The 133,176-nt window shown below is 45.0% G+C and overlaps 8 protein-coding genes across 27 annotated transcripts; 6 read left to right on the top strand and 2 right to left on the bottom strand.

Moving 5' to 3' along the window:
• Positions 1-13,139: 13,139 nt before the first annotated feature.
• On the bottom strand, positions 13,140-30,173 carry PYM1 (PYM homolog 1, exon junction complex associated factor). Of its 5 annotated transcripts, none has more exons than XM_064284085.1 (4): positions 30,074-30,092; positions 21,483-21,573; positions 15,796-15,914; positions 13,140-15,408 (listed from the first exon to the last, which is right to left on the bottom strand). In XM_064284085.1, the coding sequence occupies exons 3-4, from the start codon at positions 15,843-15,845 to the stop codon at positions 14,925-14,927; spliced, it is 534 nt and encodes a 177-aa protein (XP_064140155.1). In that variant the 5' UTR covers positions 15,846-15,914; positions 21,483-21,573; positions 30,074-30,092; the 3' UTR covers positions 13,140-14,924. The 5 variants fall into 5 exon arrangements, with proteins under 5 accessions (XP_064140155.1, XP_064140154.1, XP_064140157.1 ...); XM_064284084.1 differs by lacking the exon at positions 30,074-30,092 and adding an exon at positions 29,595-29,645; XM_064284087.1 differs by lacking the exon at positions 21,483-21,573 and having other exon boundaries at positions 30,074-30,173.
• Positions 30,174-33,065: 2,892 nt separating this feature from the next.
• Positions 33,066-52,375, top strand: DGKA (diacylglycerol kinase alpha). Of its 7 annotated transcripts, XM_010597857.3 has the most exons (27): positions 33,828-33,902; positions 35,944-35,987; positions 36,976-37,109; positions 37,727-37,831; positions 38,800-38,944; positions 39,345-39,421; positions 39,745-39,877; positions 40,122-40,196; positions 40,659-40,708; positions 41,031-41,105; positions 41,291-41,410; positions 41,506-41,620; positions 42,335-42,423; positions 42,546-42,665; positions 42,883-42,981; positions 43,153-43,236; positions 43,495-43,568; positions 43,757-43,831; positions 44,229-44,314; positions 44,406-44,495; positions 49,896-50,056; positions 50,303-50,367; positions 50,599-50,689; positions 50,998-51,193; positions 51,308-51,428; positions 51,621-51,681; positions 51,949-52,375. In XM_010597857.3, exons 5-27 carry the CDS (start codon positions 38,881-38,883, stop codon positions 52,030-52,032), a joined length of 2,205 nt encoding a protein of 734 aa, XP_010596159.1. In that variant the 5' UTR covers positions 33,828-33,902; positions 35,944-35,987; positions 36,976-37,109; positions 37,727-37,831; positions 38,800-38,880; the 3' UTR covers positions 52,033-52,375. The 7 variants fall into 7 exon arrangements, with proteins under 7 accessions (XP_064140152.1, XP_010596161.1, XP_010596162.1 ...); XM_010597859.3 differs by lacking the exon at positions 35,944-35,987 and having other exon boundaries at positions 33,820-33,902; XM_010597861.3 differs by lacking the exon at positions 37,727-37,831.
• A 3-nt stretch (positions 52,376-52,378) lies between these two features.
• On the bottom strand, positions 52,379-60,855 carry PMEL (premelanosome protein). 2 transcript variants are annotated; one of them, XM_023557391.2, is made up of 11 exons: positions 60,016-60,855; positions 56,968-57,078; positions 56,666-56,812; positions 56,352-56,486; positions 55,811-55,972; positions 54,921-55,604; positions 54,040-54,156; positions 53,728-53,812; positions 53,417-53,622; positions 53,226-53,337; positions 52,379-52,629 (listed from the first exon to the last, which is right to left on the bottom strand). In XM_023557391.2, the coding sequence occupies exons 1-11, from the start codon at positions 60,089-60,091 to the stop codon at positions 52,488-52,490; spliced, it is 1,977 nt and encodes a 658-aa protein (XP_023413159.1). In that variant the 5' UTR covers positions 60,092-60,855; the 3' UTR covers positions 52,379-52,487. The 2 variants fall into 2 exon arrangements, with proteins under 2 accessions (XP_023413159.1, XP_003405161.1); XM_003405113.4 differs by having other exon boundaries at positions 53,226-53,313.
• Positions 60,856-60,862: 7 nt separating this feature from the next.
• CDK2 (cyclin dependent kinase 2) lies at positions 60,863-67,242 on the top strand. Of its 2 annotated transcripts, XM_010597877.3 has the most exons (8): positions 60,863-61,165; positions 61,871-61,948; positions 62,052-62,172; positions 63,425-63,595; positions 64,254-64,355; positions 65,018-65,161; positions 65,468-65,671; positions 65,957-67,242. In XM_010597877.3, the coding sequence occupies exons 1-8, from the start codon at positions 61,050-61,052 to the stop codon at positions 66,059-66,061; spliced, it is 1,041 nt and encodes a 346-aa protein (XP_010596179.1). In that variant the 5' UTR covers positions 60,863-61,049; the 3' UTR covers positions 66,062-67,242. The 2 variants fall into 2 exon arrangements, with proteins under 2 accessions (XP_010596179.1, XP_003405164.2); XM_003405116.4 differs by lacking the exon at positions 65,018-65,161 and having other exon boundaries at positions 60,866-61,165; positions 65,957-67,241.
• Positions 67,243-68,525: 1,283 nt separating this feature from the next.
• Positions 68,526-85,276, top strand: RAB5B (RAB5B, member RAS oncogene family). Of its 3 annotated transcripts, XM_064284089.1 has the most exons (7): positions 68,950-73,335; positions 79,342-79,361; positions 79,763-80,023; positions 81,156-81,307; positions 81,567-81,689; positions 82,240-82,333; positions 82,680-85,276. In XM_064284089.1, the coding sequence occupies exons 1-7, from the start codon at positions 73,268-73,270 to the stop codon at positions 82,793-82,795; spliced, it is 834 nt and encodes a 277-aa protein (XP_064140159.1). In that variant the 5' UTR covers positions 68,950-73,267; the 3' UTR covers positions 82,796-85,276. The 3 variants fall into 3 exon arrangements, with proteins under 3 accessions (XP_003405165.1, XP_064140159.1, XP_064140158.1); XM_003405117.4 differs by lacking the exons at positions 68,950-73,335; positions 79,342-79,361 and adding an exon at positions 68,526-68,652 and having other exon boundaries at positions 79,760-80,023; XM_064284088.1 differs by lacking the exons at positions 68,950-73,335; positions 79,342-79,361; positions 82,240-82,333 and adding an exon at positions 79,528-79,663 and having other exon boundaries at positions 79,760-80,023.
• A 125-nt stretch (positions 85,277-85,401) lies between these two features.
• Positions 85,402-93,024, top strand: SUOX (sulfite oxidase). Of its 2 annotated transcripts, XM_023557418.2 has the most exons (4): positions 85,402-88,397; positions 89,823-89,888; positions 90,158-90,329; positions 90,510-93,024. In XM_023557418.2, exons 2-4 carry the CDS (start codon positions 89,833-89,835, stop codon positions 91,917-91,919), a joined length of 1,638 nt encoding a protein of 545 aa, XP_023413186.1. In that variant the 5' UTR covers positions 85,402-88,397; positions 89,823-89,832; the 3' UTR covers positions 91,920-93,024. The 2 variants fall into 2 exon arrangements, with proteins under 2 accessions (XP_023413186.1, XP_023413193.1); XM_023557425.2 differs by having other exon boundaries at positions 89,823-90,329.
• A 7,541-nt stretch (positions 93,025-100,565) lies between these two features.
• IKZF4 (IKAROS family zinc finger 4) lies at positions 100,566-118,282 on the top strand. Of its 5 annotated transcripts, none has more exons than XM_064284081.1 (8): positions 101,996-104,528; positions 106,294-106,387; positions 107,624-107,728; positions 108,726-108,986; positions 109,602-109,769; positions 112,465-112,614; positions 113,087-113,218; positions 113,834-118,282. In XM_064284081.1, the coding sequence occupies exons 1-8, from the start codon at positions 104,442-104,444 to the stop codon at positions 114,592-114,594; spliced, it is 1,758 nt and encodes a 585-aa protein (XP_064140151.1). In that variant the 5' UTR covers positions 101,996-104,441; the 3' UTR covers positions 114,595-118,282. The 5 variants fall into 5 exon arrangements, with proteins under 5 accessions (XP_064140148.1, XP_064140151.1, XP_064140149.1 ...); XM_064284079.1 differs by lacking the exon at positions 101,996-104,528 and adding an exon at positions 107,201-107,406 and having other exon boundaries at positions 106,103-106,387; positions 113,834-118,281; XM_064284078.1 differs by lacking the exons at positions 101,996-104,528; positions 106,294-106,387 and adding an exon at positions 100,566-101,986 and having other exon boundaries at positions 113,834-118,281.
• Positions 118,283-119,769: 1,487 nt separating this feature from the next.
• On the top strand, positions 119,770-122,006 carry RPS26 (ribosomal protein S26). Its single transcript, XM_010597930.3, has 4 exons — positions 119,770-119,890; positions 120,114-120,291; positions 121,205-121,335; positions 121,901-122,006. The coding sequence occupies exons 1-4, from the start codon at positions 119,888-119,890 to the stop codon at positions 121,934-121,936; spliced, it is 348 nt and encodes a 115-aa protein (XP_010596232.1). The 5' UTR covers positions 119,770-119,887; the 3' UTR covers positions 121,937-122,006.
• The last annotated feature ends 11,170 nt before the right edge of the window (positions 122,007-133,176 follow it).

Here is a 133,176-nt window from a genome sequence, read left to right as displayed (position 1 = left end):
AGTGACAGAATGGATTAAAAAAAAAAAAAACAGGATCCATCAATATGCTGTATACAAGAGACACACCTTAGAAACAAAGATATAAATTTATTAAAAATCAAAGGAAGGCAAAAAATATATCAAGCAAACGGCAACCAAAAAAGAACAAGAGTGCAATATTAATCTCAGATAAAAAAGTCTTTAAAACAAAATCCACCATAGAAGACAAAGAAGGGCATTATATAGTGATTAAAGGGATGATCCATCATGAAGACGTAACCATAATAAATATCAGTGTTTTTTTTTTTTTATAATGACAGGGCTTCAAAATACATAAAACACACCCTAACAGCACTGAAAAGAGAAATTGATAGTTCCACAATAATAGTAGGTTACTTCAACACACCACTCTCAGTAAAGGACAAGACATCTAGAAAGAAACTCAACAAAGATACAGAAAATCTAAAGGCCACAATCAGCCAACTTGACCTCGTGGACATATAGAACACTCCACTCAAGAGCTGCAAAGTACACATTCTTTTCCAAAGCACATCTTAGATCAGAATAGACCACATCTTAGGCCACAGAGCAACCCTCAACAAAATCCAAAACACTGCCATAATACAAAGTATCTTCTCTAATCCCAATGCCATCAAAGTAGAAATTAACAACAGGAAGAGCAAGGAAAAATAAAAAACTTACATGGAAACTGAATAACACCCTGCTTAAAAACCACTGGGTGATAGAAGAAATCAGAGATGGAATCAAAAAATTCCTAGAATCAAATGAGAATGAAAACGCATCATACCAAAACCTTTGGGACAGGACTAATGGACCACAACTACCACAGCCTCCACCAGACTGAGTCCAGTACAATGAGATGGTGCCCAACTACCATCACTGACTGCTCTGACACAGATCACAATAGAGGGTCCTGGACAGAGCTAGAGAAAAATGTAGAACACAATTCTAACTCAAAAAGAAACACCAGATTTCCTGGCCTGACAGAGACTGGAGAAACCCTGAGAGTATGGCCCCTGGACACCCTTTTAGCTCAGTAATGAGGCCATTCCTGAGGTTCACCCTTCAGCCAAAGATTGAACAGGCCCAAGAAACTAAACAAGACTAAACGGGCGCACAAGCCCTGGGGTGGGGACTGGAAAGTAGGAGGGAGCAGGAAAGCTGGTAATAGGGAACCCAGGGTTGAGAAGGGAGAGTGTTGACATGTTGTGGGGTTGTTAACCAATGTCATACAACAATGTGTGTACTAACTGTTTGAAGAGAAACTAGCTCTATAAACCTTCCTCTAAATTTCAGTCAAAAAAAAAAAAAAAAAAAACCTTTGGGGCATAGCTAAGACAGTGCTCAGATGTCAATTTATAGCAATAGATGCACACATCAAAAAAGAAGAAAGAGACAAAATCAAAATATTAGCTACACAACTCGAACAAAAAGAAAGAGACCAGCAAAAGAAGCCCACAGCCACCAGAAGAAAGGAAATAACAAAAATCAGAGCAGAAGTAAATGAAATAGAGAATAGAAAAACAATAGAATCAACGAAACCAAAAGTTAGTTCTTTGAAAGAATCAACAAAATCAACCACTGGTCAATTGACAAAAGAAAGACAAAAAGAAAAGAAAAACAGGAGAGGGTGCAAACAAGCTGAATAAGAAATGAAATGGGGGATATAACAACAGATCCAACTGAAATAAAAAGGATCATAACAGAATATTATGAAAAACTATACTCCAACAAATTTGAAAACCTAGAGGAAATGAATAAATTTCTAAAAACACACTACCTACCCAAACTAATACAAAATAATGTTGAAAATCTGAACACACCCATAACAAGAGAAGAGACTGATAAGGTAATAAGAAAAAAACTCCCAACAAAAAAAAAACTCTGGCCCAGATGGCTTCACTGGAGAATTCTACCAAATGTTCAGAGAAGAGCTTACACTACTACTCAAACTATTTCAGAAGTTAGAAGAGGAAACGATACTTCCAAATTCATGCTATGAAGCCAGCATAACCCTGATACCAAAACCAGGCAAAGACACCACACAAAAAAAATTACAGACCAGTATTTCCCTCATGAATATAAAAACCAAAACCAAACCCACTGCCGTCAAGTAGATTCCAACTCACAGTGACCCTATAGGACAGAGTAGAACTGCCTCATAGATTCTAACTGCCAACCTCTTAGTTAGCAACCGTAGCACTTAACCACTATGCAACCAGGGTTTTCTCTCATGAATGTAGATGCAAAAATTCTCAACAAAATTCTAGCCAGTAGAATTCAGCATCATATCAAAAAAATAATACACCACGACCAAGTAGGATTCATATCAGGTATGCAAGGATGGTTCAACATTAGAAAATCAATCAGTGTAATCCACCGCATAAATAAAAGAAAAGAATCACATGATCATCTCAATCAACGCAGAAAAGGCATTCGATAAAGTCCAACGCCCATTGGAAAAACTCTCAATAAAATAGGTATAGAAGGGAAATTCCTCAACATAATAAAGAGCATCTATACAAAACCAACAGCCAACATCATTCTTAATGCAGAGAGGCTGAAAACATTCCCCCTGAGAAAAGGAAGAAGACAAGGATGCCGTTTATCACCATTCCTATTTAACATTGTGGTGGAAGTCCTAGCTGGAGCAATAAGGCAAGAAAAAGAAATAAAGGCCATCCAAATTAGTAATTGTTACTGTTGATGTTGTTAGGTGCCGTCGAGTTGGTTCCGACTCATAGAGACCCCATGCACAACAGAACAAAACACTGCCCGGTCCCGCGCCATCCTCACAATCACTGTTATGCTTGAGCCCATTGTTGAAGCCACTGTGTCAATCCACCTCGTTAAGGGTCTTCCTCTTTTCCGCTGACCCTGTACTCTGCCAAGCATGATGTCCTTCTCCAGAGACTGATCCCTCCTGACAACATGTCCAAAGTATATAAGATGCAGTCTCACCATCTTTGCTTCTAAGGGGCATTCTGCTTGTACTTCTAAGACAGATGTGTTGGTTCTTTTGGCAGTCCATGGTATATTCAATATTCTTCACCAACACCACAATTCAAAGGTGTCAATTCTCCTTCGGTCTTCCTTATTCATTGTCCAGCTTTCACATGTATATAATGCGATTGAAAATACCATGGCTTGGGTCAGGCACACCTTAGTCTTCAAGATGACATCTTTGCTCTCCAACACTTTGAAGAGGTCCTTTGCAGCAGATTTACCCAGTGCAATGTATGTTTTGATTTCTTGACTGCTGCTTCCATGGCTGTTGATTGCGGATCTAAGTAAAATGAAATCCTTGACAACTTCAATCTTTTCTCCATTTATCAGGATGTTGTTCATTGGTCCAGATTTGAGGATTTTTGTTTTCTTTATGTTGAGGTGCAATCCATACTGAAGGCTGTGGTCTTTGATCATCATTAGTAAGTGCTTCGAGTCCTCTTCACTTTCAGCAAGCAAGGTTGTGTCATCTGCATAATGCAGGTTGTTAATTAGTCTTCCTCCAATCCTGATGCCCCGATCTTCTTCATATAGTCCAGCTTCTCCGATCATTTGCTCAGCATACAGATTGAAAAGATATGGTGAAAGAATACAACCCTGATGCACACCTTTCCTGACTTTAAACCAATCAGTATCCCCTTGTTCTGTCTGAACAACTGCCTCTTGATCAATGTAAAGGTTCCTCATGAGCACAATTAAGTGTTCTGGAATCCCCATTCTTAGCAATGTTATCCATAATTTGTTATGATCCACACAGTCGAATGCCTTTGCATAGTCAATAAAACACAGGTAAACATCCTTCCGGTATTCTCTGCTTTCAGCCAGGATCTATCTGACATTAGCAATGATATCCCTGGTTCCATGTCCTCTTCTGAAACCGGCCTGAATTTCTGGCAGTTCCCTTTTGATATACTGCTGCAGCTGTTTTTGAATGTCTGTCAGGTTTTCATACTGTGAGAGCTTGCATGTTGCTGTGATGCTAGAAGCTATGCCACCGGTATTCAGAAACCAGCAGGGTCACCAGTGGAGGACAGGTTTCAGCTACGCTTCCAGACTAAGACAGACTAGGAGGAAGGACCTGGCAGCCTACTTTTGAAAAGTGTTAGCCAGTGAAAACCGTATGAATAGCAGCGGGACATTGTCTGATATAGTGCTGGAAGATGAGCCCCCCAGGTTGAAAGGCACACAAAAGATGACTGGGGAAGAGCTGCCTCCTCAAAGTAGAGTTAACCTTAATGACATGGGTGGAGTAAAGCTTTCGGGACCTTAATTTCCTGATGTGGCAAGACTCAAAATGAGAAGAAACAGCTGCAAACATCCACTAATAATCGGAACCTGGAATGTACAAAGTATGAATCTGGGAAAATTAGAAATCATCAAAAATGAAATGGAATGCATAAACATCGATATCCTAGGCATTAGTGAACTGAAATGGACTGGTATCAGCCATTTTGAATCAGATAATCATATAGTCTACTATGCTGGGAATGACAACTTGAAGAGGAATGGTGTTACATTCACTGTCAAAAAGAACATTTCAAGATCTATCCTGAAGAACAACGCTGTCCGTGATAGGATAATATCCATACGCCTACAAGGAAGACCAGCTAATACAACTATTATCCAAATATATGCACCAACCACTAGGGCCAAAGATGAAGAAATAGAAAAATGCTAATAAAGAACTAAAACTGTCCATATTTGCAGATAATATGATACTATACATAGAAAACCCAAAAGACTCCACGAGAAAACTACTGGAACTAATAGAAAGATTCAGCAAAGAAGCAGGATACAAGATAAACATACAAAAATCTGTTAGATTCCTTATATACCAATAAAGAGAACAATGAAAAGGAAATCAGGAAAAAATACCATTTATAATAGCCCCTAAAAAAAAAACTTAGGAATAAATCTAACCAGGGATGTAAAAGACCTATACAAAGAAAATTACAAAACGCTATTGCAAGAAACCAAAAAAGACCTACAGAAATGGAAAAACATACCATGCTCATGGATAGGTATACTCAACATTGTGAAAATGACAATTCTTCCCAAAGCAATTTACAAGTACAATGCAATCCCAATCCAAATAGCAACAATATTCATTAAAGAGATGGAAAAATTTATCATTAACTTCATATGGAAAGGGAAGAAGCTCCAGATAGGTAAAACACTATTGAAGAAGAATAAAGTAGGAGGACTCGCACAAGCTGACCTCAGAACCTACTACGTAGCTACAGTAGTCAAAACAGCCTGGTACTGGTATAACGACAGATACAGTGACCAATGGAACAGAATTGAGAACCCAGATGTAAATCCATATACCTATGATCACCTGATCTTCAACGAGGGCCCAAAGTCCTTCAAATGGGGAAAAGAGAGCCTTTTTAACAAATAGTGCTGGCAAGACTGGATGTCCATCTGCAAAACAATGAAACAGGACCCATACCTCACACCATACACAAAAGCTAATTCAAAATGGATCAAAGACATAAATATAAAGCCAAAAAAATACAAAGTTCATAGAAGAAAAAATAGGATCAATGCTACAGGCCCTAATACATGGCATTAACACTATATAAACCATAACAAACAACAAACTCCAAAAGATAAGCTAGATAACTGGGATCTTCTAAAAGTTAAACACTTATGCCCATCAAAAGATTTCACCAAAAGAGTAAAAAGAGAACCTGCAGACTGGGGGAAAAAAATTTGGTTATTATAAATCCCACAAAGTTCTAATCTCTAAATGTACAGGAAAACCCAACACCTCTAAAACAAAAAAAAACAAATAATCCAATTAAAAAATAGGCAAAGGAAATGAGCAGACACTTCAACAAAGAAGACATTGAAGCGGCTAACAGACACATGAGGGAATGTTCCTGATTACCAGTCATTAGAAAAATGAAAATCAAAACAACAATGAGATACCATCTCACTCCAGCATTACTGGCACGAATCAAGAAAACAGAAAATAACAAATGTTGGAGAGGCTGTGGGGAGATGGGAACTATTATGCGTTACTGGTGAGAATGCAAAATGATACAACCATTTTGGAAAACGATACAGCGCTTCCTTAGAAAGCTAGAAATAGAAATACCATAGGATCCAGCAATCCCACTTCTAGGAATATATCCTATAGAAATAAGAGCCTTCACATGAATAGACATAGGCACACCGACATTCACTGCAGCATTGTTCACAATAGCAAAAAAGATAGAAACAACCTAGATGCCCATCAGCAGATGAACGGATAAACAAACTATGGTACATATACACAATGGAATACTATGCAACGATAAAGGGCAATGATGAATCTGCATAGCATCTCACAACATGGATGAATCTGGAGGGCGCTATCCTGAGTGAAATAAGTCAATCACAAAAGTATAAATATTGTATGAGACCACTACTCTAAAAACTCATGAAAAGGTTTACCCACAAAAAGAAACAAACTTTGATGGTTATGAGGAAGGGGAGGGGTGCGGATAGAAAAACACTAAAGAGACTGTAGATAAGTGGTTACTATGGTGAAGCGTAAGACAGTACACAATACTGGGGAAGCCAACACAACTTGTACAAGGCAAGGTCATGGAAGATCCATAGACACATCCAAACTCCCTGAAGGACCGAATTGCTGGGCTAAGGGTTATGGGGACCATGGTCTCAGGGAATATCTAGCTCAATTGGCATAACATCGTTTATAAAGAAAATATTCTACATCCTACGTCTGGGGTCTTAAAAGTCTGTGAAGGGCCATCTAAGATGCTCCGCTTGTCTCGCCCCTTCAGGAGCTGGGGAAAATGAAGAAAACTAAAGATACAAGGGAAAGATTAGTCCGAAAGACAGATGCGCCACAACTACCACGGCCTCTACCAGACTGAATCCAGTACAACTAGATGGCACCTGGCTATCACCACTGACTGCTCTGACAGGGATCACAATAGAGTCTTGGACAGAACTGTAGAAAAATTTAGAACAAAATTCTAACTCACAAAAAAAGACCAGACTTACTGGCCTAACAGAGACTGGAGAAATCCCAAGAGTATGGCCCCCGTACACCCTTTTAGCTCAGTAATGAAGTCACTCCTCAGGTTACCCTTCAGCCAAAGATTAGATAGGTCCATAAAACAAGACGAGACTAAAGGGGCACACCAGCCCAGGGGCAAGAGCTAGAAGGCAGAAGGGGACAGGAAAGCTGCTAACAGGGAACCCAAGGCAAAGAAGGAAGAGTGTTGACATGTTGTGGGGTTTTTAACCAATGTCATAAACAGTATTTGTACTAACTGTTTAATGTGAAGCCAGTTTGTTCTGTAAACCTTCATCTAAAGTACAATGAAAAAAAAAAAGGTAAACACCTGAAGTCTAAAGATTTGGACTGTAACCATTGAACTAACACTGTAATTGTTAATTCAGATTCTCAGGTTCTAAATGAATGTTGTAAGGTCTTCCTTGTGTGCCTTGCCGTGACTACCTTGTAGTAAACGAAATGAGATCATGCATGTCAAGTTTGAGTATCTCTTTACTGATTTCTGAAATAAAATTCTAGACAGCATTGGGTATAAAAAATTCATTTATACCTCCCAGTTCTTATAGTCCTGGTCTCTGTTCTATAGTTCTGGCTCACCTGCTTGGATAGTAACTGGAGGTGGGATTCCTGCTGTCTACTGTTTCCTTGCTTTTCAAGCCCTGTCTATTAGGAAGAAAGCATATTGATCCTCATTAAGTTCCTTCCTTGGGCCATGGGCCTAGGAGGAATCAACAGGTGCTCCTATGTCTGGAGTGAGTATTTTGAGGACATTTGAGCTGATGACTCCCATCTCCGTAGGCCTGGGCCCTTGGCAGCAGAGGCTTCCTTTGGACATTTTCTCTGCCCTTGTAACTGTTGTCTCAGCCTTCAGACTCTTTCGCTCAATCATTTCAAAGCCAAGATCTAGACATGTCACCCTCCTTTGCAGGCTCCCCAGTGCATACAGGATAAAGTCCAATCCCCTTAGCAAGGCATTCCAGGCCCTTTGCCATTTGACCCCAAGTTCACTTTCCTGATCTAGCCACCCTGGCCTGCTTGCCTTTCCCCAGACACACAGTGTTGCTTCTCTCTTTTATGCTTTACATGTCCCTCTGACCAGTAGGACCCTCCCTCTCCTGCTCTACTTAATGAACTCCTATTGATCAGATGTTATCTCCCTCTGCAAAGCCTTTCTGAACCTTCCAGACAGAATGAATCTTTCCTTTCCCATTGCCTCTATGCTCCCATACCTCTATAGCAGCTGAAGCTGTATATTCTATCTAATTGACTACGAGTCCACCTCTGTAGTTAGAATTTGATCTTCTAGAAAGGAGGCATCAAAACTTATTCAACCTTGTATTCCCCTAGCCTATATATATAAAAAAAAAAAAAAAAAAAAACAAAGTCATTGCCATAAAGTCAATTCCAACTCATAGCGACCCTATAGGACAGAGTAGAACTGCCCCATAGGGTTTCCAAGGAGCACCTGGTGGATTTGAACTGCCGACCTTTTGGTTAGCAGCTGTAGCTCCTAACCATTACACCACCAGCGTTTCCTGGCTGATATAAGGTTCCTGCAAAATGTTTGCTGAATTAATCAAATTCTATGACTTACTGCTTTGCCAAGGAAAAGATCCTTTAACACCCCCTCTTTCCTCTCTTCTCAGCTAATTCTATTACCCTGACTCAGCCACTTATTCTCGTTGGAGTGTAACCTCCATCCCTTCCACTGCAGTTTAGCATCTCTGATCTTCAGGACAGAATGGAAAACATTCCTGATCCTTGAGAGATGGTAATACCAATACATGAAAAAAAAAAAAAAAAAAACCTTACTGTCTTCATCCTAGATTCTCTATCCTCAATTTCAAGGTCTAGGTTATAGTTTGGAAACCCTTGAGACATGGTGTTTAAGAGCTATGGCTGCTAACCAAAAGGTCAGCAGTTCAAATCCCCCAGGTGCTCCCTGGAAACTCTATGGTGCACTTCTACTCTGTCCTATAGTCTCACTATGAGTGGGAATCGACTTGATGGCAATGGGTTTGGCTTGGTTTCTTGGAGGTTATAGTTAGGGAAAGAGATCTATCTATACGCCCCTCCTAGAACGAATGGGAACCTGGGGAGAAAAAATCATTTAGCAGAGTATTTTCAAAACAAGCTAGAGTCCAGGGGTTGGATAACTGCATACACCGGCCCCTCACAGTACCACCTAGTGGGCAATAAGAAACTAACACATGGTTTCTGAGCCTGTGAAGGGAAATGGCCAGTTGTAACGGATTGAATTGTGTCCCCCAAAAAGTGTGTCAATTTGGCTAGTCCATGTGTGGTTGTCCTCCATTTTGTGATTTTCCTATGTGTTATAGGAAACCCTGGTGGCGTAGTGATTAAGCACTGGCTGCTAGCCAAGAGTTTGGCAGTTCGAATCCACCAGATGCTCCTTGGAAACTCTCTCGGGCAGTTCTACTCTTTCCTGTAGGGTCGCTATGAGTCGGAATCGACTCGACAGCAGTGGATATTTGGTTTATGTGTCATAAATCGTAGGGAAATGTTGGTGGCATAGTGGTTAAGAGCTATGGCTGCTAACTAAAAGGTTGGCAGTTCAAATCCACCGGGCGCTCCTTTGAAACCGTATGGGGCAGTTCTACTCTGTCCTATAGGGTCCCTATGAGTCAAAATCGACTGGACGGCAATGGGTTTTGTTTTGTTTTGTTTTTTTTCAATAAATCATAATCTCTGCCTGTGGTTAAAGGGAATTAGGGTGGGGTGTAACGCTCTCGCTCAGGTCACAATCCTGATCTAATGTAAAGGGAGTTTTCCTGGGGTGTGGCCTGCACCACCTTTTATTTCACAAGAGATAGAAGGAAAGGGAAGCAAGCAGAGCACGTCCTTTGGACCTGAGGTTCCTGTGCTGAGATGCTCCCAGACCAAGGGAAGATTGATGAAAAAGACCTTCCTCCAGAGCTGGCAGACAGAGAAAGCCTTCCTCTGAAGCTGTCACTCTGAATTTGGACTTCTAACCTACTAGACTGTGAGAAAATAAATTTCTTTGTTAAAGCCATCCATTTGTGGTATTTCTGTCATACCAGCAGTAGGTAACTAAAATAACTCACTTCCAGATCTCTGGAATCTTTGGTACTTACACATTAGGAAAGAATCATATGCAGGAGAGAAATGCCAAACAAATAGTAACATAGGCTCAGGAGTAGAACAGAAAAACAGGAGCTAATTTCCTACGTCATAAGCTATAAGCACCTGTTGGGGAAATGATTAAACTAATATCCTCCTACTGCACCGTCTTAGTTTCTTAGTGCTGCTGTAACAGAAATACCACAGGTGGGTGGCTCTAACAAACAGAAATTTATTTTCTCAGTTAGGGGGCTAAAAGTTGGAATTCAGAGCACTAGCTCTAGTGAAAGGCTCTATCCACTCTGGGGGGAAATCCTTCTCTCACTTTCTCTAACTGGACAATCTTGGAGTTCCTGGGCTTGTAGACTCATCTGCCTCCACTGTCTTCAAATAGTGTTCTTCTTTCCCCTGTAGTACGTCTTCTGCACCTAATCTGCTCTTTTACACCTCAAAAGTGATTGGCTTAAAACACATTATACACTGAGATGGCCTCATTAACATAACAAAGAAAACCCTATCCCAAATGGGATTATGTCCCCAGGTATAGGGGTTAGGATTTACAACACATATTTTGGGGGGACATAATTCAATTCACAACACCCACCCAGCACACATATAAAGTCCAGAAGGAAAGTGTGTGATCATGTCTCAGGCACTCAGTAACGACTCTATCAGTGGTTTATTCAAACCTATTTTCCTGTAAACCAAGTTAAGGAATATACCTTACATTCTAATCCAGAATTTATACAAATATATACATGTATTTAACTAAACAAAAATTATCATAGGACACATTTATCCTTAGCTCTGCTATTGTCTATCTATCTACTTAAACAATACTGGTCCCTACTTTCTAAATTGATTTCATGACCCCTATTTTATTTTTTTTATTATGCTTTAAGTGAAAGTTTACAAATCAAGTCAGTCTCTCATACAAAAATTTATATACACCTTGCCATATACTCCTAGTTGCTCTGCCTTAATCAGACAGCACACTCCTTCTCTCCACCCTGCGTTCCCCGTGCCCATTCAGCCAGCCTCTGCATGACCCACATTTTTTAAATCATTGGTTTTATGTGAAAATTTTCTTCCCATATCGTGATTAATACTGACTTTATGTGAGAAAATATGCCCTTGCAAACTGAAAACAAACCACACCCTAAATTTACCACTTGTCTTTTATGTTGCCAAGTCCTTGCACATTGTTCTCCCCTGCCTTCCTTTTATTAACTGCCTTCCTCGAAATGGTGGTCACAGCCTTCTTTAAAAGCCAACTTCCCCATTAAGCCTACACCCCATCAAAATAATTTTTCTTAGCTCTCTCTCAAGATTCTGCCTCTACCGTAGCACTTAATTCAGTCTGCCTAATACTTAAGTGGAAGCCCTGATGGTATAGTGGTTAAGAGCTATAGCTGTTAACCAAAGGTCAGCAATTCAAATCCATCAGGTGCTCCTTGGTAAACCCCATGGGGCAGTTTTACCCTGTCCTACAAGGTTGCTATGAGTTGAAATTGACTTGATGGCAATGGGTTGTTTTCTTTTTTAATATTTAAGTGGAGCTCTGGTGGTGCAGTTGTTAAGAGCTCGGCTGCTAACCGAAAGGTCGTCAGTTTAAATCTATCAGCTGCTCCTTGGAAACTCTATAGGGCAGTTCTACTCTGCCCTATAGGGTTGCTATGAGTTGGAATTGACTTGATGGCAATGGGTTTGTTTGTTTGTTTGTTTAATATTTAAGTGGAGCTCTGGTGGCATAGTGGTTAAGAGCTCAGCTGCTAACCAAAAAAAGGTCAGCCGTTCAAATCCATCAGCTGCTCCTTGGAAACCCTATAGGGCAGTTCTACTCTGTCCAATAGGGTCACTATGAGTCAGAACCTACTTGACAGCACCTAACAACAGCAACAATACTTAGGGGGCAGTAGTGGTTCAGCTGTTCAGTGGCAGAATTTTGGCCTCTCGTGTGAGAGACCTGGATTTGATTCCCAGCCAATGGACCTTATGTACGGCGACCACCCATCTGTCAGTGGAGGCTTGCATTTTGCTATGATGCTGAACAGGTTCCAGTGGAAATTCCAGGCTAAGACTAGGAAGAAAGACTTGGTGATCTACTTCAGAAAAATCAGCCAATGAAAACCCTATGGATCACAACGGTACATGGAGTTGCCTTGAGTCAGGCTGATTTGATGGCAGCAAAGAACAGTACTTAATTAGTGATTTACATGACTTGATAGTTGCCTTAAGTGAAGTTTTCACAGTATATTCATAATTGTCTTCTTCCACAGACTAGCACAGGGACTGACAGGCCCATTAAATATAAACTTTAATCAAACCACTAAAAACCCAGGGAACTGCAAATTTGCAAAGCAAATAATCTCTCCTTAGTAATGGTTTTTAAAGTACAAATTCCCATAAAATATCTGAGCTTACAAAGCATCACTTATGTGTAAGCCAATTAAATCTTATTTATAAAATCTTTACCAGGTGTCCCACTCAATAGAACTTAGACTTTGGTTTCACATTGAGGTGTCTAGTCAAGTCCCCATTAATGGCTCAGCTGTGTGAAGTACGTATCATTTCCCTCCTCCTGTCTTTGGTTTCTACACGTAGTTTCTATAAGGACCTCATTCATTCACTTAGTCACAGAATATCTGAGAACTTACTTTATTAGGCACTGGGGATGCAATGATGATAAACAAGGAGCTCACAGTCTAATGAGAAGGGCTGACAAGTAAACCAAAAGCAAACCTACTGCTATCAAGTTGATTCTGACTCATGGAAATCCTATAGGACAGAGCAGAACTGCCCCCATAGGGTTCCCAAGGCTGTAATCTTTAATGCAAGCAGACTGCCACGTCTTTTTCCCACAGAGTAGCTGGTGGGTTCGAACTGACAACCTCTCGGTTAGCAGCCAAACTCTTAACCACTGTACTACCAGTGCTCCCTGACAAATAAACAAGCATGCCAATATAGTGTAATAAGTGCCACTACAAAGGAGAAAAGATTTAAGTTGTCAAGGATTTAATTTTTACTTGCATCTACAATCATAGCCCATGGAAGCAGCAGTCGAGAAATCAAGTGAGGCATTGGACAAATCTACAGCGAAAGACCTCTTTAAAGTGTTATAAAGCAAAGATGTCACTTTGAGAGCTAAGGTGAGCCTGACCCAAGCCATGGCATTTTCTATCACCTCATATGAATGTGAAGCTTGGACAATGAATAAGGAAGACTGAAGAATTGATCCATTTGAATTGTGGCTTTGGCAAAGAATATTGAATATATCATAGACTGCCAGAAGAACGAACAAATGTGTCTCGGAAGGAGTACAGCCACAACGCTCCTTAGAAGCAAGGATGGCAACTTGGACATGTTATCAGGAGAGACCATCCCTGGAGAAGGACATCATCCTTGGTTGAGTGTCAGCAAAAGAGGAAGACCCTGAACAACATGGATTGAAACAGTGGCTACAACAATGGGCTCAAGCATAGCCACAATTTTGAGGATGGTGCAGGACTGGGCAGTGTTTTGCTCTGTTGTACGTAGGGTCTCTATGAGTTGGAACCAACTAGATGGCACTATCAACAACAAAGGTAAGTGCTGAGTATTAAGGAAGTAAATTAATATTGGAAGGCAAGCGATGGCTTTCCAGAGAGAATAACATTTAAGCTGAGGTCCAAAGGCTAAGAAAGAGTTGTTTAGGGAAAAGGAGTCAGGAAAAATGTTCTAGGCAAAGGGACCAGCAAGGGCAAAGGATTGAGGCTCGAAGAGGATATGGCTCATTCACTGAACTAAAAGTAGTTCAGTACAGTTGGGCCATAGAGTTTGACACAGTTGGGGAATAGAAATGAGGCTGGGGAGTTAAGTAGGGGCCAGATTACGGGGGAACCTTACGTGCCAGACTAAGAGTTTAGAACTCCAGAGATAGTTCATTACAGCTACTTCCCCCTCTCTTGGTCTCTAAGCTAGCCGGAAAGAGACTATGTTAAGTCAGGGTGTGGAAATTAGAGGATATGCAAGAATTAAGTGGCTTTTCACTGAAAGCTGTGAAGTAGAAATAGTAACAGAGGTACAATGGCCAAATTAATATACAGCTACAATAATAATGACATAAATTAACATGTCAAATTAAATTTGTTCTAAGTTTCATTTAAGTACTAATTTATGTTCCATGAAGTCTGAGGAAACACGTACAGAAATCAGTGTTGCTAATTTAGTCATGTGCTCATAATTTTAAAAAATTAAATGGAATAATATTCCCAATACTTGTCTTCCTATGCCAAACCTACGAGGACAAAACTCCTACTTAGGAGCTGAAAACAAAGAGGCAAAGCAAGACATGTCTACTTGAGTTTATTCTTGTTCTTTAAAAAAAAAAAAGAGGGGGGAAAAAAATGTGGGGATGGAGGGGGAAATAACCCCTAAACACTGTGAACAGGAACCAAGACTCCAAGACTTGGGTGTAGTCCCCCTACCCCCAATCTCAGCTGAGAGATTCCCACCCACCCGATTTTCTTTTAAACAAAACACCCAAACCAGCAGCAAAGGTACCTGGGGTAGTCACTGAGATTTTAAACACTGGAAATAGGAAGGTGAAAGTCCAAAAAGTAGGCATTGGAAAGAAAAGGGGAGAAATGAGGGAGGCTAGACTCTGGAAGACAGAGTTGGGCAGCAAGAGGTGGAAATGAGCCAGTATGGGGATACCCCTCCTGACTGCTGCTGCCCATATTCCCCAGGACCCCAGAGAGCCCCACGGTTTTTTCTGCAGTCCATTCCCTACTCCCCAAAGGCCTCACAGGCCTAGCTCCAAGTCCTCCAGCTCTTCCTCCAGTGCCCTCCTCCTTGCCAGCTTCTCTAGCTGCTCTTTGCTGGGCTGGCTGATCTCCCCGGCTTGGATCCGCTGCTGAAGCTCTTCCACCTGCCGCAGCTTCTTCTTTAGGTTCTTTATCTTCTTGGCTTTCTCGGTGGTGGCAGCTGAGTCGGACTGATCAGAGATAGCTGTAGGGACTGCGCGGGAGCCCTGCGAAGCATTGGGGAGTTGGGCTGTCTCTCCCAGGGACACCTTTTCCAGAGTCCGGCTCAAGGCCTCTGCCTCTCCCTTCTCTTGCTGCTGCCGCCTCTTCTCCTTCCGCTTCAGGTTGCGTTTGGCTGTCTTGGAGAGACCTGGTTCACCACCTTCAGGCCTGCATGGGGTGGCAGGAACAGCGGCCTCGGGACTCAGCCCTGGGGGCAGTTCTGGTTTACTCTTGAAAAACTTCACATATTTGTTCTCATACCTGAAGAGAACAGACGATGTCAACACAGTTTTAAAGAGTCACTGGCGTTTTGAGCCCTTTTCTTAACCTTCAAACCACTTCACCCTAATCACATTCCCACTTCCGTCCTCTCTCCGTGGTCCCTCCCCAACTTTCCTCTGTTCAGCAGGAGCGGTGGGAGGGTCCCTAGGACTGAAGCTCTGGAGCTCTGAATGCTATCTGGAGGTTCTGATGACAGAGACCACAGAAACAGCCTTAATCACCTCCAATCCTCACTCACCCCTGGATCCTACCCTCTCCTCTCCTCTCAAACAGCTACCTCTCTTTCCATTTCCTGGGGGCTCAGGAGTCTTCCCAGAACTCAAAGGCACACCCATTCTATCCTTCTGTAGGAAATCCATTAAGTACCCCCTCCTCAGGACTAAGCACGCACACTGGGACCTCCTCTTGTGGCACATAGCCTTCTTTCACCCTCCGCTGCTTCCGCCAGGTCCCGTCAGGTCGCTGTGTTGAGGCGATGTACTTCCCTGAAATGACAGAAATTAAGTTGGAGAGTTATTCTTATTTTCAAACATTTCCCGAGATGAGAGAATTCATGAATGCATTCATTTTCCCTCAGTATCCATCCCTCCACCAAATTCAACCATTAAGGTACCTCATAAACCCAGTGCCATCGAGTCGATTCCGACTCATAGCGACCCTAAGGTACCTCACATCTACCCTTAATCCCTCTCCTGCCATTATTTACTAAGTGCCTACTTTTGTTTTTAAAGCTAGGCTGTATGGGGAATATGCAGTATAATACACCCTCCCTGTCAAGGAGCTTCTGTTTTTACAATTTAGTTGGCAAGACAAGTCAGACACAAAGAAAGAGTTAAAAAAAACACAACGCAACAGCATAGTACATCAAAAGGCAGTAAATGAAGAGGAGGCTAAAAAAAGTGGGCAAAAACAAGAACCACCGGAGGAGAAAGGACAAGAGACTTCCTAAAGAAGGGGAAATTTTATTTAGATAGAGCTTGAAACAATAGGCCAACCTTAGGAATCTATACTATAGATATAAAAGCAGCAGTACACAAGGATATATCTAAAGGATACCTATTGCTGCATTAAACTAGCAAAAAGCTGGAAACAACTTGAATGGCCATGAATACAGGAATGATTGAATGGATTTGGTCCACTCATACAATGGAAAACCACGCTCTTATTAAAAAGAATGTTAGATCTAAATCTTCTGACCTCAGATGGCGTTGACATACTAAGTGAAAAATCAAGTTGCAGAATAATTTACAGAGCAGCAGTTCTCAAACTTTTTATTTCAGGACCCTCTTTACACTCTTATAATATTATGTATGTCATTTTCCAATATTAAAAACAATTATATTCATTAATGTCATCAGAAAAGTCCTCCAGTACTGGGAAGCTGTCAAGCACATACCACCAGATACAAGTTTTCCAGAATTCTAATTTTCATTTGAAAGCTTGAATTTTATCATTGCCAATAAAAACTGTCCGTTATTTTCCTGAAATGACAAGCTTACTTTGTTTATTTTTAGGAAATGCTTGTCAGATACCTAAGTCTGAACTACCAGTTTATCAGTGGTTCTTTCAAGTAAAAATGGTATTCCAGGAGAAGAGAAGCTTGTTTAGCTTGCACATCAGACAATCGCACAAGTGCTTTTCCTTGAGACAACCGTGTTACTTTGGTATGCAAGCAGAAATGTTTAATGCCTACTTCCCATTTAGTCACAGAGAACATTAAAAAGACACGTATCAAAATATAGTTTATCCTTTTCAAGTGTATCCAAGGGTTGAGATTTAATAAAATTAATAATTTTTACTGCTTCATTAAGGATATTCTTAAGTGAAACCGTCATTATTTACTTCAAGTGTGTTGCAGTGAAGAATACAATAACAAATACAGTTTGGTGCCACTGCCTAGAATGGTGCTAAAGAGCCAGCAGTTTTACCCACCACTGCTTTTGCACCATCAGTGCAAACAAATGTCAGCCTAATGAAAAATTTTTAAAAAGCAGCCACCGAAAGCTCTATGGAGCACAGTTGTACTGACACACATGGGGTCGCTACAAGCTGGAATTAACTTGAAGGCAGCTGGTGGTGGTGATTACGAAAACAGCTTTGCTTGCTGACCTCTTGAGAGCCGCTGGTGTAGAGTAGGGTTCCGTTTTTGTTGGGGGAAGGGGCAGCACTTAAAGGTCTATACAGTCACTTTGTGTATAAGGACCTTAGAAAGACACATATTAAGGCTTTGATGTTGGTAACCTTAAGGGAGATAACATGGAAGGGGAGATGGTAGGTAGGAACCATTAACTTTTTTTAAAAAATGTATCTTTTTCTATTACTTCAAAACAAGAAAGACTTTTAAAAGTAAAAAGTCAAATCTAGGGCCTCTCACATGAATTAAACATTGGTACAAGAATTGGTTTTCTGTTCACAATATAAATATCATTAATAAATTAAAATAAAAAAGTTATTTAAGAAAATGAATAAAATTTAACAGGTGGAAGGGAAGGAAAAAAGAAAAAACATGGACAAAGGCGCTCAAACACTAGCAAAGAAAGGCATGGATATGGGAGTGGGCGTGGAGTATTTAGGGAACAGAAAGTAGAAGGGTCCAGGGGAATCAGACAGTTCATGCTAGTTCATTTTTTCCCCCAGGCTGGAGAAAAAATATTGGGGTCAGGTTTTAGAAAGCCTTAAAAACATGGTCAAGGAATCTGGACTTTATCTGGTGAATAAAGATAGCCACTGAGGATACTTTTTGTCTAGTTGCAAAAGACAGGGCTTTGGATTTATAAAAGGCCAAGATCCTACCCTTTCCTTCAAAGGGCTTATAATCGAGCTAAAACAGGATATACATCATCAAATATAAGTAATTATAAAAAAAAAAAAATATAAGGTTGCATGTGTTAAGTGACAAGTAGTGACAAAATGTGGTCCCTCAGCTTGAAGGCTGAGTAAAAACGAACGAAAAAACCAAGAGGCTTTGTGGAAGGAGGACTGGGACTAGAGATGCGCTTTGAAAAAAGAGCCAAACTAAATGAAAAGGGAGGCAGACTGGATTCTAAATAGCTCATTCTAAAACAAAAATTCAGACCCGTAAAACCAAACCCATTGCCGTTGAGTAGATTCTGACTCATAGTGACCCTATAGGACCGAGCAGAACTGCCCCACAGGGTTTCCAAGAAGCGCCTAGTGGATTCGAACTGCCAACCTTTTGGTTAGCAGCCATAGCTCTTAACCACCACGCCACGAGGGTTTCCAAAAATTCAGACATGGGGCTATATATGACATGTTCAGGAGACAGTGAATGAAGCAGTCTGGCTGGGCCAGAGGGCTGGCTGGTATAAAGCAATGAGGGAGAATGTTCAGATCCTGAATGCCAGTTAAGGAGTTCAACATCTGGCTCATGGCATGCATTCAATAAATATTTGTTGAAATAATAAGTCCTTTACTCAAAGCAGTGTTTTAGGCCAATTAATCTGGCATGATGAGAAGGCAGTCTGGAAAGGGCAAACATTGGAGACTGAGGAAACTAGTTAGGAAAAAAGACTGCAATAATCCTGGCATGAAGGGCAGGATGGACTAAGACTGCGAAAATGGAAAGGAAGTGGCTGGTGCCAGATACATTACCAAAGAATCGACGTTTGGTGATTTACTCACTGATGGGGGAAGGCTGAGGGTCTTAGAAGCTGAAGATAATACTCTTTGTTTTAGTAATCTCGATCTTGAGAATTTAGCATAAGACAATAGTTCCAACAGGCAAAAGAAAAGAGAGGGAGATAATCATGTGAAAATTATAGCATTATCTAAAAATTATATTCAATTATACAGGAATGGAAACCCTGGTGACGTAATGTTTAAGTGCTACGGCTGCTAACCAAAAGGTCAGCAGCTCGAATCTACCAGGCGCTCCTTGGAAACTCCGTGGGGCAGTTCTACTCTGTCCTATAGGGTCACTATGAGCCAGAATTGACTGAACAGCAATGGGTTTGGTTTGTTTTTTTTATACAGGAATGGCTAAATATATATATATAATACATCCATTTAAAATAATAACCATGCAGAATCAAAAAGTATATCATGTGATAGGATATAATGTAATGTAAAACATAATAAAATTGCATATATACCATGATTTCAACCATTAAATATGTTACATATATTTGTATGTCTAGAAAAGAATGTGCAATAATGAAAATGTATTGGGGTGATAAAACTATAAATTTTCTTTTAATAACTCCCATTAGTGCTGTTGTTATATTATGGATTTTAAAAATGTGATTTTAGGTTTCAAGCCTAAATTGCTGGGAGAATGATAGGTGTACAGAGGAGAGTGAAATTACTTTTTACCAGGTGCTTAAAAAAGACTGTATGAGTGACACAGCATCTGTTGTAAATCTTGGAAGATGAGTAGGATTTAGACCAGGGCTTCGAACCAGAAGCACTGCATTTTCACCCCAGATATACTGAATCAGAATCTACAGTTTAACAAGATCTCCAGGTGATTCTTATACATAACTTCCTGGGAACTTGTTAGAAATGCTAGTTCTCGGCAGGGCTTCCAACCAGAGCCCTGATTTAGACTAGTGGGAGGTGGGGGTGAGGAAAAAGAAAGAAGGGACAAATTAGACTAGTCACGCCCCTACTTAAAATTCTTTCTGGATTCCTGTTGCTCTCAGGATAATACTGACATGGAAGACAGAGAGCACACAGAAGGCCTTCTTGACCTAGCTCTTGCTAGTCTCCAACCTCTTAGCACCCAGCTGCTCATACTCTCTGCTCCAGCCACTGAAATATTCATAAATCTAGCCCAGACCTGTGCCTATATTCTCTATACATTTTTGTTTTTGCTTCCCTTGGCCTTAGTATACTTTGCTCACTTCTTGTATTAGTTAATTCCTACTGGTCTTCCCTGACCTCCCTAACCCATGCCAAGTTAGGAGGTGCCCTTTGTGTACCCACAGCACCTATCTTAGCCTTTACCATGCTCTAATGTCTAACATATCTGTTTGCTGAGGAACAGGGACTGTGTCTTTGATCTTTGTAGCAAAGGGACTGGCCCACAGATAACAGTAAACATTGGTTGATTAAAGAATAAATTTAAGTATAATATTTAGGTAACAGCCAAGAGTCCAGTATGTTTTGGGCAAAAGGCATATGTAATAGGAAAGGAGGCTACAGGTAAATTAGTCAGAATATAAAAGGCCTCCAATCTCCACTGAATTTGGACTAAAGCCTGAGGCTGTGGGAGAGCACTGAAGGCCAATAAGGAGTACAGGTGATTTGCTCAAAGCAATGCTTTAAGAAGACTAACCTGAAAACATGTAACATAAACTAAAGATACAGAAAATGAATGCAATAGCTGCAATGAGAGAAGACTTAACTTAGATGGTCTCTATGGGTGTTGGAAGGAAAATGGAAGAGAAATTTATTATGAAGAATAAATTAATAGGATCTGAAGGCTGCCAAGATTTGAATTAGGGAGAGGAAATCATTGAAACAATGCTGCAGTGGATTTAATCTGGTGCTTTTCACATGTAGTCTCTTATTTGATTTCCACAACATACCTGAGGGTAAGTCGGGCATATGGTAAGAAGATTTATTCACACATTCATTTAAAATGTTTATTGAGCACTTACTGTTGTGCCAGGCACTGTAACAGGAGCTAGAGATATAACAATGAATAAAGCAAGCAAGGTTCTTGCTTTCTCGTAGCATACATTCTAGTGTGGAAGAAGGGTAACAAACAAGCACACAAATAAACTAATTACAGTATCACTCCTGAATGTGTAAAATTTGGAGGCGAGTAAAAGCTACTAACATAAAAGAAAAAAATGCACAGAAGACAAATTTGTGAAAATAATTCTAGACAAGCAGTGTTTTACATGGAATTAGGGAGAAAGGGACAATGCCAGAAACATATACTTAAATTAATTGCATAGATATTATAGTTGAAGGATTCAGACTAGTAAAGATGGAGTGTGAAGAAGAGCAGGGCAGAAGCTTCTTGAATGGCCATCCTGTCTGGAAGCCCTCAGAGATACAAATAGCCCATTATCACAAAGGAGCACCTATTTTATGTTATCTTGGTTCCATCCTCTGGCCTTGATGGTATCCAAGGGTGAAGTCAAAAAGAAGGGAGAGGTTTGGCGATTCCCACCCCTAGAAATAAAAACCAAGGGCAAAATATCAGGACTTTCAGGCAATATCTTTGAGAGTCAGAAACTACAGAGTACAGACTGTTACTGTAAGAATTTTGTAAACTTTGGCATTTCCCCATGCCTGCTGTTTTGTAATCCCCAATCTGTTTCCTTAAATCCATTAGCAATAAAAACCCTTAAAGTGAAAATGGCCTTGTTTTCAGAAGGAACAAGAAGACAACAGAAAGACTATGTCCCACAAAATAGCCAGGCTTGGGAGAACCCCAAGGGGTTAGGCGGAAGTGACTGTTAAAGGCGTTTGGAGTCCCTGGGGCCCATTTCAAAGAAGGAGGAGATCTGGGTCACAGATCTGGACTTAAGGATGGACTCAGCCAACAGTTATAATACCTGGATCCAGTTTCTAACATACAGAAAACATAAAAAGAGAACACAGAGTTGAAGGAATGATCCTGGAAAACAGTCCTGATCATTTTCCTCAAGGAGAAAAAGATGTCAGCAATGACAGGAAATAATTAGTAGGAAAAAAGAATACTAAGACAGTCTGCGTCATGACAGACAAGGAGGTAGGTGATTAACAGTGTTAAGTACTGAGAGAAATCAAGGACAAGGAGAACTGAGAAAAAGGTTAATGAATTTGACAATTTGGAAAACCCTGTTTAGTCTCAGAAAAGTAAGTGGTCAGAAGCCACACTACAAATTAATAAAACGTAATAAACATTTATTAATGCCTCCTATGAGAAAAGTACTATACTAAGTGTTATAGGGATTATCAAGATAAGTAAAATCATTCCTACTTTTAAGAAATTTACAATCTAAGGGTGGTGGGGAACAAATTACGCAGGCAAAGAGTAAGATAAAAATGCAATAAATATAAATACAATAAGTTTCTGACATAGTGATAAAAAATTTCAAGGGAATAAATAATCATACCCAGTTTAGTGGCGGAAGGAGACAGGAAATCAGGAAAACCTCAGGCACTTGGCCTTAAAGACTAGATAGTAGTAATAATACCAAAAAACCCACTGCCACAGAGCTGATTCCAACTCACAGCGACCCCATAGGGTTTCCAAGGCTGTAAATCTTTACAGAAGCAGGCCGCCACATCTTTCTCCCAAGGAGTCACTGCCAACTTTTCAGTTAACAGTCGAACACTTTAACCTCTGTGCCACCAGGGCTCCATAATAATATTACCAGTGGCTAATATTTCTACAGGCAGAGGTAGGAAGGGAAAGGGCATTCCAAAAACAGCCACAACAACAAGCAGTCACAGCAGTGGAAAACTCACAACGTATATCATAAACAGGAAAGAACATCTTGGTGGTTCAGCGGTAGAATTTTCACCTTCCATGAGGAAAGTTCTGGGTCGATTCCCAGACAATGTACATCTTGTGCATCCACTAGCCTCAGTGAAGGCTCGTATGTTGCTATGATGATAAACAGGTTTCAGTGAAACTTCAAGGCTAAGACAGGCTGTAAAAAAGGCCTTGTGATCTAATTCTGAAAAGCAGCCAATGAAAACCCTATGGATCACAACAGTCTGATGTGTAATCAAATCACGGGCATGATAAAGACCAGGCAACATTCTGTGTTCCATTGTGCATGAGGTCACCATAAGTCAGGGGCCCACTGACCACAGCTAACACCAATATTATACCAGGGACTTTACATTCATTATCTTGTTGAATCTAGACAACAGTTAGATAGCATCATTTACAGTTGAGGAAACAGGCTTCAAAAGGTTAAAGATTTGTCCAAGATCACAAGAATAGTAAGTAGCTGCAGTGTAAACGAACACAGGTCTGACTCTAGAGTTTATATATCATCACACCTTATCCACCCGGCCTATATTACATAGTCCAATTTCATTGGAGGGTATAGGCAGAGACATAGTAAGTGATAATACTATATTGAAGAGCAGTTTGTGCTTATATTAGAGAGTTGTTGTTGTTATGTGCCGTCGAGTCGGTTCCAACTCATAGCGATCCTACTGGACACAGTAGAACTGCCCCATAGGGTTTCCAAGGAGCAGCTCGTGGATTCAAACTGCCAACCTTTTGGTTAGCACCTAGGTTCTTAACCATGGCGCCACCAGGGCTCCATATTAGAAAGTAGTATCTTGAATATATGAGCGGGTAGTCCAAATGTAAATTTGATAGTCAATTCCCAAAAGGTTTTTGGGTTGCCACAAAAATTATTATGTAAGTTTGGGAAATCCTGAGTTAAACCCCCTAAAAAAGTTCTTTTTTTTTTTTTTAACTGCAAGACTTCTCTGAGTTAATATGTTCTTATTCCTATGAATATCCAAGATGATAATATGGTTTATAGTGTTTCCCAAATGTATTTGCCCAAAACCTTATTTTTATTTTAGCTAGTCATTTATTTTTTAGTACATCTCACAAGATTACTAAATGTTCCAAGAATCATATTTTGGGAAATACAAGCCATTCAGTATGATCCAAATTATGTTAATATATATGTGCATAGAAAGAAAAGTTAAAAGGAAATGTTAACTGTAGTTATCTCTGGGTTCCAGAATTACCAGTCATGTGTGTGATTTATATTTCATTCTACTTGTGAAAATATTTTCCAAGTGTTTTACAATGAACATGAATTAATGTTATAACTAACCAAAAATAAATAAAATAAATATTTGTACTTTCCAATCCAGTAATTCTACTTCTGGGAAATCTATCCTAAGAAAATAACCCTAAAGGCAGGAAAAGATTCATGCATAAAAATATTCGCAGAGTTCTTGGAACAAAAATTCTGGAAATAATCTAAAAGGTCAATAACAGAGGAAAGGTAAGACATGGTGCATCCCTATCTTACCTTGTATTTTAAAAGATGTTTCCAGAGAATTTTTAATGGCAAAAATATTTAGGTACTAAGATTAAATAAAAAACCAAGATATAAAAATGTACGTCTCATCTGATTTAACCACATTAAAAAATGCACAGAAAAATAAAGGTTAGAAGGATTCATGCCAAATTTAACAGTGAACTCTGGTGGAATGAATTATATTGAATAAAAATTACATAGCTAAATTTATACTTAAGGACCAGTAATCTGGCAGCAGTTATGTCAGATGAACTGGAACAAAGACAGAACTGGAGACAGAAAGACTATTTAGGAGGCCACAACAATACTTGAAAGATAAGGAAAACTAGAATTTTATCAGGCACTAAGAATGGCCCAAGTACTATGCTTGGTACTTTGAAAATATAATCTCTTCTAATCCACACAATAACCTTTACATAATAATCACTGAACCATTTGTTGGATACTTTCTGTGTGCCAGACATGTACATTATCTCATTTAAATTTTAATTCTACAATAATGTTGTAGGAGTTAGCCCAATTTTATCAATGAGAAAACTAAGAGTTAGATAAATAAAAATTCCAAGGTCATACACCTAACAAGTAATGAAGACGGAGTAAGGGTAATGGCAATAGGAATAGAAGAATGTTTTGACAACTGATGTGGGGAAGGGAGCAAGAGAAGAGTAAAAGATGATACAAAAACAACATCCCAATAGCAACAAGCACACCTAGCACCCAGATCTTGGTTTCTAATACTATTCTCCAATAAAAGGAATCAGACTCCCTGAGAAACAGCTGATTCCAGGGCTGGATCAGGAACTATACAAGGTAAGCCTGAAGCATATTGTAGAGCCAGAAAGTAAAAAACTACTAAAAGAAAAAACAACCCTACATTGATGAGGGCATGTTAAAGAGATACAAGAGCTAACTCAAAAAGTTCCCAATAATCAAAGATGGAGCAACAAAACAAAAATAAATGTGTCCATATTGATATAAATAAATGATCAAACAAATAAATAAATGGAGGAGAAAAGACAAATCTCCTATGCAGAAGAATCCCAAACAACTTATGTAGATATTCTGCTCTCAAGAAGGGGTGGATAACTGCCCTCTCCTTAAGTGTGGGCTGCAAATAGTGACTTCCTTTCAAAGCGTATAGTACGGAAAGGGGGAGAAATGAGTAACTTTACAGTGGAGAAACTTTACAAACACTATGTTAGACAGGTGATCAAGGTCAACAGTAACAATGAAAAATCATTCTGATACTATGTACTCTTGATACAACGTGATGAAAATGGAACTTTACCTGTGGTGTTCCCTTCCAAAATTCACAATCCTAGTATAATCATGATGACACAACAACCTTGCCTGCTGAAAGTGAAGAGGACTTGAAGCACTTACTGATAAAGATCAAGGACCACAGTCTTCAGTATGGATTACACCTCAACACAAAAGAAACAATAATTCTCACAACTGGACCAATAAGCAGCATCATGATAAATGGAAAAAATATTGAAGTTGTCAAGGATTTCATTTTACTTGGATCCACAATTAATGATCATGAAAGCAGCAGTAAAGAAATCAAATGACACACTGCATTGGGCAAATCTGCAGCAAAAGACCTCTTCACGGTTTTTAAAAGCAAAGGTGTCACTTTAAGGACTAAGATGCGCCTAACCCAAGTCATGTTGTTTTCAATCACCTCATAAGCATGTGAAAGCTGGACAATGGATATGGAAGACCAAAGAAGACCTGATGCCCTTGAATTATGGTGTTGGCGAAGAATAGTGAATATACTGCCAGAAGAATGAACAAATCTGTCTCGAGAAAAGTACAGCCAGAATGGTCATTAGAAGCAAGGGTGGCCAGACTTTGTCTCACATACTTTGGACATGTCGTCAGAAGGGACCAGTCCCTGAAGGACATCATGTTTGGTAAAGTAGAGGGTCAACGAAAAAGAGGCAGACCCTCAAGAAGACAGATGGACACAGTGGCTGCAACAAGGGGCTCAAGCATAACAATGATTTTAAGGGCCCTGGCCTGGGCAGCATTTCGTTATGTTGCATACAGGGTCACTGTGAGTCCTAACCAACTCAATGGCACCCAACAACAACAACAGTATAATCATGAGGAAAACGTAACCCCAACTGCAATAGACGGGCATCTTACAAAATATCAGACTAGTTGTCCTCAAAACTGTCCATGTCATCAAAAACAATGAAGGTCTGAGAAACTGTGACTGCCTAGAGCAACTTAAGGAGACTTGAGAATTAAATGTAATGTGGTATCTTGGGTGGAGTCCTGGGACAGAAAAAAGACATTAGTAAAAAAAATAAGAAAATCTGAATAAAGTATGGACTTCAGTTAATAATAATGTATCAATATCGATTCATTAATTTTAACAAAGGCAACATACTAACATGCTTATAATAGGGGAAACTAGGTATGGAGTATATGGGAACTCTATACCATCTTCTAAACTTTTCTATAAATCTAAAACTGTTCTAAAAAATATCTATTTAAAATAATTAAAACAGGAGAGATGATGCAAAAAGTTGGTCTTGGGTTGGCTAGAACAACGGTGCCTTTGAACAGAAATAAGGAAGGAAAAACTAATTTTGGTCAGGCCAGGTCTGAGGTGTGACAATACATCCAAGAGTGAAAAAGACACGGGCAACTCAGGAGAGAGGCTGGTGCTAGAAATAAAAACAGCAAAGAGTTAAGGAACAAATACACAGTAAGGAAATGAAAATAGCAGGTATAGACCTAATATTCAAGAAATCTGACTGTGAACAGGAAAGAAACAGAAGTGATAGGTCTTGATTTTTTTCAGTGAAATAGAAGGTAAAGTCACAGACAGCCAGAAAGTTTGGGGGAAATAACCACGGAAATATATAAGGAAATCAAGTCAAAAGAATTGTAGAGAAGCTGTGATCTTCGCATAAGTTAACATTAAGTTATATTATACTAACTCTGCCAGTTTTTGTGCTTTTTCTCTAACAATGTGCTGTGGCCTACAAGCAGAAAGTAAGAAAACAGTTGATGGTTACGAAAATAAAAATAAAAGAATAAAGAATGAAGATAGTACCAAAGTGACTGGTCACAGAGGTCTACCTGGGCCACATCAAAGGTAGCCATAAAGGTGCTGGTAGACTTGGTGAGCTAGGAAGGGTCAAGAACCAGAAAGCCTGTTGTCACTGTGTGTCATCAAGTTGATTCCAACTCATAGTGACCCTATCTGACAGAACAGAACTGCCCCAAAGGGTTTCCTAGCCTGACATCTTTACAGAAGCAGATTGCCAGGTCTTTTCTCCCACGAAGTGGCTGGTGGGTTTGAACCACTGACCTTTTGGTTAACAGCCAAGTGCTTAACCACTGCCACACAGGGCTCCTTCCAGAGAGCCTAAAGAAAGGCAAAAAGCATAAGGTGTGGCTGGAAAAGAGCCTAACGTCATGGGGAGCACCTGAAGGGGAAGCAGTGACATGAGTGAGATCCACGCTGTAGTGATTCTGATGTGGAAAAGAGCCTAACGTCATGGGGAGCACCTGAAGGGGAAGCAGTGACATGAGTGAGATCCATGCTGTAGTGATTCTGATGTGTAGCTACTCTGAAATAGAAAGGAAAAGCCAACGGTCTCCTGCTGAGGAACTATGAGATCAGAGTATCGCAAAGGTGCCGGAGACACTGAGAATGGTAGCAAGAAACGGTGGAGAAAAAAATATGATGCAATAGGTCTGGGTCTTTGTGGACAGTAAATAATGGCACTAAGATTTTAGAGAATTGGGTTATAACTGCATTATGATACCTTCCACAAGGATTAGAGTGAAAGCAGGTAAGCAGTCTGATTCCTTGTCCTTTTTCACATAATCACAAGAAACACAAGATACCTCCAGGTGGGAGAGTAGGGCAAGATGTGATATATGATTTTCATTAAGTGATGGTAAAGAAAATGGTTAAGGATAGAGAGACGTGGTGGACAACAAGTGGTTTTCGAAGCACATATTAAAAGGAGCTAACTGAAGAAGGACATACTGGGTAGAGGGCAGAAGAGGAGGTGCTGTACCACTTTGAAATGTGAGGTATGGAAGAAGCAGCAGGGACCTGGGTTGCATTACATACCATATGAGCGGTGGATTGAGGGACAAGCAACATGGAGAGCAGCAGACAAGAAGCAGAACGGGCACATTTAAAAACAGACTGTGTGTACCACAGCACACACAGTGTCATCTCTTCTACAGAAGACTACACTTACACAACGAGGGCTACAAAAACAGTAACATCTTGCACTTGCACAGCATTTTACAAATTGCTTTCACATATATTATCTGATCCTCACTAGGTAGATATTACAAAGTTTCTAAAAACGAGACAATTAGGATGTGCCAAACCCATGTGAAAACCTTGAATTTCAGTTTACAACACATAAACCTCACAGACACAGCAGACACTTCTGCATCTCAAGCAGCCAGGCTAGAAATTCTTCTCTTGCCAGAAGGAATAGTGGATTCCATCAACTTGTCAAAAGGCTTGAGGAAAGGCCACTAGGCACCATCCTACTTGCCTTCTCCCACCTCAGGCACCCTCAACCCTTATCACCACCAGTGACTAAAGAAGGGAGAGAAGGGTGGTACCATCAAGGAGAAAACCCAAGCTGAAAGTCGTGTTAGGTTCCTCCTCCCTTCACACCTATGGACTTCAGTGGCTCAACAATGAAGATGAGGGAGTGGTAAAGACATTATGTATCAGTGATGACTTCTTCAGCAGATACAGCTTCGAGAAAAAGAATTTAAACGGGAGTGAAGTAGGGCAGAAAGTAGGCATCGCTAAAAGATGGGGGAGGGGAACATGGGGAGGCAGAAATTGGAGGGAATTGAGAATATAGGAGCCTCTAAAGCTGGAGTAACCAGAAGAGATACAGGATGCTCAAACTGCTGGAGAAACGCTTAGGGCCCGTGAGGGTCCTGGAGCAGGTACCAGCATTCAGGACCCCAGGGTTTGGGTGACCGGAAGCTAGGACCCCCAAACACGAGACCAGAAGGGGGCGCAGGTGACACCCCGTAGGAAAGAATGAATGGGGAAGGCGGTCCGGGGGGCGGGGCAAAGGAGGGGCCCCGGGATGGGCGGGGCACAGACCCCTTTCCAAGTCCGAACCCCTGCCCCGAGAGCCCGGGGAGAAGCGGCTTCGCGCCTCCCGCACTCACCGCCGGTCTCGTCAGTTACATAGGGAGTCGCCATCTTGAAAACACAAACCACTTCCGGCGTGAGCGGGCTGGGGTCCCGCCCCCTCCCCACCGGAAGTGGAGTCCTGATCGTAGCAAGCCACCATCTTAGTCTTAAAGGGAGAGTGCACTGTTTCATGGCCGTGGTGTAGGAGAAGAAAGAGGGAGTAGAAACTGAAGAAGTTAGTAAAATAAAAGCCGTAGGCTCTTTTATTGCCACTGATACCATTATTGAACCCCTGCTGCATATAAAGCAGGCTTCTGGGCGCCAAGAGAACTTCCGAGGCACGGTCCCTCTTTCTCAAAGCCACTCCTTGTCCGTCCGGGAACTCGGAGAAAAGGGCGCAAAGCCCATCGGGCTGACAAATGAGGAAAGGTAGAAAGTTCAGGCCCTGACCTGCACCAGGGTCCCGCAGCGGTTTGGGGACGTGGGGCGGGGCAGGAAAACTCTGGGAACTCACCGGGGCGCACGAATGTTGGTGGGGCAAATTCAAGACCCCAAGTTAACCCTCTCTAAGAAAACGGGGAGGTCGAAATCGCGCGCCGAATGCCCACTGACGCCCTGCTCAACCCTCTTGGTCAGAGACCCGTACGAGGGGCGTGAGAGCTGAGAACGCTGCCGGTCTATCACCTGTTCCCGCAGCCGCAGGGTTGCCGGCGGCTTCCATGGCCGAGGTGGCGACGGGCCGGGTTGCACGGGCGGCCTTGGCCTGGCCCTGCCGCTGGGGTGGCTCCGAGGAGCCAGGAGACGTAGTGACAAAGGCCTAAGTTTACCCGGCCTCCAACCCCGGGAGTCTCCTTGGGCAGCGCCCTAGGGTCACAGGGCAGGGTGAAGGCTTCTGGGTGGACCCATTAGTACTCTAATTAACCTCGTCCAAGTCTCTGGGCGCTGGGGATCGAAAGCGGGGCAACTCGCCAATAATCTGGACCCGTACAGTCACTCTCTTTGCAGTTCTGCCCAGCCCCGTCCTTCCCTATTCTTTAAGCGAACCTAAATGTTCTTCTCCCCCTGCTCCTTTCAGCAGATCCTTCAGGGCTAAATCCAGTTCAACTTGTTTCCCCTAGAGCCTGGGAGGGGCCGGCTGCTGGTTCCTCTCCTCAGGTATCAACTCTGCCCTGCTCCAGCCCCGCGTTGCTTTTTTTCTTATTAACCCTTTTACCTTCCTCCTAATGCGGTAGTTAGCCTTAGGTTAAACAGTACCCCTAGAATCAGGGATGGGAGAGGAGTATATTAGTGACCCACCTCCAACACTGGGCTGCATGCCCCATTAAAACACGACTGAGAGCAGTGGCTGACTAGGAACCTTCTAAAACTTTGAAGTTAAGCCCCAGACATTTTTTCCAGTCACAACTTGCCTTACTTCCCATCCTCTACCTCCATGATTTCCACCCTAGGCCCAACTCAGATCTCAAAAAGACTCATTTAAAAACTTGTTTGCATATAATACACAGTTTTTGCAAGTGTTCTGACAATGCCAGCTTTAACCCCTGTTCTTCTTTCACCAACTGTGCCTCAGCTTGGCCTCCATCTAGGATCCTGTCCTTAGCCTTGGTGCTAATGATTGAAGATAAAGTGTGGGTTAAAGCCTGTAAAAACTAGTGTGATGCATTGGTCCTGACTGTACTACCTGAGGAATGGTCTCTGCAACTTCATAGTAGGCTGCTCAATGGACCTTTCTGCAGGAAGAATCCTAAAGTGGCTCTGTTGACTACCTAACCCTCATCTTCAGGCCCTTACTGTGCCCCCAAACATCCTGCCCCAGCTCTAGGGTTGACAGGAAGTGAAACTCAATTGTCTGCCTAGCAGCCTGGCTTGGAACCCAGCCCTGGGCCGCAGATGTGGCCCCCTACCCTGAGGAGGAAGAGGGGGAAGAAGAGGCCGGGGAGAGTAAGGCTGTTGTTTTTTCCTCCCCCTTTGTTCATTGCGGTTTCTTTCTTTCTGATTTTTATGATGTGGTTGAGTAAAGAAATGAGCACCTGGAACTGTAGGCATTAGACGCCTCCTCCTTAGATGCTTCTTGGCCTTTCTTCCCCCACCCCCCACCAGTAAGTGATCTGAGTGGGATATGATGGCATAATAGGTCATAAAGAAGACACAAAGGAGCCTAGAGTGATTCCACCTTACTCATCAGAGAGAGATCACCTCGCACTCCTCTTTGAAGTCCCCAAAAAAGTCTTAAAAGGATTGTTTTTACCTTTCTGTAGAGACATCTGAGGATGATGGAGTGAGAAACACAAGTTATACAGAGGAAGGTATAACTGCAAGATATTTACAAGTGTTCTTTGCAAGGAAAACTGAGTGCCTAAAGGATTAGTATCTTTCCCGAATTATTCCTAATTGAGGAGTTCAGGGGCATAAAACTGGTTGAAAGAAAGGTTAGGGGACTTGTTCTTATTTGTATTTTTTTTAGGTTGACTGGAATCAGAGAGGCTTCACGCACACACAAACACACACCAAGCCACTCTTAAGCCGGGCTGTGTTTTTGGCTGTCCTGCACAACTAAGAACAGGACCTGATGAATAGTAGGGCCTCAAAAGTGTTTGTTGAATGTTTGATTAAGGAGGTGATACAGGAAGAGGAGGTAAAGCTTTGCTAATAGTGGAGAAAACACTTTAAGGATGAAGGATGGGGAGTGGTAGAGCCCTTGCCTTTTAAGATTGGGGGTTAGACCTGGAGGGAAGACAGAAGCAGAGAGACAGATTCTCTCCAATTCTGCTCCAGATCTCTAGTTCAGACACAACAACAATGCTCCCAAACTCCCTTCCAACCACTTTATTAGTCAGCAGCTTCATTTCTGATCAAAGTGGGGTAGTCTCTTCCTGTCTTGGGAACAATCAGGAACTGCTTAGATCCCTCTGTTTCCACTAGAGGGCCTCACATATTCATTCCCTCTCTTCCCCAACCCCTCCCCCAAAGTGTGTGTGTGTGTATACACAAACGTATACAGAAAGAGAGAGAGAGAGTTTTCTTCCAGTCAAAGCTCTCCCTTCCCCCTCCCTTCTACCCTAGGTGTAAAAGGGAAGATTCCAGGAACTCAATCCTTTGCGGGAAACCCTGGTGGCATAGTGGTTAAGAGCTACAGTTGCTAAACAAAAGGTTGGCAGTTTGAATCTACCAGGTACTCCTTGGAAGCTCTATGGGACTGCTCTACTCTCTGTCTTACAGAGTCGCTAATGCAATGGGTGTTTTTTGGTTTTTTTTTTTGTAAGCCTTTGTTACTGTGCCCTACTTCGATGAAGTGGGCGGGGGGGGGGTAGCTGGCTTTGGGGAGGGGCAAGAAACCTGGGTCTCCAGTTCCTACCAGCAAGTCCCTAGGCCTCTGTCTTTCTCCCCTGCTCTACCAGCCCCATCACCATCCATGCTGCCCCAAGAGCCTTGACAACTCCGGAACAGAATCCAGGCAGGAAAAAGCTGAAAGGATCACTTTTCCCTCCCTACTTTTGGCCAGGGCCTTCTGCAACACTTGCCAAGGTCAGCAGGCAAAGTGGGCAGATTAGAGCACAGAGAAAGGGACACAGGTCAGAGTGCTCTGTGCACCTAAGTCTCCACCCCAGAAATAAGGAAGTGTCCTTGGACTGGGGAATATAGGTCTCAGAGTATAAGACATTTGGGATCTGGGGTTTAGGGAGGTGAGAAACCTGGAGAAGGTGAGCAGTTTCTCTCAAGCAGTGTGGAGGCCATGGGAGGATAGCGTAGTTTATATCTCAGAATGTGAAGTCTAGAACTCTTGCCTTGCCCCTGTGGGATCTCCTGAGCCTGAAGTCAATGGTGGATGGGAAGGAGTTGGGAAGGGAGCTGGACAGGGAAGTTGGGGTTGGGCAGCAATTAAGGGTGAGTGAGACCTTGGCTGGGTGGGTAGCTGCCAAACTGTCCCATCAGGAGCCCCGAGCCCTAATTTGGCCTTCCAGGGTTGGGATGGAGAAGCTGTGAGGGATTAGAAAGAAGGGGAAATAGCTAGAAGCAGAGCTGCGCCGGGCGCGGGAAGATGGGGAGAGCAGGAAATGGAGAAAGTGGCACAGACCTGAGCCCTGGGGAAATGCAGGGGAGGGGAGTCAGGTCATGAGAACTGGAAACAGGGCCCTCTCCAATCTCGAAGTTCCCGGAGTTGGGGGCGCCGGGCGGGGGCGCGGGCGGGCGGCGGGCCGGGGTGGAGGGCGGGCAGGTGTGTCGTCAGGAGCGGGGCGGCCCCGCGGCGGCCGCGTCTGCCTGGCCCGTCCCCTCCAGCCCCGCTCAGGCTCCAGCTCCGACGCCGGCGCTTCAGCTCGGAACGCACGCCCTTCCCGGGCAAGGTAGAGACCCGCGAGCACCCTGCCGCCTCCCACTCGAGCAGGAGGAGGACTGGGGGCCGCGGGAGGGGCGCTCCGAGGGCTGGGTGTGGGCCGCTGGGCCGGGCAGGAGGAAGCGTGACAGCTGGAGCGGGGAATTGGAGGGGTTTGCTCCTGGAAGCGGCGGCCGGCGGGAGGGCTGGGCCAGAACTTCCTCTCCATCCTTCCCACTCACTCGAAGGGATGATGCAGCTTGCCTCCTAGGGACTGGAGTCAGAGGAAAGTCCGTTTTGGAACCTTTACAGCGCTGCGCGGGTGGAGAAGGGTTTTTGTTTGGTCTGCTGGTCCCCAACTTTCCATCCCCATCCTCTCCACACCTGTCACCGGCGAGTTTCTGCAACTCCCTGAGTCTAGAACCGACTTTTCACCTTTAAATGGGGAGAATAAGCTTGATTGAGAAAGCAAGGCAAATATTATTGGGCATCTCCTCAGCCTCAGAATACATGAGCCCACATCCCCCAATCATGCCAACATCATAACTTCCTCCTGTACTATGCAATGACATCCCCCCCCCCCCACACCACCCCCTTAACCAGACAACACTACCACCTGCAATGCTTGTGAAGGCCTAAGCGTTGTCACTTCAAGCCAAATGATTCCCTCTCCGGTGCCACCGGTTAGTAGCAGGGATGGGCAAGGAAGAATAGGATACGGGCCACTGATGTGGTTAAGGGATTTAAAAATCTTCAAACTAGTAGTGCCTGCCCTTTGGGTTCCTTGCTGAAAGTTCTGCGGGCATAGCTGGTTCTTAAGAGCCTTCTGTGATGGTTAATTTATATGACTTGGAATGTGAGCAATGAATGTTGAAGTAAAAAAGGAAACTTTAAATGTTCGTGCTAGCTTTCGAAATAATATTTATCCGTTGGTTACCAGTCATTTTAGTTTTTAATGTTTAAAATATAATCTAGAGAATGAGAGGCAGTAAGACTGAATGGAATGAACTAAAGACAGTATCTGGAGCCTGGGTGTGGCTCTGAGAAAGTCCCTCTCTCCCTGGGCCTCAGTTCCCTCTTCTGTAAAATACAAAGAGTTGGTGCCTCAGCTCTGAGGTTCTAGGATTCTCTGCCTCCAAATCAACTTCTTCCTTTCTCACCCCACGCTGGTAGGGGAGAGGAGGGAAATATGAGTCACAAATAGCTGTCAGGCCTGCAGCAGACCCCACCCTCCCAGCCCTGCCATTCGCCTGGACTAGCCCAGGTTATAGCCTCAGGGTTGGGATGGAGCTGGAGCACAAAATCTGACTTGTTCCAGGTCTTCAAGGCCCCAGGATCCAGCAGTTTGCTGCCCTTCAGCTCCAGGGGCAGCCATACTTTCAGTGAGGGAAGTCAGGAGGACAACTGAAAAAAATCCCAGGAGCCCTTAACATGCCAAGATCCCAGACCAGGGGTGTCCTTGGACCCTGACAGTCTAGTTTCTAGTCGCCTCATCCTCCTCTCAGAGGCTTAGCGCAGGATCCTGATGCTATTACCTGTCTGTGCCAATATGGCACAAGTTGGGAGAGGGTGTGTGTACAATCGGAATTCACTGCTACCGGGAGTCTTTAGAATTTTTGCCTTCCTAGGTCAAAGACATCAGTCTTCCTAATCTCCAGATGTGTTTCTCTAGGTACCACCCTTATATAATGATGATAATAACAGCTAATGTTTATTGAGCTCTTACTCTGTGCTATGCAGCTTGCTAAACACATTACATACATTATCTTAGTTAATCCCCACATTGTGACTGATTTCTGTAGGTATCCGTTTTACTGATGAGGAAACTGAGGTTTAAGGAGATGAAGCAACTCACCCAAGAGCTAAGATTCTAATCCACGTCCCTCAATTCAAAGGTCCATTCTCTTCACCTCTACTATATACCACTTCTCCAGGTCTAAGACACCTGAGAGGTTTGGAAGGGGCAAGAAAGCCTTGGGTCATTGTGAAAAGAGAGCTAAGGGTAGAAGCGTCCTGCCCTTTCTCCTGTTCTTCACTCCTTGTTTCTCTCTCCCTGTCACTTTCTCCCTCAGCTTCAATTTCCCAGAACCTTGAAGCCATCTAAGAATTCCCAAAGGTAATCTGAGAGGCTAATTAAGCTGTATAGGCCTCATTAGCCATAAAACTATTACGTATTCATTAGATCTGTTAGCAGCAGAAGTTGGACTATAGTCATTGAAAAGGGTGGGTGGAGATGGGTGCAGTCCTTTCTCCAGAATGGCAGTATCCTAGAAAACCTTTCTAAGGGTTCCGAGAGTCCTGGAACAGGAATGTGATACTGCGTAGAAGTGGGCAGCAAAGATGTCCCAAGGTCAGAGGTTGCAGAAAAGGCTCTTGCACCATCAGAAAGGAAAGGGGCTGGGCTATTCTTCTAGGTCCTAACTGCCTCCCTGAGTCTGACCCAATAAGCCCCAAATGGGTGGGTGGAGGGGAGGCAGAAGGTCAGAGCCTTAGATAGAGTACCTCAATAAATGCTTTTTAGCACCATTCATTCATTTAACAAATATTTATTTAGCACCTACTTGTTTTTTTTTTGTACTCCAAAGGACCTCTGGTGGCACAGTGGTTAAAGCACTCACCTGCTAACCAAAAGGTCAACAGTTCAAACTCACCAGCTGCACTGCTGGAGAAAGATGTGAGAGTCGGCTTCCATAGAGGTTTACAGCCTTGGAAGCTCTATGGGGCAGTTCTACTCTGTCCTATATATAGGGTCGCTATGAGTCGGAATTGACTCAACAGCAGTCGCTTTGGTTTGGCTTGGTTTGGTTTATGTGCTCCAAATTATCTCATATTCCCTTGACTGTCAGAATGGGCTCTATGGCATCCCATTTAACCATATCTGGATTAATATTCCCAAAATATGATTCCCCAGTTTTATGCAACCATTTGTACAACTAATATTGAGCACTTACTCCATGGCAGGCACTGTTTTAGGTAACGGGGGATCCACTGGTAAACAAGACTAACAAGTTCCTGCCCTTGTAGAAATTATGTTTTGCTGGGAGAAAGCAAACAGTAAACAAAGAAGCAGATAAATTAACAAGATAATTTCCCATTGTGATTAGTTCTATGAAGGAAACAAAAGAAGGTACAGTGGATGACATGATCAGGAAGGTCTCTCAGAGGAGCTGACACTGCAGCTGAGACAAGAAGCTGGACCCACCAAAAGTTGGGAAGAGGGTTCCAGGCAGACAGAACAGTAAGTCTCATGGCCCTGAGGCAGGGAAGAACTTGGCATGCCTGAGAAACAGAGAGGAGGCCAGTAAGACTATAAGGCAGTGAGTGAAGGAAAAAGTGGAACAAGAGGAAGCCAGAGAGACAGGTAAGGGCCTTACCACATGGTCCTTCAGTTGGAGCCTAGGCTCCTCCACTTATCACTTACTTTAGGAAGTTACCAGCCTCCCTGGGCTTCAGTTCCCTCATCTGTAAAATGGGTATACCTGTAGTTCCAAATCACAGGATTTGATTTTGTTAACACCATAATAACTACCATTTATCATATTTTGTTGTTCTTAGTTGCTTTCCAGTTCATTCCAAGTCATGGTGACCACAGGTGTTACAGAGTAGAACTGCTCCATAGGGTTTTCTTGGCTGTAATTGTCACCATGAGTCAGAATTCACTCAACAGCAACTAACAAAAATCTTAACGGGAGCAGATCCGCGGGTCTTTCCTTCTGTGATGCTGCTGGGTGGGCCTTTAGGTTAGCAGTCTAGGCCAAACTATTTGCACTGACTCAACAGCAATGGGTTTGGTTTGGTTTTTATACTAGGTATTTTTCATATATTATGACCGATATCATTCTCCCCATTTTACAGATGTAACTTGTCCAAGGTCACAAAGTAGTATCAGAGCTCAGAACGGAACCCAGATATGGCCGACCCTAATTTTGTTTGACTCCAAAACCACTGTACTATGCTAATGTAAGATTTATAATTATTGCTATCGCTGTTATTGAATTATCAAGGCAAGTCACCTTCTGTGACTTGGTCCATGGCCCAGTGGTCTATAGGATCCACGTGACAGCTCCTCCTTAGACCCTGGGTCCAAAAACCCAAAGTTGGAGTTGTCTAAACACAGCTAACCTGGCAGAGTGGAGGGGAGACCCTGGCATAGAAGATTCACGCACTCAGCTCCACCCTCCCGGGCCTAGGCAACCAGAGGGGCACCCAGAGTCTTCCCCTACCCACCTAACTCCCTGCCTGGCCCCCTAGGACCCCACCCGTTCCCCAAAGCCCCCTCCCCCTTCCCCAGTTCCTGAGCAGAAGGAGGCAGGCCGGGGCTGGGGACCAGACCAGAGCTGGTTCTGTGTCTCGCGTCAGAACCGCGCTGGAGGTCGTTGCGGGGCGTGGGTGGCTGAGTGGGGCTAGGGACTGAGCTTGGAGGTGGAGCAAGATGGGGGCGTGTCCCGGGAGGGGCAACGCCAACGCGGTAAGAACCACCCAGAGCGCCAGGACTGCGGGGGACCCAGAGATGTGACAGCGCAGGCCCAGAAGAGAGTGCAGGGACTGGCGGTGGTGGGAGAAACTTAGAAACAGGCGCAGGACACACTCAGAAACACATATAGATTGGGAAAGCGGGGGTGGGGGTAGGAGGTGACGGACGTCTGAGATGAATCAAGATAGATTCTCTCTGATAAAAGTCAGAGAGCAAGAGAAGAATCCAGAAATGAAAGAAAGCCAGAGATGAATCAGAGAAACAGAGACAGAGGATAGACTCTGTCAGGGTGAGATAGAGACATAAAGAAGAGGAACACAGACTTAGAGAGGGACTCAGAGACAAGGAAAGAAAATAAATAATAGTGAGAGTGGAGAATGAATGGAACAGACAGAAGCAAAGAGGTGCAGGCAGCTGGCTCTTCCTGCCACATGCTCTTGTCATCTTTCTCCAGGCCCACCCTCTGAAGTACAAGTGCAGGCGCAGGAGGCAGTATAAAGTCTCCTTTTTAACCACTCTTAAGAAAAATAGAAAAATGGCCAAGGAAAGGGGCCAAATAAGCCCCAGTGAGTTCGCCCAGCTGCAAAAATACTTGGACTGTAAGTCTTCCTCCCTGTCCTTAGTTCTAGAGACCTTACCCAGAGACCCCCTCCTCCTCATTATCCCCTCACTCCACCTTCCCCAGTGCCCTTCAGCCAGTTAGCTCCCCTGATGTGCCCATGACTGGGAAAGGGAGGGGAGGAAAATGGGGAGATGCCTGGGGTCTCAGCTGTCTACCCACCTTCTAAATTCTTTGACTGTCTGCTCCAAGTTTCTGAGAAGAGGAAAGGGATACCACATTGGGGAATCTGAGAAGTTTTTCTCTCTGAATTCCTCTTGGAATTTCTTCTTCCTCCATCTCTCTTGAATCTTTTTTCTTGCTGGATATCTGGGTGGGTCTCTGGCAGAAGACAGGGAGAGCTGGACTGACGCTCTTCTATCCCTCTCTTCACACCCTAGATTCCACCAAAAAGGTCAGTGATGTCCTAAAGCTCTTCTCTGAGGATGGCGAGATGGCTAAATACCTCCAAGGAGATGTGAGTGGAAGCTGGGAAGTCCCCCTTGACCAACTCCTCCCGTCTTTGTTTTTCCTGCTCCATTGGGACCCCCAGCTTCTAGAGATGATTCTAGGTCTACCCTTTACTATCTCTGGTCTAGATACCCTCGTGTCCATTGTCACCTCAGCTATTGCTTTAGCACAAAGCAAGAGATTCTGTTAAAGGAGGACTTGGCCAAGGAAACTGTACTCCTTCCTCAGATGCTTCTCAGCTGTGCCCTTATTGTCCCTGTCCTCACTACTCTCAATTCTTCAGTTCCCAACCCCACAGACTCCCCAGTGTAATGCTCACTCTCATCATAGGCAATTGGGTACGAGGGATTCCAGGAATTCCTGAAAATCTATCTGGAAGTGGATAATGTGCCCAGTAGCCTAAGCCTGGCACTGTTTCGATCCTTCCAGGCGGATCACTGCTCAAAAGAGACTGTACATAAAGGTATGGTCATATAGGTGGGACTGGGCTGGGCCTCTGGAAGAAAAGTTAAATTAGTGTGGGTTTTGGATGAGAGTTGGATTGAGTCACACGTTGGGAGCAGGGTCGGGGAGAAGGTAGAAGATGGCTAGGGTGGTCTAGGAGCTAGAGGGGGAAAAGTTAAAGAGAAGAGTAGGAACAAAGGAGAAGAGAAGAACCAGAGTGAAGGGAGCCCCAACCTCAGCTTTGCTGTACTTTTTGTGACCAGATGTGGTATGTCTCAGTGATGTCTCCTGCTACTTTTCCCTTCTGGAGGGTGGCCGGCCAGAAGACAAGCTAGAATGTGAGTTGCCAAGATGTGTAACGGGGCTGGGTAGGGGAGGGAAAGCGAAGGGATAGAGGGGTGATTTGCAGCCTCCCTTCCTCATTTTCTCAGGATTCCTAAAGGCTGACAGGGCTGGACAAAGGTGGAGCCAGAGAATGGGCCCATTTCATTTGTTCCCCTAGACTCCTTATATCTAACTCCATCCACTGTAGTTACTCTAGTACCCATACCTTGTACATTCTTATGTGGGCGATGGGATATTCTTGGGATGTGGGAGGTGTGTGCTGCCTACCCTATCAGATTCAAGAAGGGTGGAATCCAGACCTGTTTCCCCTCCCTTTTTGTCTCTTTTCTCAGCCCCAAACTGTGGGCTTTTTACCCAAAACTTCTCTCCCTATCTCTTTGTTTCTTTTATATTCTGATATTAATTCTTTGGGTAAACATCACTAACTGACCCTGGCCCCCCTAAAACACCCACAGTCACCTTCAAGCTGTACGACACGGACAGAAATGGGATCCTGGACAGCTCAGTGAGTTGGGGGACCTGTATGTTGGGCAAGGGAGTATGTGTCCATTTGTCTGTGCCCTCCTGCCCCAATTTTTCCAGAATCCTAGGAGCTAGGGCTAAATCTGGGAGTAGGTCTCAAGCTTTCGACCCCAAAAAGAGGAGTCTGGAGACATGAATTGGGGGTTGCCTTGCAAACATACAAACGTACATAAGCACTCACTTAGTTGGCAGAGGCACCTGAGAATGAGAGATGGGCCTGGGTGGAACCCTAATTTCTGGAGAGGAGTTTGGAAGGTGGTTGTGAGGTGGGCATGGCTGTGGCTCTTACCCTCTTTGCCTTCCAGGAAGTGGACAAAATCATCACACAGATGATGCGAGTGGCTGAATATCTGGATTGGGACGTGTTTGAGCTGAGGCCGGTAAGGCAGTTCTTTCTCAGTGTACCTTCCTATGCCTTCTGCTCCGGGGTCCTGCATTTGCCTTACCCATCTCTGACAGATAACCTAGTTTCCTGGCTAGGATGGCTGGGCTGGGTGTTCTAGGGGGCAGTGGAAAGGTCTCTGTGACCACTCACACCAAAAGCCCCTTCCCATTCTCTACTCAGATTCTTCAGCAGATGATGAAAGAGATTGACTATGATGGCAGCGGTTCTGTCTCCCTAACTGAGTGGCTCCGGGCTGGGGCTACCACCGTGCCACTGCTAGTGCTGCTGGGTCTGGAGATGGTGAGTAGGAGAGGCTTGTGAGGATGGGTAAGATGGCTGCCTTGGGCTGTACTGGCCAGATATTGGTCTTCCCAACATCTGCTGTGCCCTCCCAGACCCTGAAGGACAACGGGCAGCACATGTGGAGACCCAAGAGGTTCTCCAGACCAGTCTACTGCAACCTCTGCGAGGCGAGCATTAGTCTTGGCAAACAGGGGCTGAGCTGTAACCGTGAGTGATGGGCCTGGCAGTGTGGGAATAGAGGGGCAGCCCAGCTGTGGAGCTCTGAATCTAGAGAGACCTAGGTTTGAATCCTGGGCTCTGCCACTGACTAATTATGTAACCTTGGGCAAGTCACATAATTTCCTTAAGCATCAGTTTCCTCAACTGTAAATGAGGTAATTGTGAGCATTAAATAAGCTGATGCAAGGAAATAGCTTCACATGCACATACTATTAACCAAAAAAAAAAAACCACTGCCTTCGAGTCGATTCCAACTCATAGCGACCCTATAGGACAGAGTAGAGCTGCCCCACAGAGTTTCCAAGGAGCGCCTGGCAGATTTAAACTGCAGACCCTTTGGTTAGCAGCCGTAACACTTAACCACTATGCCACCAGGGTTTCCACACATACTATTAAGTCTGCATAAAAATTAGCTGTTATTATTGTAGTTATATTTGGGCCTCCCTTGCATCATCCAGATCAATTCCTGGTACATAGACGGGGTAGGGTGGGTATGAGATAGAAGTTGCTCTTTCAGGGGGAAGAGTAAGGAAAAGGCACAGGTCTTGGAGGTGAGCCCCCCAAAATTTTAATTTTCTACCCCACCCTCACAGCAAGGGATTATATGCCTTATTCCAGGGAGTCCCCCCCCAGCACCCAGGTAACGGGGAGGTAGGGGGAGGAACTGCAGCCAAGACTCTGACCTTCTTCCCTCTCACCCAGTCTGTAAGTACATCGTTCATGACCAGTGTGCCATGAAGGCCATGCCTTGTGAAGTCAGCACCTATGCCAAGTCCCGGAAGGACATTGGTGTGAGTGACTCTATTCCGACCTAGTACCTCCCTCATCCTGGCCCTGCCGCTTGGCCATATGCTGCCCCAGCCTGTTCCTCCTCAGACCCGCCAAGAAAAGAGTTTGCCTTTCTCTCCAAAAGGTCCAGTCACATGTGTGGGTGCGAGGAGGCTGTGTATCCGGGCGCTGTGACCGATGTCAGAAAAAAATCCGATCCTACCACAGTCTAACTGGACTACATTGTGTGTGGTGCCACCTAGAGGTCAGTTTGGGAGCTATCCTTCAGGCTGATAACCCTCCAAACTATGCCTTTGAGCTCCTCCCCAAGATACCCTCTTCCCACACAGCTCCTCGGTCATCTTCTCACACAGCTCCGTTACAGCCACAGTTGCCCCTGCTTCCTTTCCAATACCAGACCTCTGAACTGAGAGGCAGTGGGGTCGCCTCAGTGATCTCTCTGTGCCCACCTTGTCTTTCAGATCCACGATGACTGCCTGCAAGCCGTGGGCCACGAGTGTGACTGTGGGCTGTACCGCGATCACATCCTCCCTCCATCTTCCATCTACCCCAGCGTCCTGGTGAGACCTTCAGGCAGGGGCTGGGAGGGGGCAGAATTGCCTTCCCAGTTAAAACAAAACAGCACCATCTAGAATAGAGCACCTGTATTTTCAGGATTCGTGTCTAACTCTCATGTTTAGGTATTCACGAATCATTCAGCTTTCCTTTTATTTGCTTCCTTCCCTTCTTAGGCCTCTGGACAGGATCGTAAAACTAGCAAAACAAACCAGAAGAGTGTGGAAGACTTAAATTCAGGCACTTCTGAGGCTCTGCGGGTACAGGGCTGAGAGAGGCTTGGGCTTCTTGATGGGGGCCAATTTTTCATTCTCAAGGGAGGGAACAAAGTGGGACAGTCTGGGAGGATGTTGCCTGGACTCCAGAAGCCCCATCCTGGTGGGGGAAGGGAGAGGGGAAAGAGGAGAGAGGAAAGAGCATCTTTGTGGAATGCCAGCCTCCTGCCTCTGTCTCCAGGGCCCATCTTAACTCTGATAAAATCCTCCTTTCCTTATCCTTGTTTTCTTCCCCAAATCCAGATTGACCCTGTTTCCAACACCCATCCACTTCTTGTCTTCGTCAACCCTAAGAGTGGCGGGAAACAGGGGGAGAGGTGAGGAGGAGAGATGTAGTGGGTCTTCTAAGATGGAGACGGGGGGCCTACAGAGGTTGGAGGGAAGACGGGAAGGTGTTGTATGGAGAGGGCGTACCTTGAGGAGACCTCAGAGACTGGAGTACAGACTATCCCCCACCCCACCCCACCCCACCCCCACCGAGAGCTTTCCTTTTTCTCTCACACAGGGTGCTTTGGAAGTTCCAGTATCTACTAAACCCTCGACAGGTGTTCAACCTCCAAAAGGATGGTCCTGAGCCAGGGTGGGTATAGACTAGGGACTGTTTTGGAATATCTGTGTATCTATGTATGTTAGGAGAGAGCAGAAAAAAATGTGTGTGGGGGGGGTGTCTAGGGGATGCCAGAGGCCAGAATTCGGAATGCTGCTTTCCCTGGGATCCCGGGGTATCCTGCCTCTGAGCTCTCCAGGATACCTTATCCTGCTCTCAAGGGATGGAGATACCAGTTTCTCCCCAACCACTGAGGAGTTGCTGTGACTTTCCCCATTGTCCTTGTCTCTACCCTTAATAGAAACTCAAGTTTTTTGACAAAGGGGAAAGGGTCTTAAGGAATGAGAGAAGAAGTAATCTGGCTGTCCAGGAGTTGAGTAGCCTCAGTCCTATTCTCTTTCCTCATTTTCTCTCTCCCTTTTTGTCTCAGGCTCAAATTCTTCAAAGATGTTGCTAATTGCCGGATTTTGGTGTGTGGTGGAGACGGCACAGTAGGCTGGATTCTAGAGACCATTGGTCAGTGCAGGGAGAGGCTCCAGCCAGGGGACTGGGGCAGTGGCTTTCCAGAGCCAACTCCCTTCACCCACCTTCTTACTTGCCTCCCCAGACAAAGCCAACTTGTCTGTTGTACCTCCTGTGGCTGTGTTGCCCCTGGGTACTGGAAATGATCTGGCTCGTTGCCTAAGATGGGGAGGAGGTAAGTGGCTAGAGATTGTTTTGCTGGGGATGGGGGAAGTGAGATAGGAAGGGGGAAGCACAGGGAGAAGAATCTAGGCATCTATCTGGTGCAGAACCCCTGCTGAGAATTTGAATTTCTTAACAAGTTCTCTGCTGAGAATTTGCGTTTCCACCCCAGATATGCTGAATCAAAGTCTATGTTTTAACAAGACCCCCGGGGGATTCTTATGTATAACTTCCTGAAAACTTGTTAGAAATGGCAGAACTAGTTCAAAGCCCTGGTGCAGAAAGAGGCTGGAGAAGAAGAGAGGCACCAAAAAAACCTGTTGCCATAGAGTGGATTCTGACTTAATAGCGACCCTATAGGAATAGATCTGCCCCGTTGGGTTTCCAAGGAGTGTCTGGTGGATTGGAACTGCTGAATCTTTTTGGTTAGCAGCCAAGCCCCCTAGTGGATGAAAAGTGTAATTTTTGTATGAGGGATAGGGGCACAGATCCAGTGGGGAAGTGTGTAACCAGAGTCCTTAATTATAAGAGCTAGAGAGTGTTATAAGACATAGTGAGAATTTTACATGTGCTTACTTGATATATATCTTTCTTTTCTTCCAAAGTAGACTGTAACTTCCTTACTGACAAGCGTCATACTTTACTTCTTTTGCATTTCTCAGTCAAGTGCTGAACAGGTGCTGGATGCCTGTGTATCCGTACTAATTATCTTTGAAAGCTTATGAAAACCCTCAATATATTAATTTGAATATTGGTCATGAAATAGTATAAAAATTATTCTTGCATTTAACTGGAAACCTGACTCAGATAAACACCTAAAAAATGAAATGTAAGAAGCAACTCCAGGTAGAGTTTATAAGTAGATACTAACAGAAAACACACCCAAACTGGATAAATAAAATGAATTTATTGCCTCAGAATTGACTTTAATTACACCTGGTTTCAGGGGCTCAAATTAAGTCACTAGGGCTGAGTCTTTTTCCATTTCTCAGTATTGATTTCCTCTATATTGGTTTCATTCTAAGGCTTTTTGTAGTGGCAAAATGGTTCCCACTTATTCCAAGCTTAAATATTCCCAGGTTCAAGTCTAGAAATTAAAGACAGCATCTCCTCCTACAGAGTTCTGCAGAATAGAACTGCCCCATAGAGTTTTCAAGGGATGGCTGAGGGGTGCAAACTGCTGATTTTTTGGTTAGCAGCCAAGCTCTTAACCACTGCGCCACCAGGGCTACAGATAGGTAGGCACCAAAGCAGAGTGTCCAAAAGGAAGAGAGCTTTGGAAGAAGCAGGGCTTCTTCCCTGCTTATTCTTCCACAGTCAGGGGGCAAAGTAATCTGAGCTCCGAAGGGTCAGAGGTGACAGTCCTCTTCTCTACAAACCTGCAGATATCCTTCTGTTTCAACCAACCCTTACCCAATGCCGTGTAGGCGATTCTGACTCATAGCAACCCTGTAGGACAGAGTAGAACTGCCCCCATAGGGTTTCCAAGGAGCACCTGATGGATTTGAACTGCTGACCTTTTGGTTAGCAGCTGTAGCTCTTAACCAACTCTTAGGGCTCAGATAATTGAGAAATATGAGAGGTGTCTTAGTTATCTAGTGCTGCTATAACAGAAATACCACAAGTGGGTGGATTTAACAGACAGAAATTTATTTTTTCTCTGTTTAGGAGGCTAGAAGTCTGAATTCAGGGCACTAGCTCTAGAAGAAGGTTTTCTGTCTTTGTGGGCTCTGGGGGGATGTGCTTGTCTCTTTTCAGTTTCTGTTCCTTGGTGATTGTGGTGAGCTTCATGGGATATGGCATCTATCTTCTCCCTTCTCTGCTTGCTTGCTTAATCTGCTCTTTTATATCTTAAAAGAGCTGCACTTTAAACACGCCCTTCACTAATACTGCCTTATTAACATAACAAAGAAAACCCACTCCCAAATGGGATTATAACCACAGGAATAGGGGTTAGGATTTACAACATATATTTTTGGGAGACACAGTTCAATACATAACAAGGGGGTAAAACAATGTGGAAATAAGGAAGGTTTATAAGAGTTAGGCCAGATGCTGAGTGATGGAGATAGTGCAGTGTTTAACCATGACTCATTTCATTCATTCAGCCAGTTAGCCAAGTGATCATTCATTCATTCATCATCATTTCTTTCTGGATCTATTGCAACAGTCTCCTAATTGGTCTCTCATGTCAAGTTTCTTTGTCCCTTCATAGGAGAAAGCCTTGAGGGATGCTGTTGGTAGATAAAGAGGTCAGTGGGGCAGGTTTGACCTGTCTTGGAGCTGAGGATGTTGTATCTGAGTCCAGCTGAGATCTCACCGGAGATTATGGAATAGGAGTCTGCTAAAGAGAATTTTTTTTAAGGCACTCTAGGTAGAGGAAGTAGTATAAGCATAAGGCCAGAGAAACCACCAAACAATGTGGTAGTGCATTAGGGGAATTGTAAATTGTTCTTGCTATTGGGAAAGGATTGGGAGAGAGGGTTTGAGGTGGGAATGGGAAGAGGGAGGACTGAGTGGGGCAGAGTCCAGATTACAGAGGATCGTGAATACCGTGTTAAGGAGTTTTTAACTTTTTCCTGCCAAAAATTGTAAACAGACAGCCCACAGAAATGATTTGTATTGTTTGTCTTGAAATGTTTTAAAGTTTTTTGAACTTGATTATTTCTAAGTGGGACATGTATTCTTCAGTTCACTACTAGGCTCCCTGCTATTTACTCATCCTCTTTACGTTTTAAGACCCAAGACCCGAGGCATTTGAGCGTGCAATCCCTGAACCATGGGGAACTCTTGTAAAATGTAACCAAAAGAAAAAGTAGGAATCTCTCTTTCTTTTTCAGTCAGAGAGGTTCTTCTGTAACCAAGAGAACGGTATTTCAGAGGCCAAGTGAGCAGTGTTCAAGAGTTAAAGTGAGAGCTAAAGATATACTATTGATTTTGGCAGGCGTCGTTGGCAGTCTTTGCCAAAAAAGTTTCAGTGGGGTGGTAGGCGTGACAGGCAAAGTGCAGTGGGCTGAGCCATCAATGGAAGAGGTGGAGACTTACTTTTTAGACTTTTTTTCTTCCCCCTGATTACAAAAACAACATATGCTTCTGGTTAAAGAAAACTAAACATATACTTTCTAAGAAAATGGAAGTTCTCTGTAATCTGCTCCCTAAAGTTTTGAGATCTGTTCCTTCATGTTTTCTTTCTAGACACATACTAATGTATATCTAAATAACAATGAGGGCATTTTATAGATTTTTTTTTTTTTTTTTTAACTGAACAGTTCCTCTTGGTTGTCATATTTCGGTACAGTTAGGTTTGCCTCACCCTTTCTGGAAACCCTGATGGCATAGTGGTTAAGAGCTATGGCTGCTAACCAAAACGTCGTCAGTTCAAATCCACCAGGCACTCCTTGGAAACTCTATGGGGCAGTTCTACTCTGCCCTGCAGGGTCACTATGAGTCAGAATCGACCTGACAGCAATGGGTTTGGTTTTTAACTCTTTCTTGGAATGATTAGTATTCTACTGTGTGAATGCATTGTGGTTTATTTAATCAGCCCTCTATCAATGGACGTTTGATTAACATTCATTTTTTTACTACTACAAACCATGCTGTAGTGAACACCCTTGTATATCTGTCTCTGCACACACGTGAGATTTTCTCTAGGAGAGGTTCCTAGAAGTGGAATTGCTGCTTCAAAGTGTATGAACATTTTACATTTTACTAGTGATTTTCTTTTTTAAAACATTACACAAATAATACATCAGTGCATTTTCACTGTAGAAGATTTAAAGGAGAAAAATGCATTGAGCCTTCACATATTGGTCTCCTCTTCCCTGTTCCCCACCAACTTCCATGTACCTCCTCAGACATAATTATTATTTACACTCACTTTTCTGTTTTTACATGCACATTCATGTATATGCTCACATACATGTATATATGGCTTTTTAAAAAACATAAAAGGGGTCATGCTACACAGATTGTTCTGGGACTTGTTTTTTCATTGAATAATATAGCTTGAATATCTTTCCATGTTAGTCCATGTAGATAGATTTCACCCTGTATTCAGTAGCTTCACAGCATTTCATAGCATGGGCTTACCATAATTTGTATAACTGTTCTCATATTGATGAACATTTAGATGGTTTCCAATTTCTTGCTATCACTTAGAGTGCCTCAGTAAACATCCTTATACGTCCATCTCTGTGCATGTGTATGTTAATTTCTATAGGAGAAATTCCCCAAAGTAGAATTGCTGGGTCAAATGATGTTTTGATAAAATCTGATAACATTTTGATAAGAACTGTCAATTTGTCTTCCAAAAGTAAGTTATCAGTGTATGCTCCAACTAACAGCATATGAGAGTGCCACTTTATTCATAACCTCATTAACACTTGGTTTTCTTAATCTCTTTCTGCTTTGCCCAGCTTATAGGCAACAAAAAGTTAACTGTTTTAATTTATAGTTTTTTTTAATTATTAGTGAGACTCTCTCATGCTTATTGGCTGTTTTTATTTCTTCTATAACTAGCTTGTTTGTATTTTTTGCCCATTTTTCTATTGACTTTTTTAATACAATGATTTATAAGCTTTTTTTAATGTTAGGGAAGCTAGTCTATTATATATGTTGCAGATATTTTTTCCAGTTTGTATTTTGTCCTTTTATTTTTTTTAAAGGTGTTGTTTATTTAAACATACAGAAGTTTTTATTTTAATATAATCATGTTTATCAGTTTTTTCTCTTTTGGGTCCTAGTTTTGTATTATGCTTTTTCACTCAAAGATTATGAAAGATTCACTAATTTTTTTTCTAGTGCAAATTGTTTGTTTATTTTACATTGAAATTCTTTGACCCATGTTAAATTTATTTTGGTATAAGGAATATATCAGCACCATTTCTTGAATTATCTTTTTCCCATTTATTTGAAATGTTATCTTATACTAAATTCCCATATATACTTGAGTCTATCTCTGGGCATTCTTCTCTACCATTGAACTTCTTATTCTAGTCACTGTGACAGTATCACACTGGTTAGATACTATTGCTTTATGCTGTGTTCTGTCTGGTAAGATGTGGAGAGTCGGAGAGAGAGAACTAGAGAGATTTTCTCCATTCATTACTCATCTTTTTCAGCATTTTCCTGGGTGTTTTCTGCAATGTTCCAGACAGACTTCAGCAGCATTTTTAGATGTGCACACATATTGGGAGCGTTCACCCCCCGTGACAGTGAGGAGAAATGGGTCCACAAGGGGCTGACCTTAAGATTGGCCAGTGGGAGCCATGACTGAGCACCCTTCTATTTCACTGGCAAGGACTGGGAGGTTCTGCAGGACCAGAGCAGAGGATCCCTGGGAATTTATGAAGCTGGGATCTGAGAGGAGTCATAGTGCTCAGAACTAACCTGTCTTCTCCCCTACTTCTAGGATATGAGGGACAGAATTTGGGAAAGATCCTCAAGGATTTAGAGATGAGTAAGGTGGTACATATGGATCGATGGTCCGTGGAGGTGATACCCCAACAAACTGAAGAAAAGAGTGATCCAGTCCCCTTTCAAATCATCAATAACTATTTCTCCATTGGTGTGGTCAGTGGAGTGGGACATAGGGCGGAGGGGGAGAGTGGGGGCTGAGCAAGCAGATGGTGGAAGAGGGCAGAAAGGGAAGGCAGAGGTTAAGGGAGCTGTGACAAAGGGAAATTGGGGGGTGGAGGTACAATGTGAGCTGTAAGAAAAGAATTTAGGACATGCGGCCCACAGACTGGGGAGTAAAGAGAGAGTTCTGTGCTGAGAGAAGAGGCAGGCCTCTGATCCTATATGCCTTGAATTTCCTAGGATGCCTCCATTGCTCACCGATTCCACATCATGCGAGAGAAGTACCCTGAGAAGTTCAACAGCAGGTGAGGAGAAGGGGGTATGGGCATACACAGTGGCAGGAACTAGGTTGTGGCCAAGTTTGGCTCAGCATGCTTAGATGGGCAGTGAGCTCTCTGCCCCCAACCAAAGTTACCCTTGTTCTCCATGCAACTCGCGTTGGGAGGTTGCTGCCCTTCCCTGTCACCTAGCCCACCCCCTCCAGCACTGTGTAACCTGTTCCCTTCCTACTGGACCATGTGGTGGGGCTGATACAGAATGAAGAACAAACTATGGTACTTTGAATTTGCCACATCTGAATCCATCTTCTCAACTTGCAAAAAGCTGGAGGAGTCTTTGAAAGTTGAGGTACGTGTGATACAACCTAACCTACATCCTTTTTAGTTTCTTATATCCAAATTTCCCCCAGCTTAGGCACTTTCTCAAACTGCCCATGTTCTTGAACCTATACTGCTTTGACCTTCTTCCAAGTCTCTAACCCTGATTTCCCACACCCTCAAGGTATTCCAGTCCCTATTTCCCTCTACCCCTTGCAAACCTCCAAATCTTGTCCCTCCCAGTGTGTCATCTGGTGGAGAAGGGGTCCTATCTGTGATTATGCCATAAGGTGAGGGTCTATGCCCTCCCCAACTGGGGCTGTTTCCCCCTCCCCTCAGATCTGTGGGAAACCCTTGGATCTGAGCAACCTGTCCCTAGAAGGCATCGCAGTGCTGAATATCCCTAGCATGCATGGTGGCTCCAACCTCTGGGGTGATACCAAGAGGCCCCATGGAGACAGCCATATCAACCAGGCCCTTGGTGCTACAGCTAAAGTCATCACCGACCCTGATATCCTGAAAACCTGTGTACCAGGTGAGGGAAGCAGCCTTGAATGCTGAGTAGGTAGGCGGGACTAAGGGGAAGGTGTGACTCCCTTTGGGGACGTGATGCTTCTATAAAGCCTCTTTTCCTACCTCTCATCCCCAGATCTAAGTGACAAGAGGCTGGAAGTGGTAGGGCTGGAAGGTGCAATTGAGATGGGCCAGATCTATACCAAGCTCAAGAATGCTGGACATCGGCTGGCCAAGTGCTCTGAGATCACCTTCCAGTAAGGCAGATTCTGGGCCAGGGGCAGAGAGAGGGGGCAGAGGCAGGGCAGAAGGGTTATGGGAATGGTTGGGAGGGGCCATACCAGGAGATCTTCCTCAGTATCAAAGGGTCCCAAAGCCAACCTAAGAAGCAGAGTTTTGGTATTCAGTTGTTAAGAAAATCTCTGCCAATCTGCCTTATCTTCCCACAGCACCACTAAAACCCTTCCCATGCAAATCGATGGGGAGCCCTGGATGCAGTCACCCTGTACAGTGAGTACTGCCTCTGCCTGCTTAAAACCACCCTCAGGCTCCATGGACCCTAAATCTCCTCTTCAACAGCTTCTCTTTCTTTCTAATACCCAAAGTACCCCTGTACATCATTACTCTTAAACCCTGATTTCTTAGCCCCCAACCTTTCTACCTCGGGCTCTCTAGGGACCTGCGACCCTCCCCTGCCCAAACCTCACAGATTTTCCCTAAATTTCTGCTGTTCCAGCCCCAAAGTCCTGCCTCTGATTGTGCTCCCTTCCCTTCCAGATCAAGATCACCCACAAGAACCAGATGCCCATGCTCATGGGCCCGCCCCCCCGCTCTTCCAATTTCTTTGGCTTCTTGTGTTGAGGAGGACAGTTTCAGCCTCCAAGCCAACCTTGAACCCACCTCTCCACCCCTGGACTCCACCCTGTAGGCTCTGTACATTGCTGCCACACCCTCCTGCCAGCTCAGGGGAGTGCTCCTTCACCTTCACAGTATTTATTGTCCTGCACCACCTCACTACTTGCCATGCACACACGTGTACACGTGCACACGCACACTCACCACAGACGCATACGTTGAAAGTGCCTCATCTGAATAAAATGACTTTTTTTTCCACTAGGATATCTGTTGATAATTGGTATACCTCTTTCCTTCACACTTCTACTCCTTAAATGACATAAAGTTTCTCAAGAAGCAAGAAAAAACAGCATCAAGTTCTGAGTATTTAATTCAGGTAATAGGAGTCTCCAAGGAGAGACTGGAGAAAAGATAGGAGTTGTTGCCAACCTCAGGGAAATCATGGGATCACATGAGAGTACTCAGACCTGCTGTCCACTGAGGAGGGGACTGCTCTCGCCAATGCGGCAAGGGCGGAAGACCCGGGGCAGACGCAGCCAGTGAACGTCACCATGTGGCAACTGCAAAAGGGGGAGAGCTGAGCCCTGCTTCATAAGTCTTCGCCTGATATTGGGAGAAAAAAGGAGAAACTGGTTAGCAATAGACAAGGGCAGCCAGTCTGTGTTTCTGCAAAGAAGGGGACACACCCGCATCCCAGGTCTACTTGGTCTTGATCTCCACTCCCTCACCTCACCTCCAGGGTCATCCTCTCTATCCTGTAAGCTTCCTTGCTTTGAGGACTCTGGACAGCCCAAGCCTGGGGATCTTCCCTTCTTGCAACTAGGGAACCTTAGTTCACCCAATCTCTCTCCCACTCTTAATATTATTAATTAATAAAACACTCATCAGTGGCATCATTCATTGTACTCTGGCTTCAGAGTCAGGTGCTTTACCCACATTGTCTTTAATCCTTACAATGGCTCTGCACAGCAGGTATTGGTTTTCCTATTTTTCAGAGGAGGAAACAGGCTCAGAAGTTAAGCTACTTGCCCAAGGTCCTCCAGGCAGGACTGCAGCCCAGGCCTGTCCAACTTGTAAACCTGGGCTCTTTCCTGGACATCATGATTCCTCACCAGGAGAGGTAATAATAAGGATTTGAGGAAGAATACGTGGTGGTAATAAGGCATAAGGAGGTCTGAGCTGGATGGTGGGACCCTCACCTATATATCAGAGATGCAAGCACCACAGCCATCAACACCAGCAAGATGCCCACAAACAGGGGAGCCTGCCCAAGTCCTGCCTCTTGACCTGTGAGCAGAATCCCAGGCATGGCTTCAGTCAGCATTTACTCCCTGCCAGCTGGCCTCTGCCCCCTCCCCTTCTTCATCCTAGCTCTTGTCCAAGTACCTACCAGGCATGACAAGCTGGGTGCTGACCATTGCCAGGCTATTGGCATCAGCCAAAGACACATTGAGGCAGTAGATCCCTGAGCCTCCCTTCAGAACCTGATGCAGAACCAGCTGGCAGGCTGGGCTAGGTGGCACAGGCTGGCACAGCCTCTGGGGAGGGGGCTGGCATCCTGGTGATGAGATGTCCATACAGGCTTCCTTGGGCAGCCTGGGAGAGGTGTCACATCAGGGGGTCTGGGAAGGGACACTGGGCACCAAAGAGCATGGCAGCAGTCAACCTAAGAATTCCCAGGGCAACCAATGGGATACTCACCCGCCTTGGCAGGACACAGTCAGTTCAAATGCATCCCCCTCACTGGAAGGCACAGCCTGCAGGATCTCGGCACTCTCGATACCCTCTGCAGAATCGCAAGATTGAAAGGGTGGGACTCTTCCACCAGTCCTCTCCAAAGGCCCATAGACAGGAAAGCCCTAGGACTGCTATCCCAGTCCGATCCCAGTGCCTTCAAATAAGGACCTTGGTGTCTGGGTATTCTTCCTGTCCAGGTAAGTAACTCCTCCCAAGGCATGCTTCCATTGGCAGCCCATGCCTCCTCCCTCAGCCCACAAACTAGGCCAGACTCACGGACAATGTTCAGGGTGAGAGAAAATGAGCCGTATCGATACAAAATGCAGTCCATAGGGACTTGTTGCTTCACCAGGATTAAGGCAGCTGTGCCTTCCAGCAGGGGGCTCACGGAGCCTGGCAGGAGAGAAGGGGAGGATGCAAGGTCAAGAGACAGGTGACTGGCCGCCTGGAGGCAGAATCCTAGCAGGCATTCCACACCTCCCACCCCTTGTAGAGCCAGAGCTACTGGATCTAGGAGTCACTGACGTGGAATCCCAGGAATACCTGGGAAATTTCATTCTATAGATAAGAAGACTGAGAGCCAGAAAGAGAAAATGACTGCCCCAGAGCCACACAGCTAGTGACAGAACTGGTCTTTCTAAAATCCCCAAATGTTTGTCACACCCCACACTGTGCAAGGTCCTGTGCTAATATCGTCACTTATTAACTCATTTCAGTATTACAATCTTCCTTCTCCAGTGTTCCTACCACAGTTCCACGCTGACTCACTTTAGGATGGGAATCCAGGAGTGGGAAATGGAAGGAAGAGGGTGTCAGAATCTGAGAAAGATTTCTGCGTATTTATGCTTGAACAGGAGATGAGATATAAATATTATGTTAATTATCATAATCTATTCCTTGGCCTTCCCAACATCCCTCAGGAATAGGAAAGAAACAAGCTTTCTCCCCATGGCCTAGGGGAAGACCTTGGTTTTCTGAACTCCAGATCCATTCTGTGCCATTTAGAGGGACTCGAGGGTTTCAGAGCCAGTGAGGACCGTGAGGGAAACCTAATGCTAAGCAGAGGATTGGGTGACACCCAGGTCATGTGTAAGACTTTCAGCTCTTTAGGGACAAATGCCCCACCTCAATAAACCTCCTTCCCACTGTCCTCTTACCTGTGATACCTTCTGTAGGCATGAATGGGCTGGCATCTGGACCCTCAGGCTCAGAGCTGGCTACCTCTCCAGCTGTGACCTCCACCAACTCTATAGTTGTTACCTGTGCAGCTGTGGTTTCAGAGGGCTCTGCAGTTGACACCTCTGCAGGTGTGGTGTCTATGACCTCTGCAGTTGACACCTCTGCAGGTGTGGTACCTATGATCCCTGAGGTTGGCACCTGCCCAGGTGTAATACTGATGACCTCTGTGGTTGGCACTTGCACAGCTGTGGTTCCAGAGGGCTCTGTAGTAGGCACCTGACCAGGTGTAGTACCTGTAACTTCTGCAGTAGGCTCTTCCCCAGCTGTGGTGCCAGGGACCTCTGTAGTTGTTATGTGCCCATCTGTGGTGCCTGGAACTGGAGAAGAGCTACAGGAGGTAAGAGGAATGGCAGCCTGCAGCACCACCTGGGCAGTGACTGGGCCGACTTCCAGGTACGTGTGAGTGACCACAAGTGCCCGAGAGATCAGGGTCCCACTATTGTCTCCAAAGTCCCAGGTGTAGGAGAGGTCAGCCCCAGTCAAATAGCCACTGGGGTCATGCAGTTGGAGGGCAAAGGTCAGAGGTTGATTCCTCAGGAACTGCTTATTCCCTCCATCCAAGGCCTGCAGCTGGGATACGCTCACGGAGAAGGGCACCTGATCTGGAATGGGAGCCAGAAAAGGTGAGAACCAGGCCTGCGCAGCAGCTTCTTTCACAGCCACACCATCCAACCCCAACCTGACTGGTTGGCCTTTCACTGCCTCCAAGCCCCACGTTCCTCTGCCAGGTCTTCCCATTTCCAGCCCAGTCAAGCCTCCCTACTTTCTCCTGCCCCATGACTGGCCTTGCCCCTTCCTAAGGCCTTACCAGTGATGGTAAAGGATGAGTGGGAGTGGGCGAGGGGCACGTAGCTCTGGGACCCCCGGCGGTGGTAGACGGTCACTTCCATGGTATGTGTGCCCAGCACTGCCCTGCCTGTGCCAAGGCTCAGCCCAGACACTGGGCCCCCCAGAACTTGCCAGTATTGGCCTGAGGTTTTGGGGAGAAAAAGCAGGGATAGGAAAGGTTATTGGCCAGAGGAGAGTGAGGGGCAGAATTAGAGAAGGGACACTGGAGAAAGGAAGTCAGGAGGTGGGTTGAGGATGGTTACTTTAGAGGCTGTGATGTTGGGGACAAGGAAGAGGTCCTAAGGAGGGGTTCCATGGGGTGGTACTACAAATGGGGAAGGGCTCCCAGAAAGAACTATGATAGAGTTAGGGGGATAGATGCTAGGGAGGAGAAAGCAGCCAGGGAAGAAATAAAGCTTAGAGGAAACCAGAGGTTAAGGGGTGAGGTCAAAAATAAAGGCTATCAAGTAGGAAAAGGTGAATCCAAGATGGGAGACAGTCCAGAGAAGCGAGTCCCTCACCCCAGGTCTTCCAGACATAAACAAAGCTTCTCCTCTGAGACCATGGGCCAGATGGGCAGGGTCCACCATCAGGGAAGATGCAGGCATCATCAGGGTCCTGGGGATACACTGGTTGTCCTTCCCACACCTGGCTCCCTGAGAGGTAGAGACAGAGTAACCCTCAGACAATGGCATTCTTTTTTCTTTTTGGTTTATCTGTGTTTTCTAGTTCTACTATGGTACACATGTATTACACATATAATTCTCTGAGTTCACTGGGGATTCCAGGGAATGTGAACCCTAGAAATGAGGGCCTGAAATAGAGAGGTACTCACCATTGATGGTGGCATTGTTGGCCCAGATGACCTGGCCATCCAGCAGCACTCTTTGGCTTTCAGGGAAGTGCAGAGCAATAGAGAAGGAGGCATTTGCCCCAATCAGAGTGGGCCCATCATTACTGACCTTCAGGGACACCTGGCCACCTGAGTAGGGAGGCTCCATTAGCTGGGACTCTCAGCTGCCCCTCCCTGTACACCTTTCCCCTTCCTACCTTCCCAAGCTATATTCAATCCAGTTCTTGCTTCTCTTCCCATCCCACTCCCGCAATGCCCTCCCCACACAACTGCCAAATTCCTACCTCTCCAGCAGTCAGACCTCTGGACTTCTGTCCACTCTGGATATAGTTGTCTGTTCCAGGCTTTGTTTCTGACCTGCCTTGAGATACCAGGCCAGTCCTGGTCTCTGGGTCCTAAAAGGAGTGTACCATTAAGGATACCAGGTCCTCACTCAGCCCCCTCGCAGAGGATAACATTCTATCCCATGTCACTCCACTCATTCTCAAAAAGTGCATTTTAATTTACCGGGTACCTGCCATGTACCAGGCACTGTGCTAGGCAAAGAGAACTTAACAAATGAATAAGACTTGAGGCTGCAGCTTAATGAGGGAGGCACTGAAGGGATTTAAGGTGAAGTACAGGAAATAGACATATACGTAAATAGCTATATAATTCAAGGCACTGTTTAATATGTACCATAACAAACACCCATAAAATAGAATGAAATGACAGATAAACAGATTAATCTCCCTCTGGCAGATTTGGAAAGGTTTCAATGAGGAGTTGGCATTTGGGCTGTGGGATAGAGCATTCCAGCAGAAGGACCAGCAATGCGTAAACGCATGAAGGCATGGAAGCACATGGCATGTTAGGGGAACAGCAATGTGGCTGATGCACCACTGTGAGAGATGAGGTTAGAAGCCTGGTTGGGGGCTTAAGTGCCAGGCTAAGAACTTTGGTCTTTAACGTGTGGGCAAGATCACCTCAGAAGGCATTTCTTGTCTGTTTGTTTTTAATTGAGATATAATTCATCCATATGCTGTCATGGATTGAATTGTGTCCCCAAAAAATATGTGCCAACTTGGTTAGGCCATGGTTCCCAGTATTGTGTGGTTGTCCTCCATTTTGTGATTGTAATTTTATGTTGAGAGGATTAGGTGGGATTGTAACAGTACCCTTACTCAGGTCACCTCCCTGATCCAAGGTAAAGGGAGTTTCCCTCAGGTGTGGACTGCCCCACCTTTTATCTCTCAAGAGATAAAAGGGAAGGGAAGCAAGCAGAGAGTTGGGGACCTCATACCACCAAGAAAGCAGCACCAGGAGCAGAGCGCGTCCTGTCCTTTGGACACTGGGTCCCTGAGCCTGAGGAGCTCCTCCACCAGGTGAAGTTTGAGGACAAGGACCTTCCTCCAGAGCCCACAGAGAAAGCCTTCCTGTGGAGCCGATGCCCTGAATTTGGACTTGTAACCTACTAGACTGTGAGAAAATAAATTTCTCTTTGTTAAAGCCATCCACTTGTGGTCTTTCTGCTATGGCAGCACTAGATGACTAAGACATATGACATAAAAAATTCACCCTTCAGAAGGTTTTTGAACATGATCAGATTTGTGTTTTAAAGATCACTCTAGCAAGCAGTGAGCAGGATAAATCAGAATCAGGGGGAGGTTAGGGGTGGGGACAGAGCAGACAGAAAATTATTTTAACTGATCAAGAGAGAGGTCGGAGAAAAAAGGATCTAATGACCTCCACATGCCCTCACCCAGATCCAACAACCATCAACAGTTTGCTACATCTGATTTTTGCTTGTGTGCTTTTTTTGGGTAAAGTATTTAAAAGTAAATCCCAGGCATCTTGTTATTTTAAACCTACAGACTCAGTATGTACCTGTAAAAAATAACGAATGTTTTCTTGCATAAGCGTGATAACTAAATGAAATGATCAAGTGCAGTCCATATAAAATTGTCATGAATATTTTTAAAATGCCATTTTCTCATTTTTTAAATCAGAATCTGAAAAGTAAGCACAATCTTTTAAGAGCCTCAGGTGGGTGAGTATGAACAGAATGTTCCAAGAAAAGGATACATTGGAGAACATAATAAAAGAAAAGGACTTGGAGACTGTAGCACACATGAGGGAGGTCAGATGAAAGAGAACCTCCCAGAAGTGTATGAGCCTAGGGATCTAGAGAGAGAAATGGGGGCTGAAACATAATGTATACATTTCAGCATGGCAGAAACTATTCCCACCCCTTTTCTGCTGTGTACTGGAAACCTAGTTGATTCTTCTGGGAGAGGATCCAAAATTATCACATTGAACATCCCACCGCTACAGCAAGAGTCATGAGATGCCCCATTCTTTCTCCATTCCTAACCCTCTCTCCTTAGGGCAGCATGGGACATTCCAGACCCTCTCACCACATCTAACCCCACCCCTTGCTCCTGTCACGAGGCTTCAATCCTGGGAGAGCCCTTTCATGTGATGCTCAGCTGAGACCCCTCTGCCTGTCTCTCCCTGCCCCAGAACAAAAGGCCTGGACCGTGTTCACCCACTCCCATCCCAAGGGGGGAAGGTGATGCCACCTTAGCCTTCTTATCCAATACCACATTCTCTTACTCCCCACTTTAAATCTCCCGCCTCAAGTGCCTGAGACATTACCTAGAAGGTTCTCCCACCCATTTCACCCCCTTGGAGCTCTAGCTCATTGTCTGGGGGCCTCAGATCTAGGGCCACAAAGACCCACTATCTTTTGCCCAGCAAGCAGACGGGGTTGTTTTCAAGCTCAATCTCAAACCTCCATGTGGGGAAGGAGCTCAGGTGCCCATGTTCTCTCACTTAATCAGGTGGGTGGGAGAAACCTGAAGCAGTGCCCGGAGGAGCTGGTCTCTCCCATTAAAAAAAAAAAAAAAAAAGTTTTATTCAAGTCGATGCCATGTGTTACAGAGTAAGGAGCCCTGGTGGCACAGTGGTTAAAGCACTTGGCTACTAACCGAAAGGTCAGTAGTTCCAAGACACTAGCCACTCTATGGGAGAAAGATGTGGCAGTCTGCTTCCCTAAAGATTTATAGCCTTGGAAACCCTATGAGGCGGTTGTATTCTGTCCTTGCAGGTTCACTATGAGTTGGGTTTAATAAATTAATTTATTTATTTTGGGAGAGGAGTTACAGAGTAGAAGTGCTCAATAAGATTTTCTTGGCTGCAATCTTTACAGAAACAATTTGCCAGATCTTTCTTCCGTGGCATCGCTGGGTGGGTTCAAAACCACCAACTACCAATTACACATGGCAAAAAACCAGAGTAGGTGTCCATCCCTAAATTCACACCCGCCCATGTTGATGCTGCCCCACGCTCACCTTCTGTGGCCCCCACAGCCAGCAGAGCACCCATCACAGCCACATGGAGAAGGCATCTCTTGGGCACCAGATACATCCTGTCCTTCTCTCCAGCATTCCAAAGTGCCAGGGGGCTGAGGCAATCCCTTTATAAGAAAGGGGTGCTTATTTGCATAGCCCTTCCTCCTCTCAGCCGGGGAGGGACGAGGGAACTAGGGAGAGGCTGCATTGACTCGGGTTTCTGGCCCCTGGACACTCCCTTCCCATCTCCATATCCAATGAGTCTCTCATCTTGACACACTCCATCCCCCCCACCCCAGTTGACTGAAAGGCAGCTACATAAAAAATACCGAGCACACACAATTCATCATGGAAGAGTGAATTAATCAGTTGTTTGAGTCAAACCAGGAACCTCCTAAAAAGACAGAAACAGAGACTTCGCATCCAAACACAGAGAGAGAGACAGTATCGGGGTAGGCTGAGGGCAGGAATTCCTTAGAATGACGGTGAGATTCCCAGCTTTCTGATTTTCCAAGGTAGCTCCTTGGGCCAAGTGGAATTTAATCTTAGGTCGAAATACATTATCCCCAGGGGTGATTAAGGAATCCCCACAGACTTGGGAAACAGGCAGAAAACTCGAGGCCAAATCAGGTACTTGGAAAAACGCCATCGGCAGCCCAAACAAGCCAGAAACTTAACGCCCTCGGAGTCGAACTTGCGAGGGGTGGGGTCACTTGCGGCCACGGGCTCCGGGCGCTCGGCTAGTCACCCCCGCTCTGACGTCCGCCAATAGGAAGGGCCGGGGGCGGAGCCAGTGAAACGCGGGAAGGAGGGGCGGGGCCTCTGGTGGCGGTCGGGAACTGGGGCGACGGCAACATTGTTTCAAGTTGGACAAATTGACAAGAGCTGGAGATACACTGCGTTCCATCCCGACCTGGGGCCGCGGTGCCCGGCGGTGTCTCTTCCTCTTCCGCCCTCCAGAGCCGGGGCCCGCCTTTTGCAGGGTTCCCAGGCCCTCGCTCCAAGGCCGGGCTGACCCGACTCTCTAGCGCTTCATGGAGAACTTCCAAAAGGTGGAAAAGATCGGCGAGGGCACGTACGGAGTTGTGTACAAAGCCAAAAACAAGGTGACGGGAGAAGTGGTGGCGCTTAAGAAAATCCGTTTGGACACGTGAGTGGCTTCTGTACCTGGGACTCCTAACTGAGGAGCTCTTTTGAGTGCCCCCCTCCGCAGGCGGGCAGTGGTCCAGAGACCGGAAGGTAGTAAGAAGGGACTTTTTTTGAAGTGGGAAGGTGGGTTGGGGGACCGACTAAAGAATTTCCCCAGGGAAAGTATAGTGTGCGTTAGAATCCACGGAAAACTTCCCCTCCAAACTGAGCCGGGTGATGCCCCCAAACGTGCAATGTGACAGACTCAAGATGAGGAAGGAGGCCTTGGGGCTGGGGTCCAGAACTCCCCTTAGAGTTGGTTTTCGGAAACTAGTGAAGAGCACCTTTCTGAATGAAGGGCCTTCCTCTCTGCCCCAACCCCACCCTCATCTTAGAATTCTTTACCTATTTCAAAGGAATGGCAGTTGAACTTCACTGGCCCCTCTGGGGAGGCTGGGTGCTACTCCCTCATTTTTTCTGTTACCTTCTCTCTGCTTCACCTTCACCAGGTGGCCTCACTTAAATACCTTTGGAAAAGAGGAAATGATAACCTTAATGTGTCCAAAAGCTAATCCCTGCTCCACCCAGGAATTAACTCCTTCAGCACTCTTTCTATTTTCTCACTGTCCTTGGGTCGTGCTTCCTTTGGGGGAAAGAAACGACTGGCCTGGGAGAAAAGGAGTATTTGTAACCAAATTCCCATCTCTGCTCTCCCAACCCCTCCAAGTGAGACAGAGGGTGTACCCAGTACTGCCATCCGAGAGATCTCTCTGCTTAAGGAGCTTAACCACCCTAATATTGTCAAGTAAGTATACCTGGGAAGTGGTCTGATAGCAAAGGGGTATGAGTTCTGTCTGTGTAGTCTGAGCATTTCTCTCTCACCTCCACTCCGGACCTCCCTTCCCTAGGCTGCTGGATGTCATCCACACAGAAAACAAACTCTACCTGGTTTTTGAGTTTCTGCACCAGGATCTCAAGAAATTCATGGATGCCTCTGCTCTCACTGGCATACCTCTTCCCCTCATCAAGGTAACACTTCTCATCAACTCCTCCCCAGGATGATCATGTCTTGGGGGGACCAGAGGTAGGCAATTCAGACTGAGTGATGATTTGTGATCTTGGTTCCCTTCCCAGCCCTCATCTTTCCCCCTACACACACACACCCACATACACACACCTTTTGTGGTTCTTTCTCTGCTCGTTATGTTCACTAACCCTAGGACTGGGCAGGAGAATCAAGCCCAAGTCCAGTGCTGTCCAGTCGATTCCGACTCATAGCGACCCTATAGGACAGAGTAGAACTGCCCAATAGAGTTTCCAAGGAGCGCCTGGCAGATTCCAACTGCCGAACCTTTGGTTAGCACCTGTAGCACTTAACCACTGTAGCAGGGTTTCCAGGAGGATCAAAGAAGTTAAATTTCTAGTGAGTCAACTTAGCAGCACAGGTGGGAGGTCAGAGGAAACTCTGGATGAATGAAATTTGAGGGCATTTGTCGGTTCCTTCAAAAAGCCTTTCCACCTGTTGCTTGGTGGGAGTAGTAGCCAGTGAGTCTGTTGTCTGTTTTAAGGCTGGATTCTTTACTCCTTGAGTAACTTTTAATCTTTTTACAAATGTTTATTCAATGTACTGAGTCCTTGGGTGCCACTGTATAGAGTTTGGCTACTTACGAAAAGGTTGGTGATTAGAATCACCCAAGACGTGCCTCAGAAGAAAGGCCTGGCAATCTACTTGCAAAAGATCATAGCCCTTGAAAACCCTATGTACAGTTCTACTCTGAAACACATGTGGTTGCCATGAGCTGGTATTGACTTCATGGCAACTGGTTTGGTTTTTGGTTTTATTCAATGCATATTTATTGAATGCCTTCAATGCAAAACTGAATAAAGCCTGGTCTTTATCTTCACTGGGCTTACACTCCAATGGGAGAAATAGTTTGCTACATGTAATTCTAACCCAAAGGTCCCTGGGTGGTGCAAATATTTGCACTCAGCTGGGAACCAAAAGGTTGGTGGTTCGAACCTACCCAGTGGCACCGAGAAATGGCCTAATGATCTGCTTCTATAAATGTTACAGCCAAGAAAACCCTATGGAGCAGTTCTACTCTGTAATAGATGGAGTCTCTCCAGAGTCAAAAACCAACAACACAACAAAAACAAAATCAACAAAAACATGTAATTCTAATCCAATAGAGTAAGAGCTTTGGGGGCACAGAGCCCTAATCTGCTCCCTGTGTTGGAGAAACTCAGTCCTCTCTCTCTCTCTCTCTCTCTCCTTTGTCAGAGCTATCTGTTCCAGCTGCTCCAGGGGCTAGCTTTCTGCCATTCTCATCGAGTTCTGCACCGAGACCTCAAACCACAGAATCTGCTTATCAACGCAGAGGGGGCCATCAAGTTAGCAGACTTTGGACTAGCCAGAGCCTTTGGAGTCCCTGTTCGTACTTACACCCATGAGGTGAGTCCCTCTATGCTTTTCTCTGAGCTCTGCAGAGGTGATAACAAGTGCATTCACAAAATTACTAAAAATATCTGGCCAGCTGTTTCTCTGTCTTAGTAGGTGGAAAGAATCTCTGATACCCTAAGAGATCTTAGAGAATGCACAGAATTCACTTGTGGGGCTTGTGGGGCCACCTGAGCTTAGATAATGCCAAATCAGGATAGCTGAATAACGGGACACCTTTAAAATCATGACTATTTGTCTTAGATTTTCCAGGAAAGTCTCACACTGGAGGTTCAGAAAATATGGTCTTTAGAGCCATGGATTGGAGTCCTGGTGGCGCAATGGTTAAGAGCTGGGCTGCTAATCAAAAGGTTGGCAGTGTAAATCCAGCAGCCGCTTCTTGGAAACTCTATGGGGCAGTTCTACTCTGGCCTAAAGGGTCTCTGTGAGTTGGAACTCACTCGACAGCACATGACCAAACAACAGTGCCAGGATAAGGCTCTGGGCTAAGAAATCATCTGTAGTCATCTCAGTTAGGGGAAATCAGAGGGCGAGAAGGATGGAGGGAAGGAAGCTATGTATTAAGAGGCTGAGAGTTTTGGAGAGCAATGGGATGTAGGAATTTCCATGCCCTACAAACCATCCCTTCCCTCCCTACTCTTGTGCCCGCCAGGTGGTGACCCTGTGGTACCGTGCACCTGAAATCCTTCTGGGATGCAAATACTACTCCACAGCTGTGGATATCTGGAGCCTGGGCTGCATCTTTGCAGAGATGGTATGTAGGCATGCCCGGGTTCCACCCAGCCCACTCCTCCCCACATCTAAGAACAACAGAACTAACTGTTGATTCAGACTCATGGCCCTTCTGTCCCCCTTGGGGATCTCTCTAGAGTTGTACCAAGGACGAGGGGGTAGATAGGACTGTTGCCCCTGATGTCAACCACAATATTAGAATATCCCCAAACAGCCTCACCATCCAGTATGCATCTCTTATCCCCAAAATACGCTAAATCATTTCTGCAGCTATTTTAGCTTCAGTCTGCGTATATTTGGAAAAATGATTTCCATTTAGCACCTCCTTCGTTTGGCCTGTAGATCATGTTGTAGGGTGCAGAAATGTGGTGAAGCCAACTGTATTGACCTTATCCACACCCTTAATTTAAACTGCAGACTTAGCTCATGTGCCCCCTCAATCTGTGGCTTTTCAGACTGAAGAATCTGTGGGAGTGCCCAATCTCTTTAATACAACAGCAAAGTGAGCCGAATTTTCAAATCATATCAGCAATCTGTTTTATGGTCCTTTATCTGGGTTATAACTGGGGGCTTAGAGACTATTAGCATATATATACGTATATATATATAATATATTTTCCCCTAGTACATTACCTTACAATTGCCCATATTCCTCTCTCAATTCATCAAAAAATATTTGTTAAGCACCTAGTGTGTACCCAGCACCATGCTAGGTGCTGTGGGGAACACAGAAGAAATGGAAGACACAGTCTCTGCCCGCTGTGCTCCTATCTAGAAGTGGCTGCATCACAAGGAGGGGGGATGACCGCAGTGTCTACCCCACACCCCGTGAGTGGCTTGGGATCCCTTTGCTACGTGTCAGTGGCACCCCAGACATTCACCCCCTCCCAGCCCCATCCAGCTTTGGGGATCTGCAAAGCCATAGTTGGGGGAAGGAAGGAGGGGGTGAGGAGACAAATGAAGGGACTTCATTGTCTCAGGCTCTCTGTGACTGACCCCATGAAAGGCCTTGGGGAGGGGGGAGAGTCATGGGGCCCTGCTGACCTTCCACTGCCTGTGGGAACCTCTTTTCTATAGGGGGCAGTTTTGACTGACGTCAGTGTGGATCTTGGCCTCTCCTCTCCCTGTTCTCAGGTGACCCGCCGGGCCCTATTCCCTGGAGATTCTGAGATTGACCAACTTTTCCGGATCTTTAGAACTTTGGGGACCCCAGATGAGACAGTTTGGCCAGGAGTTACTTCTATGCCTGATTATAAGGCGAGTTTCCCCAAGTGGGCCCGGCAAGATTTTAGCAAAGTTGTGCCTCCCTTGGATGAAGATGGACGAAGCTTGTTATCGGTGAGAGTGGAGGGTGGGCACCTGCTTCCCCTCATTTTCTCCCCAACAGCATAGTTTTTCCATTACGAAGGAAGGATGAGACCCTAGAATCTGGATCTCAGTGTTCCTTAGCCCCTCTCTGTACCCTGAGAGGGTTTGGATGTGGGAGGAGGGAAATGGAAACTTTGCCTTGGGTAAAAAGAATTCTGGTTTCCTGATTTCTCTGAATCCTTACTGCCTACCTAAAAAAAACCTAGTCCGCTATTATATCAACTGAAGTCAGTATACATCTGTCTTTCCTTCCAGCAAATGCTGCACTACGACCCCAACAAGCGCATTTCAGCAAAGGCAGCTCTGGCTCACCCCTTCTTCCAGGATGTGACCAAGCCAGTACCCCACCTTCGACTCTGATGTCCTTCTTCCAGCCCCCACCCCCAGTTTCACCCCCTCCTCCAGTGTATGCCTGACTTGGGTTGGCTCTGGGCTATTTGGACTCAGGTGGGCCCTCTGATCTTGTCTGACTGCCTTAACACCCACCTTACCCTCTTGGCCAGCCAGCTCTGGGGATGCAGGGAGTGGAGGAGAAAGAGGGATGGAAATGAAAGGGAGTTTCAGTATTAGATGCACTTAAGCCAGCCTCTACAACCCTCTTCTCCTCTTCTTAGTCATTACTGAGGAGGGCCAGTTTACAAAAACAAAAAAGACTAACTCTTCTCCCTGAACTCCACATTGGGTTTGCCATCCCAGGCCATTTCTGAGTGCCCTGTAATTGTTATTTTTTGTGTTTGGGGTGACAAGGCCCCCCAAGCCTCCTGCTGCCAATGCTTTTGTAAGGCCAACTGATAGCAGAGGGCTAAGTTGGAACTTTTGAAAACCAAGCAAAACAAAAACACAGAGAGGTGTCAGTTTTAAGGAATTAAGTTAAGAAATAGATCCAACCAGTTTATGCCCTAGTTTTAGTGTTTCACCTCACCTAACAGGCCGGGAGGCTCAAGATCCAACTCTGGTGGGGCTGCAGTAAAAATGACTGCTCCCAACCCCCTTGTCTGCCCCTCCTATGGCCAAGAGGAATGTGGGAGTTTCTAGGACAGGATTTGTATGGCATCCAGGCCTGTTGTTTAACTGAGGCCTTTATGAGGCCGGTGAGAGATGTTTGAATTTTTCTTTTAGGATTCTTAGTCCTTTGGTTGCCAGGGATCCCTGTTCCCATCTTCTTCTGAAAGCCACCCCCACTCCAGAAATGGAAGTTAGGATTTAGACATCATTTTGAGAATGTTGAGACTTTTTCAGGGCTGTGACTGAGCAGGGGCATTGGGAAAAGTATTTCTTTAAAAGAAGGATGAACAATTATATTTATATTTCAGGTTATAGTAGTTTTTAAAATCTGTGGGGGTTGGGGTAGGGAGATTTGTTGCCACACACACCTTGGGGTTTTGTAATGTAAATGTTTTAAAAAAAAAGTATTTTTTTCTTTTTATGATTTTGTCTCTTCCTCCACCCCTTATCCTTCAATGTTCTTGCAATTAACATTATTTGTAATTTAGTTTGTAATTCATTAAAAAAAAAAAATGTTCCTGGTTTTGTGTAGTTTCATCTCTTTCCTCAGCTACTTTTACTTATTTTACTGAAAGAAGAGTGTACCTGAGAGAATATAAATGTGTATGTGTGATAACTGATTTCAGATCCTTGTTTCCTAATCTCTCTTTGTGCAGGGCTACCCACTCCACCCCATTCTGGGTTCTTTTGATACAGTTGGGATAGTAGTGAGAGTGGGCAAAGTATTTTCCTGCCCATTTACAGATGGGGAAACTGAAGCTCAGAGAGGCTAGGTAACTTTCCAGATCTCACAGGTATTAAGTAGAATAACCACAGTGGTGGGAAGAGCTCAGCTCTTTCTAATTTCAAAGCCTGTGTATTTCCCACTTCACTGTCTCCACGCACCTGCATCCTCCCAACACACACACACACACACACACACACACACACACACACACAGTCTCTCTCTCTCCTCCCAACACACACACACACACACAGTCTCTCTCTCTCTGTCTCCATGGGAATTCACGTTAACACTGCATTTTCCAGAAAACTACCTGCTTTTCTTTTTCCTTGCACATCACAAACAGCAAAGTTTTCTAAAGATGTTTTTATTCACATCTACATACGATTCAGAAAACAATTGCTTATATGAAAAATTCTTGTAAAGGGGGTAAAGCGTCTCCAAGCTATCGTTTCTCCTCGTTGCCATTGTCTCACCCCACCAAAAAACATCTGAGACCGCCCGCGGGTCACTCGAAAAACTCCTGTCCTCTGAGGCCCCACGAAAAGGAGGAAGCACTGACGTGAGGGTTACTTAAATTCCCAGGCTCCAGGTCCTTAAGAGAGGTATTTCCCTTAACACCCGCGAATTTGTCATAGAGGGCGGGGCACTAGAATCATCCCCCCGCCAAATCGGGGGGGAGGGGCGAAGGTCAGTACTGGCCTTCCTAGGGCTTCTCTCACCCCGCCTTGCTTGCCAGTCAACTCCACAATTGTCGCTGTACTGGTTAAAGGTTCACTTTGGCCCGCCTCCATCGCTCACCTGATTAGATGTTTATGAGTCAAAAGGCGGGGTCATGGGGTGTCGGGAGCTTGTTGGTTGATACATACGCCTGTCAGCGATGTACCGCCCCCGTCTCAAGGGTCTCACTCTTTAATGGCTCTTCAACTTGTCCATCTTGACGGATTCTCGCCTTCTATTGGTTTGGAGCCCCGCCTGTTCAGTCCTCTATTCGTACTCTTTGGTGATAGCGCCGAAAGAGGGCTGCCTTTCTCCAGAGGATTGGCGGGTGAATGCACATATCACCCTCCCCCGACGGTAGGCGGGTAATCGCGCTATTGGCTGGGGCCCCCGCCCCAGCGCGAGGAGGAGGAGGAGGAGGGGGGTAGGAGGGTTTGGTTGAGCTGCAGCTGTTTGTCTGTTCGACACAGGCTTGGGCCCGACGGGGGAGACGGAGCCCCAGGTACAAGGCTGGTGGAGCCCAGAAGGGCAGGGGCGGAGGCGCCGGGGAGATAAGGGCGGCCTGGCCTGAGAGTGGGGGCGGGTCTGGGCCTAAGCGAGGGCGCAGAGTGGCCCACTGGCGAAGAGAGAAGGGGGTCGGGCCCCGGGAGGCCTAATGGGGGCGCTGAGGAGGGGGCCGGGCGAGCTGGAAGCCCGAAGTTAGTGAGGGGGGAGGCGACCGGGTGCTGGCCGCGGCCGGATCCGGGCCGGGCGCGGAGGCTCGGGGCTGGTGTGAGGGCAGGGGCAGGCCTCTTTAAACAGCGCTGGAGAGGGAGGAGCTGAGGGGAAGGGACCGGGCAGCGGTGAGGTAAGCCCATTTGCCGGGAAGTGAGGAGGGGTCAACCTGACGCCCGGGTTCCGAGGGTGACCGGGGCGCAGGGTCTGTCTGAGAGATGTCTAACTGGAAGGGCCTGAGAAGGGTTCTTAGTTGGGTAAGGGGCATTATTTTCAGGGACAGTGTCTATTGTGAAAAGAATTGAAGGGACCCGTAGTTGAACCAAGAGGGACTTGACTTCAGGGAGGGAGAACTGAGGCGAACGAAGAAAGCTTTACTAATCTAGAAAAGAAGTTGGGGAAAGGGAAGCAGGGCCTGATATCAGTTAAAAGAGTTGGTGGGAATGCTGAAGCTGGACTGGAGGCTCTGGGTCTTGGGAGTACTCACTTTTTTGTTCCCATTAGCATTGGGATATAATAATTTGTAGTTTTCGCCACTGCCAGGGTAGGGATTGAAGACAGAAGTACTTTTTATTTTGTGATTGTTGACTGCTCCAAACTCAGCCCTTAAACTTTCCTTTGGCCTCATAGCTGGTTTGAAAAAACAAATTTAGACGCTACTATTTCTGTTTCTTCTTACCTACTATTTCATGTCCTGTGAAAAAGCTAAGCTGCCTTGGGGGATGTTTTGTCCATTTCTTTCCCACTTAATAATATGGCCTAGAATGGATACTGTATCTCTGATCTAAAAGTGGGGGATCGAAGGGATTTCATTATCTGCATTGAAAAGGGGCTTAGGGATCCCCAACCATCAAGAGATCTTCTGACTATAGTTGGTGAAACTTTTGTTGAACTTAGTCTTGGGTATTTCCCGGACAGATAATGGAGTTAGGTAGAACAAAGCCTGAAAATATGAGCTGATATCACTGAAGGCAGCTTTTGGGAGAGAAATTCCGTTCCAGAAGGTTGGCATCACCCCTTGTTCTTTGTCTTCTTCTTCAGGAGCTGGGGTTTCTGTGCTCCCAGAAAGTTGGGTCAAACAGTGAGGTATTTGGGGAAAGGAGTGAATAGAGAAAAGGAAAATGGATTACTAAAGCAGAGAGGGCCCCCCCCATATATTTTTAATGGTCTGCTGACCTTCTTAGTGCCCCATAGATTGGAACCTGTTGTACTTTCCCAATTGTACTTCCTCTTTTTCCCCTTCATACCAGTGTATTTTATCATTAGAAATTTCATTTTAATTACAAAATATGTGCATATTTTTAAATATTCAGGCTATACCGAAGTATAAAAAGCATAAGTCCCTCCACACATACCCCACTCTCTTTTTCTTTCAGAAAGGTCAGAGATAAGCGACAGCAAATCAGACTAATCTTGCTCTGGGGACGTGCTACCAGAGGCAATTCTGTTGTCATGTTCCCACCAAATTTCTGTTTCTCATTCTTTCCAGTTTTCCCTTCTGGGCTGGTAGTCTGCTATTTATTGTGCTCCTTTCCCAGTTTATTTTCATTGTCTGCTTGCTGTCAAACTCAGGCAAAGATCTGTACTCTGGGTTTCATTCACCTTCTTAAATATACACATACCCCAGTTGTGCTCTGAGTGTCCTAGGAAATGCCCAAATAAATGCGACCAAAACTTTTTTCTCTTTTATGGGCAGGAAAGAAATATTAAGGTAAATAATTTTGCTTGGGACAAGTACTGGTATCACTGCTAATGTGAGGAATTTGAGACCTCTGTCTTTCTGGTTCATGGTCTGCACATTCAGATTATATGACTTAACCCAGAAGATGATGGTTCTCCTAAGGAACCCCTGTATCTTTCTTTCTGTAGTGATTTTAGAAGCCCCCAGGTTTCTCTGGGTTTGAAATTGGTTTTCCTCTGAACCTCAAGAGTAAAGCTAGGGCATTTCTTAAACCAGTTGTGGTCAAACCATGGCAACCCCACGTGTGTCAGAGTAGAAAGAACTGTGCTCCATAGGGTTTTCAGTGGCCGATTTTTTGGAAGTAAATTGCCAAGCCTTTCTTCTGAGGCATCTCAAATCTTTTGTTTAGCAGCCCAGCAGGTTAACCATTTGCACCACCCAGGGACATTTCATACTACCACTTTATTAATTGAATTTGTCCTTACTGGCTTTAGATGCCCTCTAATGTATCTAGTCTTTGTACAGTGCCTATCAGAAACCTTGATTTTTGTCCCCCAGGAGATTTTATTTTCTCACCTGCAAAGCCAGTCCTAGAAAAAAATACGTAAATGTAGATTTTTGTTTTTTTTAAATCCTCTTTAGCCTTTGCCATTTTCTATACCCTGGTGGTATTCTGTCCCTTCTTTCTTTATGTCCTTTTGTTTTTTCTACCTTCCCTTTAACAAAACGCACTTTTAAGAAAATATCTGGAATTGCCCCATACCAAAAACCAAACCAAACCTGTTGCCATCTAGTCGATTCCAACTTACAGCGACCCTATAGGACAGAGTAGAACTGCCCCATAGAGTTTCCAGGGAGTGCCTGGTGGATTCAAACTGCAGACCTTTTGGTTAGCAGCTGTAGCACTCAACCACTGTACCACCAGGGTTTCCAAACATAGACCTGGAGTTGCAAAAACATACATGGAGAAGAGGGCCATCCCATTACCCTTGAAGTCATACCCCATATAGTCTTGCTCTTACTTTGTCTAGGTGCAAGGATTACCCTTTTATAGTTTGCTTGTTTGTGTGCACTGATAAGAATTTGGCTTCGGAGAAGGAGGCCTAGGGTAAGAGAATCAAGTATATAGCCAGCTCCCCAATTCCCTGATTAGACCGGAAAAGTAACTGAAGTATGAGACATTGAACTTAAAATAAGGAAACGCAGCAGCCCTCTGGGAGGAAAGATACTACAAAACCCTACATATTACACTCCCACTTCCCAAGAGTGTTTTAGGAAAGATTTAGTCATTGACTGAACAGTAACTGAGCTGAATAAGGAGCCACCAGGTGAGCAAAGTGTGTGCTGATTTCTGGGCCAGGCTGTAGCTTCTGTTTAGGAGCAGTAAGTACTTTTTCAGAGTGTCTCCTGGCTGTGTGGTGGTAATGATTTTTTTTTGTAATGTTTCTCAAGTTCAGGAATTAATAGAAGGATAACGACCCAAAGCTCTTTGACCACTGAGCATCAACTGAAAATTCATGGAACTTTGTTTTTAGCTGCAGTTGCCTCAGTGTTAGGGTGGGAGGGCCACATATTGGGTGTGATTAAGCCATCTGAGGCATAGTAACGGGTGACAGGAAAAGCAGTTAGCCCATGTGAGTTGCAACAGCACCTTGTGGGCTGGGTTCCAAGGGAGAGAATTAGGTCTCTGGGGTCTATTAAAAACATTCCCAAATGGAACTGAGTACAAATCTATCCAGATGGCATGGATGGGAGAGGGAGGCAGAATTAGTTTTGCTTTAATTATTTTAAACATTTATGAGCACCTACTAGGACCATGCTCTGCTCTGGAGAGTCAAGATTACATTAAAAACCGTCCCATTTTTTGAGGCATTTGAAAAGTTTAGCAAAGCAGACAGACACAGACAACTTAATCTAATGTGATAAATGCTATGACAGAAATGCAGTCTTTTTTTTTTATTATTTTTTGTTGTTAAGAATGTACACACAGAACACACACCAGTTCAACAATTTCTACATGTACAATTCAGTGACATCGATTACATTCTTCAAATTGTGCAACCATTCTCATCCTCCTTTCCAAATTATTCCTCCCCATTAACATAAACTCTCTGGGCCCAAAGTTTCCTATGTAACCTTTCAAGTTGCTGTTGTCAATTTGATCTCATATACATAGTTCTTAAAAGAGCACTGTCCTCAAGGCAGACGTTTGTTACTAGTTAAGCTAAACTGTTGTTTGGTTTAAAGAAAACTTAGGGGGTATTTTTGGTTTAAGGTTTAAAGATTATCTCAGGGCAATTGTTTAAGGGTTTCCAACCTCCATGGCTCCAGAAAGTCTGGATTCCATGAGATTTTGAAATTCTTTCTGCATTTTCCCCTTTTTGATCAGGATTCTTCTATAGAATAGAAATACAATCTTAACACTATGGGACTTCTGAGGAAGCAGTGATGACTTCTGCTGGGGTGAGAGGGTAATTATGTAGGATTTCACAAAGAAGGTGATATTTGAGCTTGGCCTTAAAAGATATAAGTTTGCTAGGCAGACGTAGTGGGGAAGGGCATTCCAATCTTTCCTAGGTCAATAATAGGGAGTTTGTAGTGCCATGCCGATAAGAGATTAGTATGCTTTTTGCCTCTTGAAATATATAAGGGAGAGGGTGGGGGAAGAGAAGGGCTTTCTGATTTAAACCAGTGACTTATTGGATAACATTGGATCAACACAATGAAATTGCTGAGCCAAGTAGTGGAACTCTCAGTTCAAGATTTTGGGAATTTTTGGGTCCAAAGAAAGTTGGAGAGGAGTTGAAGGTATTTCCTGGTCTTTGCGCTGTCTTCCCTACTCACCAAATCTCATTAATCCCAAAGCCTGTTGAATCCTGCAGAGGTTACCTCTTGACTCTCTGTTGTTTCCCATTGACTTTTCTCTTTTCCAGCTGTCCTGGCAGGGTTTGGTCAAGATTTTTTAGAGAGGCATAGTAATGACTGAATCCTTCTATGAGAACGATATGGGACTACAGTTCCCAGAGAAGGCCTGGGTCTTTCTAATTTGTTTATAGTCCCAAAACAAGTATTTATCTAAGCTGAATAGAGATAGAAACTATCTAGTCTAGGTCCTTGTTCCTGTCCAGGTCCCCTCATCAGAGATTAGCATCTCCTGCTTCCTAAAGAAGTTGTTGTTAGTTGCCATCAAGTCAGTTCCAACTCGTGGTGACCCATGTTGTCAGAATGTTATACTCCATAGGGCTTTCAAGGCTGTGGCCTTTGGGTGGGTTCAGACTGCCAACCTTTTAGCTAGTAGTCGAGCACTTAACCGTTTGTGCCACACAACGGCTCTTAAGAAGTACAGTGTTATAATAGCGGGCATATCTGAGTAGGAGCCCTGGATTTGCTACTAAGCAGCTGTGTGATAGCTGGCCGTATGGTAATACCTGACAAGTTGATTAATTTTATGTGCCTCAGTTTCCTTACCTGTAAAATAAGGAGGTTGGACTGATGACCTCTAGACTTTTATCTTTTATCTGGCTGACTGACCTTATAGGGCTGACATTTGGGACTTGGCTAGACTCCAGTGGCTGTGTACAGGGAGTTCCCTCTCTATTGATGATAGACGTCTAGAGGCTTCATCTGTAGTTGGCGTACATAGTTAAAAAGTAAAAGGGGGCTGTGAGGAGTGGAGTCTTGCTCTAGCTGAGATTTAGCAGGCTAAGAAACTTTTTCTGTTATGCCTGCTTTGCTGTGCTGCTTGGAGAGCTGCCCACATTAAAGAACCTGCCCCTTCAGCCAGCCTCCACCTCCCCCACTCCCCAAATGGTCTGCTGCAATGGTCAGGCCTCAATCCTCCTTAGTTAATGGGTCATTTGATAAGCTGTTCTTGTGGAGCTGTGCTTCTAACGGAAGTTAAATCTGATTTCTTCTCTTTTGAGCTGAAAGAGTTGGAGGGAAGAATAACCTGCTCATTATCCTTTTTTTGCCTCAGGTTTTAAGGTAATAATCATCACATCACTTGACTAGTTGGTTATGGTTTATTTTTTGCCTTTGAATGGATTGCCCATTGCCAACTCTTAGCAAAAAAAAATCACCAAAAAAAAAAAAAAAAAAGAAGGGGGCATGTGATCAATTGTATCCTGCGCATATTATTTCATTTCTGTACCCCTGATCTTTTAAGAGCCTAGCTATTGCATAAAAATATGATAACCCTTATAAAAATGTTGAGATTAAAGCTCAAGTCATGGAGATGGGCAGCCCATCAATTACCGTGAACAAAGAAGGTAGGAAATAATCTTGAGATGACACGTGGGATGGGAGGTAGAATTTTCTATCCCAGTAGTTACCTATCTATGGCAATCCAAGGTTGCTTAGTAGCAAGAAAGTTTGCTGTGTCTGGGCTCTGGCTTGACTTCCCATCTGTGGGGGTGAACGACAAGGTTTTTGCAGTCCGAGTAGTCTGTGGCTGTTTCCTATCATCACACTCCCACAACCCCCTACTGCTTTCCTAGGCCTATAGTGATGTATCTGGCCATGAGAATTCAGTCCATTTTAACTCCCATATTTTCATATTGCAGAGGAGTAACATTGAGGCTTAGCGTTCGGCCCCTTGGATCACTTGCTTTGAACTAGATAAAAATGTGAAGGAATAAGCTGAAGAAACTAGTACCTTTTCCTGTTGTTTCTTGAGAGCATGCTATACGTATGTTACCTGAAGGAAACCTCATCAGCTTATTCATCTGTGCTATTTTTTGCCTATTACATCATCTGTTTTAGAGTTAAGATGGTCTATCTTTTGTATATAAAACAACACATATTTTTAAAAATAATTCATCCTTACAGATGCTGAGAAGCCCTAAGAGAATTAAATTTCTTAAATACTCCCAGAACTTTGGAAGTGAATTCAAATTCCACTCTTTGCTACTTTCACTTATTTTTCCCCCCTAAAAAGATCCTCATGTATAAGGAAGCTGGGGCTCAGAAAGGCAAAGGGAGTGAGTATCCTGAGATCACAATGGATTAAGTGACAAAGTAGAGAATAGAACTCAGGCTTGCCTGATTTCATAGCCCTTACCCACTACATGGGACTGCCTCTGTCTAGCTTGGCTCTTCTCACTTTCATAATTGCTCTAGAACTTTAGCATCAGAGTTCGGGATCCTCAGACTTCTGGAGAGCTATATTCAGTTCTCATCTTAATTGCATCTAGAAGTACTCTAGTAGTAACCATAGCTATAGGCAGGCAAGTGACTAAACTTCCCTCCCATCCCTACTAGCCCAGTTTTCAGCATCAGGCCTCTTCAAAACAGTGTTTTGTAAACTTTTTTAACCATGACTCATAGTAAAAAAAATAAAATAAAATAGGTTTTACATCATAACTCAGTGTATGCACATATACATACACACACAAATAAAACACAATTTCACAGAATTCTTCTTATTCTTACTGCTTGTAATGTACTTGGTATTTTTTGTTCTATTTCTTTTTTTTTTTAAATACTGATTGATCATGAGCCTCCAAGTGATTTCAAGGTCACTGTTACTTTACAGAAGGAGCCCTGGTGGCACAGAGTGGTTAACAGGGCATTGAGCCAGTTCTTCCTGGTTCAGTCATGGCTGAGGAAGCGAAACAGGAACAGACCTGAATTTTTACAATTTAGGTGATCTGGAACAATAACCAGAACAGGAAAAATTACAGGTCAAAGCCCTGGAATGGGAGACTCGGAAGAGGCATAGTGAGCCCTTTCAGGAGCCTGATGCATGAGACTGGATTATTCAAAGGGCTGTGGAGAGCTACACACATTCAAAGCACATGGTTAGCTTCCATCTTTGAAAGGGCCACTGCTGTTTCCTACTCTACTCAGAATCCCTCAGGCAAGAGATTTGGTTGCTATGCAACGCATATGCTGCCCTTGTTTTCTACGAGAGAGATTGGGTTTTTGGCAGGGCTTCAACTGTAATTTTTACCATTCCGGTTATCGGTTATTGTTCCATTTCACCCAAATTTTAAAAATTTGGGTCTGTTCCAGTTTCGCTTCCTTGGCCATGACTGAACTGAGAACCAGTTCGAAGCCCTGGTGATTAAGTGCTTGGCTGCTAACTGAAAGGTCGGTGGTTCAAACCCACAAGCTGCTCTGCAGGAGGAAAATGTGGCAATCTGCTTCTGTAAAGATTACAGCCTTTGAAACCCTATGAGGCAGTTTTACTCTGTCCTATAGGGTCACTATGAGTCAGAATTAGCTTGATGGCAGTAGGTTTGGGGGTTTTTTTGTTTTTTATTGCCTTACAGCCTACAGTTTGGGAAACACTCCTCAAAAGTTTTGAGGATGAAGAAGAGCTAAAGAATTGTGAACAGTGGATAAAAGGCTAATTAACACTGACTCCTGTAGTATTGGTTCCCAGAATTTTGGACTTCATGGACTAATTAAAAATTTAAATTTTGAGGTTTTTATTTTTTCCAAGTAAGGTTTAGAAAGCGCACTACTGTCTTTCAACACAATTATTTTAAAAACAAATCCCCCCAAAAAGTGGCGTAGAGAACTATTTTTAAAATATATTCACTGTTGGAAAAAAAAACTGTAGAATGAAAAAATTGGAATCTTCCACATACCACCATCTTCAGTCCCACTCTCCTCAGAGCTAACCACTGTTAACAAATAGCGGTGTATCCTTCATGCCTTTTTCTGTGTAGAATTTTGTTTTGCTTTACAGAAATATGATCTGATCATGTGTTTTGTTCAGCAACTTTTTTTTAAACTTGAAGGTTTTTTCATGCAATATATACAAATTTATTTTATTCTTCAAAAGAGAATTGATGCTGAGAATGCAAGAAATTAGAAATCACATAATAAAGGATACTCTTAAGCTGAATAAATTTAGCTTTATGAAAAACTTGCTATATTGTCTATCATTTCATCATAGACAAGTGAAAGCTTCATCACAAAATGGCACATTTTTCTGTGGATACTTGGGACTTAGGGGCCGAGAGGACTACAGAAAAACTAGTAGGATCAGAATAATTTGTCACAGTCCTCTGTTGTAACCTAGTCTATCGTGGGACTGAGTTCTCACTTCTATCTTTAGTCCTCTGTTAACTTCCTGTTCACATCCCCTTTTTTTCCTCTGTTTCTTTCTCTGTAGCCCATTCATATGTGGCTGCCTTAGGAATATATTGATAACAACTAATATTGAAATATACTTTAAGATAATAAGTTGATGTTTTCTGTGAACCAGTGCCACTAAGTAATATCTATTATGTATTCACACCTTGCTAAATCTTTCACTTAAATCTTCATGGCTACTTTCTTTTTTTATTGTGTTTTAGGTGAAAGTTTACAGCTCAAGCTAATTTCTCATTCAAAAATTTATGCACATATTGTTTTGTGACATTGGTTACAATCCCTACAATATGACAGCACACTCCCCCTTTCCACTCTGGGTTCCTTGTGTCCATTCATCCAGTTCCTGTCCCTTCCTGCCTTCTCATCCTGTTTTTGGGCAGGAGCTGCCCATTTGGTCTTGCATATTTGGATTAAGAAGCACATTCCTCATGTATGTTAATTTTTTTATATATGCCTGTATAATCTTTTTCTGGGAAGTGGGCTTCAAAAACAGTTTCATTTCTGGGTTAGCAGAGTGTTAGGGCTCACAGAACCAAGAGATGTTCTTGATGTCATATTAATAATTAGTAGCTTAATATTTATTGAACACTTACTTTATGGTACATACTGTTTTAAGTTCTTTCCATGATTCATCTCATTTAATCTTTACAAGTACTCATAAGGGTATTGTCCTCATTTTACAGATGAGGGAAACACTTTAGTCACTTTCCCCAAGGTTACACAGCAAGTAAGTAGAAGAACTGGAAAACAATCCCAGAGAATTGAACCCTAGAGCCTATGTTCCTTTGTATGTTTTTCTGTCTTTACTGTCTAGTAAGTAGGATTGCTGAGATTTTAACCTTGATTTGACTCCAGAGTCACTCACTGTAATGGCAAAATAATGTTTCTTCACATACTCCATAGAGTATGATGTCTGTAGAGCACCTAGGATCAACTTTAGAGAAGGGAATGATGAATTTGAACAAGCAAAGTATAACCCAAGCAATGCTTAGGTTTTGAAGAGAGGCTTTGCCTGCTGTGATCATGCTACCTCCTTGTTGATCTCATAGCTCCTTTCTTTCCCCTTACTGTCAGGATGATGAGATATACTCAGGTTTGAATGATTTAAGTCTAAAGGTCCCAACTTCTCTCCCCCTTCCCACCAGCTTTCCAGGCCCTCTTGGAAGGTAGAGAAAGTTGATTCAGTTTATTCTTTGATCAAATATTTATTACTTGAAGACTTATCCCCTATACCATCCTCTGGGAACTCCTGAATGTGTTCGGAAGGCACACCTTCTTTCTCTGCCTCTAATTTGGAGGGCTACAGCTGTTAGGCCCGTTTGGTTCAGAGGGTAATCTAATCCTCAAGCACTAGAAAGACAGATGCAAGTTAAGAGTAGGTCAAGCTTACTGACTCTTAGATTTGATAGACTTTCAGACTTGGAGAGGTGGCAGAAGCAAAGTGAAAAAGTGGATACTGAATGTGCCCTGTTGATTGCATTTCCCTTTCTATCTTGTGCCTCAAGAGTTCAACCAGAAATGAGAATGAATAGGTTTTCTGACAATAGGACCCTGGTTAGATTTTCAGAAATGACTTGTCAGGAGGACTGGTCATATGTGAAGGCTACAGAGCCAGAAGCTACCCTTCTACCTTTAGGAAGGGTGACTCTTACCTGGTGTCCTTACAGTAAATCTCTCATTTTAATAGCTGAGGGGGCAAGGAGATACTGGGGATCCAGGCTGCCTGTGGGTGGATCTGGATTTTCTTCAGGCCAACTGATTTGCTACAATTAAAAAAAACTTTGAAGATTTGGTAGGAGTTAATGGGGGATTAAAAACTTTTCTCCCTTTCACAGTTTTCATTCTCTCCATTTCAGTTCCTTTGGTAGTTGGAGATGATGTGGTAGAGCAAACTACTTCAGATGCAGTTATTTTACTGTTCCCGCTCTTACCACTGAGTGTCAGCTGCCTGGGACCCTCTTGGAGGTGACACCTTTCAATGGTGGATGATTACAAGAGCTAAATCCTCCTAGGAGTAAGGAAATGAAGAGATTCTGTCCCTTCACTATAATGTGCTTACAGCTGCAACTGCCTTGTGTCTAATTTTACCCTTTTTCTTTTTTTGTTGCAGGACTGTTGAAGCTTGGAAACCCCTTCCCCTTCCCCCCTCCCCCTTTTGCCGCTTTGTGGCACCCCCTTCCCTCTACCCTCTCCCACTCTGATAACCTGGCCATGACTAGCAGAAGCACAGCCAGGCCCAATGGGCAGCCCCAGGCCAGCAAAATATGCCAGTTCAAATTAGTCCTGCTGGGGGAATCTGCAGTGGGGAAGTCTAGCCTGGTATTACGTTTTGTCAAAGGGCAGTTCCACGAGTACCAGGAGAGTACCATTGGAGGTGAGTCCTCAGGGAAAGAAGAGGTTCAGTGTTCAGGAACGCTTTTGAAATGAGATCTAGTGACCTCATTTTTGAGCTGGCCCTCTTAGCCCCATTCCTTTCCCCAGGAATGGAACCTTTTTATAAAACAAACATTTAAAAAATTGTTGTAATACCAAAAAGCAAGTATATATGTTCATTCTCTTGCTTCCTAGAAGAAAAAAAAGTTAGCCTTTGAGCACCAAGAAAAGCACTAATTTCTTATCTCAATCTACCTTTCTCCTCCCACTCTATCATCTCAATCCCAGGGAGGTTCAGCTGACTATCTTGAGTAGGGTTGGTTTGGAGCAGTGATTCGTAATCAAAGATGTACATCAGAACCACCTGGGGAGGATTTACTAAAATATGGATGCTTGGACCCTACCTTAGATCAACTGATTAGTATGGGGGGAGGTAGGTTGGTGGCAGCAGTGGCACAACCAGGGAGGCAGGCAGGCATGTGTGTGTCTGGAAATGCTCCTTAGGTGATTCTGATGCACATTTCTGGTAAAATAGAGGCTGGAAGTAAACAGAAAATGTTAATGGCATCTGTCTTTCCTACCTTTGCTACCCTCTCCCTGCCACTACCCCAGATAGGGTGCTAATTTAATAAAAGATCTTTTCTAAGAACTCCCGTATTATTCCTTCCCCCTTTTTACTAGTCACCTTGGAAATGTGGTGTTCTAGACCAGCAGAAGGTAATAAAAAGTAACAACATTATGATGGTAGAACCTGCCATCAAGCTTTAATATTTTCTAATCAGTTCTTGATGTAGCTTTCTTCTGAAGCTTATATCTCTGTTACTCCCCTGTTTTGTTTAGAAGAGGGATGACTCTGTTAAGGTACCATTTCTTCTCTCTATCCCTTATGGCTTATGATGTTCCCCATTCCTTGGCCAGAGATACTTCTGGCAGGAATGACTTAGTTAAGGACAGTCTTAATCTGGTTCCAGGACCTATATATAAGGAGGAGAGCACTAAACCTCTTCCTGTAGCTAAGTGGTCTGGGTGGTGACTGGTCTTTGACTGAGAGCGGAGGTATTTTGAAGGGGGGTAAGACGTTCCTGATCATCCTCCCACTTACAACTTCTTCCCCTCCATTCTCTCATCCATAGCGGCCTTCCTCACCCAGTCCGTTTGTCTAGATGACACAACAGTCAAGTTTGAAATCTGGGACACAGCTGGGCAGGAGCGATACCATAGCTTGGCCCCTATGTACTACAGGGGTGCCCAAGCTGCAATTGTGGTTTATGACATTACTAATCAGGTAAGTGGGCTGAGTCCTTGCCCTTATAGCAATTAAATTAGTTGGGGGAGAGAAAACAGGTTCTTGAAACAGCAAAATAAGAGTACAGATTATGCTTCCAAGTGCCAAGAAGACAGAGTTGATGAATTATCATAGACAGGTGGTTTCAGAGAGTTAAGACCTCCTGGAAGAGGTGAGTTTTGACATTGGGTTTTGAAGGTGATGGATGTGGGTTGGTAGTCATTCCAGCCTAACCATGCTCTTCCTCATGTTTTCCTAGGAAACCTTTGCCCGAGCAAAGACATGGGTAAAGGAACTACAGCGACAGGCCAGTCCTAGCATCGTTATTGCCCTGGCAGGAAACAAAGCTGACCTGGCCAACAAGCGCATGGTGGAATATGAAGTAAGATGGCCCACAGTGTCCCTATCTGACACATTCCCTCTGTGCCTGGGACCTTTTTCTTCCAAACCTATTTCTGAAAACCTCATCTGAGGACATTTATCGTCTCATACCCCAGTTGAGCACCAACTTAAATACAGCAACATTGTGACCCTAATGACAGCCAGGAGATTTTAGAGGAGTCAGAAGAAAATTCCAGAGCACGGGGTAGGGCAGTACCAGCTGTGGAGGTATGAGTTTGAAACAGGAAGGAGGGAACAATTGAGTGTGAGGCCAGAGAGTATTCAAGGGTCAGAACCTAAAAGCCCCCAGCTAACTTATCCTCTCCTGCCCATAAGATTCCTGACATCTGCTTGTTGGACTGAGTGGTCTAGAGATCTGGCTTTTCCTTGTGAGAGTCACCAAAATATGGGTCCAGGGCCATCTGGCTCATAGCGGGCAATTAAAGGGAAGGAACCTAGGATACTGAGTAACTCTGGTGCCCATGAGAGTGGAAAGGCAATACTTATTCCCACCTTATATTCTGAGCACCAGTACACTCCACCCCTTGCAGGAGGCCCAGGCGTATGCAGATGACAACAGCTTATTGTTTATGGAGACTTCAGCCAAGACAGCTATGAACGTGAACGATCTCTTCCTGGCAATAGGTAAGGTCAGAGCAGCCTGAGGTCTTCCTGTCTTTTTCCCTGCCTCTCGGCAGGATCTTAGCTAACCCAAGTTCTATGGATAGGTGGGAGTGTTTCCAGTTGTAAAAACTTCACATATGGAAATACCTTAAGTTTCCTTTGTGGTATATAGCCTCTGTCATTTGGCTGCAGTTTTAGCCTCCTTGTCTTCAATGTTATTTGCAAAGAGTGAACCCCCTCTCCTTTTCAGAACATTCTTTTAATCTCTCGATTTTCCTGTCCCCTTCTCCTCCCCCACCTAATAGCCATTTTTTGCGGGGGTGAGTGAAATGTACTATACTTTGTTCCCTTCTCTTTTTATCTCTAGCTAAGAAGCTGCCAAAGAGTGAACCCCAGAATCTGGGGGGTGCAGCAGGCCGAAGCCGGGGTGTGGATCTCCATGAGCAGTCCCAGCAGAACAAGAGCCAGTGTTGTAGCAACTGAGGGGGTGGCTAGCAGCAAACAAGTATGGAGCTAGCACGAGAGCTAAGAAATAACCTCCATCCCTACCCCTCAGCACACAGCCCCTACGGTAACAGCACACTGAGCCCTGGCTCCCAAGGGCTGACTCCTGACAGCTCCGTCATGGCACTTTTTAATGCTTCAGCAACCAACACCAGGCAGCTGTTGCCACTGGCCTCTTACCCCCTACTCTGGGGCTTGGGGGTCAGATCCCCCTGGGACTTACCTTCCACAACAAACTTTCTTCACTTTGTATTATAGGTGCAAGACAGTGACCTACTTATCTTTCCTTCTCTTCCCCAGCATTCCTCCCCATTTTTTCAGAAAACACTTTTGTCTCTTGCCCCTTCCCTCTGTCTGCTCTTGGTCAATCCGTGTTCTTGACCCCCTTTTTCTCCTTTCCCCAGGATGGAGAAGGTGGTGAACCCAGGAACTGAGGAAGAAGGTTTCCAGTTCAGTCACATTAAGGGCCCTGGGGGAGAGTAAGGCTCACAGCAGGAGGGAGTAAGGAAACATTTTGTTTTTACTTGTTTGGAGTTTGTCCTATTTGAAAACACTGCAGTATCCATGAGTTGGCCTTGTGGAGGGTGTTTCTAGCAAGAGATGAGAATGGGAAGGCAAGCTCTCTGGCACCAGGTGGGAGTGGTGTTGAGTTAGCCAACTGGGCGGAGGCGGAGAAGGAGGTGCAGTGTCTGCGGTGGCTCTCCATCTCCCCAAGGCCTGTTTCCCTTCACCCAGGCTCTTAGGTAGCTTCTTCCCCGTGGTGGGGATTGGAGCCCAGAGTCCTCCAAAGAATCTTCACTGGTTGCCTGCATCTTTGGCTCTGCTGTGGTCTGATTGGAGGAGGGACTAGTTTCTGATACCCATCCTCTGATTTATACATATGCATTTTTTTCTCTGGCCTTTAAATGGGCCCTAGTCACCATATCCCCCTGCAGTTTGCACTTTAATTGATGGTATTTCAGTTGGGATACTTGTTTTATGGGATTTTTGATTGATTCACATACCCTCCTACCTTCTTCTTAATTAAATGGAATCCCAAGTGTATATGAAGTTTGGGGAGGGGCTGGAGAGAACAGTACTCTAACCCAATCTTCACTGCTAGGTTCCTCCAACTCTGATTCTTAATCTGTATTCTAGCCAGCCTAGTTCTTAAGTGGAGGTTTGCCTTGCCTGGAGAGTTAACTGAGCAACTCAGGAGTAGAGTCAGGATAGCATAGGCCAGGGTAGGAGAGTGAGGAGGGGCCAGGTAAGAGGGAGGAGTTTTCTCTTTTTCCAGGGTTCACATTCAATCTGATATGCATTACCATGTTTTTTCTACTCCCTGTAAATAGGTGTGATCTTTATTCCTACTGTACAGTCTGTTCTATCCCCCACTTCCCATCAGGCCCTATTTCTTTTCTCCTTTGTAACGTCTTCAGTTTAGTCCCTCTACCCCTATCTCCATTCTTACCCTCTATGCATCCTTGTACCACTAGGGGCTAGTACCACAGAGGCCTGCTTGTGGCCCCCTTATGTCATACCCCTGTTCCTGTGGACAGGGAATAACTAGCACTGAAAGGTACCTCACAGTTGTCTCACACCATCAGAGGGCTTTTGTCCTTTCTAGATCTCTAGCCTCTCTTCATAGCCCTCATCAGGTGTTTTTAGGATATCTGTGGGAAGCCATCAAGGCAAGAGAGAACTCTAGGCTCCTTGTTTTTCCAGCTTAGATTTGGGGAAGAAAGATGGGAATGCCACAGTGATCAAGGATTGGGTCCTCTGCCCTTGCAGACTGCCTTCTGTCCCAGAGCAGCTGAGAAATCCATGAAGCTGAGATTTTGAAGAACCAGCTTAGGTTCTTCCACTTAGGCCTCAATTCCTCTCCTTTTCCAGGGGCAGCCTTAGTTCCCATGGCCCTGAAACATGTATTTTCCCTAGCACCCACTAGCCCCAAAAGCACCCAGTGCATCCTTTTTATAAGTGGAAGAACTAGGATGGTCTCTGAGTTTCTTAGAAATGAAGTTGAAGTTCTTTCTCTGAGCACCTTTCCCCATGGAGCAGGAGTGAAGATGTTTCATGGCCTTGGGGCTGGGAAACCATTTCCCCTGGCTCCTCTGCCCCTCCCCTCTGCCTGCCCCTCCACCCTCACGAACAGGATTGGCCTTAGCTTCTGGGCCTGTCTGCTGCCTCACCCCTACTTCTACAAGCTGTTCTGCTTTCCTTTGAGCTCTGTGGGCTTGGGGATCTTAGGTTTTTATTTCCCAGCTCTTCATTTTTTCTTCTGATCAGTTTTTTTTTTTTTTTTTTTAATTAAGGGGGGTACCTTTTTTTTTTTTTGCTTCTAAGAAAGAATTTGCCTTTTTTTTCCCCCTTTGTCCGTCTCCTTTGGGTCCCTCTCCTAACATAACAATCGTGGTAACAGAATGCAACTGCTGATTTACCGATGTATTTAATGTAAGTAAAAAAGGGAAAAAAAAAGTATTGAAGTGTTGCTTCTTTTTTCTTTTTTGCCATTTGTTCGTCTGATGCTAGAAATTTGGAAGAAAGGGCACCAAATAATGTTTTATTGAATCAGAAACACAGCCTCCCCTCCGTCTTGATACCTCCTGTTCCCTTTAATCTTTTCTTGAATAGTGAGAAAATCTAATTTTGAAAATAGCCCTTTTACAGCTGTTTAATCATTCCTATTGAAAGGTTGGAAACCCTGGTGGCAGAGTGGTTAAGTGCTGTGGCTGCTAACCAAAAGGTTGGCAGTTCAAATCTACCAGGCACTCCTTGGAAACCTTATGGGGCAGTTTCTACTGTGTCCTAGAGGGTCGCTATGAGTCAGAATTGACTCGAGGGCAGTGGGTTTGGTTTGGTTTTTTTTATTGGAAGGTCAGTCAAGAGCTCATCACATCTGACCCTAGCTGTTTTTCAGTGTTCTTCAAAAGAACCTGTTTGTGTGTGGGTGTAGTTGTGTGGGTGTGGTATATGGTCTGTGGGCCTCTGGGCAATCAATGAGATTTGGGGTTTGGGGAGGTGTGATTTGTGAATCTTTGAAATAATATGCAAAAATTTATGTCCATTTTTCTAGGGAGAGAGTCCTTGGCTTTATTAGTTTCTCAGAGAAGACTTGAGGAAGACTTAAGGTTAAAAATCACTGGATTAGCTTTTTTTTAACACATAGCTTCCACCCCAACAGAAAAATTTCCCCTGGGTGTGCTCTTGTCTCCTATGGTACTTGAAGCCCTTCTGTCCATCACAGTCTTAAGTAAGGGGGAAAAAAGAATGAAACAAAAAAGATTGGGGATAAATGCAGAGGGAGTTTTAAATCCCAAAGAATCTAAAGGAGAAGGCAGGAAAGAGGACTGGTGCCAAACAGACCTGGCATTCCAGGCCTGTCTCTGCCAGCTGACCAGGTATGGCCTTGATTAAGTTACTTAGCAGTTCTCTTCCTCAGCATCTGTAAAATGGAAGTTGAGATTTAAAGGGCATTATGTAAAGCATGTGATACACTGTAGGTGACAGTTATCAGGGAGAGGTCTTATGCTGTGGCTTCAGACAGTCTGTAACTGGCTTTTCTGTATCCTCCTTGGCTGAGATCGTAGGAATGAGCTTATTTTTTAAGACTGGTAGGAATAGGCCAGGCATGAATCCTCTCATAGATTTCTAAGCTAAGTTCCATTTCCAAAAACTTTATTGCCAAAGTAAACTCTGCTGCCAATTCGCCTTTGCTTCAGTCTCTTAGTACTCCCAGCAGGCTTCTTGATCCTTGGTAAAAGTTCTAGTTCAGTTTAAAAGAGCAGAAAAACCAAACCCTTTTGCTGACTGGATTCCAACTCATAGCGACCCTATAGGACAGAGCAGAACTATCCCATAGGGTTTCCAAGGTCCTCTTTGTAGAAGGAGCCCTGGTGGTACTCAGTGGTTAAGTACTCAGCTGCTAACGGAAAGGTCAGCAGTTTTAATTCACCAGCGGCTCGACTGGACAGCAGTGGGTTTGGTTTGGTAATCTTTATGAAACCGACTGCCACATCTTTCTCCTCTGGAGCAGCTGGTGGGTTAGAACTGCTGACTTTTCAGTGAGCAGCTGAGCATTTAACCACTGTGCTGCCAGGGCTCCTTCTGCTGTGTGCTGTGCCACAAACCAAAAGTAAACTCACTGTCAACTCATAGCAACCCTATAGCCAGGACAGAGTAGACTTGTCCCATAGGGTTTCCAAGGCTGTAACATCTTTCTCCTGCAGAGCACCTGGTGGGTTCGTACCACTGACCTTTGGGTTAGCAGCCAAGTGCTTTAACTACCGCACCTCCCAAAAACCAAACCCATTGCCATCAATTCTGACTCATAGTGACCCTATAGCACAGAGTAGAACTGCCCCATAGAGTTTCCAAGGAGCACCTGGTGGATTCGAACTGCCAACCTTTTGGTTAGCAGCTGTAGCACTTAACCACTACGCCACCAGGGTTTCCACTGCACCAGGAGGGCTCCTTAAAAAAGAGTGGAAAACCAAAACCAAATGCATTGCTATCAAGTCAGTTCTGACTCATAGTGACCCTATAGGACAGTGTCACATTGCCCCCATAGGGTTTCCAAGGAGCGACTGGTGGATTCAACTGCTGACCTTTCTTAACCACTAGCCATCAGGGCTCCAAGAGCAGAAAGGGAGGGGAAATGATCTTGGAAAATTAAAGGTGAAAATCTTAAATTACGGTGGTAGCTCGACCCGCTGATCACTAGAGGGCAGTATATGTATACATTTGCCCCAGCTTTAGGGACAAGCTTTGCTGGTTGGAAAGTACACAGCCAGACCATCAGTGACAAAATACGTTTTAAGTCTGCGCCAAATGATAAAAAGGAGGGTAGTGGCAAATATATTCTACGAGTGCCCTTTACTCTTAAATTATAAGAGGTTATAACCTTCCGACTTCACGGTGTTAAAACGGCATTGCGCTTGTCAAAAGACAATTTTTAATTTGCTTTACTAAGCAAAATTTAAAAGATTGCTGTCTATTGTTGGTGGTTCCATAATTTGAGAAGAAATTCGGCTAGTCCAAGGAATCCCGAAGTTTTGGAACCTCAGGTTTCATTTTTGCTCTCATTCCTGGACATAAAAGAATTGAGCGCTTGACCTTGTTTTTCCAAAGAGACAAACAGGGCTGTTGAAATTGCCACACGCTAAAACAGGGTAGAGGCGGAGCTCACCGCCCGAAGAAACCCGGCTGGATTCCCGAGGCGTCCTCCAGTGAACGCATCTTGTGCCTTTCCGCCCCCAGTCACTGGGGTGATGCGGGAACGTCACCATGTCTCCCACTTTTCTGCTCTTGGGAGTCCTTGTCACCTTCCACTGTCCGGGTCCGGACATCAGTGAGGGCCCCATTCCTCGCCCACCTGGCCTGTAACCGACTCTCAAACCAGACGGCTGTCCAGCGGGGGTGAAAAAGAAAGTTAGCCAGCCCCAGTCCCTCGTGGCGCCCCGCCTTCCCGGCATCCAGTAGGCTGCTACAACAGCTGGCGGATCGGAGTGGTCTGCGCTACGTCACGGCCTGGCCACACCCCCTCGTGAGCGAACGCTTGGCGCCTAGTGGGCAGAACAGTCTCCGTGCGCAGCCGGACGAGGTAAGGGGGCTGGGACCGGGAGAGGGAAGAGGAGAGGCTAGTAACCAGGCGGCGGCGGGCACCATCGGTGTTGGCACCCAGGAGTGCTCCGAGTTCCAAAGACAACAAAATTGCCAGTACTTGCCTCCACTACGCCTGCCCGGGTGCTGGGGTGGGGGGGCGGGGCGCGTTATGGCTACAAGACCCTTTTGCCAGCTGCTGGGCAGGGGGCATGGGGCCGGGTATTTGTGTCCCAGTGCTGGACGTATCCTCCCTAAGGTGTCTCTGGAGAGAGAGGGGCCACCATCCGCACAGGAGATGGCACCTCTTTTGCAGCAAAAGGCTGCGCCTTCCAGGCCGGGAACAGTGGGCTGACCGCGTTCACCTGCCAGTCAGCCTTACCTGCACCCGCTCCAGTCAGTTGCAAACAGCCTGTTGGGGTTGAGGGCAGGTAAGAGAGTGAGTCTCATGCTGGCATCTCCCTAGCTGTTCCTCTGTCTCATCCTGTCCCATCCCCCACGCTGGTCTCCAACATCTTGCTTAGGTCAACAGTTGGGACACTTCTCACCCCTCCCCACTTTGGCCTTCTGGGGTCATTGATCTCCCCAGGGCTGTGAAGAAGAAACTGCCGCAGGGCAGAGAGCAGAGAAATTACCTTCATCCTTCCCCAGCCCATCCCTTTATACCCTGGCAATTAACCCGTTTGCTGAGCTCACTAGAATGGCATCTGCAAGGTGGGGGTGCAGACCCTGGATTAGGATCCAGTTCCCATCTGGGGTTGGTTTTTTTTGTTTGTTTATTTTGTTTTTTTTTTAGGATGGGTAGAAGTAGGGGAAGGGGACTGAAAGACTTTCAGAGGCAATGTTCTCTTGTTTAATCTTCACAGCAACTCTGTGAGGTAGGTCTTGCTCTCCTCATTTCATAGATGAGGACAAAAGTTCAGAGAGGTCTGGTGGCTTGCCCAGGAGACAGGGCTGATTAATGGCATAGCTAAGTTTCACAAACCCAAGGCAGTCTGGGCTTTTACTCCATTAGGCTGCCACTACCTTTTTCACCTTTTTTGTCCCTATTTATGTCAGATTACCCCTCAGTTGTCCTCTTCTGACTTCAAAAATAATAAATTGGCAATCTGGACAGTAGACATTTGGTTTCTCCCCTTTTTAGGCCCTTGGACCTGAGCATTGTTCCCTGTAGTGGACAAAGTAGAGAGTGGAGGATGGGAGATAGGTGATTCTGGAGGACTCCCTTTCCCCATTCCCTTTTTCCATCCTGTCAGTACAGTCTTTGTCTTTGAAGTGCTCTGAGTTTTCCTTAAGGGCTCATTTGCCCAAGAAGCTCTAGGCTGACCTTCTCTGTGTCTTTTCCCTACCCATTCCCTCAAGTCTCCTTAATACCACCCCCTCCCAGAACTCTCCCCATTTTGATTCCCGCATCTTCCTCCTACAGGTCCATCACAATGCTGCTGCTGCGGCTGCACAGAGTGAGGGTCCTGGGGCTCCAACAGGCCTCCAGGTAAGCCATCTCCTCCCAGGACAAGCCTCCTACCCCTTATCTCCCACACCCAGTATCTTTATGATATCTTATCTGCTGGGAGTGGAATTTATTGCTTTTGACAGATGTGAGGGAGGAAAGGGAAAGTCATTTGTTCCACTCATCCCTGGAGAAACCAAATCCCAGCTGAGGGAGCCAGTGGCTAACCAGGTTGTGACCCCCAGGTCTTCTTTGGCACTTTCATATGGTCGGGGGAAGTATGCTACTAAAAATCTCTCACTCTCTCCTAGACTCAGGTCGACCTTGAGGTTCTGCATTCGGGCCTGCTCTACAGATGATTCATTTCAGCCCCAGTACCCCAGCTTCACCTACAATGATAGCTCTGCCAGCAGGGGCTGGGGGGTCATGGGAACCCTGCTCGGCCTTGGTGCAGTGTTAGCCTATCATGAATGTCGGTGCAGGGTAAGTGGGGAAGGGGCTTCATTGTTAAAACAAAGAGGTCCTGGTGAACTCCCCAGGTAACTCAGGCTGTGATGGGATCACAGTTCCTGGTGGCCAAGACTTGTGGGTTGGGTCAGGGTGAGCTGGGGTGATTTCTTCTTAATATTCTGTTTCCTTCTGCCTTACCTCTCTGGCCTGCAGGCTGATCAGGAGTCACCACGCATGTACACGAGGGAGGAAGTAAGCTCCCACTGCAGCCCTAAAACTGGGATCTGGGTGACTTTTGGCCATGAGGTCTTTGATGTCACAGAATTTGTGGACCTGCACCCAGGGGGGCCAGCAAAACTGATGCTAGCAGCTGGGGGTCCCCTAGAGCCTTTCTGGGCCCTCTATGCTGTTCACAACCAGCCCCATGTGCGTGAGATACTGGCTCAGTACAAGATCGGAGAACTGAACCCCAACGATAAGGCACCTCCCACCTTGGAGACCTCTGACCCTTACGCTGGTGATCCTCCACGTCACCCAGCCCTGAAAGTCAATAGTCAGCGCCCATTTAATGCAGAGCCCCCCACTGAGCTGCTGACAGAAAACTATATCACACCTAATCCTCTCTTCTTTACTCGGAACCATCTGCCTGTACCCAACCTGGACCCCGACACCTATCGCCTACACGTAGTAGGGCCACCTGGGGGTCAGCCACTGTCCCTATCCTTGGATGACTTGCGCCAGTTCCCCAAGCACGAGGTCACAGTCACTGTGCAGTGTGCCGGCAACCGGCGCTCTGAGATGACTAAGGTCAAAGAAGTAAAAGGTCTAGAGTGGAGGGCAGGGGCCATAAGCACTGCACGCTGGGCTGGGGCACGGCTCTGTGATGTGTTAGCCCAGGCTGGTCACCACCTCTCTGAAACTGAGGCGCACGTTTGCTTTGAGGGGCTGGACTCAGACCTCACTGGAACTGCCTACGGAGCATCCATCCCTCTGGCTCGGGCCTTGGACCCTGAAGCTGAGGTCCTGCTGGCATATGAGATGAATGGGCAGCCTCTGCCTCGGGACCATGGCTTTCCTGTGCGGGTGGTGGTTCCTGGCGTGGTAGGTGCCCGCCATGTCAAGTGGCTGGGCAAAGTGAGTGTGGAGCCAGAGGAAAGTTACAGCCACTGGCAGCGGCGAGATTACAAGGGCTTCTCTCCATCTGTAGACTGGGACACTGTAGATTTTGATTTGGCTCCATCGATTCAGGAACTTCCTATCCAGTCAGCCATTACAGAGCCCCGGGACGGGGAGACTATAGAGTCCGGGGAGGTGACTGTGAAGGGTTACGCGTGGAGTGGGGGTGGCAGGGCTGTGGTCCGGGTGGATGTGTCTCTAGATGGGGGCCTAACCTGGCAGGTGGCAGAGCTGGATGGAGAGGAACAGCGGCCCCGGAAGGCCTGGGCCTGGCGGCTGTGGCGGTTGCAAGCCCCTGTGCCTGCTGGGCAAAAGGAATTGAACATCATTTGTAAGGCTGTGGATGACAGCTACAATGTGCAGCCGGACACTGTTGCGCCAATCTGGAACCTGCGAGGCGTGCTCAACAATGCCTGGCACCGGGTCCACGTTTATGTCACCCCATGAGAATATAGAATGGAGCCATCTACACCCCAGAACCACCTTCTCAACCCCTTTCCACACACACCTATCCCTTGGCCCTCATTGCCACAGGAAAACCTTTCTTTCTGTCCACTTCTTGGATCACAATCCTGTACTAAGCTTTCCTGAGGTACACACAGGTACATGCGTTGCACATTTCCACCCTGGCGTGCCCCCTTCTTTGACACTGTATTGTACATCCCTCCTTGCTTCTGACCTTGTGCCAGGTGAGAGTTGTTGGAACAAGGAGCTAGAAGTGAGAAAAGTAAGTCTGGAGATAAACACTATTTTCTCTTCCTACCCGAGTAATAGTTCTAAAGCTTACCACCACTGAGGCCTTATTTTGCTTTTCTTCTTAGCCGCTTCTGAGAATGTGTGTGGGTATGTGTAAGAAAAGTGTATATGCTACTTTCTTCTGCCTCTCTGGGTTGCCAGGGGGCTGACTGAGGAGAGAGGGATGCAATCCTCTTTATAATTTTACATCAATAAAGTGCCCGTTTAAGATTATGATTCCGGAGCCTCCTGGGGCTGGGGAGTGAGTGTGTTGCACAAGGGGAGGCTGCAATGATACTGGGATGTGTAGTGAGACTCGTTCAAAATTAAACAAAAAGGATGGGAAGAGGGGAGAAAGGAAGTAGGTGCAGGGAAGTCAAGGAGTGGGGCTTCCTTCTCTGAGCTCTGGCAGCATCTGCAGCGCCTCCTAGGTGACCTAAACACACCCCCGAAGAAAAGAAAATATTTGGTACTCTAAAGCACCCCTCCCCTGAACTTCTTCGCACTTGAAGAAAAGACAGAGAATATTAAGAGGTTAAAGTCAATATTGTCTTGAGCGGCAGGGGCAAAACTTGGCACAAGGACAAACGTGCTAGGGCAGGTGGGACGCCCTGTGTGCGCCTAGTTTCCAAATTAGATGTAGATGAAGTAGTCGTTGGGATACCCGCTGCAAGCGACGGCGCCTATCGGACTTGAATCTTTCAGCGCTCGGCTACTCTCCCCTAGCTCCTCTTCCTTCTTTCCCCAGCAGTCTCCCTGGCTTGGGGGAGCTCGGTGTTCAGCCTCGGCGCCTGTCGCCTGGTAGTGGGACCGGAAGTTGTTCGGGGAAGGGGGGGGGGACGACTGGAATGGGGGGGGCTTGTAGGGGGGGACCGGTCCCTCCTCAGGTGAAGTCGCTGATGGTGATGGAGCCGCCGCCACCGCTGAGCGCTCGGGCCCTGGCTCCGGCCAGTCTACCGCCGCCTCAGTGACCCCACTCCCCCCGCACTGGGCCGTCCGGGCCAGAGTGGGGGACCTCCGCCGCCCTACCCCCCTCTTCCCCAACACCATCCCCTTTCCCCCGCCCCCCCCCGCCTGCGCGCGCGCGGAGCAGCCTCAGGTGAGTAAGAGGCGGGGCTTGGGTGAAGCCCGGGGGTGGGGCATCGGCGGTGGGGGCGGGGCCTGAGGGGCTAGGGCGTGAAGCGATGGGAGACATAGGCGGGGGGGGGGGGGGGGGCGGGGGCTGGGGCAGGAGAGAAGGAGTCCGGCTAGGGCGGGAGGGGAAACGGGGGTTGGCGCGAGGCTCCAGGACCGAGGGGAAGTAGCAAGGAGCTGTTTTTTTCGGGGGGGGCTCCTAAAAAGGCAGAGGATGGGTTAGGGCAAAGGACTGAGTACAAGCGGGGGGCTGGCGTGTGCAAAGCACCTTCGTAAGGTACAGCTGGGGAACAGAGTGGCACAGGGAAGAAATAAGCAGAGAGGGGACCCTGGGCCAAAAACAAGGGACTGGGGGTTTCGCTGAGAAGGTTGGAGAAAAAGGCATAATATGCCTAGGGAGGAAGGTGTGGGAGAGAATTAGCAGAGTGAGAAAATCATGTAGTAGAGAAGAAACTTAGGGTGGAATGAAAGGTGCGGTCTGGGGGTACTGTGTATGGTGAGAAGTCTAGGGAACCTGGAGAACAAGGCTGGAAAGGAAGACATTCACTGAATATGAGCTCTAAGAAAGAAATGTAACAGGGGAAGCCCTGGGGCGAGACATCCGGCGTAGAGACAGACTCGGGAAGCCAGCTCCCTATTTCCTGAAAATACTAAAACAGCCCTCCTCAGACTTCCTCACACAGTCCCATTCATCCTCAGTTACTTTCTTCTCTCTTGTCTGCTCCTTGGAAACCCTGTGGGGCATATCCTAAGCGTCGCTATGACTATGGCAAAGAGTTTGGTTTTGGTTTTATCTGCTAGTTGTGTGTGTGTGTGTGTTTTGTGACTGGTCCTATCTGGGGACAGTGGAATGTTTATTGGAACATGGGCTTTTAGATATGAGATGTTTAGGAAACTAAGTACCCCATGTCCTTTTCCAAGGTCAAGAATTTACTAACTGCTTACAGGAAGATTTGATGCATTACTAACCACTTTGTGTCAAGCTGTGCATACCTTCTTTAGCCTCAATCCCTTCTCTTATAAGCAAAACTATCTACTTTTGTGACTCTGATCCCCACCTACATGTGTGGTGGCTCCTTCTGTGCCCCTGTTTCCCCAGCCTGAACTCTCAAAACATCAGTGGTGGGCTTGTTATGTCCCTAACTCAGTAACATGATCTCCCAGCTCTAGGCCTTCATCATCATGGCCAAGCAGATGACCACTGAGGTCTGGTTGTCTCCCCTTACTGATGATACTTGCTCATTGTGCCCTAAGCAAAGGTAAATATTCATATCCTTAGGAATCATTAAAATTAGATGTCTTACTACCTAGAATATTTCCACTTAAGATAATTAGATTCTAAGAATAAGGCCATATAAAAGCCCAAATCAGACAATCCTTGAAAGTCTAGCTTCTTGTTTGGTAGGGTGTGTGAGATGCCTAGCATCCCTATGAGCCTGCGAATAGGTCAGTGAATCTTGCTTTGTGGTATGTGGGGACTTCAGCCTTCCCTCTTAACAGCCAGAGAAACCAGACAACCCCATGGGTCCTGAGAAGAGTCAGAAGAATGGCTCCTTAGATAAAAACAAACCCTGAAAAGAAAATCTTACCAGGGGCAAGCAGAAGTCTCACTGGAGCTTCTGAAGTGGGCCTTAGGGTGGTGGAAACTGTGCTTAACTTGGCAGCTTCAGAATTATAGTTTATCCTAGTCAATAGATGTTGATGTCTCAAGCACGAAACAGTATTTTTTGCCCATTGAGTGCAGTTCAGTTGCAGCTTCTGGGCAATCTCGTTTCGCTCAGGACTTGGCTCAGATACAACTCCTGAATTTTTTCCAGTGATAATACAACTGAAAGTTTCCTCCCTATTTCCTCTTAGTTTGAAATCTGCAGCTTGTACTGCCCAGCATGGGAAGAATACTACTCCACTTTTTACCCTACCCCTCCCAGTAGCCACAAAGGAATTATTTTCTCTCAAACTGGGAGAAAATCCCATCCCTTACACCCAACACACACACAGAAAATAGCCCCCCCAAAATAAAAGTACATTATTGTTGGGTAGGTATTTCTAGCCTCATTTTACTCTGTTGAAACAAACCCTGTGGGCATGGACAATGCCAGAGGCATAGGGACTCACTTTCTTTGTTGGTCTCTTAACCCTGCTAGAGAAGGCTTTGAATTCCGGACTGAATTTGATTTGCCTCCTCTTTTCAGAAGAGTAGCTGACTATATTGGAAACAGCCTTTCAAGGTTTATCAGAGGAAAGATCTAAGAAAGGGTAGTGCTGATACAAATGGCCTGGTCCCCTGGGGTAGCATCCACCTAGGCTCTGCTGGAATACATATACTGGAGGTAGTTCTTGAGCCAAGGAGCCCTGTTTCTACCATTGAGAGATTTAAAGAGTGTCTAGTTCGGCATTTTCTTCAGGCCTATAATCTCTGAAAAGAGAATGGAAAGGAGAGGACTATTTCTTCTCCCATCCATAAATCTTATGTTTCCACCTCAAGGTTTTAAGTCATTAAGATGCAGACCCCAACACTGTTAATTTCACACCCAAGAAAGGAAGCAACCAAGGTGGCCCCAAACATTCCAGCTGGGGCAAGATTTAACTTTGTGCTCCAATGGAAAGAACCATGGACTGGCAACCCAGGTTCTATTTGTCCTACTTCTGTTCCTAACCAGATAGGTAACTCTAAGCTTAGTTTCTTCTTCTGTTAAAAAAAAAAAAAAAGAGGTTGAAGATCATCTCTCAACTCCATTCCAGCTCCAAGATTCCCTAGACCCTGGAGCACCCCTGCCCCACCCAGGCCGACCACATCAGAAAGAGAGGCTTATCAAATTTGATTGTCAGAGCAAGATTCTCTGTTAGCTGAGGAGCCTGGAAACATCTTCCTGGACCAAATAAATGTGAGCTCTATTGATCAGCATGCATAAGGGAATTCTGGTGGGGACTACCACCAAAGGCAATTGTTCCTGTCTCTTTCACCTTTTTGCCATTCTGTGTCGGTCAGAATAGTTCACTGAATTTCCAAATAATCTCAGACTTCACTTGAGAGCTAACCCTGTTTTGGGCATCTTTGACTTCAAGACGGAGGTTATTATAAAACTCAAACTGAACTCCCCTGCTCTGCTTTCCTCACCCCTGCCCAAACATACAACTGAACAGCAGTAACTTTCTGGGCCCTTTCTATAAATACAGGGCTTGTGTACTCAGGGGTATACCCCTGAAACCCGGAAAGTATTATCTCATGTGCGTCAATCATAGTGACTTAAAGAGTATTTAACTTGGTCCTTTCCTTAGTCCCATAAATCCTGAAATAAGACATAGATGCAGAAGGATTGTCTCTCCTACTCATAAGCCTTAGTCTTCTTTCTCTTCCACAGTCTGCCTGGGGAGGACAGGAAAGCAGAAAGGACAAGAGAAAAGATACATCCATCTGAGATCTAAAAGGAGACACTCAGGTGATATGGAAACATGACCGCACCTGGGCAGTGGGAAAATATCACCTGAGTGTCTCCTTTTAGATCTCAGATGGATGTATCTTTTCTCTTGTCCTTTCTGCTTATTTTAGATACTGGCCATTCCTAGGATGACCTGGGAATTCCTTCCCTCTGCATTGCTCAAGCCTTTGGATAATGAAGCTCAAGCTGTCTTCATCTGTGTTGCATGTTAGCAGAAGGTCACCATCTACAGCCTGGTGAAAAAATGAGTCAGACCTTTCAGCTGTAAAGACAAACTCATGAGCTGAGAAAAGATTGATGGATTTCCTCCAGAGGTTGACCCTAAAGATCATTTCAGAGCTGCAAATCGATTGATGTCTAGGTCTGTTTCCTAGAAAGGGGCATGCAGTCAGGTTGCAGACAATGCCTGCCTAACCCCACCTCACTCCCCAGCCCTTTATCCCTTGCCCCTCCTCATTATACAAAGCTCTGATAGAGAGCAGAGCCATCTGTGTGATTTCAACATGTTTTTGCTCAGATCTCATTCAGTTCAAGAAGGCAGAGACAGGAGAGTATAATGCTGTGTGGGTTTTGTCTACTTGTAGTACCTGAACTGCTCACACCCACAGCAAGTGGGAAGGTTCTGTCTTGTTAATGATCACTGAGTTCTACCTCAGATCCCAGATCCTATAGGAGACCAGAAGAAAATTTTCCACTTCTCTCTGTTGAAATTTGGGAATAAAAATCAAAAGGATGGCATGGATCCTTGCCACTCTTTCCACTTCTACCCCTTCTCCCCGACAACATTCTCCTCACTACTCTTGTACCCACTAAGCCAAATTGAGTGTGTTTTAAATTGAAATTTTGAAGTGTCACTGACTCAAACAGGATTCTTTGGAGGATTTGAAGAGCTTTAATTACTTGCGATGTCCATCTTATTTCAGGCCTTCGGAGCCATTACATAGAGAAAACTTGACTTTCTGTCATTTTTGTCACCAACAGTGCTGTGGCAATGCTTTCGTGCAGATGGGGAGGGTGGTAGCTGATGCCTGACCTACTCTTGGAAATCAGACCCTGGATTGGTCCTCACCCATTGCCTGTCAGAGAGTTTGGTGGGAAATCTGGAAGGGATGCCTGTTCCTGTTCATCTGTGATACTGTATTGGTGGGGAAAAGCCAGGACCATGGAGGACTCTTGTTATGGGACCAAGTAGATTCAGAAGAGCCGAGAAGGAAATCTTTGTCTCCAGAGGTTACTACGGCCAATATTCCCTCCCTCCTCACAGAGATACTTCCTTTTGAATTGGGAGACTGGCTGTTTCTGGTTGCTTTGTATTCACTCTCAGAGCTGAATTTACAGTGCATATGTGCTTTACCTCCATCACTGTTTTGTTTCCGTCTACGTTCCTTGCAAGATCTTTGAGCCAAACCTGTCTTGCATAACTAACTTCTCTCTCCTTGTACACCCTCCCCCTGTGGTGTTTCTCTCCAACTGGCACTGCATAATTTGACCCAGTTCCTCTAAGGAGACACTAAGGTTTAACTGCCTGATCATGGAAGGAGGTACTTTGCAGGGTGGGGAACAGGAAGGTTGGGAGAGATGCACCACCTGGAGACTTTAACAAAGACTGGAGTACATCTACTGATTTGCTCCTGGCTCTCAGAATGCCAGGATTGGGAACGACAGTCTCAATCCCCTCTTACTTCCACAGTCACCAACTTGACAGACAGTCAAGCCACTAAAGACTGCCCAAGAGATGTCACAGAGCACCTGTTAGGAGCAATTAAGAAGCAGGAGAGCTCAGTTTACTGCTAGGAACAAAGTCCACCTCAGAAAACAACTCCTTCAGACCCTTCTGGAAATCTTTTTAGGGCCATTTGGGCAGGAGTCCAAGAATGAGACACACTTCCTCAGCCAGTACTAGCCAAATGCTACGGTTCAGCTACTCTGCTCACCACCTAGTGCTTGACTAGTCCTTGACTCATTGTCTTTCTCAGACACACATACACACACACACACACACACACACACACACACACACACAATTTCATTAACATTTCTCCCTGTAGAGCCAGCTTAACTTGCTCTTCCTTTTTAAGTAACAGATCCCCCTCCCATGGGGATCATACTAAAGGAAAAGATGCCTTAACTGATGTTACACCACACACACACACACACACACACGCACACAAAACCCAAACCCATTGCCAACAAGTTGATTCACAGCAACCCTATAGGACAGGGTAGAACTGCCCCATAGGGTTTTCCAAGGAGCAACTGGTGGATTCGAACTGGCAAAGTTTTTGGTTTGCAGCTAGGCTCTTTAACCACCATGCCACCAGTTAGAACCAAGGAAAAGCAAGAATATCCGTGAAGGCCTTGCTGTAGCCTGGCTTTTGAAAAGAAGCAATATGGTGTAACTGAAAGGGTACACCTCAGAGAGGCAGGAGACTTGTGTCCTTATTCTTGTTCCAGCCTCACCATGAGCCCTGGAACAAGTCATTTAACTGCTCTGAGCCTCAGTTTCTCCATACAGAAAATGGGGAAAATCCTGCTCACCTTTGCCTCTCCTGCGTGTGTGTGTGTGTGTGTGTGTGTGTGTGTGTGTAAGGGAAGTCACGTGGGTGGCACTTTGAGCTTCACAGCATTCTCACATTATAGGGCTAATGATTTAGAAATTAAAGTTGTCCCCTGAGTACCATATTGCCCTCCTTCATCTCTTGGCTCTCTGACCACCTCAAGTTTTGTGGCTAGTTCCAAAGGGTGTGAGTTCTCTAACCAAGGCTGTTGGGCTCTTCTAATCATTGCCCCTGAGGGAACTTTCAGGGAACCACTTATTGTGGCTTGGTGTAGCAGTCTGGTCCCAGAGCTCAGTCTGCTTCAGGGAGGATGTCAAAAAAGAGAAGCTGAAAATAAACTTAGAGAATTTTTTTCCACACCCAGGCCTCGTAGAGACATAGGAATCTCTTTGATGAAATGTAAAGGAGAGTTGCTTGGTGAAGTGAAGGCAAGCCCGTGTTTCTCTTTCTCATGTGCTTTTTTAAAGGAGTATGGTCTCTCAGCACCAAACAAGAATGACAGGGAAAAAGTAAGGAAACGGATTCTTTTCCCCTGGCTGTCTCTCCCTCCTACCCATCACCATTTCTCTCAATATAGTATTACAAGTCTACCAAATTTTCCTCTGTTTTGGTGAGATCCTTCGAAGAGACCAAGAATCCCAGTGGCAGCTCACGCTATTCCCCTGTCCCCACTCTTGCTTCCCAAAATCTGCCTCTGAGGTATTTATTTTTCATTAGATGAGTGGTGAAAGCAATTTTGGGTCTATATAAATTTCCAGCAAATAGACTTTTTTCTTCTCCCACAGGATCCTAAGTAGATAATTCATTGCAACAAACTATCACTTTTAATTGTTCTCAGTTCCTGATTGTTTAATATTCTACTGCCAATTACTGCTTGCCTTCTCTCAAATAGACTAACCTGTGTTTTAAATTGACTCTCCCCTCTTTTTCTCTATAAAAACAGGAAAGTAATTGACAAGAGGGTGGTGCAGCCGCTTAAAGGTTTAATTTGTTTATTACACCTTCAGGAGAGGACCCAGCACTGAGACCTGAGGTGGGCTGCTTGCCTCCTTCTTCTAGTTTCCTGCCACCCTCTCTCCCACTACAGACCCAAAAAAGAATCTCTTCAACGACTGAATCCAGCTTTCTTCCTCTTATCACAATAATAATAATAATTGCTGTTGAGTCAATTCCAACTCATGGCGACCCCATGTGTGTCAGAGTAGAACTGTGCTCCATAGGGTTTTCTTTTTTTTTTTTTTTTATAACTTATTTTATTTGTTGTTGTTGAGAATATACACAGCAAAACATACACTAATTCAACAGTTTCTACATGTACAACTCAGTGACATTGATTACATTCTTTGAGTTATATACAGTCATTCTCACCCTCCTTTCCTGAGTTGGCCCTCTCCCATTAAAATTAACTCAGTGTCCCCTAAATTTCCTATCTAATCTTTTGAGTTGCTGTTGTTAATTGGATCTCATACAGATGGATCTTAAAAGAGCATAATGCTCAAGGCAGACATTTTTTACTAGTTAAGGTAAGCTATTGTTTTGTTTTAAGACTTCAGGGGATAATTTTGGTTTAAGATTTAAAGACTATCTCAGAGCAACAGTTTCAGGGATTCATCCAGCCTCCATGGCTCCAGAAAGTCTGAATTCCATGAGAATGTGAAATTCTGTTCTGTGTTTTCCCCCTTCTGATCAGGATTTGTCTGTAGAATCTTTTATCAAAATGTTCAGTAATGGTACCCAGGCATCATGCAGTTCTTCTGGTCTCATGCCAAAGGAGGCACTTGTTCATGGAGGCAATTAACCACATATTCCATTTCCTCCTCCTATTCCTGACTCCTTCCTCTACTGCTCCAGGTGAATAGAGACCAATTGTTGTGCCTTGGATAGCCCCTTGCAAGCTTTTAAGACCCCAGCCACTACTCAACCAACTAGGAGGCAGAACAGAAGCACTAAGCATGTTATTAAGCCAATTAACTGGGATGTCCCGTGAAACCATGACCCGAAACCTCAAAACCAAGTAACCAAATCTCGTGAGGTGTTTGGTTGTACATAAGTAGCCTGAGGCTCCATATGGTTTTCAGCGGCTGGTTTTTCAGAAGTAGACTGCCAAGCCTTTCTTCTGAGGTACCTCTGGGTGAACTTGTACCTCCAACCGTTTGGTTAGCAGTGAAGCATGTTAATTCACCATTTGTACCACCCAGTGACTCCCCTTTTATCACTACCTTACCCTTAACTAAGGTATAGAGCCTCTATGGGGGCTGTTTCTTTGCCACCTTAGGGCTGAAGTGTAACTTGTTTCCTTTCACATAGCATCAGCTCCACCTACAGGGAGAAAGTCTACTCTCAAAACACAATTCAATCAGAACCACTCTGGAATGAGAGTGTTTTCACCCTAGAGGCTGGGGAAGCCAGCAGAAGTTGTGGATTGGAGGAAACCTGCATTGTCTTTATCATCAGGACAGAGTACGAGGAGGTTTTCCTTCTTTAGGATAGAGTCAGATCAAGCTTAAATGATCCTTCGGGTTTCTTGCTAACTCAAGAATGTTAAGAGTATGTTCCCAGATCTGGTTTCTAATAGCAGCTATTTTTTCTTTCAGCAGAATCACTAAGATGGACATAGAAGACTGCAATGGCCGCTCCTATATGTCTGGTATGCTGTCTAATGGGTTCTGTTTGTAAGGGCCTGGGCAGGGCAGGGCAGGGAGCCTTCAACCTAGGCACAGAACCTCTAACTGCCCTCAACACAAAGCTGACACTCATGCTTGCTAGTATTTGATAATAATACACACTTGTTGCGATTTTATGTTCCCTAAAAGGTGATTTTCTTCCCCAGACTTCTTGGTGGCAGGGTAGGGAGAAGGGACTAGGAGGGGAATATGAGTAGAGACTGTCAGAGAGAAGGGTAATAGAAAAAGATGGAAGGAAGAAGTGCTTCCTTCTCCTGTGCTCTGAAGTCACCAGCCAAACATGAAATTCTGTCCTACGAGGTAGAGAGTGAAGCAGGGTGTCAAGCCTCTGAGGCCTGCCAGGGTCACTGGGTATGTCAGTGAAGTGGGTTAGAGTAATAAGCAGAAAAGATTAGTGGAGTCTGGCATGAACTGGACAGTACACGTCTCACCTCAAGGGGATGGCATCTGTTCAGCTGCCACCAGTCACTGCCATGCAGGAATGTGCATCCAGTGTGGCTAAAACCTCCAGTTTTTCAGAATAAATGGATGTGTATAAATTTCCAGATTTTTATCTGGAATGTCACCATTTTAAAATACTGAATATTTTTAAAAATGCTCTATGGGGTAAGCCAAACTTATCAGTGGCTGAATTCAGCCAGTGGGCCACCAGTTTACATCCTTGGAAGTAGGCCTATTGAGCCCTATTCTCATTTCGCCCAGTCTTTTTCCATAATCTTAACGTGGTTTAGCTTTTCACACCTGTCAGATACCCTTCCTGAGACAGAAGAGATCTTTGCTTATAGTAGGAATGCTTTTAGAGATGTGGAAGTAATCAGGCTCCTCCCAAGGTTTAACAAGGTAGAAAGAAACTAGGAACTTTATCTGGCTCTATCTCTGAAAGTATAGAAAAGGGCTGAAGGTAGAGTTTGTCTCTAAGACAGAAAAAAAAAAAAATTTTTTTTTTTTTTAACCATTAGAATGCCAGGACAGAAAATGATTAAGAGGCAAGGGAAGACAGGATTGGTTTTTGACATGAAGAGTATCCCCATCAGAAATCCAAGGACCACTGTGGAAATTATCTGTAGCTTTATTTTTAACTCTAAAGTGGGACCAATGCAGGAATTATTAGCCTGAGCTAAGAGAAACAGCAAGATGGGTCAGACACACATGGCAATACCTGGGTAATGTAAGGGAAGATACTGAATCTGACCCCATTCTCATTTAAGAAAGGAAGGAGAAGAAGGGGTCCATTAACTTACCACACAGATTTTCTCCCCACCCCAATCTTTATCTTTCAGTGGAAACTGAGTTGCTCAAACCTAGTTCATGCAATTATTGACCAAGCAGCCCTTGCCCCAAGTTTTCTGGGACTGTGAAATATTTAAGAGAACCTTAGTAGAAGGGATCCAGGGGTAGGCAGCCCAAAGTGTCATGGCCCCTCCCACTCCCAAATTCTTGGAATCAGAAAAATCTAGTCTTCCGAAGTAGGTCAGCACGTCAGTGTGCAACTCCTTTAGAAGGGAAGGAGCAGAGGCCTTGTCCTGATAGAGGACAGATTCATCCAGGGCTGTCGGCTGCTGGGGCCCCAGGGGCACAAGAGGGGAGGGAAGGTGGGAAGACTGTACCAGTGTTTTTGCCTAGAATCTGAAAGGGCTCAAGGCCACAGAGCAGTACTAGCCTGGAACCAGACAGTGCTGGGCCCTCACAGCTGGGAAGGAAGAGGCTGTCAGTCCCCACTTCTGAGAGCAACCTACCTCCTGGAAAAGGAGGGAAAGGAGTGTCTGAGTTTGGTGGGGGAGGGGCTTTCTGCTACTCTGAGAGCCTTGAAGCTGCCCTATGTCCTGGGCCCCATGACCTCTGGGGCCTTGGCTTTCCCAGCTGGCAGAGGATTGGGCCTTCCCTGCTCCCCCCCCCCACCACCACCCTTTTCCCTCCCACCGTGTAGGCCCATCCATCTCTCTCTCTCTCTCTTGCACACACTTGCCTCGCTCAGGCATTTGTTGTGCAGTTCCTCTTTGTCTGCTGGGCACGAGGGCAACGGCATCTGCCTCCCCCTCCTTGTGCACACCCCTACTCCCACCCCTTCACTGGCTTGGGAGAGGGGTGCTTTAGCCTAGCACACACCCCCTTACACACATATACATTCTCTCCAGCCCCCTCCCCAAGCACATCCAAGCGCGCTCACTCACGCTCCCGCGCTCACTCACTCACATTCTCATTCTCTCTCTCACACACACACACACTCACACTCACACACTCACTCACACACATACACCCTGGGCTGAGCTCTTCTCGCTGGCTGCAGCCGTGGGCCCCTGCTCACCGTGCCGCTGCCGCTGCCTGCGAAATGACGGCGGTTCCCCTCACTTCCAGGAATCCACGCTTCCTGGAAGGTGAGTGGCTGGGCTCACCCCTGCCTGCCACCGAGACGCAGACATGCACACACCACCCGCACTCCCTCGCCGTTTCCAAGGCGGCGGCCGTGCTCGCACCCCAGGGTCTCACCGGCAAGGGAAGGATAATGTAAGTTCAGGCAGAAGGCGGCTAGTGGAGGGGGGGACGGGGGGTACCGGGGCTAGGGAGCCAATTCTGTAACAACTCCCAAGCCTGAGGAGAGGGAGAGGATGGGGGCTGTGTGTGTGTGTGGCGGGGGGGAGGGGGCGTTCCTCCTTACACTTGCGGAGGATGAGAAAGGGTGTTTGGCGTTGCTAAGCAAAGACGGTGACTTGGACAGTAGAAGCTAGTGGTGACATCTTGATTAGGCCTTAGGGACAGATGAAGAGCTGCCCAGGGTGAAATGCCGAGACAGGCCTGGGTGGGAATGGGGAGCGGAGAGAATCGAGGTGGGAAAGAGGAGCTTTGGCAGCAGCCGCCTCAGCCTGGAACAGAGATCTGAGGGGTCTCAGCCTCCTCCCCACAATAGACCTGGGGATGGGCGGCTTTCTTTGCTCTTGTGCCCACTGTTCACAGCTAGCAGGATAGCATCCTGCTACCCAGGAGCCCATGGTCAAGAAACAGAAAACAGTTATGGTGAGGTTCCTTGCAGAGAAGTGTGGAGGTTCAGGGCTTTCTCCCACCTCCTGGCTATTCCCTGGAGGTAGCCAGTCTTTGAAGGAATGGAGAAAAGGCTGTAAGAAGGGAGGGCTCCTCTCCTTCAACATGTGAAACACATTTAGCTTGTAGGCTGTTTGCCCTGCACCTTTCTTTCCCTCCTGCTTTTCTGCCCTTTACCCACCTCCTACCTCCCCTGATACGAACCTCATGATTTTGCCTTGCCCTCTGGGGGTTTGGCCAATCTATGATGACTTTGACCAAGAAAATTTCTCAGACCTGACAGCAGCCTTAATTCTTGGCTTTGACAGTCTGGGATTTCTTGGGAGTCCCAGGCATTTGAAATTCCCTCACTGGGGTTTCTGGGGCTGAGAAAGTAACTGCTGAACTTCCTAAATCTGACTCTAGTCCCTTTCACCCTCTGGCTAGAATGCAAATCCCTGGAGCCCCAGAAAGACTTTCCGACCCCTGGAACTGATTCATTTTTATATATCAGCCCCATAAAAGTAGACTTGAGCCTGCTTTCTCTCTTACCTTTATCCTAGAGAGGGTAAGAGCATCAGAGAGCCACTTGGACTACTGGTAGATTCTGGAGGAGCCTGCTGTTCCTCTTCCTTAATAGGGAGAACCACAAAAATGTTTTCCCCTTAATATTCTTGAATATCCCTTTAAAGATATTTTCCCATATCATAAGCCTGTGGTGCTGCGAGGCAACCTCAATTAGGAGGCTAGGACCAGCTTGTTTCCAGCAAGCTCACTCCTCCTTTTAGATAGAGTCAAAGGCTCAGTTCCAAGGCTCAGAGCCCTGTTCTTCCCCCATGACTAACATCAAATGATTTAGGGTAAATCAGCACTAACATTTGAAAAGGGATGAGAAGATACCCTTTCAGCCCTTCCAACCTTAGTAAACCCAACATTTAGCCAAAGGACATGTTTTAAAACTCAGTTTGAGTCTACAAGTCTAAACCCACAACTCTGAGATGCTCACTTCATGATGTATGTGGTTCTGATTTCAGGTAACCTTTTTTTTTTTTTTTTTAATAACCATGGCTCACCTAAAGAGTCCCAGTTGGGGAACTGAGTTTTAAGCCCCATGGCTTTTTCTACAGATAGATAGGGAGCAAATTTTCTCAGGCTTTGAAGGGATAGAATGGGGGAATTGGGACTTTTAGGAAAGGATATGAATGAGAAATGGTCCCAAAGTCCTGAGTGGTTGTTTTCTTCCCACTGACCAAAGCTGGACAGGGATCCCTCAGGAGGGTGTGTTCCGGATTTCTTGCCTCAGGCCCAAGACTCCAACCATTTTATAATGGAATCTTTATTTTGTGAAAGTAAGTATGTGCATAGTTGGGCAATTGGGTAAAGTATTAACAGGTGGACTTCAGGGAATGGATTTTAGGGTTTGTCTATTTCTCTATTCCATAATTAGGCCTGTATGCACACATCCATGCATGTTCATGTTAGAGATAATGTATGAGGCTATGTGTATCTCAGTAGGTGTGTTCTCTTTGAGTTGGTCTACATATGTGGTATGTGTTTGTGTATATATGTTTGTCTACATGTGTTTTTGTTCACCTGTTTATTTGTGCAGAAGATTGTGGGGAGGAGGGATTTTTTAAAAACACATTCATATCTTCAAGTATGTCATCTGATTTTTAAAAGCATACATGAAACGCTCAAAATGCACTTTTACAAAGCTATCTGTCAATAAATTAAAGTGAAAATATTGAGAGTAAACTGATTATATAACTATCAAGGGAACACCAAGTAGTAAATATTTGATCAGAATCAGACCAGATAGGAGGCTTTCTAGTCAAATTTTTGCTGCATTTAGAAAGTCTTCATGGGCCCAACTCTCCCCCACCGAGGCAGCAACTCCCAATTGGCTATGTAATTGGTAGTTAAGAACACAGGCTTTAGTATCTGCAGTCAGATCCCAGTTGTACCGCTACTGGCAATGTGACCTTACACAAGTAACATAACCTCTTTTGTGCCTTAGTTTCCTCATCTGCAAAATTAACCTACTTCATTGGGTTGTTTTAAAGATTAAATGAGATAATTCATTTAAAATGCATAGAATACCTGGTACAGATGAAGTACTCAATGTTAGCTACTACCGTTATTATTACTATTATTATCATTAGATTCAGGGACAATTCCAGCTGCCCTTCCTGCAGATCCCGAACCTGGTGTTGGGGGCTCCGGAGAGGAACAGTAGGGAAGAACGTCTGTCCTGAGCCGCCTCCCTCCTGAGGCCCCCATTTTCCTCTCCGCCCTGGCCCGCCCAGCCCCAGCCCTGCTTCCTGTGGACGTCAGGCAGTGATGCTCTTCCCCTCAGGCCTAGATAAAGGTAGGGTGGGCAAGGCCCAGCCATTGAGCTCGCGGAAGTCAGCACCGGGCACCCAGGCCGGTGGGGGCACAAGGTATGATGTTGCCAATGGCACTGCCTTGTACGTGGCTATAAAATGAATGTTTGTAGAATTTAACTGAAGTTTTTAAAGATGAGGCAGAAGACAGTATACGGCTCTAGCTCCAGCTTCACCTGCTGTCTCGTTCTTTCCTCCAAGGTAGCGGGGACTCATCTCTGGAGAAGGAGTTCCTCGGGGCCCCAGTGGGGCCCTCAGTGAGCACCCCCAACAGCCAACACTCTTCTCCCAGTCGCTCACTCAGTGGTAAGTACACCTTCCTATCCCGTCCTGTCACTAGGCACTCCATTTGCTTTTGGCCCTTGATTCGCCGCCCATTGGCAACCATTTCCCCATCATTGCCTCACTCTGGCTTCCTGCTCAGAGTCTTTAGAAGCACTAAGGAGCTCAGTGTCCAGGGTTTTCCTGGCTTCTGAAACGAGGGTGAATGGTCACTGCTAGATTAGAATGCAATTAAAAGAGACATGGGTGGGATTAAAGTAAAGGCTCTAAAGAGAAATTCTAGAATTGGAGAAGCAGGTAGATACTCACTAGCAGAAGCTAGACAGGAAATAAAGAATAGAAGGACCTTTCCATCCCCTTCCTCACCCACCATTCTCTTGCCCAGACAGGGTCCCTAAGACTGCCCCTCCCCAGCTAGCCCTAGATCTGTGACAGTCTCTAAATGGTTGGAACAGCCAGGAATGTAGGTCAGGGCTAGAGTCAAAGCCTTCTCCTTGTTGGCCCCTCCCTCCTTTACTCCTCCTATCCTGGAATTTTATGGAGGGGAGATAGAGAGGTTCAGTCCTCTGGGGTGGAAGAATAATATAAGGCATGTCTGTCTTTCCGTTTTGCTGCCTCTTTAGCCTGCTGTCCCTTCAGTTTTCCTAGAATTATTTTCCCGCCACTGTTACTTGTTGGCTTCCTGCCCAGGGCCAAGCCAGACATCTTTCTTAATGACAAAAGAGTGGAGGAAAAGATTCCCCTTAGCTTCCTTCTCTAATGACAGAAGACATCTTATGTACCCTGAGTTTTTTCTCTTGAAGCCTATTTGCCTAGTGTGTGGGAGAGAAGGAAACAGTTGCTTCAGGTCTCAGCAGGACCCCGATATGCCTACTTAGAATACTAGGATGTTGGCCCATTTTAAGGCCTAAATATTTCGGGGCCTGGAGACAGCCTCCTGGACTTCAGGAGTGCCATTCTGGCCTGGGAAAAGGTTCACCTGTCTGTCTGTCTCTGTCCTAAACACCAATCCACCCTCCAGCCAACTCCATCAAGGTGGAGATGTACAGCGATGAGGAGTCAAGCAGACTGCTGGGGCCAGATGAGCGGCTCCTGGAGAAGGACGACAGTGTGATTGTGGAAGACTCATTGTCTGAGCCCCTGGGCTACTGTGACGGGAGTGGCCCAGAGCCTCATTCCCCTGGTGGTATCCGGCTGCCCAATGGCAAGCTCAAGTGTGATGTCTGTGGCATGGTCTGCATTGGACCCAATGTGCTCATGGTGCACAAGCGTAGCCACACTGGTGAGTAAGCCAGAGGGGTTCAGTAATGAGAGGGTTGAAGGAGGCCACGCTGAGAGTGGTGTGGCCTCAGGAAGGGAAGGGTCTCTTCCAGCACTGTTTCTGGCTAATAAAATAAAAGGGGGGTAGAACTCGGACCCTCCTCAACACCTGTACTTCTGGTCACTTCCCTCAGTTGTTGTTATAATAAAAAGCTAAGAACAATTTTTTTCAGGACATGGGGTTGGGGAAGGTGTTGTGGCCTCAAGAACAATCCTGGTTATTTGGGCCCTCCCACCTCATGGGAAGAAAAAAAGGAAAACAGATACCTCCTCTTCCCAGCTTCCCCAGGCTTTGGACTTCTAGAGCAGAGCAGGTCCTGTGGGGCTCAGTTTTTCATATAAGTTTTGGCCCAGTGTTCCAGGCCTGCTGCCCCTCTCCCTGCCACACCTTCCCAAGGAACCTTGTCTTCAAGGGATCTTTATAAATCAGGATTTGTGGGTGTGGGCACAGCACTGCCCTCAGAAATGTGTTCTGAGGACCTTCCCTTGGGTGGGAGGGGGCAGAGGGTGGGGGACTAGGTTCAACCTTCAAAGTTCCTCACACCCAGTCTTCTGGGATCTGATCTTTTACTTGCAGGTGAGAGGCCCTTCCACTGCAATCAGTGTGGTGCCTCCTTCACCCAGAAGGGCAACCTGCTGCGCCACATCAAGCTGCACTCTGGGGAGAAGCCCTTCAAATGCCCCTTCTGCAACTATGCCTGCCGCCGACGCGATGCACTCACTGGCCACCTCCGCACCCACTCAGGTCAGTAACCAGTCCAGTGGGAGAGAAGAGGGAGGGAGGCTCCAGCACAGCCAGTAAATAGAGCTCAGCATCTTCAGTATTTGGGGAGTTGCAGTATCTGTCCTTGAGAAGGGGAGAGCACTTAGAGAGCAGATAGGGTCGTCCTGCCTCTCTAACCGCTCCCCTTGGGAGCAGGGGATTTTGGGGGACTCTTTGATGGGGTATTTTACGTCTGCCACACTCTGTGACATACAGCAAAGGCAACACAATTAACGGTCTTGGCTTATAACTGTCAACCTCCCTGACTTTTGCTTTTTAAAGTTCATGCTGACAGCATCTGTGCCCCTTCACTCCCCACTTCTGAGCCCCAGGGAAACCCTTCTGCCCACTCCCACATGCTCCAGGCCCACACCTACCATCATCTTCACCCTACCCCACTGACACCAGAGGTCTCGAGCAATGACTGTCTGTCTTCATTACTTCTTACTGGTTCCCTGTAAATATCCATGCCCCCCCCTGAGCTGGATAAAAGGGAGCGTAGGACCTCCAAATAGAAAAAGAGTATCCACTTCTATTCCACATCCCAAGAAGGATGGGCAAGTCCAAAGCAAGAACAAGTCCAGAGGGTGCCTGCAGGTCTGTGTCTGGACCAGCGCCAGGGAACTGGATTAACAAGGTTTTCCAGTCCAGCCAAGACAGTTGATCAGTATCTGTCCGAATCGCTGGACAGATACCGCTCTTCAGGTGTTTACCGAGTTTTAAGCTTTTGGCTTGGACTTGGGAAGGGGCCAGGAGCTGAGCTGGTAGGAAGGAGGGCGCCTTAGATTAGGAAAAGGCAGGAAGGAGGGAAAAGGGGAAAGAATAGCATAGGGTCTGTCCTTGGAAACTTTCCTCAGTATTTTTTTCTTTTCTTAAACTTTCCTGGGCCAGGATTGAAGGGCCAGTGCAGTCACCTCACCATTGTCTACTTTCTCCAGCCATCTACCTGGTTCTAGACTCCCTCACCTTGGAGCTGGGATCTCTTTATCTCTATGTGTATACGGAGAAACAGGGAGAGAGACCATCATTAATTCATGATTTATAATATACAAAGCATTTCACTTGTGTCACCTCATGTGATCCTCGTAACAATCCAAAAACAAAAAAACCTGTTGTCGTCCAGTGGATTCTGACTCAAAGCGATCCCACAGGACAGAGTAGAACTGCCCCGTAGGGTTTCCAAGGAGTGGCTGGTGGATTCAAACTGCTGACCTTTGGTTAACAGCTGAGTTTTTAACCACTGTGCCACCAGGGCTCCTAATAATCCAAGGTGGATGTTATTATCCCCATTTTGCTGACAAGGAAACTGAACAACAACAAAAAATCTGCCAGTCACCTAACTATTCCTTAGCCTAGCTGGAATCCCATCCAGGTCCTGTGCCAGAGGTTGGTGCTCTTTTTCCTCAGAAGAGGGGCAGCTCCCCCTGTTGGTTTGGAACAAGGATTGTTTGGCCCCTAAAACTCTTAAAAAAAAGTGAAACGAGCTGGGTGGATTTTTTATGTTGTTCTGTGGGAGATTATTAGGGACAGAAGCAAATACAGATATACTACTGGGTCCCATCTCTGTGAGATTCTGTCTATTACAACCTACACTATAAGAAAAAAGGGGCTGAGGAATCATTCCTGTCCTAGATGTGAAACTATTTCCCCAGCAGTCTCGGGTAGACGGAACCATGGCATTCATCTCATCCCCAAAATACTAGGGTTTACAGAACAAGAGCAAAATGGCAGTAGATTGAGTTTGCAAGGTCCAGTTAGGGTGTAGGGGGCAGGTGAATAGTAATTACCAGCCCCCTGGAGATGCCTTCTCCTGTCTCCCTGTTCAGTAGTAGCAAGATACATAAAATGTACAATACCTTGTTTCTCTTAGCTCTTTTCTCTCCTCTCATAAATATCTCTTAAGAGTTGTCTTTAAAGGAAGAGTCAATCTCAGTTTTCCCAATTATTTTTTCTTCAGTAGAAACGAGATCTTTAATATCCGTTCTTTATTAAAGGAAAAAAAAAAAACATGCCAAAGCTTTTTTCTTCTTTATTTTCTTCTCTGTTCATTTATTCTTTTCTCTTTTCAGAATTTCTCTTATCAGTGATGGTTTTTCAGGGGATCTCATGGTATCTCAGTGTAGAGAGAAGTGTAGAGAAACAGGAAGGAAGAGAAAATAAGCAGTAAGACCAGGCTCCCCACACTGGCAGATTTAAAGGGTTCTCATTTCTGTCACCCCAGCCCATCAATTTCCCCCAAACCAAAAGGCAGTTCGTGAGCAAAAAATCCCCTTGTCTGATAAACAGCAGTTACACCCACCTGCCACATGGAAAGGTTAAACCACAGCCTGGGCCCCAGACTCAGATATCCTGGGGTGGGGCCAGCCTGTCTGCCAGGGACAATCTCCTGCAAAGTCCCTGGGTCCTCACTTGCCTTGAGCAGCAACTTGGCCATCTTGAGGCCCACCACCAATCCAAAGCTGTATGTCCTGGGATTCCCTTCTCCTCCCATAGCTGCATATTAGCCTTATTTGTGTCATGGTTGCACCTGAAGCTGGGGAAGGGAAAGCAAACAGAATTCAACTTAGCAACATCCCTTCCTCCTCCGATCAGTGTACATTTGCTTCTGGATGATTCTGGGGACCGAGGGCACTGGGAGAAATGACTCTGATGCTATTTCTCTCCTCTCTCCCCCAAGTCTCCTCCCCAACAGTGGGCAAGCCCTATAAGTGTAACTACTGTGGCCGGAGCTACAAACAGCAGAGTACCCTGGAGGAGCACAAGGAACGATGCCACAACTACCTGCAGAGTCTCAGCACTGAAGCCCAAGCTCTGGCTGGCCAACCAGGTGGGACTGTGGGCAGGACTATGGGGGAGTTGAGGGCAGGGCCAGAGGGAGTGCAGGACAAGGGTGATTCCAGCACCTCCCCAACAAAGGGATGAAGTCTGTGGACTAGGAGACAGTTACCCAGTAAATCCGCCGAGCACCTTACTGCAAGCACCCCAGTTGGTGAAGGGTCCTTTAGTAGGTGCTGTAATGAGCTCCATAGGTAGGGGAAGATACGGTCTTTGTTCCCAGTGTAGTGAAAGAGAGAGAACACACAAGGAAGTGTAAAATCAAGGGTCAAATGGATATAACTGACCCCAAATTATCTCAAACGTTACTGGGATGAGTGCTAGGTAGGGTAAAGTAAGCACAACCCAGTTTTCCAGGCATAGCGTATGACCATCCTTGGCTGTAACATTCCAGGGCAAGGCTGCTGGGCCAGTGCCACCCCAACTCAGTTGCTACAACTCTGTCCCCACTGCCTCCCCACTAGGTGATGAGATACGTGACCTGGAGATGGTGCCAGACTCCATGCTGCACTCATCCTCTGAGCGGCCAACTTTCATTGATCGTCTGGCCAACAGCCTCACCAAACGCAAGCGTTCTACCCCTCAGAAGTTTGTAGGTAAGAGTCCAGTTGGAGAGGATACATCAGCTTTATGCCACAGCTCATCTAAATCTGAGCTCTGGTAGCCATTAGACCAATTGGGTCTGGAGATTTGTTGAAGAAAAGAAAGGTCTGGTGGTCTCTGGTGCTCAGAGTCTATCCCCAGAACAGGAGGGGAGTGCAGAGGGAGAATGTACTTCGAGAGGGTGAAGAGGGGCTCGTGTTGAGGACTCTTGTGGTGGTTGTAAGGGAAGGGGAGCAGGGTGCCTCAGACTCTCCTACTTTTTGAGAATAGCAATCTATGTGGGCTGTGAGAAGGGCCACTAGAGTCAGAGAAAGGAAGTGAGTACGTGGTTCCCCCGCCTGGCCCCGTTCATTAGCTTTCTAAGGACTCTCAGGCTTTTGTTGTCATGAAGGAAGTATTAAATATCAGTGGGCTGGGACTGAATCCTCCTCTAAGACTGCAGCCTAGAGTCAGGGAACAACCCACAGAGGCCCTTACCCCTGAGGGAATTAAATGAGGCATGGTAAATACTGTTACATCCGGCCCCATGGGTAAGAAAACAAAGAAGTAATCCTGGGGAGCATAGGGATTCTCCAAATCCAGCCCTGCTGAGACCCACTTCTCCACAGGTGAAAAGCAGATGCGCTTCAGCCTCTCGGACCTCCCCTATGATGTGAACTCGGGTGGCTATGAGAAGGATGTGGAGTTGGTGGCACACCATGGCCTGGAACCTGGCTTTGGAGGTTCTCTGGCCTTTGTGGGGGCAGAGCATCTGCGTCCCCTTCGCCTTCCACCTACCAGCTGCATCTCAGAACTCACGCCCGTCATCAGCTCTGTCTACACCCAGATGCAGCCCCTCCCCAGTCGGCTGGAGCTCCCAGGGTCCCGAGAAGCAGGTGAGGGACCTGAGGACCTGGCCGATGGAGGCCCCCTCCTCTACCATGCTCGAGGTCCCCTGAATGACCCTGGGGCATCCCCCAGCAATGGCTGCCAGGACTCCACAGATACAGAGAGCAACCACGAAGATCGGGTTGGCGGGGTGGTATCCCTCCCTCAGGGTCCCCCACCTCAACCACCTCCCACCATTGTGGTGGGCCGGCCCAGTCCTGCCTACGCCAAAGAGGATCCCAAGCCACAGGAGGGGTTACCACGGAGCACCCCAGGCCCCTCCAAGGAAGTGCTTCGGGTGGTAGGCGAGAGCGGTGAGCCCGTGAAGGCCTTCAAGTGTGAGCACTGCCGCATCCTCTTCCTGGACCACGTCATGTTCACTATCCACATGGGCTGCCATGGCTTCAGAGACCCTTTCGAGTGCAACATCTGTGGTTACCACAGCCAGGACCGGTATGAGTTCTCTTCCCATATTGTACGGGGGGAGCATAAGGTGGGCTAGTGACCTCTACCCCTCCCTTCAGTCCACCACTCTATTGCCCTATCTACAGGTGTCTAGCCCTGTACCCACCACACCCAAGGAGTTTTGCTTTTAGCCCCCACCACTGGCTACCTGACTTCACACCTGCCCCTGATTCCTCTTCACTTCTTTCTCCTCCTCTACCCTGACTTATTTAAGCATCGTGATGAAACAGGTCTTTCCTTTTGTTTCCCCTTTTTCTCTTCTCTTCTCATCCTAGCATACTTGCTGAGTTATTTATTAAGATAGTTTTTATTTTTGCCTTTTTTTTTTCCAACTTGTATCAGTTACTTGCCACTCTCCCACCCTCCCACTCACAGTCCCTTCCACTTAAGCCTAAATTTTCTCTTTGATCCAGCTTCCTGCAACAGCCCCGAGTGTAGGAAGCTCCTCTTAGTATTAAGAGACCTTGGGCTTCTTGCTTTAAGTCCTCACCCTTTACATTATCTGATTCATCAGTTTTGATGTTGATACCTCCCTCTGGCCCTGTCTTAGCTCTGTGGCATTATATCTCCTCTCTGGGACCCTTCAACCTGGTACTCCATACCTCTTGTGCCCTCTCACCTTGGCAGCTTGCACTATTCTCAAACGAATAAAGAACTTCCTCATTTGGAAGTAGGAGGGGCTGAAGAAATTCTCCCCAGGCACCATGGGACTGAGGGTCCTCTAATATTCCCCTAATAATACGAATTCCCATAGCCCACATTCAGGATCTCCCTCTAGGATGTGATATATCTCTTTTGTGTCCTCGAACAGCCCTCAGTACTGCTCTAGTCTCCTCAACCTGCCAGTCTACTCAGTGGTGGTTTTTCTCTCGTTGGAATGCCCCCATTTTATCTTCTCAGGGGCCAAGGCTAGGTCTGCAGCCTTCTGTCTCTGACACATTGGGAGCCACAGGTGCCTAACTGGGAGCCAGGGCATGGGAAGAAGGTGGGCCAAGGTTTTTCTTTCTCCCCCACCTCTCAAACCTCTTCACTCTAGTGACCTTCCTAGTCTCTCAGGGGCTCCTTTAGTGCCCATCCTATAGAACTAGCAGGTTGCTGCCTGATGACAAGGGGGTACCTCAATCCCTCAGTCATGCTGCCTTCTCCTCCCCACCCCCCACAGGATTCACCCTGTCATTCCCGGGCTCCTGGGCCCTGTTCTTAGGGTCAGTGACAGGGAGAAAAGGGTGTATCTTTTCCCTCTTCTAATTTTCAGTGTAACCAAAAATTATCCCCAGATGAGCAAGGGCACATGCCCCTCACCCCATCCCACCCATCCCAGCAAGAATGGGATGTGCACAACTGGACCAGGGTCATCCTTTACTGCCTCCTTCTACAGTTAGCTCCCAGACATAAGGAAAGAGGGGATACACTCTTGGCTACTGCAGAGACCCCTGGGTACCCCAGGATTAGTGAGAAGGGGGCAGGAGGAGATACAACTCCACTGGAAATGAAGGTCTCTTTCTGTAAGAGTTCCCTGCCCAAGGCCACAGCCATCCCACTCTCTGCTTCCTTGAGATTCAAACCAAAGGCTGTTTTTCTATGTTTAAAGGAAAAAAAAAAAAAAAAAGTAAAAACCAAACGTAACACCTCACAAGTTTTAACACTTGGTCTTTCTTTGTCTCTCCTATTCTCTTCTCCTCTTTTCCCTTCCATCTTTCTTTCCACATGTCCTTTCCTTATTGGCGCTTTTGCCTCCTACTTTTCTCACTCCCTATCAGGGATATTTTGGGGGGATGGTAAAGGGTTGGCTAAAAACAGACCCTGGGATTGGGGCTCTTAAGGGCTCTGGAAAGAGTCTGCCTTACCCTTTTATGGGAAGGGAGACCCTAAAAATTTTTCTCTTCTTCCTTTTTCTCCCCATTATGTGGTCTCCCCAGGAAAAACCAGATTGGCTGGGACAGGCATTGTGGGGTGATTGTTCCCCCTTGACAACATAGCAATAAACAGATGCTGCCAAGGGCAAGAGGATGGGGGAGTTAGCTCAGAGGAGAGTGGTCTCTAGAGGAGGGAAGAATCTTCTTAACAGCACCCTCAGGGTACTGGCTCCTTGTTTCGGAGTGGCAGCAGAGCTGAGGTTAATATCTGGGGTTCTCCTCAACTATTCTGGCTACTGAGCCCCTTCCTGCTAGGCCTACCCCCTACCACCTCTTCTATGTCTGCTGTGTATTTGGTGACACCTCATAAGGACTAGTAGTCCCTTCTTGGGTATCAGAGCCTTAGAGTGTTCCTATCCCCTCCCCCAGTCAACTTTGGCACCTGTAATGTCTGGAACATGAAGGACTATGCCCTGAGGCTATACTTGGGCCCAGGAGAGCGGAGACTGGAAGGGTAAGACCAGGTGCTAAGGAGGGGAGAAAGGGACACTCTGTCTCTCTCCAGACCATCACTGCACTTTAACCAGGGTCTTAGGTACAAAATCCTACTTTCCAGAGCTTTCTAGCTCTGCAACCTCAAACATCCTCATGCTCTCTCCCAGCTCTTTTGCATAAAAACAAAAAACAAACAAAAAAAAAAAACATTGAAACCCACAAGGAGAAAAGAGGTGTTTTCCTTTTGTATTGATATTCAAAATCAACACCACAAAAAAAATTTCTAAATAGACACTTTTCCAGACCTTTGTTTTTTCGTGTCAGTGTCCAAGCTGCAGAAGGGATTTTGTAGCACTTCTGGCAGCTTCTTTCCTGTGTACATTATATATATATATATATTTTTAATCAGAAGTTACGAAGAACAAAAAGAGAAAAAAATAAACACAGAAGCAAGTGCAATACCACCTCTCTTCTCCCTCTCTCCCAGGGTTTCCTTTGTAGCCTAAGCTTGGTGTCTCCTTTGATCCTTACCCCTTCACCTCCTCCCCTCTTCCTCTAGTGTCCCCTCCCTTTTTTTTAAAGAGTTTTTCTCCTTTGACTAGGGGAGTTAAACTAGCTTTTGAAACTTATTGCAAAGCATTTTGTATATGTAATATATTGTAAGTAAATATTTGTGTAATGGAGATATACTACTGTAAGTTTTGTACTGTACTGGCTGAAGGTCTGTTATAAATAAACATGAGTAATTTAACACCCCTGGTTTTTGCAGTCATCCTTTACCTTGCTTTTCTGCTGGCAGGTAGGAGGGCCTCCTGCTACTAAACAGTTTAGGAGGTGAACAAGTCTAAGATTGAAGGGATGCCAGACAAGAATGCTCAAGTTGTTGCTACCAAAAAACAGAAGAATTTTAGCCTAGAATGGGAAGTAGAAGATATTTTCCTACCTTCAGGATAGAAGAGACAGCCCAGTTTGCCTATTTGTCCAAATCAGAGATTCATCAAACATTTGTTGAGGACCTACTATGTGCAAAACACATTGTGTACATTACAGTAACGTGAGTGGTGATATAATAGGTTCTACCACTTCTTGAGCATCTCATAAATGTCAAGCACTATGCCAACTATTCATGTAATTGTAGAAACAACCTACAAAAGAATGCTTGTCATTACTGGTGAAGAAATAAAAGCCTAAGAGAGAATAAACAGGTTGTCCAAGGGCCGTCAGCTAATAAGTGATAGAACCAGAATGTGTCTGACTCCAAAGCCTATGCCCATCCCTTTATGCCACAGAATGCAGCCAGTGAAACCTCCAGGCTATAAAAATCCAAAGAAAAGCCAAGGTAAGAACATCAACTTCGTACTATCTTAAATATTAACTATCTTCTGTCCCTTTAACTGATTTTTTTTTTTTTTACCTCTCCTGTCTACTCATTGCCATTCTATGATAATGTCTGTCTTCTGTTTTCCATGAGACTCCGATGAAGTGAACAATGCAGACAGTCCCATCTAGAATCTATCATTTTTCATGCCCACTAAAACTAACAAATTCACCTGGAAGAGACCATGAATATGTTGCTTTTATGTCAATGAAAGTCAGAAAATAGATCTTAACCCCAATAAAGTGGGTTGCAAGTTGAGAGAAGCCATGATGTGTTGTTTGATGGAAGGTGAATCTAGTGTGTTCAGACACTAGGCCCCATGTGACTTGTTTCTCCAACTTCAGAGACAATTGGGTGGTTGGGTGCCTATGGATGGCTACTCCTGCTCAAGGCTCAAGCGTTTCTCATGGCTCTTCAGAGGTAAACTGAGCTCATAAATAAGGAAGTGTGTTTCAAATGGGGGCTAGAGTCATCAGTGAGTGGTGAAATCACTTTGGTGGGTCTTGATCAGCATTCACTAAAATAGAGAATAGAACCAGTGCACCTTATGTTGTAAAGGTAAATACTGTTTCACAAAGCTTGTTACAGTTTTGTATGTGTGTATTTGTGAATGTACTGATTGTTGTTATTGTGTATCAATGTAAAATATATCTCTACTACGTGTCTGGGTCAAAAAGGTTTAAGTCACTGTTGCAGGCTGTATCTTCAACCATTTATTTGTTAGGTGAGGGACACAATAGTATAGTGAAGCCAGAACACCTCTTACTAGCTATATGTGACCTTGGGCAAGTTATTTAACTTCTCTGCACCTCAGTTGTTCAATCTCTAAACTGAGGATAATAACAGTACCTACCTCATAGGCTTGTTGAGAATTAAATAAGTTCATATTTATAAAGTGCTTTTAACACAGTGCTTGGCACTGTGCTAACACGGTCCGGGGAAACAAAGGTGAATGACAAACAGCACCAGCATCAATGCACTTCTCCGTGGCCCCCCATTGTGGGATTTTCTCCATACTGGAAGGGGCAATATACAAAATGTTTTGTTTCCTACCAGATCTTTCGTTTTTGAATCCCATACTAAATAGCAGGATTGGCAGAGAAATGATTCGATGGTCTCCCGGCGGCGTAGCTCCGTTTGGATCTAAAGACCCGGGGCCAGGGTCCACTCGGTTTCGTACTACAATTCCCACCATACACTTCTTCCTCTCCGGCCTCTAATACGGAGACCGTTTTGCGGTCTCTCGAAGAGCAATTTCCGAGCCAAGTGTCGCGATAACCAGAACACTGGCAAGCCCGAGGATTACGTCCGGGGTAGGGCATCGCAATGCTTGCCGGGAAACGCATAACTATAATTTTCTTCCGCTGGCTGGTAAAATAGTTCCATGAGTACCTTGTTCTACGGATAAATAAGGTGTAGAAACTCCTTTCCACCCTATATTCCATCGGAAATACTGACTAACAAAGAAAACTTGAGTATAGTGAGATATCGTTCTTGGAGTCCGTCTCCTAAGGATTCTTCTCGTGTGGGCGTAGGGATCTTGCACTATATAAGAGGGCTGGGCGAGGTTCCGGGTTCTCTCTCCGGTCCTCTCTTCAAAGATGGTGGGTCGTGGCGCGTGGTGAGCGTAGGGATCCGGGTCGGGGCTGAGGTCAGATTCTGGGATTGTGGGCACTGAGGGCCTGGACTGGAGCGATCGGAGTGTGTGTATGTTTCTTGGTTTGTAAGAGGGCGCGCTCTGAGTTGCGCTTTTTTGGGGGTTGCCGGTGCGGACCGAGGCTGGGTTAGCGGCATCCTTTTACTATCAAGATTTTCATTTTTCTGCAGACTAAGAAAAGGAGGAACAACGGTCGTGCCAAAAAGGGCCGCGGCCATGTGCAGCCTATTCGTTGCACGAACTGCGCCCGCTGCGTGCCCAAAGACAAGGCCATTAAGAAGTTCGTAATTCGAAACATAGTAGAGGCCGCTGCCGTCAGAGACATTTCCGAAGCGAGTGTCTTCGACGGTAAGTGCTCAAGGCTCCTCAGTCTTGCTCTTCTGCAGGCTCTGTTCGTTGGCGCGTGTCTGCAGTGTCCCAGACAATTATTTTGTGTATATTGTAAAGGTGGTGGTTGGTGGAAAAGAGTGTAGCCTTTGTGCTCGTTTGTCGTTTTGCTCCTTGCCGGAAAGGAGTGATGCTGATGGGCAGAGGGTAACCCTTTGCGATAGAGCGCACAGCTTTTACTCTGAGGTTTGAGTCAGGTTTGTGATGTCCTGTATGCTGTTGAGTGCCGACTTAACGGCTCTATGTGACAGCGCAGAACTGCTTCCATAGGGTTTTTTAAGTTGTAATTCTTAACGGGAGCAGATCGCCAGATCTTTCCTTCCGATGAGCCGATAGGTGGTTTCAAACCGCCAACCTTTTGGTTACCTTTGGGCCACTAGGGCTCCTTGACGTCTGTATAGGAGATGAAATTCCAAAACACGTTTTAGATCTCAGTGATCAGTATCAGTGTCTCGGGAGCAACAACTAGAAAACTTGGTAAATGACTCTTGAGTTGTCGAAGAGCATTTGAGTGTCTCTTTTGGTGTAAATGTTCTTCAATTATTTTATTTGGCAACAAGGAGGGGACCGGGGTAGGTGTAACGGCTGGTGTTACTGCCGAAAGAACTGGAATTTTAGTTTATTATACCTAGGGTGTAGATTTGGTTCCCATGGCGACAAATGGATTGATAGAGCATGTTATTCATTAGTAAAACTGATAGTTGTGCACAGCTGCTTAAATATCCGAAGGTAAAGAGTTGTTTTGGGGGTGAGAAAGTTTTATAGATGTGTCTGCCAGATGCTTAAGTTAGGTGTAGTTTTAACTGATAGAATGAAGAAAGAGAAGCACAAGGGGGATGTAATACCTGTGCTTATACTTCCAATTTTTTCCCAGCATACGTGCTTCCCAAGCTGTACGTGAAACTACATTATTGTGTGAGTTGTGCCATTCACAGCAAGGTGGTCAGGAACCGTTCTCGTGAAGCCCGGAAGGACAGGACCCCCCCACCCCGATTTAGGCCTGCAGTGAGTATCTTAAAAGGATGTGGAAACCAGAGGGGTAATGGATAAAGAGATAAGTTAGGATGACCCACCCCCCCAAAAAAACCACAAGTTTGTCGCCTTTGGCATTAGTTCTAACTGACAACTACTGCATAGGTCAGAGTAGAGCTGCCCCACAGGGTTTTCAAGGCTGTGATCTGTACGGAAACAGACTGTCACATCTTTCTTCCACAGAGCGGCTGGTGGGTTTTGATCTCTGACCTTGCAGTTGGCAGCTGAGCGCTTAACCACTGCACCACCAGGGCTTCTTAGTGAGGGCCCAGCGATATCAAATTGTTTCTTGCCTATGGATATGATCTAGTAAGGCAGGTGGAACCCAAACCTAAGCCACATAATTAGAGACGCTTCTAAAGAAGAGTTTTTAGAATCGGTTTTCATATGTGATATGGTCTGCTTCCAAGTTTATCAGCTCTCCTGGTGTTTATGGCCCAGATACATTATTAGTTATAGGAGGATGCCACATTCTTGGTAGGAGGAGCAGACTTGGAGCCATCATTTTTATTTACTCTTTCATTGTTTTGTCTTTTAGGGTGCTGCCCCACGTCCTCCACCAAAGCCCATGTAAGGATTTGAGTCCTGAAAGGCTGAAGAAAAACAAACCTGAAAGAAAATAAAATGGAGATTATACTTTACAACATGTTAAGTGTCTTGCCAGATTAGGGTGGGGGTTTGGGTGTGTCTGAGGGGCTTTTTCTTTACTGAGTAGATAAAAATTGGTAGGTCTTTTTTTTTTTTTTAATAGTGATAAATATATATGGAACAAGTTGTCAGTTCAGTACTCTTCCATGTGTACAGTTTAGTGACATTAGTTATGTTTATCCACAGTCTTCTGTGAAATCTCCATGGGATGAAAACGTCCAGGATACCAGAAGCATTTCTAGAAATTTGTGGAAGTCTCAGGAGAGTAAAGAGTAACCTTGTACACAAAATGAGGCTGGCTGTACCTTGAATGGTTTTATTGTCTTAGAATTCAGAAGTAAGAAAGTCATCAACTAGGGATGTATAGTTAACGTGTTTATCTAAAATATTTGGGAATGGATTAATAGGGGCTGGCTTTGCCTGGAAATTGGGCTAAACCAGTAGCTTGGAGGTTTTGATTAAAATACATAATGTGTTAGGAAACATTTTGTTAAGTGTCTACATTTAAAGGAATATGATGGAAGGGAAGGGGTGGAATATTTTATAGCATGCGGGGGTGGTTCTGATATTGAGAACTCCCTCGGCTTCTACTAGGAAGAAAAAAAACCCAGATGAGAACTATAGGCCCCAGCTTGCCCAACCATACTTAGTATACCAATGAATATGTTGAAACAGCTGTGGCAAATTCTGGATTTACCAGAGAACTGTAGGCAAGAATGTTTTAAGTCCTTTGGGGGAGGCCCACAAAACAGATCTATGTTTGGGCTCTTTGGTTCCTCTACACTGTAGTGGCCTTTTCACACCAGGGATAAACATTGGGTGGGGCAAATCAAAGCCAAGATAAAAAGGGGATGCTAAACTGATGGTTCCAATCCCAGCTTGTTCAGTGAACGAAACCCAAGTTGATTTTGGCTCAGAGATGGTAGAACATCCACCATAAGGTTAAAGTAAAGCCAGGTTCAAATAGTAAATCAGGGCTATGGGTGTATAATTGTTGTGAAATTTCTCTTAGAATGCCTATAGTCAGTGTATCCTTTTTTCAGGTCTTACCTGCCTCTTCTGTGAGTTGGGAAACTGGTTTATGCATTTGAAATGCAAAGTAGGCTAGTCAATGCTATCTCCCGGGATTTGTACTTTGAAGAGCCTTCAAGAATTGGCTTAGCTGTTTTTTCTCAAACTAATTGCCATTTTGTAACATCAGAGACATTCAGGCCCTAGAATAGCCCCATCCCATCCCCCAAGCCAATTCTAGTGGTGGACAACTCAAACCATGTCTGTCTTTATTAGATGGGCATCCAGGGAAAGTTAACCTGCTATTCATGTTATCACTTCCAAAAAAAAGCCACTCATAATGCTGTCAGAAGTGACCCATGAGGCAGCTTGAAGTTCTCCAGATGTTTGAATAATAACCAGCAGCCTTCTCTGACCTTTTGTGAGCTGAGGATCTAGTAGTTGGTCATAGTGAAGGCCTTAGGATTTGGTGAAAACCCTCTCCAACCACATCCATTATTAGGGAAAACGGTTATTGTAGTCAGCTTCACCTAAAGGCTTCTGATAGATTTTCCAGACTCAAATATGTGAAAAGATTCAAACCAGGTAGAGACTTCTGAGCTCTTTAATCCATTGCTCCAATGGCTTCCTGTAAGATTGGGTTTTAAGTCAATGTGGTAGCCAGAATTCATAGAAAAGAACTATAATATATTGAAGTCCTGGGCCTCCCTTTCCCTCCTCCCCAAAACCTGCACTTTGATTTTACTTCTACCTACCTCTAAAACCTGACCCATCAGAAAGAAGTTGTTCATGGCCTCTCAGGGATTTAGTCTCAGCTCTGCCACTTTACCTGTGTGGCCTTTGAATTGATACTGACTCATTACCCAACCTATCTGGCTTCAATTTCCTAGTGTTTAGGTGGTCATTTATATTTCAAAGTATTTTGGTGAGGTTTAAGTGATTTACTGTTCAAAACAATTTACTCAAAAAATTATCGAACACCTACTGTGTTACACGTAGTGTTCTAGGTGCTGAGGACATAGCAGTGACCAGAGACCTTTGAGCTTATGTTTTAGTGGACGGCAGTATGAGGGGGCGACCTGGAGTGAGGAAGGGATATCATTTTATATATGATGGTCTCTTGATAAGGTTGATATTTGATATGAAACTCAAAAAGTGAAGGAACAAGCCGTTTGCATAAATAGGAAAAGCTTTCCAGGCAGAGGAAATAGCAAGTGCAAATACCCTGAGACACTTGGCATGTTACGGAGAGAGCAAGACAGTGCCTAAATTGTGAGCTAGAGGGGCAGGTGGTTCTGGTCTGATTCCTTATGTGAAATTGGTGAGGTCTTATTTGTTTATACTGTTTAATATGTAACATCTTCAAAGGAATCTAGAGCAGTACCCAGGATCAAAAATGTTAACTGCAGCGAAATACAAGAATAGTTGTGTTGAAACCAGTCTACGGGGCCAATTGCCTACAGGAACCACAGCCTTACCTATCCAGAGACCAGAACTGGACGGTGCCTGGCTGCCACTACTGATCATTCTGACCGGGACCACAATAGATGGTCTTGGATAGAACGGGACAGAATTGTAGAACAAAACTCAAAATCTTTAAAGGCCAAACTTCCTGGACCGGCAGAGAACTGTGGAACCCCTGAGATACCCCTTTAAACTTTGAACTAAAAGGACTCCTGGAGGTCACCTCTCCACTAAATAACATATTGGCTCATAAACTATCACCCATAATACTGCTGCTTTTATTAAATCATCTATTTGAGACCTAATGGTCAATATTTCAAAGATGAGGAGGAGGGCAGAGGGCCAGGGAAGCAAGAATAATGGAAACAGAACAACCGGAAGGGAAATAATGAGAATGTTGACACAATGTGGGAAATGTAACCAAGTGACTGAATGGTATGTGTAGCCAAACCCAGTGCCTTGGAGTCGACTCTGACTCAGCGACCCTGTAGGACAGCAGAACTGTCCCATAGAGTTTCCAAGGAGCGCCTGGCAGATGGGAAATTTGGTTAGCTGTAGCGCTTCACCACTACGCCACCAGGGTTCTGAATAGTAAGCATAGGAATTATTAAATGGGAATCTAATTTGCTGTGTAAACTTTAACCAAGATCTCAAAATGTTAATAAAGTCATGGTAAGTGGCAGAAAAAAGACAATAACTTCACATGACTTCATGTCGGGTTTTGCAAAAAGGTGGATCACAAAAATCTTGGTTTTTAGAGTCATTGATTTTTCAGTTGCAGGTAAGAGATTGTGGATCTATAGTAGACAAAGACAATAACAAGTCTAGATCACATGCACCCTTGTAGGCCCTGGGAAAGACTTGGAACTTAACATGAAGTCTGATGGTAAAAAATGAGATAGCACACACACACTAATCCATCGCTAGGCTGTCTATAATAAGGATAGTAAGTGTTGACGATGTGGAGAAACTGGAATCCTTACAGTGCTGGTGGGAAGGTAAAATCGTATTAAGCTCCTCAAAAGTTAAACACTTAACATATGACACGGCCATTTTACTCCCAAGAGAACCGAAAACCTTTGTGCACACAGAATCTTGTAAACGAATGTTTATAGCAGCACTGTTCACAGCAGAGGAGCCCTGGTGGCACAGTGGTTAAACATTCAGCTAGTAACCAAAAGGTCTGGCAGTTCGCATCCACCCACCCTGCCTTGGAAAGCCTATGGGTAGTTCTGCTGTGTCCTATACGGTTGCTATGAGTCAGAATCAATCCAAAGGCAACAGGTTTATTCTCAATAGGTGTGTCGTTGAACCAAAAAAAAAAAAACAAACCCACTGCCATCGAGTCAATAGCAACCCACAGCAACCCTATAGGACAGAATAGAGCTTGGGAGTTTCCAAGGAGTGCCTGGTAGATTCAAACTGTCGACCTTTTGGTTAGCAGCTGTAGCATTTAACCACTACCCCATCAGGGTTTCCTATTGTTAGGTGCCATGAAATCAGCTCCAACTCGTATCGACATCATGCACAACAGAACAAAACACTGCGTGGTCCTGTACCATCCTCGAAATCCTCGCTATGTTTGAGCCCGTTGTTACAGTCACCGTGTCAGTTCATCTCTCTTTTCCTCTTTCTCCCTCACTTTCACTGACCTACCAAGTACGATGTCCTCCTTCAGGGACTGGTCCCTCTGAATAACTCATCCAAGGTAAGGGAGACAAAGTCTCATTATCCTCATTTCTAATGAGGATTCTGGCTGTATTTTTAGACAGATTTGTTCTTCTGGCAGTCCATGGCATATTTGATATTTTTCTCAACATCATAATTCAAATGTATCAATTCTTCAATCTTCTTTATTCATTGTCCAGCTTTTGCATGCATATGAGGCAATTGAAAATACCGTGGGTTGGGTCAGGTACACCTTAGTCCTCAAAATGACATCTTTGCTTTTTAATGCTTTAAAGAGGCCTTTTGCAGCATATTTGCCCAATGCAATACATAGTTTGATTTCTTGACTGCTGCTTCCATGGGCATAGATTATGGATCCAAGTAAAATGAAATCCTTGACAACTTCAATATTATCTCCATTTATCATGATGTTCTAGCATGATGTTGCTTATTGGTCCACTTGCGAAAAAATTTTTTTTCTTTATGTTGAGGTGCGGTCCGTACTGAAGGCTGTAGTCTTTGATCTTCAGTAAGTGCTTCAAGTCCTCTTCACTTTCAGTAAGCAAGGTTGTGTCATCTGCATAATGCAGGTTGTCAGTGTTCCTTCAACCCTGATGCCTCATTCTTTTTCATGTAGTCTAGCTTCTCGGATTATTTGTTCAGCATACAGATTGAGTAAGTATGGTTAAAAGATACAACCCTGACGCACAGCTTTCCTGATTTTAAACCACACAGTATCCCCTTCTTCTATTCAAATGGCTGCCTCTTGGTCTATGTACAGGTTTGCATGAGCACAATTAAGTGTTCTGGAATTCCCATTCTTCACAACGTTATTCATAATTTGTTAGGACCCACACAGTCGAATGCCTTTGCATAGTCAATAAAACACAGGTAAACATCCTTCTGGTATTCTCTGCTTTCAGCCAAGATCCATCTGACATCAGCAGTGATACCCCTCATTCCACGTCCTCTTGAATCCAGCTTGAATTTCTGGCAGTTGCCTACTGTTGTACCGCTGCAACAATTTTTGAATTATCTTCATAATTTCACTTGTGTGTGATATTAATATTATTCGATAATTTCCCCATTCTGTTGGATCACCTTTCTTTCGAATGGGTACAAATATGAATCTCTTCCATTCAGTTGGCCAGGTAGCTGTCTTCCAAATTACTTGGCATAGATGAATGAGCGCTTACTGCATTGCACTCATTTGTTAAAACATTTCCGTTGGTATTCCATCCATTCCTGGAGTCTTGTTTTTCACCAGTGCCTTCAGTGCAGCTTGGAGTTCTTCCTTCAGTACCATTGGTCCTTGATCATATGCTACCTCCTGCAATGGTTGAATGTTGACCAGTTCTTTTTGGTATAGTGACTGTATTCCTTCCATCTACTTTTTATACTTCCTGCGTCAATGTTTAGCCCATAGAATTCTTTAGCATTGCAAGTCGAGGCTTGAATTTTTTCATCAGTTTAAAGAAAAAAATTTTTTTTTTCTTTTTTTCTTTCATTTTGAGAAATGCTTGAGTGTGTTCTTCCCTTTTGCTTTTGTAGCTCCAGGTCTTTGCACATTTCACTATAATACTTTGTCTTCTTGAGCCACTCTGTGAAGTCTTCTGGTTAGTTCTTTTACTTCATCGTCTCTTCCTTTCACTTTAGCTACTCCACGTTTACAGGTAAGTTTCAGAGACTCTTCTGACATCCATTTTGGTCTTTTATTACTTTTCTGTCTTTTTAATGACCTGCTTTCTTCATGTATGATGTTTTTGATGTGATCACACAACTCTTCTGGTCTTCAGTTATTAGTGTTCGATGCATCAAATCTATTCTTGAGATGGTCTCTAAATTCAGGTGGGATATACTCAATGTCATATTTTGGCTCTCGTGGACTTGTTTTAATTTTCTTCAGTTTCAGCTTGAACTTGATATGAGCAATTGATGGTCTGTTCTGCAGTCGGCCCCCTGGCCCTGTTCTGACTGATGATACTGAGCTTCTCCATCATGTCTACACAGATGTAGCCGATCTCATTCTGTATTTCATCCAGCAAGGACCATGTCTATAGTTGCCGTTAGTTATCTAGTGCTGCTATAACAGAAATACCCTATACTTGCCATTAGTCTTAGTTATCTAGTGCTGCTATAACAGAAATACCACAGGTGGATGGCTTTAACAAAGAGAAATTTATTTCCTCAGAATAAAGTAGGCTAAAAGTCAAAATTCAGGACATCATCTCCAGGGGGAAGGCTTTCTCTCTGTGTCAGCCTTCTCATTAATCTTCCAACAGACTAGGAGCTTCTCTGTGCAGGGACCCTGGGTCTGCTCTGCTCCCAGCACTGCTTTCTTTTCTTTTTTTTTAATTTTTATTGTGCTTTAAGTAAAAGTTTACAAATCAAGTCAGTCTCTCACACGAAAACCCATATACACCTTGCTACACACTCCCAATTACTCTCCTCCCAAAGAGACAGCCCGCTCTCTTCCTCCACTCTCTGTTTTCGTGTCCAGTTCGCCTGCTTCTAACCCCCCCCCCACCCTCTCATCTCCCCTCCAGGCAGGAGATGCCAACATAGTCTCAAGTGTCCATCTGATCCAAGAAGCTCACTTCTCACCAGCATCCCTCTGCAACCCATTGTCCAGTCCAATCCATGTCTGAAGAGTTGGCTTCAGGAATGGTTCCTGTCCTGGGCCGACAGAAGGTCTGGGGGCCATGACCACTGGGGTCCTTCTAGTCTCAGTCAGACCATTAAGTCTGGTCTTATGAGAATTTGGGGTCTGCATCCCACTGCTCTCCTGCTCCCTCAGGGGTTCTCTGTTGTGTTCCCTGTCAGGGCAGTCATTGGTTGTAGCCGGGCACCATCTAGTTCTTCTGGTCTCAGGATGATGTAGTCGCTGGTTCATGTGGCCCTTTCTGTCTCTTGGACTTGTAATTACCTTGTGTCCTTGGTGTTCTTCATTCTCCTTTGATCCAGGTGGGTTGAGATCAAATGATGCATCTTAGATGGCTGCTCCGGCACTGCTTTCTTAGTGGTAGACCTGTCTCTCTGCTCACTTCTCTCTTTTATATCTCAAGAGATTGCCTCAAGACACAATCCAATCTTGTAGATTTGAGTCCTCCCTCACTAACACAACTACTGCCATCCCCTCTCATTAACATCACAGAGGCAGGATTTACAACATACAGGACAATCACACAATATGGGGAATCATGGCCCAGCCAAACTGATACATTTTTGGGGGGACATAATTCAATACATGACACCATTTACATTGTTGAAGAAACGTATTTGCAGTGAATAAATCGTTGGTCTTGCAAAATTCTACCATGTGATCTCAGGCATTGTTTCTATCACCAAAGCCATATTTCCCAACTACTGAGTCGTCGTCTTTGTTTCCAACTTTCACATTCCAATCACCAGCAATTATCAATGCATCTTGATTGCATGTTTGATCAATTTCAGACTGCAGAAGTTGGTGAAAATCTCCAGTTTCTTCATCTTTGGCCTTAGCGGTTGGTGTGTGAATTTTTATAATAGTCATATTAACTGGTCTTTTCTTGTAGATGTGTGGTTATTATCACTGACAATGTACTTCAGGATAGATCTTGAAATGTTCTTTTTGACAATGAATTTGACGCCATTCCTCTTCAATTTCAACACCAACCCATTTCAACTCACTAACGCCCAAGATATCAATCTTTATGCATTCCATTTCATTTTTGACGTATTTGCAATTTTCCTTGATTCATACTTCATACATTCCATGTTCAGATTACTAATGGATGTTTACAGCTGTTTCTTCTCTTTTTAAGTCGTGCCACGTGAGAAATGAAGGTCCTGAAAGTTTTACTCCACCCATGTCGTTAAGGTGGACTCTACTTTTAGGAGGCAGTTCTTCCCCAGTTGTATTTTGAATGCCTTCCAACCTGAAGGGTTCATCTTCCGGCAGTACATCAGACAATGTTCCACTGCTATCCGTAAAGTTTTCCTGGCCAATTTTTCAGAAGTAGATGGCCAGGTCCTTCTTCCCAGTCTGGGTTAATCTGGGAGCTCTGCTGGAACTTGTCCACCACGGGTGACCCTGCTGGTTTTGAAATACTGGTGGCATAGCTTCCAGCATCACAGCAACACACAAGCCAACCACAGTACGAGGAACTGATGGATGAGACTGATAAATTGTGGTTTATGTATACAATGGAATATTATTCAGCTATAAAAAAGGAAGGAAGTACTTATACTTGCTACAACATGGATGAGCCTTAAAAACATTATGCTAAGTGAAAGAAGCCAGGCACAAGACTACGTATTGCATGATTTCATTTATATGAAATGTCCAGAATTGGAAAGTCTATAGACAGAAAGTAGATTAGTGGTTATGAGTCAGAATCGACTTGATGGCAGTGGGTTTGTTTTTTTGTTTAGAGCTGGAGAGGCTGGGGGGAAATAGTGACAGGGGATTTCTTTTAGGGATAGTGAACATGTTCTAAAATTGATTGTGGGGATGGTTGCACAACTCTGAATATAATAAAAACCATTGAATCATACCTTTACATGGGTGAATTGTATGGAATGTGAAATATATCTCAATAAATCTGTTAAAAAATAAAATGAAAATGTGATGGTAATCCATTGGATAATTTCAAACAGAGTAGTGACATACTCTGACATTGATCTCGTCAGTTCATGATAAATGTTAGCTATACTGTTTCTTATACCACAGCTACCTCTGAAATGCTAGATGAGTGTTTCCCAAAGTTCAGACATTTGTGTATCACTTTTGGTATTTCTGCCATATCTATTCTGTCTTGTTTTTTCCCCAAATTTATTGTGATAAAATATATATAACAAATCTTTTGCCATTTTAACCATTTGTAAGTATACAATACAGTGACGTTGATCACATTCACCATGTTGTGCCACCATCACTAACTACTATCCATTTACAAAAGTTTCTTACCACCCGCAACAGAGACTCAGTGCCCCTCAAGCAATAACTCTCCATCCCTCCTAGCCCTTGGTAACCACTAATAAACCTTTGTCTCTTTGTATTTGCATATTCTAGATATTTCATATAAGTAGGATTATGCAATATTTTCCTTTTGGGTCTGACTAATTTTACTTGGCATAATGTTTTCAGGGTTCATTCATGTCGTACATAGCCTTTGTCAGAACAAAATCACAATAGTTATTTATTTTTATTTTATTGTTGCTGTTGAGAATACATACAGCAAAGTTACACCAATTCAACCATTTCTACATGTACAATTCAGTGACATTGACTGCATTCTTTGAGTTGTACAACCATTTTCACCCTCCTTTTCTGAGTTGATGCTCCCCTATTAACATAAACTCAATGCCCCGTAAGGTTCCTATCCAATCTTTCAAGTTGCTGTTGTCAGTTTGATCCCATATAGATAGCTCTTAAAAGGCATAATACTTAAGGCAGACATTTTTTTACTAGTTAAGCTAAACTATTGTTTTGTTTTAAGAAGACTTCAGGGGATATTTTTGGTTTAAGGTTTAAAGATTATCTCAGGGCAATTATTTCAGGGATTCATTTAACCTCCATGGCTCCAGAAAGTCTAGAGTCCATGAGAATTTGAAATTATGTTCTGTGTTTTTCCCCTTTTGATCAGGATTCTTCTATACAATCTTTGATCTATTCTGTCATTTTTAACTGACTCACTTTTTACATATATTTATTATAAAAAGGAAATCATGTCAGTGTTCTAAATGGAAAACTAGTAACTCTTGCCACAATTAGAAAGTAATGTTAAAAAAAAAAGCCATATAACTTTTTTTGTTTTTTCTATTTTATTGTGGTGAAAATATATGCACCAGAACATTTTCCAGCACAACTTCCACATTTACAATTCAATGAAAAGCTACATAACTTTTAAATTAAGAAAAAATGAATTGTCACCTATCCTCTAAAATCATCCAGCAAACTTTCCTGGGAAACATCTCCTGATCTGTAAAAGCTCGAAAGCTCAGGTACAGTATCTAGATGGTCAGTGATGTTGCCTGCTACACAGCAGGTGCTCAACATTGGGGGATGAATATTCTTGGCCTATGAAAAATTCAGAGGTGAATGAAATAGTCTTTTTGTGAATAAGAATCACCTCTGCCATTTGGATCAAGTGCCGAATCCTAAGCCAACCCTCCAAAAAGCATGATTCAAAGTGTTTTCAGGTAGGACCCAGGAACTTGCAGTTTAATAAGCATCCCAAGTGATTCTGATGCAATTGGACTGTAGACCATATTTTGGAAAATATTAAGAAATTGTTCTGAAGAAAGAAGAAAATACATGATAGGTTTGCTCTAATTTGGGAATATGAATATGGGAATCATGGTGCTATCTCAGTCATGGTTGAAATGGATGGAGGAATACAAGATCAATTGAGAGAAAAGGAAAGCCAAAATGGAAGTGATTGAAAAAAATCATAAGGGTGGCTAAGGGACTAAGGGTCTAGAGCAAGAAGGACAATTTCAGAAGGTGTAGTGGCTGGTTCTTCTCCCCAATTACTTATAATACAAAAGATATAAAACTTAAAAGGTGCAAAAGTATACACAGTGAAAATAACTCAATTTTCCCTCAGCTACCCAAGAGGCAGAAACCCTGGTGGCATAGTGGTTAAGTGTTATGGCTGCTAACCAAGAGGTCGGCAGTTCAAATCTGCCAGGTGCTCCTTGGAAACTCTTATCGGGCAGTCCTACTCTGTCCTAGAGGGTCGCTATGAGTCTGAATTGACTTGATGGCAGTGGGTTTTTTTTTGTTTTTACCCAAGAGGCAAACCCTTATGAGTAGTTCCCTGTATAAATATATATACAAGCACACTATATAAGTATAAAATATTTAAAGTATTACATGTTTAGAGTATTTCACAGAGGGTTCTGAAAGAGTTTCAGTTGAGGAAGAGTGTGAAACGGGGTCAGGAAGGGCTGCATGGGAATTAGTGTCTGGGGGATAAAGGCTGACCTAAAGTCCTGAGTTCCTGTGTGGTCACTACATGAACAGGGACAAGGGCTAGG

The sequence above is a fragment of the Loxodonta africana genome, chromosome 4, assembly GCF_030014295.1.
Source record: "Loxodonta africana isolate mLoxAfr1 chromosome 4, mLoxAfr1.hap2, whole genome shotgun sequence".
Taxonomy (NCBI): domain Eukaryota; kingdom Metazoa; phylum Chordata; class Mammalia; order Proboscidea; family Elephantidae; genus Loxodonta; species Loxodonta africana.
This window is presented reverse-complemented; position numbering and strand designations above follow the sequence as displayed.

Coding starts and splice junctions, on each gene's coding strand:
- CDK2 (XM_010597877.3), top strand. CDS start 61,050: ATGGAGAACTTCCAAAAGGTGGAAAAGATCGGCGAGGGCACGTACGGA. Junction 63,596..64,253: donor TTCGTACTTACACCCATGAG/GTGAGTCCCTCT, acceptor TGTGCCCGCCAG/GTGGTGACCCTGTGGTACCG. Junction 65,672..65,956: donor ATGGACGAAGCTTGTTATCG/GTGAGAGTGGAG, acceptor CTTTCCTTCCAG/CAAATGCTGCACTACGACCC.
- RPS26 (XM_010597930.3), top strand. Junction 120,292..121,204: donor CGAAGCGAGTGTCTTCGACG/GTAAGTGCTCAA, acceptor ATTTTTTCCCAG/CATACGTGCTTCCCAAGCTG. Junction 121,336..121,900: donor CACCCCGATTTAGGCCTGCA/GTGAGTATCTTA, acceptor TTTGTCTTTTAG/GGTGCTGCCCCACGTCCTCC.
- PYM1 (XM_010597855.3), bottom strand. CDS start 29,628: ATGGCGACTCCCTATGTAACTGACGAGACCGGCG. Junction 15,915..29,594: donor TGTAACTGACGAGACCGGCG/GTGAGTGCGGGA, acceptor CTGTCATTTCAG/GGAAGTACATCGCCTCAACA. Junction 15,409..15,820: donor CCACAAGAGGAGGTCCCAGT/GTGCGTGCTTAG, acceptor TGTTCTCTTCAG/GTATGAGAACAAATATGTGA.
- RAB5B (XM_064284089.1), top strand. CDS start 73,268: ATGAAATTGCTGAGCCAAGTAGTGGAACTCTCAGTTCAAGATTTTGGG. Junction 79,362..79,762: donor GGGGCAAGGAGATACTGGGG/ATCCAGGCTGCC, acceptor TTGTTGCAGGAC/TGTTGAAGCTTGGAAACCCC. Junction 82,334..82,679: donor CGATCTCTTCCTGGCAATAG/GTAAGGTCAGAG, acceptor TTTTATCTCTAG/CTAAGAAGCTGCCAAAGAGT.
- SUOX (XM_023557425.2), top strand. CDS start 89,949: ATGATATCTTATCTGCTGGGAGTGGAATTTATTGCTTTTGACAGATGT. Junction 90,330..90,509: donor ATCATGAATGTCGGTGCAGG/GTAAGTGGGGAA, acceptor TCTGGCCTGCAG/GCTGATCAGGAGTCACCACG.
- DGKA (XM_064284082.1), top strand. CDS start 38,881: ATGGCCAAGGAAAGGGGCCAAATAAGCCCCAGTGAGTTCGCCCAGCTG. Junction 50,690..50,997: donor AGGAGTCTTTGAAAGTTGAG/GTACGTGTGATA, acceptor CCCTCCCCTCAG/ATCTGTGGGAAACCCTTGGA. Junction 51,682..51,948: donor GGATGCAGTCACCCTGTACA/GTGAGTACTGCC, acceptor CTTCCCTTCCAG/ATCAAGATCACCCACAAGAA.
- IKZF4 (XM_064284081.1), top strand. CDS start 104,442: ATGCACACACCACCCGCACTCCCTCGCCGTTTCCAAGGCGGCGGCCGT. Junction 104,529..106,293: donor ACCGGCAAGGGAAGGATAAT/GTAAGTTCAGGC, acceptor CACTGACCAAAG/CTGGACAGGGATCCCTCAGG. Junction 112,615..113,086: donor AGCTCTGGCTGGCCAACCAG/GTGGGACTGTGG, acceptor CCTCCCCACTAG/GTGATGAGATACGTGACCTG.
- PMEL (XM_023557391.2), bottom strand. CDS start 60,091: ATGTATCTGGTGCCCAAGAGATGCCTTCTCCATGTGGCTGTGATGGGT. Junction 57,079..60,015: donor GGCTGTGGGGGCCACAGAAG/GTGAGCGTGGGG, acceptor CACTCCTTTTAG/GACCCAGAGACCAGGACTGG. Junction 55,973..56,351: donor TTATGTCTGGAAGACCTGGG/GTGAGGGACTCG, acceptor CCAAAACCTCAG/GCCAATACTGGCAAGTTCTG.